The sequence below is a fragment of the Equus quagga genome, chromosome 18 (assembly GCF_021613505.1).
Source record: "Equus quagga isolate Etosha38 chromosome 18, UCLA_HA_Equagga_1.0, whole genome shotgun sequence".
Taxonomy (NCBI): domain Eukaryota; kingdom Metazoa; phylum Chordata; class Mammalia; order Perissodactyla; family Equidae; genus Equus; species Equus quagga.
This window is the reverse complement of record NC_060284.1, coordinates 49,103,957-49,248,135: the sequence shown is the minus strand read 5'-3', so window position 1 is coordinate 49,248,135 and position 144,179 is coordinate 49,103,957. Positions and strand designations below refer to the sequence as shown.

General features: G+C 38.8%; 1 protein-coding gene and 1 long non-coding RNA gene across 3 annotated transcripts; one reads left to right on the top strand and one right to left on the bottom strand.

Moving 5' to 3' along the window:
• Window positions 1–25,368: 25,368 nt before the first annotated feature.
• Window positions 25,369–53,624, bottom strand: LOC124230059 (uncharacterized). Of its 2 annotated transcripts, none has more exons than XR_006886063.1 (3): window positions 38,289–38,418; window positions 29,022–29,091; window positions 25,369–25,435 (listed from the first exon to the last, which is right to left on the bottom strand). It is a non-coding gene; the product is annotated as an uncharacterized LOC124230059 (long non-coding RNA). The 2 variants fall into 2 exon arrangements; XR_006886062.1 differs by lacking the exon at window positions 38,289–38,418 and adding an exon at window positions 53,436–53,624 and having other exon boundaries at window positions 25,387–25,435.
• Window positions 53,617–140,346, top strand: WARS2 (tryptophanyl tRNA synthetase 2, mitochondrial). The gene is made up of 6 exons (XM_046645801.1): window positions 53,617–53,808; window positions 94,209–94,466; window positions 119,001–119,081; window positions 121,566–121,651; window positions 136,417–136,535; window positions 138,089–140,346. The coding sequence occupies exons 1-6, from the start codon at window positions 53,632–53,634 to the stop codon at window positions 138,535–138,537; spliced, it is 1,170 nt and encodes a 389-aa protein (XP_046501757.1). The 5' UTR covers window positions 53,617–53,631; the 3' UTR covers window positions 138,538–140,346.
• The last annotated feature ends 3,833 nt before the right edge of the window (window positions 140,347–144,179 follow it).

Genomic DNA, 144,179 nt, shown 5'->3' with positions numbered 1-144,179 from the left:
TTCACACCCATCACCCATACACAAATAATTCACTGAGGACATTTCTACTTAAGCAGAGGCCCAAGACTATAAAGCCAACTTTCAATGTGAACCATAAATTAAACTTAAGTATTAAAAGTTAGCACAAACCTTAACATGAGATTCTATTTTCATTGCAGATCTGTGAATGAGGATCATGCATAGTAGCTGAGCAGAAGAGTGCGATGTTAGAAAAAGAAAAGAGGTTAATTCTCCTTGTTTACTTTTGTGAGGGTTTAATGCAGGGCTTAAAGAGAAGGTGTCAATTAGCACAATATTCTGACCACTCGTTGGAGCTGATGGATTTGATAACATGAAGAACTAAGGGGCAGATTAATGGACACCTGACCGAGTGTAAGGCTCACAAGAGGGCAGTTCTTAGGTATCAGCATATCAACCCTCACTGGGGAACTGAGCAGAGTGAAGCATCCCAGGCGGCCCTGAGGTCCTGAGTGAAGAGGGCTGGGGGTGATTGTGATGTAGGTGGTCAGGGGACCATACCGAGAAACTCACATGCTCAGTTAAAACCTGCTAACCAATTGTGCATCTACATGGAGGGCACACAGGGAGTCGTCTGGCTATACTTGCACTTATTTGTACATGTAAGTTTTTATAAAATAAAAAGTAAAACAAAACAAAACACCCATTCTCTCACTATGTGTCTAATTCTCCAAACATCCCACATCTCAGAAACATAAGCAAATAAGACAAAGGGGAAGGGGGTGGAATTCTCCTCCAGCCCGCAATTCTTGGCTCAGTCTGGGCCTATGTGTGCCCTGAAATTCCTCTACACTTGTTGAAAAGCCACATAGGGGATGCTTAGTCAGAGGTCTGGCCACTTCAGATCAGACCAGATGACAGACTGACAGCACATACTAAGGGGTACTTTTGTCCTGGACCCTCTAGAGGACAGATGAGGGGGCTTGCCAGATCCATAGGTGTAGATGCATTTTCCCCACTGGGTGAGGAGCTGCAGTCAGAAATTCTTTTCCTAGGGGCTAAAAACCCAACATATGTGACTGATTAGAGCTAATATCTCATTTCTAATTCCATTGATTTTTTGAAAAGAGCAAGTCCCGAAGACCATGGCTATTCCTAGCAATTTCAATTCCTCCCCCACAGTGCTTATTGCCTCTGAGAGAAGGAGAGGTGGCCTGCAGGGACTCTTGTCAGACGTGCGCAGTAAGGAGTCCCGCCCCTCGCTGAGAGTCGGTGGGGCACCGTGTCCAAGGCACATGACTGCAGTCAGAGCAACACAAACCCACACGTGGGTTTCTCTTGCCTCCCGTCTTTCCCACTTCCAGGCCACTCTTGTCTCCCATCTTTCCTATTTCCAGGCCACAGCTGTGGCAGAGCCACCATTAATTACAAGAAGGCTCCTTTCTGGGCCCAAGAACTCTCGGACTTCCACATCCAAAATGCGTTCCTTTTCCCTAGCCCTTTAATCTTCCTGTGGTTTGGTTGGAAAGCCTCTCAATGGCCTTCCTTTTTGTTATCACAGGAAATAAAGGAAAAGCTTGGGCCCTATCCATCCAAATCAAGGATTTTAGTCCTCATGGCAGATTTTTCAATGCAGACATAGCAACATCCCAGGAGGCCTGATCCTTGTGCCCCTCAGAACAGAACTGAGGAAAGGATGGAGCTGGACTTGCCTCATCAGCCCTTTTGAGCCACATGGGGTTCCACATAATACCTTGCTGGTTTTCCCTGTGGTGGCCTCACTGAGTGTTTGTTAAGCTGAGTTGAATTAATCACATGGAATGTCCCGGAGCATTCCCCAGATGTAGCCAGTCCTTGGCTTTGAGGAACCCTGTGGTTTCACAGAAGACGCCTCAGACACAGAACAAATGACCTGATGTCTGGTTCCAGCACTGCCCCTAAGTAGCTGTGTAATCTCAGACAAGTCTCCTGACTTCTCTGAGTCTTATTTTCTGCATCAGTGAGAACAATAGCCTTGAACAGGAATTACTAGATGTTTTCAATGACCTCTTCCAGCTCAAAGAGGTACAATTAAAGATCTGAGTCAATGCAGGTTTTCCCTTAAGGAAAAATTTGCACCAAGTTGCCAAAGTCCGCCATATATTTCTGCATTCTGGTCTCCATTCTTTTGGCATTGCAAACAGATCAAATTGAACACAACCTCCTGGTTCACATTCATACGGCAAAAATCAGAGCCCCCAAAGCCAGCGCTGGGGATAAAATGATGATAAATGGAAACTAACTTTATCATCCAAAAATACCCCCTCAAACTCTGAAGAAATATTGATAATAACTCTCCATCTGCTGAATAAATCAGAACAAGACTGGAGATCCTACCCAACATTGTTTGAGCATGGAGGACAGCCAGTAAAGTACTAGAGTTTCACGAAAACTGATCTCAGGAGAACTGATATAAATAAAACATGTCAAAGTTTTAAAGAGAAAAATGAAAATAAAATGGATAGCAGAAGTGTTTTCTGTTTATTATTAACCTCATTGTAAAGAACTCTTGTAGAAAGAGCACAGATCTAGGGATCAAGATGCTTGACTTCTAATCCAGTCTGTAGTCCCACCTAAACTTAGTAAGATCATTTTACCTCTCTATACAGGCTACCTCACTTGGTGATTGTGAGGCATAAATAAAACATTAAATATGTAAAAGTTCTTTGGGGAAAAAAAAGTGCCTAAAACTTAAGATGCTATGTGAATAAACTGCATAGTTAATTACAAATAATAATAGTGGAATAACTCCTTCTAGTACTAGAGTGAAAGAGCTGTGGGAGGCAGCAGCTGCTTTAGGGCACCTCCTGCAGGTTGGTCCAGATATTGGCACCAGGCTAGAGCCCAAGATTTCCAGGCCTATGGGACCTTCAGGGGATCTGAGCTCAGCCTGGGCTAAGCAGTGAGACCTGTGGTAGGGATGAGTGGGGGAGAGCTGAGTGAGAAAGCTCAGTTTAGTCTTTACTGCCAAGATTCCTACAACGCTATTATTAAGGCCCACCAGGGTCCCCTCCCCACTGACAAGTCCCAGATCTGATGGATAGGGCCCAGATTTTTAAAAGTGAGGCTGTTTTCCTGGCCTCTCCCTCTCTTCAATCTAACTACTCTGGGGGAAAGCCCAGGTTCTCCCAAAGTCATCTCAAAGTGTGGGGTTGCTCTGGGTGACGGATGGTCAGTTGTTACCCGGGGTCTGGGAGTTCAGGTGAGGGCATCTCCACCAGTTTGCAGAACTCTTGGCTTATATATGGATTCTTGGTCCCTCCAGTGAATATCTGCTATGTTCCCCAACCCCAAACAATGTAATAAACGTAGTCTACAGTCTAAATGACTAATCAGCCATATAAATAGACCAAAATATCTTCTGAGGCTAAAGTAAGAACAGCTGTAATGATTACACTACATAGTTGGAAACTCAAACTGGGATAAGTCCAATAATTTATAGGTATCTCTGCATGTTTACATAAATGTGGTCAAATGCCAGGATTGCTAGCATGTATCATATGGAAAATAAAAATCATTCTTTTTGGGGGGGTTCTCAGATATTCAGTCTGTGAAAGAACTTGAAAATACATGCCATAGAAAGTGAGGCAAGCAATCTGAGCTACATATAATAATCTTTGGGAGCTCAACATCACAAAAAATTCTCCTCTTTAAAGATTGTGTTATCTGACTTTTTCCTCTTCTTTATCCCTCTTCCCCACATACTGAGTGTCTGATGATGATAAAAAGTCTGAAGCTGCTACTGCAGAGGTATTCCACTATTATTCTCAGGCTTCTGGAATTGTGGGTGGGGGGCAGGAGAGTGTCAGAGACTGTGTTTGACTTTCTAATATTGATGCAGGGTAAAGGGGTCCCCAAAGAGAAAGAAAAGGGGATTGAGTTATCTTGGCTTGTCAGCCATGATATGGTCAATTTCCAACACGGGTTGAGAAGAAAGTTGGGTTATCCGAACAAATAGGTATTTCAAAGAATCACAGAATTTTAGCATTAGAAGGGAATTCAAGGATCACCATATTTTACAGGTGAAGAACTGTTCCCCAAAGAGGTAAATAGCTTTTTAAAAACGTATTAGTATCAGAGCCGCAACTTACACTTGAAAATATGTATAAAGAGCAGAAGTAAGTGGAGAAGGAAGAGGCAAAGGTGGGAAGATATTGATTTCACAGAGAGAGAGAGAGACAGGGAGACAGAAAGAGACAAAGAGAGGGAAAACAAAGAAAACAACCAAGAGAGTTGAGAAAGAGAAGAGGTAGTCTTGTAAGAGGGCAGAAGACAGAGTGGTTGTTGTACAAATAGGAGAAAAATGCCATAGTCTATGTTTAGCAACATCCATGCTACTCTTTCTTGATATCCTCTGTATAACGAATCAACCCTCCAACTTACCAAATGGGTGACCTTGGAAGAATACAGATTTCTGGGCAATCTTGAGCATCAGAAGTCTGCCACCCACCTTAACAAATAGGTCCTAGTCTAATTTAGACAGTGTCTTGAAGAGACTTGAGAAATTATCTTTTCATTTTTTTATTTTTGTTTTTTCCCCCTCAGCCATACCTAAACCATTCCAGAGAGATAAAATTCTCTAGTGATTCTATCCCCAGAAGGAAGCTGACCGCCTTAAAGCATCTGGCCTGGCGCCCTCATGTTGTCACAGCTCATAGCTCATCTTTCTCTGTGTCCTGGGCAGCTGATCTGAATACAGGGTTTACATGAACTTCAAAGAAAGCTGGCAGGATGGAGTTGGGGCCTCACTGCTTTAATCAAGATGGATTCAAAACCTTTGCTTATCAAGTAGAAAACTAAAACCAGCAATGAAGAACTAATTGACACTGACTGAAAAGGAAATGGCAATCGAAAAGGTGCAGGAAGCTCAATAAGATTATAGTTAAAGTGGTAATACTGTCCAACAGCTGATGATGAATTAAGTTTACTTCTTGCCTCCATAAATAATATTAGCCGATGGAATGAGATAGTCTCCTATAAGGTATGAGATGAGAAGTTCAGGAAAATGTGCAGAAGCTCACAAACACTGTTTCCACCTGCATGTCATGGCAATGATATTCCTCCCACCTTGATCTTGAGGCTTCCAGGTTAAGCTTCTTTGGCCAATGGTGGGAGCTGCACCAGTGGCCATGCCCCTGTGACTCTGCCTCTCACTGGGGCATCATTCAGCACTCCACCTGTCTCCTCTCTTCTCAGGCTCTATTTCTTATGGGGATATCCACAAGGAATGCATCAAATGTTGACTTGGGTTCCGAGTTATTTTTCCCCAAGTTGGTCTCCTTCAGGGAAGCCTTGAGTATGGCACATAGTGAGTACTCAAAGATGTTTGTTGAAAAAATGAGAGAAAAACAAACTAATCTATCATTCTGGTAACCTTGCTCCAGCATCCAGCACAGTGCTAAGCACACAGATAATATCTGAGCCTCGTTCATAACATATATCACCTTGGGAACATGATGGAGTCCCTATGGCTCAAGATTAAGGAGTTTATTATGTCCTTTGCTGAGAGGATACTTGAGAGCCACTCAAAGTCTTTCAGTGCCAGAGCAGGAAAAAGAGTTGAGGAAGAAGGAAGGTGGATGGAGATGAGGTGCCTGGAGACAGTCCTGGTCATGATGCCGCATCAACTTATTCACAGACAATTTTTTAAGTTTTGTCCTTCTTCTAAGACAAAGACATATGATTTCTAGGACCTCTACTTCCCTTGACCTCTTATAGATATCAAAGGAGGAAGTGTTCAAAAATAAGACCAAAGAGAAAGATAGGCACTAACAGATTGCCTGTTTTTCACTCTCCCTGATGGAGTTTTTTCAAATGACACAAACAAGAACATTGCCCCCTTTCCCCATCCTGCTTCTAATCTGAGTCTGCCGCTGCTTCTGCTGTGCGGTCCTCTCCAAGTAAGGATACAATCACGGGGCAGGTATGCAGAATACTCTAGGACTTTCCCCGGATATACCAAAGGGCAGAGGAGAGGGAAAAGAAGAAAACTAGATAGAACTAGTAACTAAGACAAATCTCTCTGGGAACATGCACAGTATTTAAAAAAAATATTTTCTAAAGAAGATATATAAGTGGTCAATAAGCATACTAAAAAATGCTCAACATCGTTAGTCATTAGGGAAATGCAAATCAAAACCACAATGAGATACTACTTCACATTCACCAGGATAGCTAAAACAAAAAAGACAGACAATAAGTGCTGGTGAGGATCTGGAGAAACTGAAATCCTCATATGTTGCTACAGTTGGAATATAAAATGGTATAACTTCTTTAGAAAACATTTGAGAGTTCCTCAAAAAATTTAAACATATACTTATACGACCCAGCTATTCCACTTAGTATATACTCAAAAGAACTGAAAACATATATCTACAAAATTTGTGACCAAATGTTCATAAAAGCCCTATTCATAATAACCAAAAGGTGGAAACAACCCAAATGTCTACAACTGGTGAGTAGATAAATAAAATATTCTATATCCATACATAATATTATTCAACCAGAAAAAGAATGAAGTATTGATACATGTTACAACATGGATGAACCTTGAATACATTATGATAAGTGAAAGAAGCCAGATACAAAAGTCCACATATTGTATGATTGCATTTATATGAAATGTCCAAAATAGGAAAACACATAGAGACAGAGGGTGGGTTAGTGATTGCCATGGGCTGGCTGGCGAGACGGGACAATGCAGAGTGACTGCTAAGGGGTCAGAGTTTCTTTTAGGGGTAATGAAAATGGTCTAGAATTAGTGCTAATAGATGCCCAACCTTTTGAATATATTGAAAACCACTGAATTGTATACTTTAAAAGGGTAAATTGTATGGTACATGAATTACATATCAATAAAAAAATTTAAAAGAAGAATAATTTGGAATTACTCAAAGGATAATTAGGACCCTGCTGGGAACTTCTGATCTCAACTTGAAAGTTTTTCTAGTTACAAAGAGCACAAGCCTTCTCACTCCTCACCCCTTACCTCCCACCCCAAGCAGCCCACAGCCACAATCCCTAGCTACTCTTAAAAGAAAAGAAAAGAAAAAAAAAAACAGGAGAAGAGATATTGCCCAGAAATTGGAGATGAATTGAGATGCACTTGATGTTCACAGAATTCCCTGTGGGGGGTTGGGGAGGAGGCTGGACAGAAGAAAGAGAATAATGGAAGATGATCTGTCAAATCTAAAGAAGACATCACATGCTGAGTATGAAAGGAAGGCAGAATGTCTCCAGAGAGGCCTCTTTTTAATCCCTTCCCAAGTGTTGACTACATGGTAGTGTGGCCAACATAATCCACTTTAGACACAAATGTATTTGACCAGAAGATGGGAGGTGAACTCTGAGCAAATGTGAGGCTGGCCTACCTGCTGGGCTCCTGCCTGGGTTTCCACGTTGCTGGCTCCCAGTTCCCACTCTTGCTTCTCTTTTCTCTCCCAGGATGTGTGACATCCACTGAAGGGATTTCAAAGTGTATACACGATTAGCTGCTTATTGAACTACTTCCAAAGTCCACTCTAAAAAACCAAACTGATATCTTTAGAAGATGCTAGAGAATCAACTATTTTTTTGAAAATAACTTTTATCCTGCCTTTCCTATGCAAATTCTATCACTGAAGATATAAAACCTACACGGGTATTTAATTGGAATATTTCAACAAATTCAATGAAGAAAGAATAATAGAATTGGAGTATTTATGTAATGTTAATAAATTTGGAGATAGAGCATTAAATAACAATAACCACTAAGATCACAAAAAGAGAGACATTGAGACATACTTGCCTCGTGATGAAGAACACATCACCCATGAGGTTGTCCTGACAAAAAATAAGGAAGAAGAACCTGGATTGGGCTAAACGGAAACACAGAAGCTAGATGAACAGAATCAACTTTGCTCTGGGGAAGCAATCAGAAAAATCCAGATGGAGGGGAAAACCTATGGATTAAAAGATATTAAAAAGAATCCCAGGCAAAACTAAACTAATGTTTAGGAATGTGAACTTGGGTGATAAGACTGTAAAGAAAAGTGGAAAATGGTTGCAATAAAAGTTAGGAGAGTGGTTACTCTAGCAGGGAGAGAGAGGTGGTGGTTGAGAGGGAGGCATTTGGGGGCTTCTGGGGTGACTGGAAAAATTCTCTTATCATGGACAGTACTGACAAGAGTGCTTGCCTTAAAACAATTATTTTAACCTGCACATTTGTTTTATATGGTTTTCTGTTACTTACATTATAATAGTAAAAAAATTATAACCATAAGAAAGTTTTTAAAATAAAAAATTAATTAAATAAGGTCAGCTATGATGGGAGAGATGGGGGAAGAAAAACCCCAGAAAATTGAGAGGAAAATATTAAGAATAAGAAAGAAAAAGGTCGCATTTATGACCATACAATTACCATTTATAGCAATGGCAGAACCCATTTCTTCACAAAGCTGATTCTTAGTGTTAACTAGGACTTCCCTTTTTAAAATGCACAGTGAGTTTGGCCACCTCTAACTCTGGCAGTGGAATTAAGGTGGAGACGGAAGAGCTAGTAGAGAACAGACTAAAGTGGAGACTGGCTAGGTGACAGTACGTGTGGATTGGCGGGGTGAGAAATATCTTGAGCCCAACATTTCGTAGAGGCCCGGGCAGCATCACGGCCCTCAAAGAAGCATGTGGCACAGTGTTTGTGACAACCCCCATCAATGAGACACCAGCTTTCCCAAAAGCAGCTGGAGAAGTCGAGACCCGTGCAGGGAAATGTCAGCCATGTCACAACCTGGGGAGCAGAGAAGAGAGGCCTCTGTAACAGAGATCTTTGTCTGCCTGTCCACATGTGTGTCAGCATGAGATTTTGGGTCAATAAATACTCATCAGCTGCACTATCAGATGCACCATTTCAGCTGCCCTATGCCACCTGGAGGAGAAAATAAACAGGGCCTGTGGGTGCAGAGCACTGCTGCCCCGCTCAGGGCTGCCATTGTGCTGTGTGTGTGAACCAAGAGCTCGGGTGCATTTTTGCCTCCTTGAGCCCCTTGGGACTTGTGCATCTAATATCTGGTATGAAGCCAACTCCTTCCCTGAGTGTTAAACGGTAACATAGTACCATCAACATGTCAATTATGAGGGAATAACATTCAAGGGGAAGTCAGTTAATCAATGAGCAACTCTCTCTATAACCTGCCAATGGGAGAGTTCTTCTGGCAGAGTTTCTTTCTTCCTCCTCTGTGCCCCGACATCGATTTCCATACATCTGTTTTGGCTTTTCCTCTCATTCCTATTGTTTATGTATCTGTCTCCATGGCTAGACTGGGAGCCATTCATTCAATAAGTATTCATTGAGCAATTCTTAATGTACAAAGCATTATGCCAGATAAAGCGGCTTAAAAAAATAGCACCTCATAGAGTTAAGAGCTATTAAATATACACACAAATAAATGTATAATTGGACATGTTGTGAGTGCTAAGAAAAAAATTTAAAAGGTAAGATGAATGATTGCATAGGAAAATCAGTTTGATATTGTCGCATCAGGAAAGGCTTCACTGAAAAAGAATAAGTAGGACTTGGCCAGGCTAGGGATGGGGAGTATGTTGCTGGGCAGGAAGTATGTCCAGAGCATGGGGTGAGATGCACACTGGTGCAAGCCAGGGTTGGAGAGGTAGGCAGGGCCATAATGTGAGGAGCCTGGTAGACCTTGATAACGGTCTTAGATTTCGAATCTAAGTGCAGTGGGAAGAACATTATGTTTAGAAATGAGGGGACCCGTTAGGTGACTATCGCAGTGGACAAAAAGGAGTGATGATGGAGGCATGGACGAGAGTGGAGAAAGTAGTGATGGAGAAAAGTAAGCAGATCTGAGATGTAACTGGGAGGCAGACTTGGTGGCAATCTTGGGTGGATGTGAGTAGTAAGAGTTCATTCCACAACTTTTGGAAAGAACACCCTGGTAGGCGAAGGTCCCATTTACTAGCATAACCCAATATCCAAGGAATACAAGACTAGCACATACATGCACAAATGGTAAGCATGACTAAACTCATTTATGAATATTTACATAATAACTCCAAACAAAAATTAGCCAACCTAATCCAGTAGCGTAATACTCATAGCTAACATGTATTAATAGTTAACACAGGCCAAACATTGTTCTAGTTTTGCATTAACTTCTTAACTTAATATTTGCACATAACTTAATTGCTTACATTAATTCATTTATCTCCGCAACCACCACATAAGGTCTATTATTATCCTCATTTTACTGATGGGAAAATTGTGGCTCAGAAAAATGAACTGCTTTACCTATATCAACATGGATGATTCTCCCAGACATAATAGTAGGTAGAAGAAGCATGAGACTTCTTTCCACGTGATTCCATTTATCTGAAGTTCAAGAATAAGCAGTATTAATCTACGTGTCAGGATAGAGGTTACCCCTGGGGGGAAGTATTGACCAGAAGGGAAAATGAAGGAGCCTTCTTGGGTGCTGGAAATGTTATTTTTCTAGATGTAGGTGGTTGTTATATGATATATACATACCAAGTTATAAACTTAAAATTTGTGCACTTTATTATATATGTTTTACTTAATTTTAATAAAAGGCAATGACAATCTTGGGAAAGGTATTTGGAGGACAGATAGAAGACAAAAATTTAATATCTTCACAGAGAGAGAGTCCTAAAAACCAACGAAAAAATAAAAATTTGATCTATTAGTGCACAAAGGACATAAAGACACAGTTCATAAAGAAAGCAATATAAGTGGAAAATAAATATATGTTTAAGTAGTAAACTAAGAAATGCAAATTAAACATTAATAAGGTATTTTTCTCCCAACAAATTGACTAAAAGAAAAACAATTAATAGAACCAAGTGTTTTGATAATGTGGGGAAATTCACACTCAAATGTTGCACGTGGAGTTATGAATTGTTAACCAATTTTCTGAAGCCCATTTTACCACCTGTATCAAAAGTCTTTTCAACTGTATATACTTGAAACAGCGATCCTGTTTCTCTAAATTCATTATAAGGAACTACTCCAAGTACATATACAGGTGTTCACCACCACTCTCTTGATAACAGCAAAAATTTGGAAATTACCCACAAATAGGTGTTTAGTGAAAAAATGATTGTATATTCATACAAGAGCACAATATGCAGCCATTAAAAATAATGATATTGCTCAATATTTATTAACATGGGAAATGCCCACACATATTGTTCAAATTTTTTAAATTTGGTACAAAATCATATATAATTATTATGTCTTTATTCATACAAATTTGCTTGTGTGTATTTTTATGTGTGAGATATATATATGATGTACACATTATATAATTATAACTATATTAAATGGATGGATGAATATGAACCAAAATGGTAAGAGTAGTCATCTGCTGGTAGGATTACTGGATGATACTTATGTCTTCTCTATAATTTTTCTATAGTTCCTGAATTTTTTATAATGAGAATATATTTTACAATCATATATATAGATATACATATATTCAAAATTAAAAAAGAATGCACATCTGGCTAGATTTCCTGGCAGTTTTCATTTACAAGTTTCATCTATCTTATTTTTCTTTGAATAGTAAAATGAGCTTTAAAAGGTAATAATCTCCATTCATATAGTGCAGGGGTTCTTACCTGGAGCACTAATTTTCACCTCAGTAGAGTTGTTTGAGGCTGCCCAATATCTCCCAAACATATTTTCTGAGTTTTGGAGAGTTTCCCACATTGTAACCTTCAAGGTAGAGCCAGAAGTCACTGTCCCAGGCTCCTTTGTTGCTAACATCAGACATGTGAACTACGTGTTGTCAATCAGATGCACCCCTGTGTGTCCTCAGCTTGGAAGCTAATGCTACAAGGAGGTAGACATGAATGGCATCTATCCCAAGTGAACATGACCACAGGGCTCAACGACTGAGCTCCTGGCATCTGGGACTAAGCATTATCAATGCAAGCTACAGTGTCTCTGCGAGAAGCAAAGTTGTTGCTAAGTGTTGGCAGCAATGGTGTTTTCACTGGAGCAACTTCTACAGTGTGATTTTGTGTTGTTTCTGGCCTCACCTTTTCTAAGTCTGGTTCTCTCACCCTCCAGAGGATTCTGTGAGTTGCTTAATATTTTTAACAAATTCTTTTTCTGCCTAAACTAGCCAGAGTGGATTCTATGATTTGCAAGAAAGAACTGTGCCTGATAGCATTACGTTTATCCCCATTTTACAGATGAAGTTGGGTCTAAAAAATGGAGAAACATTTCCCAAGATTACAGAGCTAGTAAACAGAGAGGCAAGACACAAGTCCAAGACTTTTGAGTCAACTTCTAGAATCTTTTGGAATCTAAAATTAAGATATTCCAATGTTCACCAGGAAGTAAGCTCATCAATAAAAATAAATGTTATTTAATGAATAATTACTATGTGCCAAAAGTGCACATTAGCTGCAAGAGGGATCCTAGAGTTCATCTAACCACCTAATTTACAGATGAGGAGACCGGGGTTGGAAACATGATGGAATTAGTTCAGTGTTACTCTGGGAGGTAATGACAGAGTGTGGAGACAAAACCAGGTTTGCTGACTTCCATTTCCTTTACATCAGTGGAGGGTCAAGCATTTCTTAACCCACATGGAAGTGCTTCTATCACACAAGTCCAATGTCTAAATGAAAATCTTGTGTAAGTAAATGTATGATGAATAACTACATTTAAAATATTGCCAACCAGTTACACGGATACTCTGGATTAGACCACCATCACTCCCTTTGGGGTGTGTAACTGAGAAGCCTAAAATAGCTTTTGAGAGAACCTCATGAAAACATTGCCTGGGGACTGAGATCACATTTCCACCTGGCTCTGAAATACAGAATTTAATCCACCAGGTTTGATGCAAAGAATTTTTCTGCAGAACTTGGGAAAGTTGTTAGACCCCTTGTTAATCCATAGAGAAAAGTAAAATTGAGTATCTAAATATTTTAAAATGAAAATATTTTAGAATAGATATTACTATCTGCACACGCATAGATAATATTTTCTTTCAATAAAATATGAGACGTGTTTTACTCTAAGGGCCATTTCTATTGACTCTGGGGGGAAAAAATCTTGTGTCATACAAGGAAAACTGAACCTTTAAATTTCTGATTCATTTCCCTTTAAATCATCCAAATATTGTTTTTTTATGGGCTACATAAGAGCCAAACAGTCTCTAAGGGGGTATTAAAGCATTTCAAGCCTTGCTTCCCTTAAAATAAAATAACAAAATACATGTTAAAATGGAGGCAGTAGGCTCCAAGTGAATCTACTTGGTCTACAAAAGCTCTCATCAGCCCGAGATCTAACACGTCTAAGTGGGTTCTGAATTTTCTAAATTCTCTTTATCCTGTTAGGAGTTGACCCTTGCACGGAGACTGCCTTGAGTGCTTAAAATCTATCTTCCTTTCAGAAGACTAAACTTTGTCCCTGAAACCAGAGCACCCTGGTTTTCCCCCATCAGAAATTACCTTGAGATGTTTTAGGGTGAGGGTATCATATCACTCTAAACCATATGCCAGTTTACATTTAATCCAAGAGACAATTTTTGGAAAAATAAACTAAGAAAGTCTATTTTTCCAAAACCACTGAGTGGTTCAAATAGTGAGCGTACAGTTCATTAAGGACCAAATTAAGTAAAATTGCACATTAATACAATGAGGACTCCTTCCCTTTCTTATCACTATTTTTGAGACGACTGTTTGAAAGAAATCAGGTCATTTTGCCTTAATCTCTCCTTTATCTTAGTTCTCCCATGAGCCTATGTACATGAATAACTTGAGTAAACTGGAAGGAAGGCTTAAGAAGTCTAAGATTGAAGAAGACTTTTCTCAAACAACAGTCTAAGACATTATGCCAGTTTGCATAGCAGAAGAAATCCAGAGAAGTTCCCTATTTCCAGGCAATTGGAGAATTGACAATTTGGATTTTTGGCTGGATAAAGACTACCTTGAATCTGAAGACAGCCTGGCAGAGATAACAAAGGAAGTCATTCAGAAATTAACTAATTCATTCCACTAATATTTATTCAGTGCCAACTATGGACAGACAATATGTTTGGCACTGGTGATATGACAGTGAACTAGAGAGACGTACATTTTCAAAAAAATTGAATGACCAGAGATGTGTTTGGGAGGGCCACGGTTCGGTAATAACAAATACTGATCTGGGACTCATTTGTGGCATGTTTGATATTTTCAGGGAAAGGAATTATGGAAATACAAATATCCATTGATGACTGTTCATTTTCAGTCCTGTGACATTCAGCCAATGTTTTGCATACCCACTAGTGCTCTCCTTATCTGGCATCCAATAACTCCACTTTTATAGGACATATGATTCATTCAAACTTTTGTCACTTACCCTTAGTCTGTATCTCACCCCTATCCTACTCACTCGCAGCTTGTATCTTTGGCTCCTGCTTCACCATGAAAATCAATGTCATTGAACTCGTACTCTCCTAACTCTTCTCTTTGCCACCTTCAAACTGGTCTAGGTCCTATGCATTTAATGCAATCCCAATAAATAACATCCATAATATATGAGAAGGAACTTGAAAATGACATTAAAGTTTATGCAGAAAAATAATGTGTGGATACTTAAGGAAATCTTGAAAATAAAAAGAAATGAGAGACAAGTAGCTCTACTAGCTAATGCAATCTATTTTGAAACTTCAGTAAGGGAAAAAGGTTTGCTATTCAATAAAAAATGGAAGACCAAAGGGATAGAGTAAAGAATTCAGAAACAGACTCAAAAATCTATGAAAGTTTGGCTTATGATAAAGGTGATATTTTTAAACTGGGTGAGGAGGGAAGGGAAGAATTCAAAATAAGATGTTGGGCAACTGACTAACCATTGGGAAAAATATTAACACTATATTTCTCTCATAAAAAATAAATTCCAGATGCATTAAAGATATAAATGTATAAAACAAAAGATTTAGAAGAAAACATGAGGAATAACAGAGACCTTACCTTACCTCCTGAAAAAACTGAAAAAAAGACAAATATAAGAAACAATGATTTTAAAACATTGGACATGAGGCAACAAAGGACAGCAGTCACTGAGAGATGGAATCAAATGACATGAGTCCCAGCATTGCCCCAGCTCACTGCCTGGAGAGAGTTTCAATCCTGCACTACAGGGAAAGGGAAGCCAGGTATAGTCCAGTGATCTGTTTAAGTTGAGAACATGGAGCTGGGAGTCCAGGAAGGCCAAAGCAGCTGGAGTTCACAGTACTAAAGCACTAGAGAGAAGAGAGTTACAGAGAGAGAGAGAGAGCTCTGGAAGACCTCAGAGGGTCCCCTTACAGTATTCAGCTCAATACTGCTCAGCAAACAGAGTGAATAAACTAGCAGAGGGGCCCGAGGCTGGGGAAAGCAACCATTTGCAAGGTCTAGTGAGAACAATGCCTCACAAAGGGCTGGAAACAGTTCCTGCTGCCGCCAACCACAGTGAAAAACCTCAAAACTCACAGGGCATTAGATAAAGTACTCAGAAGAGTTTTGCCTCATTAATGGGGGAAAATTAGCTTTAGACCGAAGGCTGCTCTGGTCCTACCTAACAAAGCTTAACAACAAGATCTAAATGGATCAGTGTTTTACAAGTAACTTACCTGTGTTCTAGAGCAAAATTCAAGAATACCTACTGGAATAGAAAAGTAATCAGCATCCAACAAGGTAAAATTCACAATGTCTGGCATCCAGTAAAAGATTACCAGGCATGCAATAAAGCGGGAAAATATGACCCATAATGAGGAGAAAAATCAGTCCATAGTTAACAGACCCAGAAATGACTAAGATAATAGAATCAGTACACAGGGAAATTAAATCAGTTATTATAAATATAATTCACATGTTAAAAAAGCTAAAGAAAAGATAAGGCTTTCCAGGTAGAGACCTGAAAATTATAAAAAGATCCAAATCAAATTTCTAGGGGTGAAAACTATGTGTCTGAAATGAAAAATACACTAGATGGGAATAACAGAAAATTAGATATTATAGAAGAAAGTATTAGTGAATTTAAAGACATAGCAATAGAAGAAAGCATGAGTGATTTCTTAAAAATAATTTTGAAATAAATCTTAATGCATGTATTCTAATACTTGAAATAAAACAGAGAAGCCAAAAAGGGGGGAAAAAGGGTGCCACATTTGACATCACAAAAATTAAAACCTATTTGAAATAAAACCTGAACAAAAAATTTAAAAAGCGCATAACAAAATGTGTTGAAAATACACACAGTGCATTCGAGAGTTAAAAGGTTAACCTTCTAAAATTACAAAGATTCTTAAAATCAGTAAGAGAAAAATGAACAATTTATGGAAAAATAAAAAAAAGATGCTGTATTGGTTATATATTGCTGTACTATGGATTACCCCCAAATTCAGCAGTTTAAAACAAACAGCAAACATTTACTGTCTCAGAGCTTCTCTTGGTCAGGGATCTAGAGTGGCTTATTTGGGAGGTTCCAGCTGTGAGTTTCTCATGAAGTTGCACTCAAGCTGTCAGCAGGGGCCACAGTCTCTGTAGGCCTGACTGAGAGAAGATTGCTTCAAGCTCACTCATAGGGTTGTTGTCAGGCCTCAGTTTCAAAGAGCCAGAGACCTCAATTTCTTCCCCTAGGGGCCTTTCCCTAGCCTGCCTGGGTGTCCTCATGACAGGGAAGCTGGCTTCCCCCAGTGTGAGTGATGAGAGAGAGAGAGAGACCTCAAGACAAAATCCACAAAGTGTTTTATAATCTAATCTTGGAAGTGAAACACCATTACTTCTGCCATATTCTTTCTTTTAATCACATAGACTGACCCTGGTACGTTGTGGCAAGGACTACACAAGGGTCTGAATACTGGGAGGTGAGAATCTTGGAGCCATCTTAGAGGCTGCATACCACAGATATGAACACACCAAGAAATACAATTGGCCAATAAATAAATTAAAAGCTGCCTAATCTCACGTGTCATTAAAGAAATGTGGATTAAAACAACAATGAAGATATCTTTTTCATACATTGGAGTGACAAACGGTTAAAAAGTCTGGTATTAATAGTGTTCAGAGGATGTGAAGAAATAGGCATACTGATACAATATTAAATAGGAGTATAAAACAGCTTCTCCTCTTGGGAGGGGTAATTAAGGAAACTTTCAGCTAGCAATTCAACTTTTAAAATTTTATGCTATGCACATCTTTGTACAAGTGAACATTATAAATATATATATATATGCACACACACATACACACAATAATGTTCATTACAGCATTATTTGTGGAAGCAAATAACAGACATGGCTTCAAGGCCCCTTCCTTGAGTGGTAGAATACTTAAATGAATTATGGTAACCCATTCAATGAGTTATTAGCCAGCTTTTAAAAGAGAACTCTAAGATATACTATTAGGTTAGAAAATTAAGGTATAAATCAGCATGAACGGTATGCTGCCATATGTAATATATTCACACATATATAGACATGTGTATACACACACACGCATACACATACAGACACACACAGCTCTGCTTCTTCCTGTCCTATCCAGGGTGAACTTCTCCACCTTTTCTCCTCATTCCACAGACTCATTCCCGCTTTGGACTCTAATCCCTAATTACCCACTCCACTGTGTCTTCATTTCTTCTCCTCTGGCCATATGCATCTACCTACAAATATGCTCATCCAAAAGTACTGCCCTCCTTTCAGTTCCCACCCTGTCATCCCAGCTGTGGATTTACTGTTTTCTTATTCACCACCTCACTTCTTTAAGGAATAATAATAGTTACAGCTAACTGAACACTCACTGTGTGCCAGGCACTCGTCTAAGTTCTTAATGTATAAGTCATTCAACTCTCCAAACAACTCGATGAGACAGGTGCTATTGTTATCACATTTTACAGATAGGGAGACTGAGGCAAAGGGAGGCTAAGTCACTTGTCTAAGATCACAGAGTTACTAAGCAACGGAGCCGGGATACCAATGCAAGCAGCTGGATTCCAGTGTCTGTCTTTCTAACTACTGCTTCCCCTAAAATAGGTTTTGCTTTGTCTTCAACTTCTTTACCTCCCATTAATTTCTCAGACCTTGCAATCTGGCTTCTAATCTCTAGCCCCACCAATGAAACAATATAAAGGTTTGTTTTCAAGCTAAATCTAAATCTCTTTGTAGCTTTAATTGTGATAACTCCCTCCCTCCTAATGTACTTTCTTTGGTTTTCTTAACACACTCTTTTCTGTTTCTCTTCCCATTTCTCTTATTACCCTTTTATCATTTCCTTTGTGGGTTCCTCGTTCTTCAATCACCCTTCCCAAATTGCTGTTCCTCAAGACTCCATCAGTGATCCTCTTCCGCATCTGCATGCCCCTCCTTCCATGAAGTCCCATTCCATGCTACTCACCTCTAACCCTGCTCACTTTGAGACCTCTTTGTCTATATTTCTCTTTACTGGATATCTACAGAGGGATGTTTCCTGGTCACTAAGCCAGTAACTCCAAAAATCCCAAGCTGTATCCATCTTCCAGCTCCTCCTTTTGTCCTCCATATCCTTGTATTTACTGTCTACTAGGTCACTCAAATAGAAACCACAGAGTCACTTTTCAGTATCCTCCTCTTCCTTGTCCACTTGCTTTAGTTCAGGTTTTCTGGCTGTATAACTATACTATGACAGTAACTTCATACCTATCTTCCTGCCTTCAGTCTGTCTCACTTCCAAGAGATCCTTCACACTGGTATAGAGTATTATAAAGCAAAAATCTCTTCACCTTACTTCCATATTTAAAGCCCCTTGACAGCTCTTCATTGCCAACAACAATGACAACAAAAGTCCAACCTCCATAGCCTACCATTTAAGGAATTTAATGATTCTCCCCCACATACCTTTCCAGCCTCACCTTCTATCAGTCCCTCTCACCTGCCCTAAGCTGCAGGTTCTTAGAACTATTTCCTTGTCACCAAGCACATGTCCCCATGTTTTCACACCAGGCTTTCACACAGGATATTCTCCCTGCCATGAATTGATTCCATCCTTTTTGTGGTTGGAAAATTCCTGAAATATTTTAAGCATAGGTCAAATGGCACCTTCTTTATGAAGCCTTCTTCAGATTCATTATTATACATTTCCTACTTTCCTGTCAACCTGACATCATATACATCCATCTATTACAACATTTATTACAGTTATTTCTTACAGAAATATCTGATTTTCAATAGTATAAAACCAGTCTTTTGAAGCAGTTTCCCAGTATTTCAACTTATACTTTAAATTTTTAACAGAAAATTTAGATTAATTGTCTTAGTTTTAATTCTTCTGATAAAGAACTTGTATTCATATAATAATAATGAAGATAATAATAGCTATCACATACTGAGTGCCTGAGTTTTAACTGAGAGTTAACGATGTATTGTGCTCTTTCTATGCTCTTGTTGCATTGTCTATGTGATGTCATCTAATCTTTGCCGCTACCCTACAATGTATGTATATTTATAACTGTTTTGCAAATGACGCTCACAGAGATTAGGTAATTTGTATATACAGCTAATAACTAATGACTTTTAGTTAGGATTTGAATGCAGATCTTTTTGATTCCAAACACTAAACATTTCCTTCTATACCACATTGTTTTCCCTAAAGAACCCAGAGTATGTCAGACTAAAGAGATTAGATTAGCAAAATAGCAGCTTCACTGAACACCTGCCATGTACCTAGCACAGTGGTAAATACTGAAGTAAATGCAAAAGTGGTCCAAGACAGTTGAGAGTGTTAAAGGGGTGCAAGACATAATGCCATACTTTTAGGAACATGATGATATCCCTTCATGCCTGAGATGCTATGATTCAAGCCAACTGAGAAGATTGTGACCACAAAGTAAACAGCTAGAGAACATGCGAACACCATACAACTAAGATCTAAGCTGTGTGATACAGAAACAATAGATTGTGCCTCCCTCTTTTTATTACTTTTAATTTTTAAATTCATGAGATTTGTACCTGTGATTGACTTCCACATGTAGCTTGGCCATAAACTGAATAACTGTCACTTCCGCGGCTGCTTCTAGAGACAACTTGTTTTCATAACAAACCTTGGGCCTTAGCTATTCCCACTCTCACGATTAGATCCAATAGTATCTAATAGAGCCATGAGTTGGGAGTGGGTGGCAAAAATGAAGCCCTTCCCTGGATTATGGACTAGAACAATGGTTCTTAATCAGAGGTGACCCCCTTATTTCCCCAATAGAGGCCAGGAATGCTGCTAAATATCTTCAAATGCACAGGACAACACCTCCCCCCCCCCCCCCCCACCTTCCCACCACCGACAAAGAAGGTTCTGGCTCAAAATGCCAATAGTGCAGGCTGGAGAAACCAAGGCCTAGAAGAATCTTTAAGAGAAACTTAGGGGGAACCAGAGAGAATTTGGGAATGTTCCTGGTGATTACAAAATTAATCTGCAGGAAGCAAGAGCACACACACACACACAGAGTTGATTAGAAGAGATGATGGAAGCTTTCAATTTATAATAGCAAACAAAAAGAAATAAAATTACTAAGAAATGGGCACATTTATGAATAAAACTTTAAAATGCTGCTGAGAAACACACACACAAACACACAGACAAATGAAAAAGCATATCCTGTCCTTGGGGAGGAGCAAACAATATCATAAAGATATCTGCTTTCCCTAAATTAATCTATAAATTTAACTTGCCCTTGATTTTTTTAAATGCCAAAAAGATGTTTTTGAACTAGACAAGTTGATTCTAAAATTTAGATGAAAAAAAAAAACCAGCAAGGAAAATAGGAAAATTCCAAAAGAGAAGAGTAATCAAGGTGAACTATTTCTATTAAATAATAAAACAATTTTTAAAGCTACAGATAATTAAACTAATGTGATATGGGCATGACAGATAAGTGGAACAGAGTAGGAATCTCAAAAAGAGGCACAAATACAATGGAGACGATATATTATAAACATTTCAAATCTATGTATAAAAGATTATTCAATAAAGGATGTTGGGACAACTGGGTAGCCATCTGGAAAAACATAAAGTTGGACTTACTGTCATTTATGAGTACTAGAAGGAACCATGAGATTTTTAAAAACAATCTCAGGGCTGGCCTGGTGGTGTAGTGGCTGAGTTCATGCACTCCTCTTCAGTGGCCCAGAGTTCGAAGGTTCAGATCCCGGGTGAGGACCTATACACTGCTCATCAAGCCATGCTGTGGTGGTGTCCCACATACAAAATAGAGGAAGATTGCCACAGATGTTAGCTGAGGGACAATCTTCCTCACCAAAAAAACAAAAAACAAAAAACAATCTCAAAGTGAGAAAAACTTGTTTAAGTATGTCAGAAAATCCAAACCCAGGAACCATAAAGTAAAAGGTGAATATATTCATTTATGTAAATAGAAAAGAATGACTAAGAGGAAAATATATTTGCAATTTATATCACAAGAAGCAAATCTCACTAACATATAAAGAACTCCTCTAAATCAATAGAAGACCAACAACTCAATAGAAATATAAAGAAAGGAAATAGATTGTCCACTGAAAAGAGAACAAATGGCTCTTAAATTTGTCAAAAAACCCATAATTTCATTCATAATAAGAAAAATTTTACAGAAAAATGACTTTACCCCTCTATTAGATTGTCAAAGTTCTAGAAATTTGCATGTGTGTGGGTATGAGGAAATAATTATGCTCATACATTAGTTGTGGGTGTAAAAGATGAGAAATCAGTCAGTAGCTATCATACTGCTGATGCACATACCTTTTAACCCAAGAATTTTATCCTATATATCTACTCACACATGTGCAAAATGTATTAAGTTATTCAGTGAGGCACTGTCAGTATTAAAAAATTGGTAAAGTCCTTAAATGTTCATTGACAGTGACTACAAACAATTGGAAGGAATATAAATGTTCATTAATTGAGGACTACAAGATTATAGTACATTTATAGTATAGATACTATGTAGCCATAAAAAGTACTGAAGGAGCTATTTATGTGTAAATACGGACCAATCTTCAAATCCCCAAGATATATTGCTAAGAGAAAAAGCAAAGAGGACAGCAACACATATAGGACATCACCATTTGTATAAAAATGGAGGTGAGGATCTCATGCACACACAGATATAAACACGTGTGAATGTATATACATAAAATACCTCTGGGAAGATACACAGAAACAAATTACTTTGGCTGCTTCTTTAGAGTCGGGTGACTAGGTGACAGCAAGAGAAGCAATACTTTCTGTTCATTGTATACACTTTTGTACCTTTTGGATTCTGAACTAAATACGACTATAACCTATACCAATCGACTAATTTATCAATCATTCAATAAGAAAACTTAAAAACCAACCCCAACACAATGACTGTGGTCTCCAGCTCTGCAAGCCACGTTTCCCGCCCCTTCTCTACCTCCTCTGCCGTTTTCAGGCTGTCACTGCTGAGTAAAACTGAGAATAGAGTTTAAAAGCCTGGGGTTATCTTTCCTCTATACGCATCAAACCAAAGCTGGAGCTCTGCATGGGTTTGTAGCAGCCTGCTTTCAAATCCACAGGGGTGGAGAATTCAGCTTATTTTTAAATTGGGTGGAATTCAGAAAAGAACTGCCAAAATGATTAAAATGACTAAAGGGACTTGTTCATAAAGAAAGATGAAAAGACCTAAATGTGTGTAATTTGGCTAAAAGACAGCAGGGCCAGGCTGTGGTTTAAAACGTACAAGTATTCAATAAGTTCAAACACCAGGACAGGAGAGGAACAGTTCAGGATGTAAAGAGGTGAAAGATGAAAATATGAAAGGAAAAACAAAATGTCTCGGTCTTTCTGTCTGTCCAGGAGAGCAATGGATGTCTTATTCCTTGGATGACATCCTAGAAAATCTTTACCTTCGCAGAGTTATAAGCCCACCCCAGATCCCAGGCCAGGGACAGCAGCTGTCACCACAGAGGCCTCTTATCTCTACGTAAGCTCCCTTTCCCCACTACCCAGCTCCTTGTGGTGCCCTCCTGGATCCCGGCGGCCACTTTGCTTCTTCTCCCTCCCCCATGCACACCCAATGAGGTTCAGACAGTCTTTTGGGGCAGAGGGCTCTATGCAGGTATATTAATCATTCATTCACATTTCAAAATCTTGCTGGGCACCTATGATGAGGCTGGAAAACAGGACTGCAGTTCCCTGTTACTGTAGAGTCGTTCATGAGAGCTCGTGACACTTTTACCAGGAAGAAGTGACCAGTGAGAGGGCCAAGTTGATGCAGATCAGCTTAGCAGCAGTGCTGGGCTGTACATTAGGCCCTTCTCCCTCATCAGCCTCATTAAGCCTACCCTGGGAGCAGATAGAAAATTTACATTATTGTGATGCCATTAAAAATGAGCACCATGGGGGTTACTTTGCTCTTTTGTAATCTACCTGCCTAGTCTTTTTAGCTGCTATATCTACCCATTCCTTGTATTTCCTATTAACCAAACCTGAATCCATATTCTTTTGAGCTTGTGTATCGATGCGCCAGAGTATATGCTTAAGGGTATACATATCAATGTGGGAGTAGATGCATATAAAGATCGACGTGTGCAGGTACGTGTAAATGCACCAGTCTGTGTGTGCACTTCTGGGTTTATATTTATGTGTTGCTGTGTAACTAAGAAGATGCCCATATAGGTAAGATGAGCCAAAAATAAGATGAGCCAAAAACAAAATTTAAGAAGCACTCCAGCAGGGATGCCAAAACTAATACCTAACAGTATATTTTAAAACCATTTGTGGTTTATGTTTATTTTAAATTTTCCCCATTTATCAGATGAAGGAACTGAGCTGTGGCTGGAACTTGAGCCTGATGTGCTTACTATTGGCAGCAGCAGGTGAGGCCCACACCCCTGTGGGCAGAGAGTAGGGTCTGAGGGAATAATCATTATAACTCTCAATTATGCTGAAAAAGAGGCAGCTTCTGCATCAGGAGATGAAAAAATTGGCAGGTGGGTCTTGGACTTTGGGTAACGAGAAAATGACTTCCTCTCTCCGAGCTCTGGTTTGCTTGGGAAGAGGCACTGAGGAGTCTAGAAGGCCTTCCCAGATGATGGAGAGAAGCAAGATTCTGCCATATGCAACTAGGTCAGGAGCTAAGCAGCCCCACAGCAAGGGAGGGAGGCGGGCTCATAGCTGCTGTGTCATGATTAGGTTTGCCTACAGATTACAGAAAACCCAACCTCACACCAAGAAGTCCAGAAGTAACTACAGTAGTGCCCCCTTATCCTTGGTTTCAATTTCTGCATTGTCAGTTACCTGTGGTCAACTAAAACTATTAAATGGAAAATTCCAGAAATAAACAATTCATAAGTTTTAAATTACATGCCCTTCTGAGCAGCATGATAAAACCTCACGCCATCCTGCTCTGTCCCGCCCGGGATGTGAATCATCCCTCTGTCTAGTGTATCTACCCACCTGTTAGTTACTTAGTAGCCGTCTCAGTTATCAGATCGACTGTCATAGTATCACAGTGCTTGTGTTCAAGTAACCCTTATTTTACACAATGAGAGCCCCAAAGCGCAAGAGTAGTAATTCTGGCAATTCGGATATGCCAAAGAGAAACCAAAAGTGCTTTCTTTAAGTGAAAAGGTGAAAATTCTTGAATTAATAAGGAAAGGAAAAAAATCATATGCTGATGTAGCTAACATCTGTGGTAACTTTTATTACAGTATATTGTTATAATTGTTCTATTTTATTATTAGGTATAGTTGTTAATCTCTTACCGTGCCTAATTTACAAATTAAACTTTATTACAGGTATGTATGTATAGGAAAAACATAGTACAATCGTGCACTGTATGATGACATTTTGGTCAACGATGGACTGCATATACAACAGCAGTCCCATAAGATTAGTACTGCAGACCCTAGGTTTGGAGTAGGCTATACTATCTGGATTTGTGTAAGTACACTCGATGATGTTCACCTAATGACGTATTTCTCAGAACTTAACCTTGTCATTAAGTGACACGTGACTGTATATATAGAGTTTGGTACTATCCAAGGTTTCAAACATCCACTGGGAGTCCTGGAATGTATCTCCTGCAGATAAGAGGGGACTACTGTACTCTAACATTAGTTATCTAAGATTTAGTTATCACCAAATAATCAAGGACTTCATCTCCTTCTCTCTGCTCTACCATCCCCCACATTTGGCTTCCACCCTAAAGACCACCTCATGTTCTAAGAGGGCTTCCATGACCCCTGTCATCACATCCTCATTTCAGGCAGTAGAAAAGGCAAAAAGGAAGCATCTCCCAGTTGTATCTGCTCCTGCAAGGATCCTGCAAGGAGCCTTCCTGGAAGTCCACTTCTGTTATGTTACCCAGAACTTAGTCTTTTGTCTATACCTACCTGCAAGAGAAGCAAAGAGCAAAGATATACTTTCAGTCTGCTTCATCACCATCTCAGATAAAATTTTTCTGTAAAAAAAGGAGAGAATGGATATGAGTGGAATGTTTTTCTGCAGTAACTGGGCAGAAATGTGGCCTATAGTGGACTGCCTAAGGATGTACAGTCAACAGCCAAAGGATGACTTTGGTGTATACTTCCTTTTGGTTATACCTGAGGCTGTACCATAAAAAGTGATGTTAAGCGTTATAACCTGTTCTTGGCTGCTGTAGGGTATTAAAGAAAGAGTCTGTGTCCACTTTTGGGAAGAGGGGAGAGGAGTACCCAGAGGCCGTGTGGCGGTGGCTCCCATGGCCTCAGAGAGCACTGGCCTACGCGGAACCACAGAGAATGTTCTGGAGCAGCAGAGCCACTTTACACTAAGAGATAATGTATCTAAGTTGTCACTAATGATGGGAAGCATAAGCAAGACACCTCCTAGAGACCCCCTGAGAAACACCAGAGGGTAATAACACCTCCGAAGGGGACCGGGTTCCTGCTGTCACACAGGTGAGTGTTACCAGGTCAGTGAAACATGTGCTGACCCATGTATGTGCCCTCAATGAACCATGAGGCTTAGGGGGTGTTTGAGTGACTCGAAGTAAAGGAAACATTTCCAAATTAAATGTTTTGTAAAGAAAGAATTAGTTAAGGAAATGTGGATGCATGTTTTCTAGGCTAAGTTCTAGCTTTAAGTGAGCACAGACTGGTGCTCACCTTGGTGATTGGTGAGCTTGGTGATGTTTCAAAGCATGTTGCATGGGACTTTCGAGTTTCAGGGAGTACCTCAGAGACCAAATGGGGTAGGCTTTGGTCCTCAACTCCCACTACTTACACTATATTCATATTTTTGCATTTCATATAGCTTTTTGTTTGAAAAATTATTTCCACTGCTCAAAAAATTAGAAATGACCAGTTTAGCTATCAAACGTATTAATGGTGATCAACTAATAATTAAACACAGAAATAGTGCAGAAAAGCTGAGTAAAAGGACGTGGATATATTACACCTACTCTTCTAACAAAATCCCAGCCTAGACCAACATGAACTGAGATATACAATACCGGTCACCATGATTTTGGTACTGAAGAAGGTTCCAGACATCATCAGCTAAAACATTTTTGAGGAGAGGAAGGGATTCTACATGAAGACAAGCTCTGAAAATTCTTATTTATCTATCTGGAAAGATAAAAGTGGTGGTGAAGGGAATAGATGGATGGGTGGAGTATGAAATAAAAATCTGATTAAAGTTTTCCAAGTCATGAGAATATAGAAATGGTGAAACAAAGACGTTCAAACCAAATCCTGGAGTACTAGAACTTGGTGAAACTTCTTGAGTTTGAAAGAAGCAGCTACACAACAAATAAAAGGAAGTACTACCCCACAAAGCAGGTAGTGAATTTATGAAACCTATTATCTCAGGTTAGAATACAGGTTGAAAACACAAATTGGTACAGAAAAGATTTAGGTACATTGTAGACCATGTGAGTTCTTCAGGTCTTGACGTCAATGAATGGCTCTTAGAAACCTGTAATAGGAAACTGAGATAGCTAGAAATGTCTTGAAGTCCATCCTAACCTTTTGGGTCATTATTTTTTTAGGGTAATCATTACTTTCCATACACAATCCCATAATTCCACTTTCAGACTCAGATACTGGTCTGGGTGGACCATGGACTGACGTGTATTCTTATTAGCGTTTATATAATGGGGAGTACTGGCATTTCTGCTATAGTCAAGATCCCCTAAAGCTATAGGATACAACATCAATCAAAAACATAATTTATAATACACACACTGCTGTTACTGGCAATGTAAGAACATATGCCTGCTTTGCTTGGTTGGCTTTATGCTTTGTTTATCATAACACAGATGATAATTATGACAAGCAAGTATTTATTTCACACTATGTTAATAAGAGTGCTTTCTGTAATCACTATAGATAGACAATTACTCCTGATTAGAAGTGAAATGTCACTGAATGCTGGCTTTGTACCATGAATTAAGATATTGTAGCTACACACTTACAGTTTTGTATTAAAACTCCATTTATTACTGAAATTCCAGCAGGAAAAAAACATCAATTTTGTTACTGCAAATCCAAACCTTTATCTTCTAGCACTTCATTTCCTTCTGAAACAGTGGGATTTGGGGCAGGAGCCTACTTAAATATATAATGATTGCACAACAATAGAGCTGCCTGCAATTGGGAGCTTTGAGTAGGCAGCATATCATAATCAGCAGCAGGAGACTTGATTCATCAAGGTGAAATAGGGGGCTGTGTTTCAGGCTACTCCAGAGAGACATGAGTTATCCCCTTAAGACAGAGTCTGCTCCAACACTGTGAGAAGTGTGGCCCTTCACAGAAAAGAGGGGGATTGCTGCTGGAGTGAAAAGCTGCATGTGACCTTCCAAGGTCATCTAGTTCATCCCCTGCAGGCAGAAAACATTCCAACCCACAGTAATTCGATGATAAGGCAGCCTGAGAGAAAGTGCATGCATTCCCAAATCACTCCAGCATTAAGAAGCTCGCTCACAAGAAATTCTTCTTGGATTTAAATATAATTCCTCATGCTATGGAAAATTTGCTTTTGTTTTTGTTTCCTATTTTCTTCTTCTGAGAGACAAATATGCTGGTCAAATAAGACTAAGGACCGAAGGAGCACAACCTGCCTAGAGTTGGTGAATTCGAATCTAGAAGATTCCTTATCCATCCTTTCTTTCACCGGGTCTAAAGAATAGCAAATGCTTTTCTTGGCAGGCAGAGGGCACTGGCAGGAGGCAGCTGGTCTACCTGTTTGTGGATAACTAAAATTCTTGAAGGCCCAGGGTACAACGCACCAGGGAATCATTAGCTAGTGCTGACCAAAAAAAAAAAAAAAAAGGTAGAAAAAGGGAAAGGAGAGCAGCAACTTAAAAGTCTATAAAAATACAGAGCTGTGTGGGTCTGAGCCTGGTGCGTGAGCATGAGGGTGAGCAGGAGGTCTCTTTTTCACCCAGGTAATGACTATATGAGCCCCATAAGGAGATGGTTAAATCCAACACTGAGATGACTGCTCTTAAGGGGGGAAAAATATGTCAATCACACTTTGCCTTTGACACAAGGAAATTCCTTGAAACTGAGAATGGAGAGTGGAAGGGAGGGAGAATGTCTCCTGATGTGGGTGGCCAGGAAACCGGGGGCCAGAAAAGCACAAGAGGAGAGAGGGAGAAAGAGACAGAGAGGGGAAAAAAACACAAGATTGAATTCTAATCAAAATGCTATGAGGCGTTCACACCAGGCCTTGAGAGAATATTAACAAGGTTACCCAAGGCGGGGCCTTTAGCCCCAGGAATTATTAGTGAATATGGAATTATATTTGCACAAACATTACCAGATGCAAGGAGCTAAATGTCCTGCAGATGTGGAAGGAGCCAGCGTATGTTCCAAATAGGCGGCAGCTTTATTTGTTTTACCTTCTCACAAGAGCCTGGGCAGCACGTTTCGGAGGGGTTACATTTCTGAAATGACCATCACACCACGAGGCCCCTCTTTCCCGAGTGCTGCTTGCACCAGCCTTGAAAGTGTCTCTGCCCAGGACCATGTGCAGTGGCGCTGAGGCAGGTTTGACAAACTTACCAGCTTCCCTCTATCACCTCCAGGTATCACAGTGCTCCAAGGGGACTGCAGTGCCCCAAGGAGGGATTTTCTGAAAGATGAAAGAGTTCAGAGTCAGGTAAATCGCAGCAATTTCAAAGGGGAGTTTTGAACTCAAATATAACCAGCTGACGCTGGGGGAAGAAAACAGCAAAATACAAGAGGAACAAAGAGTTTCCTTCTGGTATGCCACCATCAGATCCTCAAGACTCCATTTAATTTAGATTCACCATGGCTGAAGGAGACAAGTCCCATCTCTGTAAGTGGACAAGGTGTTGCCTTCAGGGAGTCTCTGGAATTTGTAACCCCAACTCCCCACCGCCATCTTGTCAGTATGGTGGGACAGAACCGTTCAGCATGTTGATATGACATACAGAGGCAGTTGACTATGAAGCTACTGGCATGAGCGCCTTCCAAGTCCTTGGGAGAGGTTCTGTCAATGTGTGGGCATGGTCACATGTTTTTGTAAAGTTTACAAAATAAAGGTATTTAACACCAACTACTTAATGCTGCCCTGAGGTCCCTTCTGTCACATTTCCCTTTGTGTAGGTTGGCTTTGGAGTTGAGTTGAAGATACATTTGGCTTGAGTGGAGTAGGATGTATTGTGTAGTTCACATCACTTCTGTGTATAGTTGATTGCTACCCACCCAGTTGTAGGAATGGATTCCAGAAACATTCTTATCATTGTCTGTTCACCCAGTGAGCTGGGGGACCAAAATATACCACGCTGGGATGTGAATGCATCCTACTATGCCCAGTCCCCAAACCAGGAGGATAATGGAGGAGAAACAAGATTGGAAATCTACAGAGTCAGAAGCTAATCCATGGAAGACATCAAAATCTTACAACTCTCCCATGAAAAACTTCGATAGAAGTTTGCCCAAATTTGACAACAATCATAAAATTGTGCCTGACATTACAAGCAACTAGGTGTGGTGCTGAAAAATTTTTTCCTAAATTATCAATAATAAAAACCAAATTTCAGTGAATTATATCAGAGGAAAGTTGAAATGTTTCCATTCTTTCTATGCAATATATTAAAAAATTTTGCCATATGAAAAGGCCATCAAAATATGCAGCATACATATATCTATATGCATGTACACACACACACACACCCATATAAAATAGAGGTATTTCAGGTACTTCATGTTGTTTTCCTGGATTTTGTGATGTTCGTGATATTTGTCAGTTTTTGGGGTTTTTTTAAGTGATTTTTTGTGATTTCTTTTCTTATTCTAAATATTCGCTTTACTACCTAATTTTATAACCAGAATTGTATATTCTTTTTCTTAAAGAAGGCCTTCAATATTGTATAAGCTTTAGACCCAATATAACCCAAATGTGCCTCTGGCACCATGCACCATGTAAATACTTTCTTTTATTTCATTCATCAACTTATAAGGTAGGCCTTGTTCACACCATTTTAAAAAGGAGAACCTGAGACTTTAGTTAAATGGATTTGAATCCAAGGTCTGTCTTATGCCAAAGGGAGTGAATTAGTCCTAGCCCTAACTGTATTCCCTACCCCCACCAGAGGGCATGCTGATTCCTGAAGGGATCTTTCTGTGTTTTATCTAGTCTGGTTTAAGTGGCTTTTCCTGACACCCCTCCCCCTACAACCCTCCCCTATCTGCCCCCGAACTACCTCATTGTTAACAGATATGAAGGATCTCGCTGTCAGAAAACTTTTCTTCATTTCCTCTCCGTTACTCTGAAACATGCCCTTGTGGACCCCTCGGTCAATTCCTCCTTCTTGTGATATTTGACAATTTTTTTGTGGTGTTTACACTCCATAGAGAGAAACGGCAAAGATATTTCAAAGCATCTGGGCTAAAGGACATATCATCTTTGAAATCTTTTTTTAATTGAAATTCAAGACACACCCCCTCCAGGAAGCCCACCAGATTAATTCCAGGCAGCAAAATCCCAGTGCCACCCTCTCAAAGTCCCTTTATAACTTGCCATTGGCTATTCACAACCACACTGGATGTATTTGCTTATATTCTCTTTCTTATTAGAAATCTCAAGATTAGCAATGCCTTACCATCTTTACTACTTAAACTGAAATGCATATTTGAATTCCAAATTTTTTGTGGGAACTCAGTAAAATTTTTATTCCATATAACGTAAGAAAGTGAAGTCTGTTCTTTTCGTCAGTATACCTCCTATCAATTACGTTGCTTTCAAAATGAAAAATATGCAAGTCCGTTTTATGTAAAAACAGAAAAACTCATTTCTGTGGTGGAACAAAAGGCTCATCAAATTCTTGGCTTGGTTCTCCCAAATTCCAATGTACAGCTTTAGCTCTTTTAGTGTGTAATAGTGGCAAGCAAAAATGCTTCAGTTTCTCTATCTGTAAAATAAGAATTGTGTTATTTCTTTCCCATTTGCTTCACAAAAGTCTCATGGGGAACAAGAGTTAAATGATTAATGACTGAAAGCTCTTGGACAAACACAAAATGCTTAATAAAAATAATCCCTTATTGCCACAGTGATAGGCACCAATGACCTGATGCTAAACCCTGACTGAGGTGGAAGGCAATTCAGATAAACTTTGGGCCCTGTCCATGAACTGGGCTCCTTTTCCCCGGTGAGGACAATCCAATCTGGGCTCATGTTCCTTGACTTCCTCCAGTGACAGGCCCCCGCTTGTGGTCCTCCCAGGCTCAAACCCAACCCCCAAGTAATTCAAAATCTAGATTCTTGGCAGTGGAGGAGTAAAGTGTGGGAAACTGTAAAACGTGCCATCCTGACGTCAATATAATTTTATCCTCCCTTTTTCAGGGAATATGCCTGCTCACCTATACCACAACATTATTAAGAAATAATTTGAGATCAAAACTCAATTTTTCATCTAGTTTGGGCCCTTCCTAAGAGAGGCCCTCGCATAGCTCTGGAAAGAGTCTCCAAGTAAAATACGTTTCCTCTCTTGACTGAAAGAACTGGGGTGTGCTTGACAAGTAAATACATCTCTATTGGTAGAAACTGGAAAGGTTATTTTAAAAGGAAACAAGGGATTCTGGCATATTTTTAGCGTACTGTGTTTATTGAACATAATCTATTCCTGGTCTTCGAGTATAATACAGACATGTGAAATCACCCTGGACTCAAATCTGATCCCTGAGGAAATTCAGAAAACACAAGATGCATACTTGCTGCACCAACTCTGCTGCACATTGGACTGTCTTGTCCTAAAATGATTTTCTTTTCATTCCCTTTTTTAAGAGAATGAAAGAAAAATAAGAGGTTTCTGTTAGAGAAAAGAACTGCTAAGCTTTGTTATGTTTCATGAAACAGAGGATGAAGCAATACAAGGAGCTCGGGCTTTGGAATCAGACAGGCTCAGGTTTGGACTCTCAGTAGTACCAGTTACTAGCCGTGAGGTCTTGAGCAAGTGATTTATCTTCCCTGAATCCATTTCCCTGTCTATAAAGAGGCATTAAAAATCCCTATATCACAGAGCAATGTGAAGACTGAATTAGATATTGTAGAAAGTGCCTGGCTATAGAGAATGCCTAACTTACAGCAGACAATCAATCCATGATAGCTACTTATAATCACAGTAATGAAAATAAGAATATATTCCCAGACTGCCAACAAATATATCACAGCAAACCAACAAATGGTTTTTTTGTGCCAGGCACTATGGGAAAGGACAATACAATGACTAACACAAAATAAAACCTACTCTCAAAGATCTGACGATTTAGTTTCATTTTTGAAAATGTTAGTAAAAATATATCTTTAAATACTCTCTGCTTTTGCCTAAAGTATATGCCAACCATAGCATAGGTTGTTAAATTGTATAGGTTATATACCACAGTATACTCATTCCTCAAAAACATTCCTCAGAAACATTGCATACCATAATATTGCCTGTTAAAATAAAAGGGAAATGGAGAAAAACACATTCAACTTTGTAACTAGAGCACTAACAAAAACAGTACTTATTACATGGGAGATAACTTGAACAGCCTGTGAAAGCAGATCATTTGGAGGTTCCCTCAGGGGAAATTTTAAAATGCATAATAACAATAGTGCAGGACTTCTGCTTTTGACCAAGATGGAGTATCAGGGACCAGATCTACCCTGTTGTATAAAACAACTGGAAAAAAAAATTAAAAAGCCTGGGCAAATATATGAAACAACATCTCTCAAAGATATTGGAATTAAGCCACGAAGGCCAGTGATCTCTGGCTGATGGAAAACAAACAAGGTGAGCCCTAGGATTGCTTAGCTTACTGTCGGGAGAGAATTTCCAGGCCATGACACAGAGAGAAGAACTCAGGTGGTCTCCCTGAGGTGAGGAGACGGAGCTGGGAAACCAGCTAGGCTTCTCAGAGCAGAGCCGGAGAGGAGAGAATTGCACAGAGAACTGAAATCTACAGAAGGTCCCCTTCAAGGTTTCAGTCAGTAACTGATCAAGCATGTGAGCAGGGAAATTATCTGAGACTCAGGAACGAACTGCCTTACAGGACAAGAGCAAACTATCCCGGGGTTCATATAAGGCCAGGATAGCGGCCATTCCCATCATCCAGAGTGGGAAACCTTCTAATTCATGACGATCAGGTTAGTAATAAGAAGGTTCTTACCTCAGTCGTGGGGAAAAATTAACCCTAGGACCAATATTGTTTTGGTCCCACCAAACAAACTTAGAAGCAAGGCTCAAAGTGTCAAACTGTTTCCAAATAACGATATTCCAGAACAAAGTGCAACAATTTTTTTAATAATACAAAAGTATCCAAGATCTCACAAGATAAAATTCATAATGTTGGACATCTAATCAAAAATGACCAGCCAGGAAAGAATCAAAAAAATAAAACCCATCATGAGGAGAAAAAAAAATCAAACAAAAAAATACTAAAAAATGACATAGATGATAGCATTAGTAAATAAGGAGAGTAAAACAGTTATGTTAACTGTATTCCTTGTGTTCAGAAAACTAGAAGAAATACTTTAGATATTAAACACTCAGAAGATAGTTTTTTATTGAACTTCTACAATGAAAACTAAAATATCTGAAAGAAAACATATACTCAATGAAATTAACAACAGATTAGACATCATGGAAGGAAAGATAAGTGAACTTGGAGACATAGCGATTGAAACTGTCCAAAATGAAGTACAGAAGACTAAAAAGAGAAGAATAAGAAAAAAAATAAAGCATTGAACCATGGGACACATACATATGTGTGAAATTAGAGTTGCTAAAGGAAAGAAGGCAAAGAGAGAGACAAATATTTGAAAAACTAATGCCTGAAATATTTTCAACTTTGATGAAAAATATAAAGTCATAGATCCAAGAAATTCAATGGACTTCAAGCACAAGAAACATGAAGAAAACTACACTAAGGCACAGCCTAATCATATTGTTTAAAACTAGTGAGGGGTTGGCCCTGTGGCCGAGTGGTTAAGCTCGCGCGCTCCGCTGCAGGCGGCCCAGTGTTTCGTTGGTTCGAATCCTGGGCGCGGACATGGCACTGCTCACCAAATCATGCTGAGGCAGCGTCCCACATGCCACAACTAGAAGGACCCACAACAAAGAATATACAGCTATGTACCAGGGGGCTTTGGGGAGAAAAAGGAAAAAATAAAATCTTTAAAACCAGTGCTAAAGGGAAAATCTTAAAAGAAGCCTGAGAAAAATGACAGTTTACATACAGAGAAACAGCAATAAGGATGACACAGATTTCTTGTCAGACATTATGCAAACAAGAAGAGAGTGTAGAACATCTTTAAAGCACTCAAAGAAAAATACTGTTAAACTAGAATTCTGTAGTCCACAAAAATATCTTTCAAAATGAAAGTGAAATACTTTTCAGACATATTAAGAGACAAAAAGGAAAGACTTAAAGATGACCTATCTATGATCATCTCAGTAGGTACAGGAAAACGTATGTGACAAAATCCAATATCCATTCCTGACTGAAAAAAAAAAAAAAATCTCAGCAAACAAAGAATAGAAGAAAACTTTCTCAACTTGCTAAACAGTATCTACAAAAAACCTACAGCTAACATCATACTTAATGGAAAAAGACTAAATGCTTTTCTTCCACAATCAGGAATAAGTCAAAGATGTCTGCTCCACGATTTCTATTCAACTTTATATGGAGACTCTAGCCAGTACAATAAGCAAGACAAAGAAATAAATGGTGTCCACTGGGAAAGCAAGAAGTAAAATTGCCTTTATCCACAGATAATATGATCATCCATGTAGAAGATCCTAGGGAAGCTACAAAAAACCTACTGGAACAAATTAGTGAGTTTAGCAAACTTGCAGGAAACAAGATCATTTTACAAATATCAATTGTATTTCTATATACTAGCAACAAATGGTATAGTAAAAACATAATTTACAATTGTATCGGGAAATATAAAGTAGTTAGGGGTAAACCTGACATAAGATGTTTAATATTTCTATACTGCAAACTACAAAATAATGGTGAGAGAAATTTTAAAAGACCTAAATAAATGGAGCAATACAATGCATTCATGGATCAGAAGACTCAATATTGTCAATTCTCAAGACATCAATTCTCTCCAAACTGATCTATAGATTCAATGCTTTCTCAGTCAAAATACCCATAGGCTTTTTTGTAGAAATTGACAAGCTGACTCTAAAATTTATGTGAAAATGACAGGGTCCTAGAATACTAAAAACACTTTGAAGAGGCATAACAAAGTTGGAGAACTATACTGTCTGACTTTAAGACATACTGTAAAGCTATACTAATCAAGACAGTGAAGTATTGGTGTCAAGGAAGATAAAAAGATCTATGGAACAGAATAGAGAGGCCAGAAATAGAACAATACACATATGGTCCACCGATTTTTGATAACAGTGCAACGGCAATTAAGTAGAGAAAGGATAGTCTTTCAATAAATGGTACTGGCACAATTTTATATTCATATGCAAAAAAATGAACTTTAATCTGTAACTCACACCACATATCAAAAATTAACTCAATATGGATTATACATCAAAATGTAAAACCTAAAATTATAAAACTTCAAGAAGTTATTTGTTTATTTGCTGAACTATCTGATGTAAGTTACAGATATTATGACATTTCAACCCTAAGTACTTCAGCATGTATCTGAAAAATTATGATTATTCTATCTTTCCATGTTCCTGTTATCACACCAATAAAGTTAACACTGATATAATAATATTACTTAATATACAGTCCATATTCAAATTTTCCTTCATTGACCCAATAATGACCTTTTCTTCCTATTTTTTCAATCCAGGAACATATCAAGGGTTACGTTTAGTTTTAATGTCTCTTTATCTCCTATCATCTAAAACAGTCCCCCTCCCCCAAGTCTTTAAACATTGTTATGACACTGACATTTTTCAAAAGCCCATGCCAGTAGTCTTGAAGGATGTTCAACAATCTGGATTTGTCTGATTGGTTTCTTAGGTTTGGATACAGGTTAAATATTTTTGGCTTGTATACTGCATAGGTGACGTTGTATACTTCTCATTTTATCACAGTAGATACAATTGATGTTATTTGTCCCATTGGTGATGCTAAGTTTAAGGAATTTCATTTTTCTTTTAAAGATTGGCACCTGAGCTAACAACTGTTGCTAATCTTTTTTTTTTCTGCTTTTTCTCCTCAAATCCCCCCAGTACATAGTTGTATATTTTAGTTGTGGGTTCTTCTAATTGTGGCATGTGGGACCCCGCCTCAGCATGGCCTGATGAGTGGCGCCATGTCTGTGTCCAGGATCTGAACCGGCGAAACCCTGGGCTGCTGAAGCAGAGTCTGTGAACTTAATCACTCGGCCACAGGGCCGCCCCTTGATGCTAACTTTAATTACTTGGTAAAGTGGCATCTACTGAATTTCTTCATTGTAGACATTTTTTCCCTTTGTAATTAATAAGTAAATCTGTGATGTAATATTTTGAAATGTATTAATACTCTGCTCTCCAATAATAGTTTACCATTGATGATCTTCTTTTAGTTTTCTATTTTTTTATTGAGATATTATTGACAAATAACATATTAGCTTCAGGAGGTGTACAACATAATGATTACATATATGTATATATTATAAAATCATCTCCACAGTAAGTCTAGTTAACAGCCACCATTGATGATCTTTACTTGAATCAATTATTGTATTGGTAGTTGCAAAATGATAAATATGTCATTTTATCACCCATTCTGTATATACTAGTTGGCATTCTTCTGTAAAGAAGGGCTTTCCTTCCTCCTCTTGCTTTGCTTTTTTTTCCAGTATCACTATGGACATACGGATTTTTAAAAATTCAATGTATTATATATTATTATATTATTATATGTTATTAACGTGTTATATATTATTCTTTGGGATGCCCAAATTGTCTCAAATGCGGCCACTGGGAGCCCCTTCAGGACTGGTCCTGTGTCCTTTAGACATGTCTTTTGTAGTCTTTGAGCACTCCCTTGATTTCTGGTATTATATATTCTGGGGTCATCTTGTGCTTTCCTTGCTCCAAACTTAGAAATGGCCATTTGCCCAGGCAGCCTTGTTGTTTTTAGTGAAGAGTGGTATTTAGAAATAGACCTAATTTCTAGGTGTGCTCAGTGCTACTGATACAGAGGTCATGACCGTGTCCTGAAATTTCAGGGTTCTTCCTCACCTTTCCCTATTATACACTTATGTCTCTTTTCTTAAACAGGGAGAAGCCAAGTTCCCAACTATTTCAACGTATTTTTTCTTTTGCTCTATCCTACAATACAAATAAAATAATTTCAGTACCCCAATACCAATCCTAGGAACAAACCTACTAAGTTCCAGATTTTGTTACAGATCTTTTGATCCATAGAGTATATCCCATTCAGATTACTGTCTTCAAAAGTTACTCTAATTCTTTTTACCTGCATGGTTATGTTGTTAATTTGATAAGTGGTTACGTTTATTTTTTCCTGATTGTATTCAATTTTAGGGTTTGCTTCTTTCAGTCTTTTCAATTTAATTTAGTTTTGAATTTGTAAAACATTTATATAATTCAAAAATCAAACTACATAAAAAGATATACCAGGGATATTGCACTCCCATTCCTATCTTCTCTAGCTCATTACCTACCCCCGACTCTACATCATGTCCCATTGCCATTTTTTATTTATCCTTCCTGTGTTTATTTTTTGCCAAAATAAGCAAATACATACATATTTTTTCTCTTTCTAATACAATAGGTAACATACATGTGTGTATATAACGTATATGTGCATAACATACACACTCTGTTGTACCTTGCTTTTTTTCACTTAAGAGTACATCCTGTAAGTCACTTCATATCAGGTCACAGAGGTCTTCTTCACTGTCTGTTGTGGCTGCATCATACTCCATTGTGTGGATATACCATAGTTTACTGGTCTCCTGTGGAAGGAAATTAGGTTGTTTCCTTTTTTTGCTGTTATAAATATTATCACAAAGAATAATTTTAATTATATGTTGTTTCATTTTTTGCAGAAGTATAGCTCCGGAGTATGTGTTCAAGAGTGCGTTAGTTTGCTAGGGCTGCCATAACAACATGCTACAGACTAGGGAACTTAAACAACAGAAATTTATCTTTTCACAGTTCTGGAGGCTAGAAATCCAAGATCAAGGTGTTGGGAAGTTTGGTTTATTCTGAGGCCTCTCTTCTTGGCTTACAGATATGGCCACCTTCTTGCTGTGTGCTCATGATGAGGATTTTAGGCTGGTTATTTTTAAAACTACAGATGAGAAGCAGGCTCCGAGGACTGGAATTTTGCTTGCCCTTTTGAGAGACATTTGCACTTGTGAAGGAAGGGGGGGATGACCTTGTAGGGACCTGAAATTGGCCACCCCAGGATATGTCTCTTTGGCATCGGGATTGTTTGGGGCTGATTGCTTTTGATAAACTGGGACAGGGAAGGAGGCTCTGGGGAATGGAACTTGCCCTTGTTGGGACACATTTACATTTGTAAGGTAAATCTGTATATGTAAAAGGTGCCTCCCTCTCTGTACCAGGAAGAAGAGGAGAGATGACCTTGTCCCTAGAAACTCTTAATGGGGAAGGCAAGAACTTAAGTTGGTTGCTGTATGGCAATCTCATGTAACTGGTTTAGGGTGGTGGCGTCTAACCTTTCTAACCTTTACTTAATCCGATTTGATTCTTGTCTAAAAGTCATGGGATCACCCAATGACCAGACCCCACCTGCACTGATGCCATTTTAACTTTTTTTTTATGTTCTTTCCTTTGTCTTGTAAAGAGATGACTCACATACCTATGCCTTAAATTTAGTCCTAACCCTCAACTCGGGGCAGCAGCAGGAGCTCTGCCTGCCCATGGGTCCTGTCCCCATGCTATTCTACTCTCTAAATAAAAGAGCACTACTGCCAGATCTTAAGAGTCTAAGAAATCTTTCTTTCGACTCCTCGGCTCACCGACCCCGCATCACTCACAAGGTCTTTCCTCCTGCTGTTGCCTGTGTCCTAATCTCTTCTTATAAGGACACCAGTCATATGGGATGACGGTGTACCTACATCACCTCATATTGCCTTAATTACCTCTTTAAAGGTCCTATTTGCAAAAATAGTCACATTCTGAAGTACTTCTTAGGTAAGGACTTCAACAAATGAATTTGAGAGGGGACACAATTCAGCCCATAACCAAGAGTAAATGCTAGGCATTGTCAAATGCCACTTCATTGGGTTTATACAATTTTGCATTACCACCAGCAATCAAACATTTATTTTTAAATTTCTTAGAATACAACTAAAAGAACTATTGCTTAGCAACTTTTAGCCACACTAAAAGTTCTTCCTTTCGGTACTGAAGCTTGTAATTTTATTCCTGCTATTCCAGTGCTCCTTGCCTAGGAAAATCATGTTTAAGCTACACAAATTTCATGTTATACTGACATTATTTTCCTATTTACCAATTGCACATGAGATATTTCATGTTATAGATACATGTTTTATAGCAGACCAGACTGGATTCTAAATTGTCATGACTCAGATGTTTTCCCTTGAATCTGGATATTGTTTTACAAGGAACTCTTGCCCTGAAAAACTTTTCAACCACAGTAATGATTCTGAGAGTGGGACACATGGGTTTTCTAAACTAAAGAAAATGTGTAAACCTGGGTATAGATCAAAGTTTTCCAGTCTGTGTGAGGAAAAGAGGAATTGAGCACACTCTATTCTAGAAGAATTTAAAAGGAGAAGCACAGATTGTATTATCCTTACGGTGCAAGAAAAGAGAGTTAAGTGCAGTACTTTCTGACCATTGTCTCTTGCATTACAGGTGTATCCTGTAAAGAGGAATTCTCATTCTAGGGCTATGATCTCATGGGGAGATAGTAAAATTGCAAGAGATTTATTGCTGTCTCTGGGCTTCTGCATCTTGATACCACAAGGTTACCTGCCCCAGTTCTCACTAGTGGGCAGCCTATAAGTGTTCCTTTCCCATCCATCAGTCTGCCCTCATCAAACAGAGCTCTGCTTCCAACCTCCCCCTCCCGTGGTATTCTTTTGATGAATGGTCTCATAATCTGGGCTTTACTTTACAAGTGAAATTATATTCTCCAAACAGTTATAAACAAGAGTTCTAAATATCTTTAATCTTTTTTAATTACAAAAGAAAACATCATCATTATATCACGCTTACATAGTACAGATATCTATGAAAGCAAAAAGTAAGTCTTCCCCTGAACGGGAGAGGTAACTTATGATAGTGTTTATACGTTGTTATTTATAAAAATAAATTTCCATGATGGGAGCAGGTGGGGAACACACTCTCATGCATTGCTGCTAGTTATATACATTGGTTATCTTTGGAGATAAATTAGAAGATAATTATCAAGATGTAAATACATATAATCTCAGAATTAGTCATTACACTTTCAGAAATCTGCCCTGTAGATATTATTTATTTTCTTATGTGTACAAATATATATTTACAAAGATGTTCACTAAAGCATTATTTGCAACAGTAATGATTTAATGATCTAAATAATCCAAATGTCTACCAAAAAGAGACTGTATAAACAAATAATGATATTCTCATTCAGTGGAATACTATGAAGCTTGTAATTTTCTTTTAAAGTGAGGTATAGATATTTACTGATATGTAAAAACGCTTAAGACACAATAAGGAAAAAAAATCAAGTTGTAGAGCTTGTAGGGAAAGAAAGCATGTGGATGTTTGTGAGATCTTTGTAATACGCATAGACTTCTTCCAGAAGGATGTAAAACAAATGGCTTAACAGTGTTCTTTTGGCAGTGGGATGCAGGAGTTGGGGTAGGATATTGAGGAATATAACTTTTACTTCTTGTTTTCTATTTTTCTTTACAGCTTTCTTTTCTTTTCTTTTCTTTTTTTTTTTACCATGTGCGTGTATTCTTTTGAACATAGAAAAAAAAGTATTTTAAATAAGCAATTTCCGTGTTCTTGGGCATGACTCCTACTTATAGTTCCCTGTTAAGTAAATCATGAGGCATTTTCTTCCCACTGTCCCCTGAAAGTTTTCTTTTATCGACATCCTTCCTTGTCAACAGCCATTCTACATAATGGAAGAAAATGGTTGAGTTTTGTCTAAGTTATAGTAGGACTGGAAGGGAAAAGAAAAGCAAGTTGGGCTTTGTCTTACATAATTCTTAGTCATGTTATAATAACACATCTAAACCCTTAGGCAACACACCAACATATGCTTAAGCAAAAAGGAAAACAGCATGAAATTGGAAGTGGAGAGCTTGGGATGGAGCTGTGCAGAGCATCTGCCTCCCTGACCATGGTCCTAACATTCCTAAATCTTCTATGCTTACTTTCTAGATCCTGGAGATCAGGAAATAGTTTTCTCATACCAAATTACATTACAATTGTAAAATGTGGATGCTGAGTTACTTTGTTATTGGGGAAGATTTGACCAGTATTTATTTGAGAAAGATGAAGAATTACTAGAACTCACTAGACTAAAGCTTTATGAAACAATATCTGACCCTCTTGGACCTAAAATTTTTTTTACAGGCACACAAAGAGAGCAGTATTGGCTAACTCTCACAGCTGGCCAAGGTGAAAAGCAGATAGCACTGGACTGCAGGACCATCAGCATTTTATTCTGAGAACACACAGCTGTATTGCAGAGTTGCAACATATTGTGGTTGGCCATGTCATTCCACAGTACTGAATGGCATATGTAAATTAAAATAAAACGAATGTTTAAATTCCTTTTTAGAATATTTAAAAGTATTCTGCAATTCCCCTAGAGAACTGCAAACTCCTTGGACCGTTGCAGAGCCAGGGCCAGCAATGCTGGCCAGAGAAGACAACTGACATCAACTGCTTCTGAGAAGTTAGGGACGGTATGAAATGGCACCAGGATGTGTCACTGTCACTTGCTTGATATGAATTTTAAAAATTAATCAAGCAGTTGACCTCCCCAAGTAGGTAGCTGAACAGTGTCATTGTCTAAAGATTTCTTGAAACCCTACATTGCCAATTATGTGAAAGCAAAGCCTAAGTACTTGCCCTCCACCATCCCCAACTAATCCCAGCAAGGGCAAACCATCTGCATCCTGGCTAAGCACAGAACAAATGAATGCTCTGTGCAAAACGTAACTGTTCCTCCCACCATCCCTCTGTCCCATCCACACACACACGCCTGCTTCAGTCTGCAAGAGACTGAGCACATGGGCAGTTTCAGTTTCAGCTATGTGAAAACATTAACATCTGCAACCCACTTTAGAGTTTTCAAAGTATTTTTCCCTCATATATCCTGTGTTCCTTCTTCGTACATAACCATAAGTTAGAGGGCATTTAAAAACATAATTTTTATTATGTCCTCAACCTGGACCCCCATCTCAGCCTGTCAAATCAACTTGAAAATGTCATTGGTGAATAGTATGAATTTGAGAATCGTGGGAATATTTACATTTTCTTAGAAATAATCAATTAAAATTGAAAACTATTTTTCAGCCTTTCAAAATGAGAGTTTGACTTCAGATGTTTCAAAATTTGCCCAAACTAGTACCTACTTAATTTTATACTATTTAATTCAACAACTATTTATTGACCACTCCCTGTATGCAGGGTATGTGTCATACAACCTCAGGCAAGGCTGGTCACTGCTTTGGAAGACTCTTAGGAGTGCACGGAGAACACAGACGGCCAGGAGACGGTGCAAAAGACCCCATAAAACATGAGGGGACAAGAGGAGGGTGCTAACCCCATCTTGGGAGAAGAACACGTCTTTCGTGGCTTTATAATAGATAGCCACCATGTCTTCACAGTACGTTAAGGAAAGACATACTGTTTGGATTATAGAAAGTGGTGTGAAAGCATCCGGTTTGGGGAAAGCAAATGAAAACATCCCTTTTTTGCCCCTAAGCCTTGTCCATGTTCGTCTTGTTTTTTTCCAAGTCCCTCCCTTATCTTGTCACAGGCTGTGACTCCTCATGAGCTGCATAGGATGCTGGCTCTAAATAGATTCCTGGGAAATAGCCTGAGAGGCCTGTGTTATGCCAGGTCGTGGGAGGCAGTGAATGAAGGGACCAGGCGGGGACACCAGGACAGGAGGAAAAGGAACCCACCCAACAGCTGGATCTGGTTAGCAGAAACCCCAAGGCTGGGATAGACAAGCCCAAAGGGCCCAAACCTTGATAACATCAGACCAGTCTCCAGAGATATTACTTTTGGGATTCTCTACTCCCTTCCTCATCCCAACTGTCCTCCAGGCAGGGTTAGATGCCCCCTCTGGGCCTCCACCGAAAACCCACTTCCCTCCCTGGTGACACTGCTTTAGGTGAGGCAATCCTCTGTTCACTTGTCACGCCTATTAAGTTGTAAGTGTGTGTAGTTTAAGAATTTTCTTTTATCTCCAGCATCTACCATAGTGCCTGGTTCAGAGTATCTCAGAAAATATTTGTTTCTATTTTTTAAATTAAAAAACACTGGAAATCCTCAAGGTAAAGTAAAACAAAGACACACACTTAATCTCATTGCTTTTTAAAAAATTAAAGACGTAAAAGTTCTCCTTTCATTGCCTTCCTTTTTCTTTTGCTAAAACATATATCAACACATACAGCAAACGTTGGTTGAGAGAATTAATAAATGAGTGAATAAATAAATCAAATAGAGCTGAAGAGGCCAAGGGAAGGAATGTCAGAAGTTAAGCCAACAATCAAAAGGATGATCTCCCCATCTAAAGACCCTTGACTTCATCACATCTGAAAAGTGTCTTTTACCATGTTTCCAGGCATCAGGATTAGGAGCCCATTATTCTGTCTACCACAAACACTGTGGGGCAGAGAGGTAGGAGATCTAAGTACTAACTAGTCCAGACTCTCCTTCTAAGAAGCACTTTGATCTCATTCACTTTCCCTCTTTGGATCTTAGTTTTCTTATCCGTAAACTGGGGAAAGTCATTTAACAAGCATATTATTAGCCATGCACATTCTAAACCTTAGAGATACAGAAGAAAACAGACAAAAGTCCCTGCTCTTATGATGCTTACATTCTTTAGGAGGAGAAAACAAATTGAATAAAATAAGTTAGACGGTGATAAGTGTTGAGGACTGATGAGGAGACCAATGTGTCCAGAGGAGAGCAAAGTAGGGGGAGGTAAAGGGGACGGAGGACAGAAAGGGAGACTGGGAGGGAGAATGCAGATCATTTGGGCCTAGAGGTCTTGGCGAGGACTTGAGTCTTTTCCAAATGACATGGAACGCCACTAGCAGGTTTTGAGCATGGGAGTGACCATGATCTGACATACATTTTAATGCGTTGCTCTGGCTGCTGATTGAGAAGAGACTGAAGGGCACAAGGGCAGAAGCAGGCAGATGTGTTAATACTTCATTCTCTTTACCTTCACATTTTTGCACATTGTTCATTTGCATATCTATGCTTCCTTCATGCACTTATTCCTCCTAAGGGCTCCCTGCTCCTCTTTCCAATTTAAAATTCTACTCTACCTTCTTCAGGAGCCACCTCAGGACTCACCTCACAGCGGTAGGGGCACGCAGGAACTTGTTATCCTTTGCCCCCCCCCCACCTTTGGATGAGGAAACTGGAGCCCAGACCCTTAGGAAGCCTGGCTGAGGTTGTATAAGTAGTATGTAGTGGAGCAAGGACTGCCCCTACAATGTGATTTGAAGGAAATTAAAAGATCTTGATATGAAGACGTTTTCCCTGAAATTCTGTTTTCTGTTTGCAGTCTCATCATTAAATTGTGATCTTGAAGAGTATGGACAGTATCTCACTCAGCTTTGTATACTTAGCACCTAGCATAGTGCCTTCCACATGATTGACACCCAATAAGTATTTGCTAGATGAGTAAATAACAGTGTCAAGTCCTCAAAAACCTGTTATGTGTTATTAGCATCATGTCTCCCCACGCTACCCCACCCCAGCACCTCATGGTGTTAAATGTGAGACAACTAGAAAGGTCTGTGAATCTATGAAAGCAAAGCTGATTGTTCTAGGAAAAGAAAGCTTATCTTTTTTCTAAAGATTTTTTTTCCCCTTTTTCTCCCCAAAGCCCCCCAGTACATAGTTGTCTATTTTTAGTTGTGGGTGCTTCTAGTTGTGGCATGTGTGATGCTGCCTCAGCACGGCTTGATGAGCAGTGCCATGTCCACGCCCAGGATCCGAACTGGCAAATCCCTGGGCAGCCAAAATGGAGTGCATGAACTTAACCACTCGGCCATGGGGCCGGCCCCTTATTATTTTAACAAAAGGAGTGGCACCAGGATTGGAGCAGAGTCTTCTTAACACAGTAAAGGTCAGAGCTAGAGACTCCCTTCTTTTCCTTGCCTCCTTGATTTCCAAGCAGTTCTAGGATACAAGGGATAAAATAAGTTTTAAAGGGATGTTATTCTCTGAGGAGAAACCAGTCCTATTTCATGTGACTTCTGTGCCCTAGGCATGCGGGTCTTGTTCTTACTGAGGTGATAACCAGCAGTGACAATATAACTGATAAGCGTAGTCAGGGCTAGTATGGCAGCTGTGCATGTCGACCAGGAGTCAGGCCCCAAGAAGTCCATCCTCATTCTGTCAGTGACCTTGCGGACTCATACTGAGTTATCTAGTTGCTAATATTTTAAAATTGGGGGACTTGAGTTTACACTTCCATGTCCATGCTCCACAATGCCCCCTATCCTGTTTTAACAACTTTACAAGAAATCTTCCCTTCAATACTTAGCTTCTCCATGGTGGGATCCACGTCTTTATCCTCCATGGGTCCCCAGCAACTTAAGGCAGTGCCAGGTTAATAGGAGGTGGTCAGTAAGTGTGGGAAGGAAGAAGGAAGGGAGGAAGGCAGGATAAGGAGGGAGGAAGGGAAGAATGCTGGCTTTCCAGTTCTTTTTGTCTCTGAGTTTTTAGAGTGGGAACCAGGAAACTAGAGGCAAGAAAAGAGGGTGATACATGTGATAACATATAAGAAGTATCATATGTGGTACTGGTGGTGACACAAGATTACCTTTTTAGTCCTTTAGTTTTATGGGCATGCAATAAACATGCACTAAATGACTTCTGAGTCAGTGAATAGTGTGAATGAATAAAAGTATTGCCAACTTTGCCTGACAACCTGTACAGCTAACTGCTTCTTCTGTCTCTTCCAGTTCTTACTCTGCCTGCAGGCTCTCTCCTCCAGCACCAGCTGCCAAACTGCTCCCTCCCAGGAGATGCATGTGATAATATTAGAAGACTCTTTGTTTTGAATTTATTACCTAATGATTTTCTCACTAACAACACTCTCTTCAAGTTAGTAACAGTTCTGTTCAATTCCTCCAATACCAGATTACCCAAGACAAGGCTTCTGGTTCTTCCACAGATTCACAATATAATAATTAAGGAATCAATGAGATCCAGCAGGACCATCTGTCAAAACGGGAGGCTATGTCAGCCTGTTGGCCTATACATATGTTTTTAAAGTACTGGGAGATCTTTGGGTTAAAAATATGACATCTGCCAAGAGCATAAGCTCATATAGATGAGGGCTGGAAGGAACCTTGAGAATCAGCTGGTTCAACCACTCCTATTTTTTCAGATAAAAAGCAGGCTAAGAGGTTAGGGGCTTTCCACTGTCACTTTGCTAGCTATGGCAGAGTTGGGACTAGGAATAAAGTCTAGTGCCTCCTGGAGCACAAGCATTTCTCTCTTGTTTCCCATTGCTTCAACTCTTCTAACGGAAGTTTATCCTCTTAGATGCAAAACTGATATGGGCAGATCCTTAAAAAGAGATGCTGGCAAATAGAGAAACTGATGATAAACAGGGAGATGATGCAAGCACAAGGGCTGACTCCAGAAATAAATCATATCTTCACGTAGTGTTTACAGAAATTCCGTTTTGAATCATTTCCATTGAAATTATTTTACCCACCACAGGAATGTTACTCCCTCCCTCAGGGATTTGACCAAACAGAAAGAGAAGCAGAATGGAGGGAAAGCAGTCATTTAGATTTATATATAATACATTAGCTGAGACCTAAGTAATAACCTTCAACTAATCAGAATATTTTATGCAGTCTGCTTTTTACTGGAAAGAACAAACCACAAGAAAGGAAGCATGTATCAGAGATTTTAAAAATGCTTTCAGGGCTTATTTTAGGCTTTAAAATTTTTTTTCCCTAATTCCCTGCACTACCTTTAAAATGTCCCACTGCACACTTCCCTCCTTCCCCTCACACGTGTTCATTTGTTCATTTAATCAATCAACCAATAGTTACTGGGCCTTCTTCTGATATACTCTGCTAAGTTGGAGATGAAAACATGGCCTTCCCTTCTGGTTTAATGCCTGGTTAGAAAGTTATCCTAAAAAGATTTAGATTTTTATCACATTTTTTACAGTTAATTTCTAGTTCTGTAAACGGATAGTAGTTCTGTACTGAATATTTCCAGATTCACTGCCTGCCACTTTGCATCCTGTTCTTGTTTCAGGTGAAGGCGGAAGAATTGACCTTTATGGACCAGAGAAATCATGTTCCTTTACCCTGAGGTTCAGTGAATGGGAGGAACCAAAAGATCAGAAGATCAGATAGTGGGAGGAGAGAAAGGCAGGGTTAATCCCTCGCTCCTCCCACCCCCCCATGACTCTCTCCCCACATACATCCATCCTCACACCTGCCAAGCTGTGAGTGGACAGTGACTATATTCCTCTCCTCAAGACCACGTAACCCACTTGGTAACCACCTCCTGGAATTCTCTCTTGGGTTAGCAGCTATCATATAAATCACTGTGACTGCCAATTACAAAACAATGAGTCTATTTCTGAGAAATCACAAAAAGCAATACAGTTGGGAATTAAGGGAACTGCTACCTAAAGTAGCTAGAGAGAATGAGAACAGGTCAAGATACTCTTCCTACTCACCGTCTGAGGAGAGGTCTGTGGAAAGCCACTTCATGTTCAGTTGGGTGAGAAAAGTTTCACAGTCTCTGTCTTTCATAAACCTAAGCCTACCATGGCAGGCAGACAACGAGGCCCAGTTTTATTTGGTTGAGAGTAGCTGCTGCCTGGAGCATGGTTTTGAGAAAAATTTTGAGGCCTATTCTCAGTATCTGTGTCTCAGTATCTGCCATAGATATGGGGTCAAGGGATATGCTCTGAAATGTGGATCCTAATTGTAATGCCTATCTCTGTGTCTCTAAATGAATCTAATTTGGAACAAAACAGGAACTGGTTCCCAGAACCACAAGAGTTACAATGCATGTCATCTAGGCCTTCTATTTTTTACTCATTTTGCAGATAAGTAAAAAGAGGCACATCAAGGTTAAATGGATCACTGAGGTCAGTAATGGAGCTAGCATGCAGATTTTCTCCGAGTTCATGCTCAGTTCTACTTATTAAGGACAAAAACTGAAGAAAAAACATAGCTGATTGCAACTGTCGGTGGGTTTTGGAAAGTCCAATGGAATCTGACTGGTTGAGGTGGGATTTGACCGAGATAGTGAGGTTAACACCTTCACTGTTTTCAGAAAGATCAAGGTATCTTTTGATGTTATTTTTAGAAAGACCAAGATCTAAGCATTATGTCTGACTCTGAGTAGCCACAGCTAGGATCCTTGCATCACACCAGATAGACAAGATGTGGGAAGAGGTCTAATGTAGTTTCATTACACAGAAAAAATTAAAAAATGCCCATCTAGAAGTTGCTCCAAAGAAAAGCTTTTTGGAGACCTTGCTATAGTTCTTTTTGTAAAGCATAAACTCAGAAGGGGAAGCCTGTTCACCCAGTTATGAAGTAGCTGAGAGCAAAGGATTTAAAAATAGAATGAGTATGCAGATAATATATAGATCTCTTTAGGGATGTACCATCTGGAAAAGATACAGCATACAGAGACAACAAAGTAAAATGCTCTTTCAAAACTTTAATTTGCTAATTTCTAAGCTACATTTCCTCCCTGGAACATATGTCCTAAGACAGGGTGAACAGTGGGAATGGTGTACATTGAAAATAATCTCTGGCATTTCTCCAAAATTATTCTCTCCATTCTAGATCCATACTTAATTAAGGGAGCAATTCTCTGTCATCTTTGAAGAATTGTACCCTAATGTTGAAACAGCAGTTTGAAGAAGAGTATGGAGAGAAAACATTAAATATGAACAGGCATTCCAGGGCCTGCAACATCCCCATATAATCAGTCCTCCTCCTGGTACTGCACACTAAGGACCCTGCAAGTAAGGGAGTCAGTTCTCTGAAGATCAATACATGCAAATTATTCACTTATGTCTGCTCTGAGTCTCCCCACCCTCCCCACTTTCTCCCCACCCTCCCCACTTTCTCCCCACCCCAATCAAAATATCTTCATTGTCGTGAGGTAGGGAAGAGAGTCCTTAAGGTAAAAAGTTGAATATGGAAAAAACTATGGCCTTGGCCTTTAGTTTTAAGGAAATAGTACTCTGAGAAAAATTCTAGTTTGCTCTCCACATCACCCAGTCTCTCCCTTAATTTGCTAGATGGCATCTTCCAGGAAAAACGTGACAGTAATGCCTTCCTCAAAGCCCCTGAGTAGCTTTCCCAAAGACCAGCTAAGCCTCCTGATGATTATCCTCATACAAGAAGATGCTATAATTTACACCTTTCCAAAAACTACGAGGGAAAGACAGCATCTTTTAACTAGGGGGTTAGGGGTGGAGAGATGAGAGCATTAACCCTCTGCAAATCAGCCATTTAGTTGCTCTGACTTTGAAACATGACACAAGGATGTGCCTTTAGGTGAAAGCTTTCCCTGCTTGGACCAGCCCTAGGCTTAGCCAGTTCAGCTTTACAGCAGTGTCACTTAGAGCACTCGTCTGGAGATTCAAGTTCTTTCTATTCCTGCTCTTGTTCACTGTGTGATTTTTGTCAAGGTACTTAAGATCTTTGGACCAGTTTCATCACCTATAAAATGAGGGGTAGAACTAGAATTAAGCCAAAGGTGAAAAACAAAAATCTCCATATCGTTCTTATACTTCCCCACATAATTTAATGACTCTTGGAAGTTTCCTCACTCAAGAGTAGACTCTGTCTCACTTTGGTTTAGGTCCATATAACGAGTCCAGTATAAGAGGCATGGCCAGAGAACTGCAGTTGTACCCCACATTCTGAAGAGAAAGGTTTGCCTTCATTGTAGAATCTCTTCCTCTATATTTGAAAAACATATTCAATATAAATGAAAGGTCAGAGGTGAAAGGATTGTGCTTTAAGTAAGTTTTGAACATAGATGCCATCTATTCTTTGCATTCTGCAAAATTCTTCTTTAAGTGAATAAATGTGTAGGGTAACTCTCCATTACCTTGATCAGCATCTAATACCAACCTGACACTTAGAATTAAATTAGAGAAACAAAATTGGATACTTTCAGACTTGAAGGCTGATTATACTACTAGAGCTAAGAGTGGATTTAAACTCTTTCCTTATCCCATTTAAATCTAACTAGATATAAACTCTCCATTACTGAGGAACAGAGGTGTGTCTGCAGAGGTGGAGGTTCCCCTTGATGTTCCTGGACAAGGAAACCTAATCCTTTCTTCTGACACACATGGTTGCAATAGAAAGTGCTCCCCAACTGCCCGTCTGGTTTTAATCTATTGTTTCAAGCAAGACAGGATTTTCAGGGAATGTTAAGGAAAGAGCAAAATTACCAGAACTTACTATAAAAGTGTTGATGAGAAATCAAATTTTAAACAAGTGTTCAAAATTGTAAGCATGAGCATATGCAGATACACAGTGCATGCTGTACATATATGACTATAAAAGGTTTTAAGTATTATGATAAAGTCTGCTTTCAATACAATATTTATATCTCATTTTACTAAAGCTTTTTGGCTTACCAAATAATAGCAATGGTAAAATATTGCCAGTAAATACAGTGGTGCTTCATTTAAACAATACTGTGGGAAAACGAACTATTCCATAAGTGAATTTTCCATGTAACCAAAGTAACCTGCCTTATACAAACTTTTAAAATGTTAACCATTTTGCATCAAGACATTTCAAAAGTTTATTACACAGCTTTCCTTTAAAAGATACACTGAATAACATCTTTTCCTCAAGATTCAGGATTAACATTTAAAATATGCTGAGCATACTGCACTTCTCAGAAGAGCAGAAGATGGTGAGCTTTTTCATGATGCTTTCCCCAACACCAAAAGGTTTCAAAATGCCATTGTAAAAAAGTACAAAAGCAGACAAAACTAGCTTATTTTTAACAAGTCTAGTGTCTTTTCTGCTGTCAGCTGTCCCTTCTGGTTGTTAAAAGCGTATCAACCTCTGACAATTAGTTATGTACTTTGTCAAAATAAAGTTTAGATTCAAAAGATGTGCCTACTCTGTGCAAGGCACTATACTAGGTGTGAGGGGAAATGTAAGAAATACAAAACATAGTCCTTGTCCAAGGAGCAACCTTGCTGGCTGAGTGACACTCAAGAGTCACCAACTCACCGCTGTGGTGGGCAACACAAGTTATTACTTCTAAGTCTGAAAATAATTTACTTAAAAAAATACAGATATTGAAATGATTACACTTATGTTCTGATATACCTTCTTCAATGAGAGTATGTCTTGGAAATATTTCCCATGAAAATATTACTAGTCATGTGAGTCTTGGTAGATAAAAGGCTAAAATTACTGCTTGAAGAAATAAAGTGGGCAGGCCCTTCGACAGCTTTCTGCTAAAACCCACATCTTATCGCTAGGCTTCAGCTTACAATCTGGATCACTGAGGATGTCAGAAGTCTAATCTTGCTAATTCCTAGGGTTATAGAATCTAATAACATATCTGTAAAAAACTGTATTTTAATGCTTTGCTGTATATATGAGTACAAAACATTTAGGCATTTATGAAACTGCATGTTTACAAGAGATTCGGTATATCTTTATAAAGATCAATCATCACTTCCACTGGCAAGGTCTCCTTCCTGGGTTTCAGTAATACCACATTGTTTGGGTTTTTAAATATCTTTTGGGTACTCCTTTTAATTTCCATCATCTGACCACTTTTATTCCACAAACTCTACCTGGTGGTCTCAAAGATTTCCTTGGTCTCAATTACCGTCTGTTTTGTAGTTCAGACCTCTCTCCTGAGTCCCAGACCTATCTAACTGGTGTCACATTTGGAAGTACTACAAGCACCTCAAATTTGACAGAGACAAAACCAAACTGATCGGTTTTGTTGAAGAATGAGATTTGATTTCCTTAGTTGCTTATTTTTTTTCCTTCATCCCTATAATTCCTTCCCTGTTTATTTCTGTATTACACCAGTTATGCTTGAACTCTAGCTGTACTTTGTACCACTCATGAGATTTTAACGTATCGTTTTAATTTATAAATTTCATCGTAACCTCTTAGATTTCAGTTCCTGTAAGAGTATGGGCATCTTTATTGCATTTATCTCCTACCCTTCGCTATGGTAATGTGGTAATTTTCAGTATTTGTTCAATGGATAAATACAACAAAACACATTTACAGAATTCTGACGAATCTCTTCCAACTACATTTTTACTGATATATTCTAATCTGTCAGGGAGCTTTTTTGGGGTGCACTAACAGAAGCAGGAATACTGTGTTCACTGTTCTCACAATTTAACCCAAAACAAAAAACTTCTTCTTTCACGTATCACCATCTTCTGAAGACTTCAGGTTGAAGCACCACAATCCTAACCACCCTTCCTCCCCAATCTCTGTTTGCTTCTGTAACACCTCAAACCTGAATCATTTATCCGCTACCCCATTAGGCTTCTACACTTCTTGAAGGCAGGATAGTCCCTCTTTGTATCTTCAGTACCTAGCAGATGGTAGGTTTCAACAAACGTTTGCAGATCGAAAGAACGAATGTGGCCACATAGGTCTCAAAAGACCACTTACTGCCCTCTAAGAGGACTGGGGAGACCCCATTCCTAGAGAAACTTCTTAAAAACTGCCGCAGGATGGCTAGGATCCAAAAGGCAACTTACTTGACTTTCTTCCAGTCTAAAACGCTGCTACTAATATCCCCGAAGGAGATGCTCCCTCCAGGAAGCCTGAGGAAAGACTGGGTCGCCAGAGGAAATTCTAAAGCCAAGTCCCACCCGGTTCCCAACCCCACCTGCTCCGCAAACACCAGACTCCCTCTGGCAGCCGCAAAGCGGACAGCCCCAAAGGCATGGGCGCATGCGCAGCAAGAAAAAGCGGTACGAATCTGGGACTGGCTCTCTAAGCCGATGTCACTCAAGCCAAGACGGCTCCGCCCTTCTCAAGATGGCGCTGCACTCAACACGGAAGGCGCGTGGGTGCTGGAACTTCATCCGGGCACTTCATAAAGGACCCGACCCTGCTCCCGCTCCCCAGGTAACCAGAGTTGGCCTTTCTCTTGCCAGTTTCCCATCCCGTTAGGTCCTTCTCGTCCCCCTTCCCTCCTTCCATTTGCTTCCTTCTTCCCGTTTCCTCTGGACAGTACCAGGGGTCTCTCCTGTAAGGTCGACTTGCCTAAGACTGCCCTCCTACTCGGAGCGTGGCGACGTTCAAGGATGCGTGATGACGTAACGCGCCCCTGATGGGAGGAGCGCGCTGCTCCCGGCCCGCTTGGCCTTTCTCTTTCTCCCTGGTTTCGCAGCACAACAGGTGTTGCCCGGCAACACGGGAAGCCCAACGAGTGAGCTTATCGCAGCCCAGAGGGCGGTCTTTCCCTGACTGCCCACCTTCTCATTGTTCCGTTACTGTTTTACCCTCCTTTCCCTAACAGCAAGACACGGGGCCAGCGGCGAAGTTAGAGAAGACGGCTTGTTAGGAATTGGGCGGTTTAAGTCGATGCAGCCTCTTGACTCCTCTCCCGGGCACTGTGGGCCTTGAGCAAGTGTCAGTATATCTTCCGCTCTGGTTCCCCCTCATGCGCCAGTGTAGACCCGTGTGTAGCAGGTCTATGAAGGAATTACAACAAGCTGCCGAAATGCGTCGTCCTGCCCTGTGCTTGGAAGCACTGCTGTTAGCATTACTCTGTCGTGCTGAGAGCATGGGCACGGCCTTCAACCTGTCCCGTCAATATTTGCAATTTTACCCTCATGGCAAAAGAAAAAAATATATATATATATGTATATATTTTATAAATATATACATATATATATATACGAGTGTTTGTGTGTGTATGTGTACCTGTTCACTCATGCAGACATTTACTAAACGTCTTCCTAGTGCAATCTCAGTGCCAGATACTTTGCCATACATCTCTAGGGAGATATCTTCTGGGAACTAGGGAGAAACTTGAGATTCTGTGATTATTAGGTGATTTCCTGGCATCCTTGCATGTTCATTGTCATAATGGGTAAGTGTGAGGATTTTGTATGGTAACTGGTGTATTGGAAAGAGCGCTAGACTGGAAGTTAGGAAACCAGAGGTCAAGAGATTTGTCTGCCACTTGCTAGCTGTGTGACATGACGAGACACTTAATCTCCCCGGGGTTTTATTTTTTTAGCAAAATGGGTGGAGGAAGTGTTGGACTGATTGACGCATTAATGTTCCTTCGAGCTTTGAAAAATCTTTGGCTCCATGATTATGAAGCCAAAGTAAAGCAATGAGATTAATTATGAAAACCAAGATTTAAGTTCAACTTGTTTTTCTAATCATCTCATAAATTCTGTCCTTAAGTTTTCTTCATTGATATGGGCCTCACAAGATTCTTGTAAGGATAAAGGATATATCAGAAAGTCCTTTGTAAAAACAGCTGTTTAAATGCTATTTTAAATTTCAAGCAGTAATGTTAGGTAAGAATTAATTCAAAATTACATAAATCCATCAAATGTTCCTCTCTTTGAAGTTTGAGGGTTTGATTCTGCCGAACTAGAATTGGTTGATTACTACATTTATAACTAATAGTGTCACATTAAAACCTTTGGTACCAGAGTAACTAAGCCTTAGACCCAAACTTCCTCTCATTCCGAGCTCAAGAGTTGAGGATGTCGTGAGAAATAGAGAATCAAAGAGAAAAAGAAAACAAAGCCCCGTAACGATTGCCCAGGGAAGTTTAGGACACTAAATCATTATAAATGCTAAAGAAAAATTTCTTAAACCTCTACTGTTGTTTCAGTGGCATTTATGAATATGGTTATCTTAAAGTTAATCAACTGTTAATCTAGCGTGTTTCAAGATGTAGAATTTCCAGAACAGATTAGCGTTCCCAAACGTTTAATTTGGCTTTAAGTAGAATAAGAATTAAACGTAAGTGAAAGCAATTTTGTGTGTGTGTGTGTGAAGGAGATTAGCCCTGAGCTAACATTTGTACCAGTCTTCCTCTATTTTATCTGAGATGTCACCTCAGTGTGGCTTGACAAGTGGTGATAGGTCTGTGCCTGGGATCTGAACCTGCAAACCCCAGGCTGCCAAAGTGAAGCACGTGAACTTAACCGCTATGCCACTGGGGCTGGCCCCTGAAAGCATTTTTTTTTAAGTATGTTTGCATATAATTTTCAGTCATTAAACATGATAGCTTGAAAGACTAATGCAGTCTTTTGAAAGACCAATTGAGAGAAGATAAAAAATTGCATTCATAATGTAATTACAACATTATGTTTGTAAATAAATATTTATATAAATATATGCACAAGAAAAAAAAGACTGGAAGGAAATGACCGTTCTTAACTTTTTTTGTTTTGCTTTGGTTTCTCTGAATAGTACATTAAAAGTGATTTAAATTTTCTTCTTTAAGCTTTCCATATTTTTTACATGTTCTAAATTGAAGATATATCACTTTTAGGCCCAGAATAAAGTTTTAAAGCATCACTCTCCATATAAATGCATAGTCATTAATATCATTTGTGATATTTTAGGTCTCTGAGAGAAATATGTGTCCCAGAGTGTGGTTCTTAAAATGGCCTTAGAAAAGGACTACTAAAAATTTATGGCTACTTTTCCTGTATGTATCTTCTTTTTCTCTTGAAGAGCTTCCTTTGAAGTCAAAGAGATTTTGTGAACACGTGCAGAAATATGTGAAGGAAGAATTGGATTCTTAAACCATATGTGTTAGACATTTTTATGGTATCTCATAACCTTTGTAGAAAACAAAAATTACTTCACGAGAGTATAGTATAATAGAAAGAAATGTGTATTTATCATATGGATGATTCTATCAAAAACTAAGAAATAGCCAAGTTGCTGGTTATTTGTTTTAGCTGCTCAATTACTCCCTGAAGTGAGAAGCAAAAGTGGATGAGCCATGGCAGTGCTTTGTTGGGAACTGTGACTGCTGGAGTATTGTGATTCGTAGGTTGTTTTAGTGTTTTCTTAAAAAGCAAAATCTTGGGTAATAAGCTTGACATTGCGGACTTTTTGTTATCTCAAAGGCAAGCGTTCGCCCCTCAAGGCTAGATGCAGACTTGTTTAAAATAAAAACGGAAAACAGGAATAACGGTGTATCAAGCCATACTCATTCCAAGATGTCCACAATTTATATGAAAGTGGTTTATTTTGCCAGGTGTTGCTTGAACAAAAACTATCTGACGAGTCTGACAAGATGAGAGTAGTCACAGAGTCAGAGGAATGAAGATCTGACGTGTTATGTTTAAATGCTGATGGCATTAGGTAAATTTAAGTCTGTCATCATTGGCCAAACACAGAATCCATACTTCTTTAAGCACTAACTTATGATTGTATTTTGCAAAGAGTGAAATACTGATGGTTAGTAGGTTTTTGCAAGAATATTTGTAATTATTCAGTTGAAGTATAAAATGTCCACGTTTTATCACAGTTGAACACCGCAGTTTATTATTAGCTGTCCCAACCTGGGTTTGACCAGTCTTAGCATACTATTCCTACTGTTAAAGGCCACTAAGTCTAGCCATTAAATGAAGAAATCATGCCTTCAAAACAATAGGCAATGTATTAAATTTTTAATCTTGTATATAGTTCTCACAACAAGGCTTTTTAAAAAATTGCTCTCTTTTTCAAATTTTTTATTTAAAAATAATCTTAGATGTACAAAGTTGCAAAATTAGTGCAGAGTATTCCTGTATGTCCTTCACCAAGCTGCTTCTTACATAACACAATGATCAAAGCCAAGAAATTAACTTGGTGCAATACTGGCTACAGACCTATTTCAAATTTTACCAGTTTTTCCACTAGTCTCTTCCTGGTCCAGGATCAAATCCAGGATGCCATATTGCATTTAGTTGTGTCTCCTCCCATCTATGGTGCTTCCTTAGTCTTTCATGGCCTTGGCACTTTTGAAGAGAATTAGTCAATTATTTTGTAGAATGTCTCCCAATTTGGATTTGTCTGATGTTTTCTCATGATTAAAGTGAGGTTACGGATTTTGGCGAGAATACCATAGAAGAGATATTGTTCATAACAAGGCTTTAAGGCAAGTGTGTTAGCACCTTATTTTAAATCATGAAGAAATAGACTAGTTAAGTAACTCGCCTAATGTCACGAAGGTAATTAATTGTGGGATTAGGATGGTAAAATATGGGGTTTCATTTCCATATTTTGCAATTAGTATTTGTTATTTTAGATTTCTGTGATCTTTCTTTTTTTGTATTGTGGTAACATTGGTTTATAACATATAAATTTCAGGTTTACATCATTGTATTTCGATTCTTGTGTAGATTACATCGTGTTCACCACCCAAAGACTAATTACAGTCCATTACCACACACATGTGCCTAATCACCCCTTGCCCTTTCTTCCCTTCCCCTCTAGTAACCACCAATCCAATCTCTCTCTATGTGATTGTTTGTTGTTGTTTTTATCTTCTATTTATGAGTGAGATCATACGGTATTTGACTTTCTCCCTCTGACTTACTTCACGTAGCATAATACCCTCAAGGTCCATCCATGTTGTCACAAATGACCAGATTTCATCGTTTCTTATGGCTGAGTAGTATTCTATTGTGTATGTATACCATATCTTCTTTATCCATTTGTCCCCTGGTGGGCACTTAGTTTGCTTCCACGTCTTGGCTATTGTGAATAATGCTGCAATGAACATAGGAATGCATGTGTCTTTAGGTATTCATGTTTTCTTGTTCTTTGGATAAATACTCAGCTGTAGAATAGCTGGATTATATGGTATTTCTATTCTTAATTTTTTGAGAAATCTCCATACTGTTTTCCATAGTGGCTGCACCAGTTTGCACACCTACCAACAGTGTATGAAGGTTCCCTTCTCTCCACATCCTCCCCAACACTGTTGTTTCTTGTCTTGTTAATTTTAGCCATTCTGACGGGAGTGAGGTGATATCTCACTGTAGTTTTGATTGCATTTCCCTGATAGTTAATGATGTTGAACATCCTTTCATGTGCCTGTTGGCCATCTGTATATCTTCTTTAGAGAAATGTCTGTTCAGATCTTTTGCCCATTTTTTAATTGGGTGTTATTTTTTTGTTGAGATGTATGAGTTCTCTCTGTATTTTGGATATTAACCCGTTATCAGATACATGGTTTGCAAATATCTTCTCCCAATTGTTGCATTGTCTTTTTGTTTTTTTGATGGTTTCCTTTGCTGTGCAAAAGCTTTTTAGTTTGATGTAGTCCCATTTGTGTATTTTTTCTGTTGTTTCCCTTGCCCAGTCAGACATGGTACTTGCAAATATGCTGCTAAGACCAATGTCAAAGAGCATATTGCCTATGTTTTCTTCTAGAAGTTTCATGGTTTCAGGTCTTTAATCCATTTTGAGTTAGTTTTTGTGTATGGTGTAAGATAATGGTCTACTTTCATTCTTTTGCATGTGGCTGTCCAGTTTTCCCAACACCTTTTACTGAATAGACTTTCTTTTTTCCATTGTATGTTCTTGGCCCCCTTGTCGAAAATTTGCTGTCCATAGACAGTTTATTTCTGATCTCTTAATTCTGTTCTGTTGACCTGTGTGTCTCTTTTTGTGTCAGTACCATGCTGTTTTGGTTACTATAGCTTTATAGTACATTTTGAAATCAGAGATTGTGATACCTCCAGCTTTGTTCTTTTTTCTCAGGGTTCCTTTGGCTGTTCAGGGTCTTTTGTTCTATATAAATTTTAGGATTCTTTTTTTTTTCTTCAGGAAGATTAGCCCTAAGCTAACATCCACTGCCAATCCTCCCCGCTTTGCTGAGGAAGATTGGGCCTGAGATAACATCTGTGCCCATCTTCCTCTACTTTATATGTGGGATACCTGCCACAGCATGGGTTGATAAGTGGTGCCTAGGTCCACGCCTGGGATCTGAACCAGTGAACCCCAGGCTGCTGAAGCAGAGTGCGCGAACCCAACCACTACACCACAAGGCCGGCCCCTAAATTTTAGGATTCCTTGTTCTATTTCTGTGAAAAGTGTTGTTGGAACTTTGTTAGGGCTTGCACTGAATCTGTAGATGGGAAGTATGGACATTTTAACTATGTTAATTCTTGCAATCCAAGAGCCCGAAATATCTTTCCATTTCTTTGTGTCTTCCTCAGTTTCTTTCAACAATGCTTTATAGTTTTCAGTGTACAGATCTTTCACCTCTTTGGTTAAGTTTATTCCTAGGTATTTTAGTCTTTTTGTTGCAATTATAAATAGGATTGCATTCTTTTGTTGTTTTTTTTTTTTGAAAGATTGGCACCTGAGCTAACAACTGTTGCCAATCTTCTTCTTCTTTTTTTTTTTATTCTTCTCCTCAAAGCCCCCCAGTACATAGTTGTATATTCTAGTCGTGAGTGCCCCTGGTTATGCTATGTGGGATGCCACCTCAGCATGGCCTGATGAGTGGTGCCATGTCCGCACCCGGGATCTGAACTGGAGAAACCCTGAGCCGCCGAGGTGGAATGCATGAACCCAACCACTCAGCCACGGGGCCGGCCCCCACGGGCCTGGCCCCGGGATTGTATTCTTAATTTCTCTTTCTGCTACTTCGTTGTTAGTATATAGAAACGCAACTGATTTTTGTACGTCAATTTTGTATCCTGCAACTTTACCATATTCATTTAGTATTTCTAAAAGAGTTTTGGTGGAGTCCTTAGGGCTTTCTACATATAAAATCGCGTCATCTGCAAATAGTGATATTTTCACTTCTTCCTTTCCAATTTGGATCCCTTTTATTACTTTTTCTTGCCTGATTGCTCTGGCTAGGACTTCCAATACTATGTTAAATAAGAGTGGTGAAAGTGGGCATCCTTGTCTGCTTCCTGTTCTTAGAGGGATAACTTTCAGTTTTTCTCCATTGAGAATGATATTTGCTGTGGGTTTGTCATGTATGGCCTTTATTATGTTGAGATACTTTCCTCCCATATTCATTTTATTCAGAATTTTTATTATAAATGGATGCTGTGTCTTGTCAGATGCTTCCTCTGCATCTACTGAGATGATCATGTGATTTTTATTCTTCATTTTGTTAATGTGGTGTATACGCTGATTGATTTGTGGATGTTGAGCCATCCCTGTGTCACTGGAATAAATCCCACTTGATCATGGTGTATGATCTTTTTAATGTATTGTCGTATTCAATTTGCTAGTATTTTGTTTAGGATTTTTGCATCACTGTTCGTCAGTGATATAGGCCTATAATTTTCGTTTTTTGTGTCGTCCTTGTCTGGTTTTGGTATCAGGGTAATGTTGGCTTCGTAGGATGAGTTAGGAAGCTTCTCCTCCTCTTCAACTTTTTGGAAGAGTTTGAGAAGGATGGGTATTACGTCTTCTTTGAATGTTTGGTAGAATTCACCAGGGGAGCCATCTGGTCCTGGACTTTTATTTTGGGGGAAGTTTTTGGTTACTATTTCGATCTCCTTACTGGTGATTGGTCTGTTCAAATTCTCTACTTCTTCTTGATTCAGTTTTGTAAGGTTGTATGATTCTAAGAATTTATCCATTTCTTCTAGATTACCCCATTTGTTGGCGTATAGCTTTTCATCGTATTGTCTTATAATCTTTTGTATTTCTGAGGTGTCCATTGTAATTGCTCCTCTTTCATTTTTGATTTTATTTATTTGAGCCTTCTCTCTTTTTTTTTCTTGGTGAGTCTAGCTAAAGGTTTGTTAATTTTGTTTATCTTTTCAAAGAACGAGCTCTTGGTCTCATTGATTTTTTTTTTCTATTGTGTTTTTAGTCTCTATTTCATTTATTTCTGCTCTGATTTTTATTATTTCCTTCCTTCTGCTGATTTTGGGCTTTGTTTGTTCTTCTTTTTCCATTTCCTTTAGGTGCACTGTTAGATTGTTTATTTGAGATTTTTCTTGTTTGTTGAGGTAGGCCTATATTGCTGTAAACTTCCCTCTTAGAACTGCTTTTGTTGTATTGGGTTTCTGTGATCTTAATGACCTTAAAAAGGGTAGTGTTCTCAGTGACTTTTCCCTTAGCTTTTGTCTGCCAGGTATTGTCCATCCAACATGCAGCCTGAGCTCATCAGCATGGAGAGCTATCAGGAGCTACTATAGCCATCTTGGAATTTTGCTAGATGATAACTGCCACTTTGATCAGGCTACTTCATCTCTCTCTGCTTTTCCTAAATGGTAAAGAAGTGTTGTGTGGATCCACCCTCAAGCCCCTTTTAAGCTCAATTAGTCTATGAATCCATTTGTTTAAAATGCTGTTTAGGTTGGTTATCCTTGTGAACTGATTTAGCTTATTAGAAATAATATTGTAATTTTTAAAAATATCTTTGAGTAGCTAATGAAAATTACTGCTGGTAACTGCTGAAAATATGGAGGAGAAAGAGTAGATAAATGTTGAGGATTTATGCTAGCAACTATTATGGCAGCCACAGCCAGGAAATGCTGACCCCAGATCCTTTCTCAGCATATCTGTTGCATGGCTGCAGCTTACAGAACTGTCTGCAGAGGCTTACACAAATGTATATATTTAAGCCTATATACATATGTATCCCTGTTTTTCAGAAAAAGAACTACCATTTAGCTAGTGCCTGCTGTGCGCTAAGGTGTTGTGCTATGTGCTATACATACTTTATCTTATTTATTTCTCAACAATCCTGTAAATATTATTCTACCCAGTTTATAAAGGAGGAAACTAAGGCTCTGAGAGCTTAGGTAACTTTCCCAAAGTCTTCAAGCTAGTAAATGGCGGTGCCAGGATTCAAACTCAGCCTTGCCTGTGCTTTTCCCACTTGACCAATAGTAGTCTCTTATCAAATAAAATCTTATATGAATCCCTGTTAGATGAAACAGACAAAAGGAGAGCTTTTCTGAATTAAGGAGTAAAAGAGTAGCTAAAGCTCTGCTTGCTTGACCCCCTTCCCCCGCGCACCACTTTCCCTCCACACACAACCAGGGACCCCCGCGATGGTGCCACACAGTCCTGGATTTCTTAAGATGAAGTTTGAAAAATACTTCAGCTTCCTTAAATATCCAAATGAGTTTGTTGGCTTAGATCACGTACAATGGATGATTTTTAAGGAGCTCCCCTGTAAATGAATAGTTTGGGAATATTTACTTTGATGTGTATGTATTTTATCAATAAAATGCAATGTTTTTTCTATTTATGTTAAGCAACATGAGTACTTGAGATACTAGCAGTCAAATTTTCTTTCCTTCCTTCCTTCCTTCCTCCCAAACACAGCTTGCTTCTGCATAATATGCTGGTCTTTGTGCACAAAGATGATACTATGGGTTCACTCTCAGTCACTATTATAACTCACCTGGCCTCTCGCCTCCTCACAAAGAACCACTTACTAGTTCTGCTCTTGATTCTATTCTATCATCACCACTCAGTGTTCAGGAATTTCTCTTCTAGAGGCTGCCGCATGAGGCCTAAGGCTTCTTCCTGAAATTCCACAGGAGACATTTACTCATTTAGAGTAGAAGCTTCTCTGCCTGTGAGACACTAAATGCAGAAAGAGAATTTATAGGCACAGAGGTGATGCATTGACTCCAGCTTGACTTAATTTAACTCTACTCAGGCATTTACAGTTTTCTGTCTATATCATTTCTTAGCAATACCCTATCTTTTATTCCCAGTTGGAGGTTAATAACGTTTTCTTAACTTCCCTGCTTACTGAGTAAAGCAAGGTCATATCTAGGTCTTTGTTCCACCCCATCATCTGAGTTCTATTGATCCTCTAATCATTTATCAAAGTTCATCTACAGTTCTTTTTTTCTTGGCACACAGTCTTCCTTGCATCTGTTGAACCTACTTCTGGTTGGCTAAGGAACTTCCTTTCTGACTACCTCTTTCTCTCCTAAAAAGCGGAGCCGAGCCACCCCGATTTCTAACCCTTGAGGATTCTCACAACTTCTGCTTCTCGAGCCCTTGCTGTCTAGCCTGGGATGCTAACCATCATGCAGGGATGTAATTTTCTCCTTCGCATTCTGGTCCTGATTATCTGGCTGTGACTCATTATAGTGCCAGGCAACTAATTCTACTGTGGATGCAGCCCTGAATGACTTTGGTTATGTTGATTCTTATCAGGTTCTTAGGATGATAGTTGTAGACTTTTCATCAAGGTATTTGAAAGCATAGAATAAAATAACAGATCTCACCTAATAAAACATTACCAAATGGAATCTATTACTTTCATTAATAAGAATATCCTATTCTAATATAGCACTTTGTAGTTTCCAATATGCCTCATGTATTCTCATTTAATCTTGAGTACAACATACAAAGTTTCACTATTTAGCCATATAAAATTTTACTGACTGATTAAATTTTCATTGTTTTTACATTTTTTTTCCCAGTTTTGTAGTGATGAGAAATCTAAATACGTAAATAACAGTATTCCTTAAAGTTTTAGTTCAGTGGATATTATCTTCTTATTTGTACTAAAATTGGTTTAATGTTTAATTTATTTTGGGGCCCACTGTGATCATTTCAGTTGTTATTAAACATGGTGATGACCGGGGAGAGGTGGTACTAGTACATATTATTGGATGCTTACCATGTACCAAGCATGGTTTTAACCACTTGACATGTCTTAGCTCATTTAATTGTCACAACCCAATGAAGTCAGTGCTAATATTAGCCCCATTTTATAGATGAAGATACTGAGAGGTTAAATAACTCACCCAAAGTCACCTAGCTAGCAAGTGTTATTGCCAAGATGTAAACTCAGGTAGCCTGACTCCAAACTGTGCACTAACTGTAATAAAATGATGTTAAATTCTGAAACAAATTACCCATGTTAATATGCTGATAACTGCCTTGCAACTTTTAAATCAGTTCCATAAAAGCCACTTATATATCATTGCCATGGTGACATGCAGAGTGGAAATTATAAATCATCCTTTGTTGTTGCTGTTCCTACAGTCTTGTTTGGGTCAATGAATTATGAGATAGGAGCAAAGCTGTCTTGTAAATTTATCTCCATGTCTCTATTTGGCTACTGCCACTAGGATTACCCTGTGTAAAATAAAGGCTTTTAACACATGAGTCCCAAGGTGCATGTAGGAAGTTCTGTTTATACACAGTCTATAGCTGAAAGGTCAACCTGTGCACAGCCCTGCAGGCAGAGGGGAGGTGGTGAGTGCTGAAGCTGATGGATGACCAGGGGACCACTATCTAGGGTCTAGTTGGGATTTATGGCTAGAATACTTTATTCAAGAAGTAGCAGAGGTGCAAAGTGGGAAGATGGGAGAGATGAAAGTAATTGGTATTAAGGGCCATTTCTGCAAGGGATAAGTAAGAATTTTACTCTAAAGGATTCTCATTCCAAGGAGTTCTTCAAGGGTTCTATAATTCATTAATTAAAGAATTATAGAATTAAAGTAAATTATTACCAATTAGTACATTAATTAGGATGCTATTGAGGCTTTAAGATTAGCAATGTTGAACAAAGTCTACTTTATGTACCAAGCAAAGGGTTCCTCATGAACTTTTCCTTGTACTCCCTATGAACAGAGACTTTGCATGAAACATTCTGCTTTATATTCATTCACCCCCACTCTTTACTCTCTGTGTTACTTTGGACCCCTTTGGGGAAGCAGGAGAATATAACGGTGAAGGGAAATGGAGCTGTTTACTCAAATCCCTAATTTGGATTCCTGTTCTCCCAGGGGGAGAATGGTCTAAGCAGCCAGTTCATAAATTTGCTGGAAGAGAGAAGAGGTCTCTTGGGCTGGGGGTACAGGATGAAGGTAGAGTCCCAAGGGGGCTGTTAAGGACTAGACTATGTAGAGCCCCTGCCAGTTTTGGGGAGAGAGCCAGGTTAGCCCTCCGTGGGTACTAGTTAACTGGCCATCTTGGTTGTGAAGGAAAACCGCTCTCTGCAGGCAACTTCGGCTTCTCCAATGACTGGCAACTTCCCAGCCACCCCCATGCCACCAAGCTGTGAAACTCAGTAACCCAGAGAAGCAAGTGTCTAGAGGATAAACAGCCACATGAACATTATACTTGTCATCTTAAGGTTGACTGCTCTTCACTAAGAGGAAGTGTGGCAAAGCAGAAGGTGTGTGACTATTTGGATCAGTCAGGCCTGGCTCTACCACATACTAATTATGTGATGCCAGGCAAGTTATTTGGCCTCATTAAACCTCAGTTTTCTCATTTGCAAAGTATTAATAGTAACATTCACAATGTAGGAATTTTATGTGGATTCAGGATCCTGCCATATATATGAAGTCCCTTGGCTAGCGCACAGCACCTATGGGTCCTCTATGCTTAATGATGATTATTTCAATGGTGTATATTTTTACCCAGCAACCTTTCTCTCCTCTACCCTTTTCAATCTTAATAATCCCTGGATTTCCCCTGTCTCTGCACTATCCTTCCTCTCCTTCCCCACAAAAAATCAGTCTGACTAGATGAATCTCCCAGAAGCAGCACTCTTAATTGTGTTGTTCCCTTGCTCGGAAACCTTTGGGGGCTTCTCGTAAAGTTTAGACTTCTTATAGTCCCACATTCAAGACCTTCCACAGTCCAGATCCAAAACACTCCCTAGGCCATTCCTGTCTTACATGGATCCTTGCCTGGAGTTTGTAGAATTTCCAAGTTTGCTCAGAGCTATTCCCTTTTACTCCTTTGTTAAATCTACTGTCTCTTCTCAGAAAGGCCTTTCTTACCATTCTTGTCTGTATTTCACCATTCTTTAAAAAGGAAATAAAAAACAAACAGCAGCAACCACAAAAGCCATATATAGGTTCCAGAAAACTGTACTCTGAAGCTGGAAATGATTGCTTCCATTTGAAATTTTATAGGACTTTGTACCTTTCTTATAGAAATGAACACATCCCTATATTTTGTCTTTGTTTGTAGGCATTTTCTTTAGGACAGATGGAGAGCATGCTCTTTTTTATTTAGATCTTTTGTGAACACTCCAGCAGGAGACAGTTTATAAGAAATGCCTTGATTCACAGGTATAGCCATAGGCTGCCACTCAGCAGGCAGACCTCACCAGGAGTATGTTCCTGGAGGCCACCCCCGATTGTGAAAGATGGGGCAGGAAGGATTCTTCCTGTTGAGGCTTGGCTATGATAACTGTAAGTGTGAGAAAATGAGTTATTACTTCAAGCTCTGGCGTAATAATTCCTGTAACAGAAAGAGCTCAATAAGTATTTATTGAGTGAATGAATTCAGTGAAAAATAAAACCAATGAGACAAGACATAAGAAAGTGTGTACTGTTGGTATTTACATATTGTTGAATTTATATCATACATTTTTGTGTATATTTTTATGTATTTAGTTACAGAAGATGTTCAATGTTTGCTGCACTTAATAAGTGATCTTCTTATTGCCCTAAGTATCCAGATGTTTATAAGTGATTGGGAGATAATACTGATTTTATTTCGGTGATTTTCCAAGTAGGCTATTAATTTCCAACTTGTCGCTATAACTGACTTTTATTGCCACTCTAGCCCGAATTTTATTTTTCACAGGTGTAGCTAATTATACCAGGGGTTTCTACCTCTGTATATTATACTAAAGTTTGTTACCTCTTTATATAGAAAAGTGTAGACATAGTCAGGATGAAGATGAAAAGATTTTATTTTGAGGATAGTTTTGCCTCAAGAGATCGTCTGGTTCATAAATGTGCTGTATTATCTATACAACTCACGTTGTGTTTTTTGCTATTGTAATCAAGAGTATGCTTGCTTCAACTCATGAAGGAAATAAAAAGCTCATTTATTCTATCAACATTGCCATCTTTCTTAATTGACCATTTTAAGTCCCTTTAAAGCAACAAGTTAAACCATGCCTAGCACCGTTGCTATACAGATTTTGGTATGTTCTGCATAGGTGTAGAAAAGAGCCTCAAGTCTCACCACACTGTTACCTTATGCAGACAGTAAGGCCATTTGTAAGCTTCCAGTCTGATGCTGGTGCATTTTTCTTTGCACCATGATAGAAGTGGAGTATTGTGATTTAAGCAGAATTTATATCTACATTACAAAGAACTTATCTTTTCTTCTTTTAAAGTGGGTAGTGGCATTTTAGTAGTTGATAAGGAAAGTTTTATTGTTATACTTGCTTACCAATTTATCATTTACATGTTTAATTTTATTTTTTTAAAGATTTTATTTCCTTTTTCTCCCCAAAACCCCCCAGTACATAGTTGCATATTTTTAGTTATGGGTCCTTCTGGTTGTAGCATGTGGGACTCCACCACAGCATGGCCTGAGGAGCGGTGCCATCTCTGTGCAGAGGACCCAAACTGGTGAAACCCTGGGCCGCCCAAGCAGAGCGCACAAACCTAACCACTCGGCCACGGGGCCAGCCCATCATTTACGTGTTTAATAAAACCTGAAATCAACCTAGCATAATCATAGAACTATCACAGAATGTCATCTCTGTTAGAAGAAGTTTGATTGCCATGTCTTCCTGATAAGTCATTGACTATAGTGGCCAGACATCTTGTTAAATCAAGGACCAGTTGTACCCATAAATCTTTAAAATGTCTTGGAAATTCCATCATTTCAGCATCCACATGACATCTCCCACATTGTTTTTTATATTCTAAAATGTAACAGAAATTCTTTAGCAGACCATGTGTCCTTAATTTTGATTGGGAATATATTAACATATCTATGACTCAAATAGAGACACAGCTTATCCTCTCATCTTATTTTTCTGTCTAAAGAGCAGACTTTTTGGTCAAGCTTCCATGATACCTGTCTTCTTGAAATTGAAATGCCCGCCTTTACACTAACCATGTGGAGATAGGGTCATCCAGCTTCCATTTGGAGCACATGTTAGAAGGGATGGGGAGAGAGAGGAGTGGCCCTTCAAAAAGGAGTAACAAAGCCACGATCACTGGTGGGATTACTGTCAGCTGAAAAGCACTTTAATTTGTGTTTAATATAGAGAGATCATCAAAAAAAGCATGTAAAGTGGGAAAAAATAATTCTTAAAAATCAGGGGTTTTTAACCCTCTGTAGGCTCCAACTCTGAGAGAGAGAGACCAGAGTTGAAGAATCCAAAAAAGGAGATAGAGATGGGAGAAGATTCATTAGAGTGTGCATCTAAGGATTCCAAAGGGGTGGAGAATTTCAAAGAAGAAATGAAGAGCAAGATAGTGGTATAGTGTGATCAAGACTAAAAATTATCCATTAGAGTTTACGGTTGATATGTCACTAATAATATTAGCAACAACAGCTTTAGAGGAGTTATTGGTGCAGAAGATTAGTTATAGTGAGACGAAAGGTAAGGAAGTAAGGATTGCTTTTTGAGGAGCTGAATGAAAAGGAGGTGTCAGAGAGGATGAAAGGAGCTATAATTTTGCCTGCCCAAGCAAATTTCTTGGAGGTAGCGTCTTTTAGAATGGAAGAGACTTGAGCATGATTATAGGAGCCAGTAAAGATGGAGAGGCTGAAGATACAGGAAAGAGATGGAAAGAAATGCAAGAAATGCAATCCAATACAAATGACAACACTAGGAGCAATAGATCAACTCTGAGACTGGTATAGATGCCTGTGGGTCTAGATGAGTGTGCTGGGAATGTGATGGGAAATTCAGGAACTCCAAAACCTGGTGGGTATAATTTTCTCAGGGGGCTTAAGTCCCGAGGAGATGGGATAGGTTAGTGGTTTAGTGTATGGCCTCTAAAGCCAGACTTCCTGGGTTCAAATCCAAATTCTTCCGCTTGGTAACTGGATGTCCATGGGCAAGTTACTGAACTTCTCTGTAACTCATTTTCTTCATCTGTAAGATGAGTTAAAAGTTAAAAGCTTGAACTCTGTAGCCAATCTGCCAGGGTTTGCAGTTAGTAAGCTCTGCCACTAACTAGCACTGTGTGCATGGCAAGTCACTTAACTTTTCTGTGCCTTAATTTCTTCATGTGTAAAATAGAGACAATAATAGTATCTGCCTCAGGGGATTACTGTGAGCTTTGAATGAGTTAATATTTATAAGTGTCTAGAAGAGTGCCAGGCTCATTATAAGCACCATATAAGTTTAAAAAAAAAAGGGTTCAATAAGCAGTGTTGAGAGTTGAGACCCTAACTGAGATTAGAAACTATAACTTAGATTTATGGGTAGATTCTAGGTTGTTTTAAAATTTTTCACCAGGAGTGCTCAGCTACTGAGGTGTATGAGTGAAGAATGAGCTCTCTAGCCTGGATTCACGATTGGAGTTTTTGTGTGGCTGTTGGGACATAATGGCAAGGGGAGTTGGGGTTGCTAATGAGAGCATGGTCCAAGTGATGGACCTTGGGTCAGGCTGGGTAGGGAAGAAGAGAAGACAGATAGGGACTGCTGCAGGAAAAATGCAAAAATCAGAGGTTCTGATTTCTAAATGAGATTGGAGAGCAGGTATAGTGGGAATAAAAGCATGAAAGATTTGAAAGGTGGAAGGTTGCAGATTGAATAGAATATTGACACTTATGATTTCAACAACAGAGGAATTCTGGGTGATGACAAGGTCCAGGGTGTGACCATTGGCATAGGTGGTTGAGGTTGAAGAGATCAAACAGATGTATTGAATGCTAGAGTATTGGATGGGTAATCTACCTAATAAATGAACTATCTTGGATAATGGAAATTAAGATGGAGAGCCAGCTTTATAAGCCTTTAATCAATTTAGGAGAGTATTCAAGAGGTAGGAAGAATACAACAAAGTGCTGAGTGAGCGTGAACATCTGCTCTTCTCCCATTTGTGTCTTGTAAGACATTTTGGACCGTTTGTACCTAGCGTCTCCTGAACTATTAAAAAATTCTGTTCAGTGAAGTATTATTTGGATATGTCACCTGGTGAACTCTGTCCTCATCTCTAATTCATGGGAGTAATAAAATCATGAATATTTTACATGTATTGATGTATTCAACAAATACTGAGTATTTACTATATGCTAGGTGTTAGAGATAGACCAATGAAGAACACACACAAAAATCTTACATTCCAGAGGGAGAGACAAATAATAAAGTTATTAAAATATATAGTATGTTAGATGATAATAAATGATATGGCAAAAAAAATCAAGCAGGGACTGGAGGTGGTGACTGCCATGGGATATTGCAATTTTAAATTGGGTGGTCAGTGAAGGCCTCCAAGAAGGTGACATTTGAGGAGAGACCTGAAGGTCGTGAGAACACGGTCAAGGTGAATATCTAGAGGAAGAGGGTGCCAGGCAGAGGAAACAGGTGTGGAAAGGCCATAGGTAGAGGCTAACCTGCCATCGATGAAAACCAGCAAAGAGGCCAAGAAGAAGACTGAGAATTTTCTTTATTTAACAAATACTATATAGTACTTACTTTGCGTTAGGTGCTTTTCTAAATACTTTGAAAATTTTAACTCATTTAATTTTCATAACAACCCAGTGCTATATAAACCAGTGCTATTATTAGACCCATTTTACAGATGAGCGTCTGTAAAACAGATGTTAAGTAACTTGGCACACGAGCGACAAAATGCACATAGCTAAAAACGGGAGGGAGCCAGGGAGCTAACCTTGGGTTGGTTATGCGTTATGCTGCCCATTGTAGTAGTAGGATGTGAAGTCAGAGGGCTAATAGGAGAGTGAAAGTGGGGAAGTCAATTGTGTAGAACCTTCAAAACAATTATAAAGACTTTGTCTTTTACACAGATTGAGTTGGAAAGCCATTGGAAGGCTTTTCTTGGAGGCATGACATGATCTGACATATGTTTTAAAGGCTCCCTCTGGCTGTTGTGTTAAAAATAGAATACAGGAGCAAGGATAGAAGCAAGAAGACCAGTTAGGAGGCTAGTACAAGATCTGAGCAAGAGATGATAGTGGCATGGTAGAGGATATGTAGTCAAGATGGTGCCATGAGACATGGAGATTCTAGTTATTATTTTGAAGGGTGTAGAACCAACAAGTTGTTTTTTTTTTTTTACTGACTACATGTAAGATGAAAGAAAGAAAAGAGTCAATATTGATTCTCAGGTTTTTGGTCAGAGCAACTGGGAGAATGAATTTGCCACTTACTGAGCTGGTAGATACTGCAGAAGGAAAAAGACTTTGGGGGGAAGATTGAATTGAGTTTTAGACATGTGGAGTTTAGATGCCTAGTGAACATCTAAGTAGAGATGTCAGGTAGGCAGTTAGACATACGAAACCAAAGCTAAAGAGAGGTGTAGATAGAGATATAAATTTGTGAGTCTTCAGTATACACTGTCCTTAAAGCTATGAGATTAGGTGTGATCATCTAAGCAGTGTTTTTAGAAAGAGAAAAGAAGAGGTCCAAGTACCGAACCTGTGAGCATTCCAACATTAAGAGATTAAGATGAGGGGCCAGTCTGGTGGCATAGTGGTTAAGTTCCTGTGCCCTGCCTTGGTGGCCTGAGGTTTATGGGTTCGGATCCCAGGTGCAAGATCCTACACACCATTCTTCAAGTCATGCTGTGGTGGCATCCCACATACAAAAATAGAGGAAGATTGGCACAGATGTTAGCTCAGGGCCAATCTTCCTCACCAAAAAAAAAAAAAAAAATCGATATATATATATATATATACATATATGTATGTATTACTTTTTAAAAAAAGAGATTAGGATGATGTGAAGAACTAGCTAAGATAGTAGTAGCCAGATAGGTAGAAGGAAAAGTAGAAAAAGGTGACATCCTGGAAGCCAAGTGAGGAAAATGTTTCATAGATCAGTTCACCTGCATCTGTGTACATGCGCATACACACACACACAAGTCCATGCACATGCACACACATACACCCTGCATATCATATATGAAGATACAATGATCAGGAGTACCAGTTACTTTTCTTCACTGTTTACCATATTCTCTACTCACAGGCAAACTTAATTGGGAAGCTAAATGATTAAATAAGGTGGCTTGATGGGTATGGAATCAGAGCAAGGGGAGTTCACTGGATTACCTCATTGGCTGTAATCAAGCTATAATAACCCAAAGCTCCATCTCCATTATGGGATGTACGTGCTCCTTGGGCAATATATTCCTGGCCTCTGTCACAGCACCATTGCCCTTGGACAGCTCTTTAAACACATGGCCAAGGTTTTCCCAATACAGCTGTTTTTTTCTAAGCTTCCACTCCTCCAGGGGGCATATTCTTTCTTTAGATATATTAATGTACCTCATCGTGTTTCTATTAAGTCTTGTCCTCAGTATTCTTATACTTTTTTGAGGGATCACTATTTCCCTTGATTAAAATGTGGACCTTTTACCTAGAAAAATATGTACATAAACTCTCAAAACTTTGTGTCAAATTTCAGGAGTCCTGAACCCAAGGTGAGAACTACTTTAAGTTGACCTATCTCTGTTGACTAACTCACAGAAGGTAGATTTATTCCCTTCTTTCAAATACTGAGCCCTCCTCTTCGTTGTTGCCTCCTCTACCACTCACTAATTACCAAGCTGGTGTTACAGTCTGCACCATAGGACTTCTGTGTGAAATTGTTTCATAATGAGGTATTTCTGGTGCTTCAGAAAGTAAAACCTCTCATCGGACAAGTGAGGTGGACCTTCATACCATATTCCTTCCGTAAAAATGGCTTTATAGTGAAGTTCTAGTGGATGCTTATACAATAACTCAAATGTGTAAGGCTCATGCTAGCCAATTCTGAAATTCAGCCTTTAGTGGGGGTGTGAGAATCTTACTAGAAGATAATGCTGCTTAAACATTTAGGAATATATCCATTTTATTAAAGTTTTGGAGGAAATAGAGGAAGATTGAAAATATTTGATTGAAGGGTGAAAAAAAGCTGTCTAGAATATTAAAAGCAACACCCATCTGAACTTCACAGAAAGTGTCACGAGAGTGTCAATGATTAGAACTGATCAGATATTTGGCTGTCCTTTTCAACCAGACAATGGATTTGAACCAGATTACCACATCCATGGTTTAGTTTTGAAGAGAAAGGAAAAAAAGCCAATTATTTGTCTCTTTGTTCAAAGGCCTTTTTTGTATTGTAGATCCCTGAAAAGCTAGTCGAAAAGCCAGCCTTTCACATCCATTAAGGTTAGCCCTGAAACTGTTGAATTTGATCTCTTCCATTTGCCATCTGGATACAGTAGAGAAAAAGCTATTCTGCATTGGGTTGCTGGACACCATCCAGAAAATAATATGTCAGGGGCATCAAAGGCTTGAGGCACTTGGTCCAGTCTGTCTAATGATCACAGGCAGGGTCTGCTCTCCAGTTTTGTAGTATGTTTTATTTTTGCAATGACAATATATATCCCAGTAAAATAGATCACAAGGATTACTGCTAACTTGTCAAAGCTAGGATTCTTCCATCATAGACTTCAAAAAAGGACCAGATTTTAATTGGGCAAAGCTTGATTTCCAAAACTGAGAAAGCTTCGCCTCGTCCCAATCTATCCTCTTTCTTATGGAGAGCGCTTAATGCAAGGAGGATTTTAATTTATACATCGTTTCATCCCACATCCAAATGCCAAATTTAAAGTCTCCTTAAAATTGACCTCATTTAAGGTTGTACTCCTTATCCTCTGTATAAGTGGGCCCAGTATCTGGCCAGCTAATGACCAAGCTGGCAGCTTTCCAGAAATCTGACAACCACATCTCATTATTCACACCAACTGGAGCCAATTGTGGCTGGATTTTTTTCTTTTTATTCTGTTATTTTAAAATGTAGATAGGAAGCAACAGCAAGCAATGGCATGTCATTTGGTCTCCTCTGGGATCAGGGAGGAGTCTTGCATAATGGGACCTGTAATATCAGGGAGCATATGGCTGTGTTTTAAGGTCGCTGGAGGCCATCTAACTCTAAGCTCTGATAAAGCAAGCTTTGGTTTGGGTCTTTGCAGGACATACTTAGGGATGAATTTATAGCTTCTGCAGTAGTTTGTAGGGCAATTGCTATTTTAGGGATGGGATGACAGAGAGAGTTGCCAGACCCTAACCATGGACATTACTTTTCCTTGTGGACAGGAATGGTCCCTAAGCTGCACCCTAAATACTAGGGCAACTCCCAGCTCTCCCACGCTGACCTAGGAAGCTGGAGAACCCTCGCTGGGTTCTTGCCATTTTAGTAAAGGAGGTGTCATGTATAGCACAGCACCCCGGTTTTGTACCTTGTTCTGGTTATCCAGTAGAGCCAAAGTTATTATTCATTCTGCTCCAAACTGGTACTGTCCGCACTCCCATCTTATCATTCAGGGACTTTATTCTCAGAATCTTTCTGTTCTTTTGTCCCTTCAGATCTCCTGGTATTAAGAACAACAAGTAGTTCTAGATTAAGAAAAGCAAACAAAATCCCCTCCAAACCATAAATCAAGCAGTGTTGACGATTCTTAGCATCAGTATCCCTGCTAAGCTTAGTGCACATACTCATAGCTTCTCTTTGGCCTTTTTCAAGGTAGCTTATCCCTTTCTATAGTGGGTGACTGCTGCTTATAGCTCTGGAATCTGGCCCAAGCTCAGGAATGTCATATTTGGGCCCATATTTGCTGTTTCAGCGGCCCCCCCAGGAATCTGTACCTTCCTGCTTTTGCCTCCTCATCTGACTGTTTCCATAATTTTGAGATAGTTCAGGTCTCCCGATTTAAAACTGAACGACCAGCATGGTGTGTTAGACAGGCTTAGGAGCCCATGTTAGGAGTCCCGGATTAGATGTGATAAATGAACATCAAGATTCCAGATTTAATGGCACATGCTTTGACTTCAGTAAAAGAGTTTGGAGAGAAAGGATGACAGGGACAGACACTGCTTGAAAATGCAAAGAAAAAGACTTGCAGTCTTTTATTTTTCTATGAGAATAAAAAGGAAACTGGTGATGAAACAATATACATAATAATAATATATAATGCTTTATATAATTTAATAATGTATAGTATAATTAATTTAGTAGTTATCTATTGAGAAAATGTAGTATGCAGAGGAAGACTCCTTAAGATGAGGCTAGTAAAATATGGCTTGTTTACTGGAAGATTTTCTTTCTTATCCTTCATAAAAAATAGCATGGGTCGGGGCTGGCCCCGTGGCTGAGTGGTTAAGTCCGCGCGCTCCGCTGCAGGCAGCCCAGTGTTTCGTTGGTTCGAATCCTGGGTGTGGACATGGCACTGCTCACCAAACCACGCTGAGGCAGCGTCCCACATGCCACAACTAGAAGGACCCACAACGAAGAATATACAACTATGTACTGGGGGGCTTTGGGGAGAAAAAGGAAAAAAATAAAATCTTTTAAAAAAAAAATAGCATGGGTCTTGTTTTGATTTTAAATCAGTGAACTAATAGTCCAAATTGGTTATTTCCCAGTAAGGGAAACTTGAAATGATTCTGGTACTAAAACATACATTTCCTCTCAGCTTATCAGGTAACATTAGCAGTTTGCTGTTTCTTCATTCCTACTGGGGCCACTAGTGGGACCAAAGCATTTTTCTCCATGTTGCTTTTGGTTGTTAGGCACTGTCACAGCAGAAGCCCTGGCCCCTTGAACCATGGCAGCAGCAGGTGAGCGAAGGAGGAAGTAGATTTCAAAATATTTTGTTTTAAGAGGTTATTTGTCGTGTTGAAGTCATCACACAACATCTGATATTGATTTTGAGATTCTTAATCTATTCTTTTTAAAGATTCAGATTAAAAAAACATAAACACATTTCCACTTGGTTTTCCCATAACTCCTATTCCGTAACTCAAAACATCCTGATCCTGTGGCGTTCTGCTGTTTCTGCCCCTGTGGATTAGGCGTGGGGGCCTGGTGGGGTGTACACCGTGCTTGTCTTCCAGAAAAGAGGAAATGACACTGTATGGTAGGTTAGACACACTCTACCTAAGGACAGAACTAGTCAAAAATCAAACTGAATTTGTACCCTGAGCTCCCTGTATATTTGTGAATGCCTGTTTAACAGCACATTGTTAAAATAAGATGTCTGGAAATTATCACGTAAAATCCACTCTTAAGTAATCTTAAGGTAAAATTACTTGCATTCTAAAGAGAGTTGGGCAACTTTCTAAGGGGTTCGTAAAAATAATTTTTTCAGCACATTTTATTCTGAGAGTATTTTATTATAGATTCAACTAAAATTACAATACATTAAGAATTTGGAAAAGTGTTCTGATAATTGTAGATATCGTTGACTGAAAGATGGCTAGCATTTGCGCAGATAACCTGGGAAAGGATAATTTGAAAATACCCTGCTAGTCTTGGTAAGTGTTCTTCTCTCATCCTCCACTCCCCTGGGGCTTCTGAGTGCCACGGAATTTAAGCCCAGACTTCCAGCTCCCACATTCTGTAAGCTGCCTATAGATAGTGTTCATTTCTACTCATTCATATACGTATATTAAAACTCCACCCTGTTGATGTTAGAAATAAAATCATGGTTCTTGCCCTTGAGGATTTTACTGGCTGGTGAGGGTAGTAGACTTGTAGAAAAAGTAAATTACAATACAACCACATGCTATAATAGATGGAGAAGAAAGCATTGGAGGCACTTATAGGAGCTAGTAACTCACCTTGGGAAGGTGGAGAAGACTTCACACATATGGAGACATCTGCACTCGGTCACGAAAGATAAAGTGAAATTTGTCAGTTGGAGGTACACCAGGCAGAGAACTGAATGTGCAAAGGGTTAGAATTTAGAAAGAGTGTGCCTTCTTCAGGGAACTGAGAGAAGTACACAGTTCATGGAATGGGATGGTGGAAGCAAAGAACCAACGAAGTGGACTTGGGCCTTGTTCACTCAGCATTGCTGGTGCCGTGGCGGCCAGCAAAAAAGGTAAAATGGCTAGAAACATGAGGGCACTTGCCAAATACTTTTTTCCATAAATTATCTGATAGGTCATTGGGCTATTTTTTCTGCAATAGTTTTTTTTTTTTAAATTCTCGTCAAGATGGAAAATAAACAAAGAAAATCACTTTAGTATAACTGAACTGTTGACATTTCAATAGCATCATCTTTACCAGCTGAGGTTCTGTCTGTCTACACAAGGCAACTCTGTTCTACTTGGTACCCTTACTTCTCTCCCTTCATCCCTGTTTGGTGAAAGCAAATATGAGCATTTGCGGTTCCTTTCTCAGTAACTATGATTATTTGATAGTAATATCAAAACAAAAGTCAGTGTTATTTTTCACAAAGATGTCAAAGAGTTTACTGATTTTGGCAAGCAGTCGTGTCACTTGTGGCGCCAAGTATTTTATCATTAATAATTGTTCAGTATACAGTAATTTGTCATCTAGGTAGATGAAAAATAAAGTACTTTCAAAATGCACTTTCAAACCATGTGATTGAAAATAAGAGTAATATTCTATTATTCACACTAATTATTTTACCTATGAAAATTTAGTCATAGAGGAGAATTATGTACAACATAAGAAATTTCCAATTGGAGAGGGGAGGGGAGTTTTAAAAACTCAGAGGTAAACTGCATTTAAAATCATTACAGTTTGAGTGTGAGTGCTGATTTTGTGGTGCACCTGTTGAAAAATTGTCATTTTTGACTCAAAGCATATTTATAAAAATAAAAAATATCCATGTAAAGATATAAATATATAAAAATAAAACCAGAGTTAAAAGTTTGTTGGAAAACAGTGTTTACTGCAAAAGAGACACAATAAATATTCACTGGTGAATTAAGGCAGATTTTTGGAGTTATTGGAAATAAAACTAAAATATAAAAGAGAATAACTATTTTGGTTTATACAGTCACAACTTGATTTGTGCAAGAATGCACAAATTCCAAATGAAATAATTGGAGTTAGAAACAAAATGATGATGCTGCATTACCTTATAAATGAGATATATGCTTCTTCAGCTTATTCCACAATACGGGATGAGGCAATTTAGTAGCAGACTGAAAAAAAGTCATCAGTTCATGTAAACAATCAGGAAAGGAAAGCCTACCTTAACTGAAGATATTCTATAGAGTTATTTTATACACACACGATTTTGCCACTAACCATGAGTAGAATATTAGCTGTGATGGAGAAGTTTTTGTTTTTGTTTTGCTGAGGAAGATTCACCCTGAGCTAACATCTGTGCCAATCCTCCTCTAGTTTTTTGTATGTGGGATACCTCCACAATGTGGCTGATAGGTGGAGTAAATCTGTGCCCGGAATCTGAAGCCACAAAGCTGGAGCAGAGTGCCTGGAACTTTAACCACTTGGCCACGCGGCCGGCCAATGATGGCAAAGTTTTAGAGGAAGAGCTAAGTACTCAACTGTACAAAATTCTAAGGTATATTAGTAAGTATGAGGAGGTGAAAGCTCTGAAATGCCCCCAGTACTGACACTTTGACAACACAGTCTCTGCAATTGTGTATAGATTGCCAGTTTTTTCAGAACCTGTGTAAGAGGCCCAAAGATGTAACATGAAGGAAGCTATGTGGTATGTCAAAAATATGTTGGACTATTTGTTCTCTAACATTAGGGGCTGTCATCAAAGTCTTCCAGAGATTATCCAGATAATCTTTCAAACCTAAAGAGAGGATAGTGAATTAATGATTCGTCGACACTGGTTTCCAAATGTGAATTTTTCCCCAAGTTTATTTATTACATACAAAGCATTTTAAGAATTCTTTCTGAAGAGCTTCAAAGAAAAATTATAGACATGTTTACTTGGTTTTGAAAAGTAAAAGAAGTAGTTCACTGTTTATTGTCTAAGAAAACTTATATCTCAAAACCATTTGGGCTGGGGAAATTGTGCCAAAAACAATCTTTCAAGGTTTCAAAGGGAGAAAATAAAGTCCTTTCAGAGGAAAATGAGAGATCATAGCAATTCAATAATGCACGTCATACTACTTCTTCAGAAAAATGGTACACAATATTTTTACCAAAGGAAATAGTATTGTCAAGTTTAAATTTACATTTTTCTGAGTGATTGCAGCATAGTGAGAACTTCAGAGCTGCTGTTTAAGTGGAAGAAATAAATGGAGCAAAGCCAGCCACGTGCAATAATTGTATGGAATCAATGCAGATGTGATCCCAGAACTTCGATTTTCTAGAACAACGTAACAGCAACTTCATCTATGATTACACCCCCTTAGTTGGCTTTGGTTCTTTGTTTACTTGACATGGTCTATCCAAAAATGCTTACTGCAGCTCAGCACCACTACCTATGTGTAGTTGTGGTTTGGCCGATCACAGTAGCCGATGCTGAATCCTTGTGTTCCACTCTGCCTTGCCCCAGCGTGGGCTTGTGCAGCTCCGGAGAAGCAGCTCAGTGGCTGGGCAGAATATGGATCCTGAAAGACTCACTGTATCAGTTTACTGCATTAGCCAAGTGCATTAGCTCCGTAAGGCTGCCCTAAAGAAGCGCCACAAACTGGAGAGCTTAAAACAGCAGAAATATATTCTCTCACAATTCTGGTAGCTGGAAGTCTGAAGTCAAGGTGCCAGCAGGGCCATGCTCCCTCTGAAGACTCTAGGGAAGAATCCTTCCTTGACTCTTCTAGCTTCTGGTGGCTCCCTGCTATTCCTGGCGTCCCTTGTCTTGAGCTGTATCACTCCCATCTCTGCCTCCATCGTCACGCAGCCTTCTTCCCTCTGTGCCTCTGTGTGTCTTTCCTCTTCTTATAAGGACACCAGCCATTGGATTTAGGGCCGACTCTAATCCAGTATGGCCTCCTCTTAACTGATTGCATCTGCAGAGGTCCTATTTCCAAATAAAGTCACATTCTGAGGTTCCAGGCAGACATGAATTTTGGGGAGGCATATTTAACCCACTATACCAAGCAATGGAAATATTGTAAATTTAATCTTATCTAGAATAATATCAATTGTTGTATAAATTTTTTTTTTTGCATTTTGGGCTTTAAATTATAGATTATAAAGATTATTCTTGTGGTTTTGTTTAAATATGGTATTGGCTCTAGTGCTAGGATGATTAATGAAAAGTAGCAAGTTATAAAATGTTAAATGTAAACATTAACCCAAAATTTCTCCTAGGATTTCTCACTTGCTTAATTAAGGTTCATTCATGGAGATACTTGACTCTACTATGTCTAAGTAATCTATATGTGTGTATGTGAAGTCAGATTATAAAGGATTTTAAACACTAACTTAAGGAATTTGGTTTGACTCTGTAAAGGAAGAACTGGTGGAGATTCAGTATTTTAAAAAGATAGTTCAGGTGGTGGTATGAAGGATACAAGAGTCAGACAGAAGCTATTGAAATGGCACAGGTGAGATGATTGGGGTTCAGACTACACTGATGAAGATGGAGAAGTGAAATTGTATTGGATAACATCCCTGAGGATTTAGCAATTGATTAAATGATGTTAATAATAATAGCTAATATTTTTTCCAGATTTATTGTGCTATAATTGACATGTAACATTGTATACATTTAAGGTGTACAACATGATGATTTGATACACGTATATACTGTGAAATTGTTATCACAATAAGGTTAGTTAACACGTCCCTCACCACACATAATTATATATTTTTTTTGTGGTGAGAACATTTAGGATCAATCATAGCTAATATTTATCAAGCACTTTCTATGTGCCAGGCACTATTCTAAGCATTTTTTATGTACTAATCTAATTCTTGCAATAATCCCATAAAGTAGTACTATTAAAATTTTTTTTTTTTTTGAGGAAGATTAGCCCTGAGCTAACTACTGCCAATCCTCCTCTTTTCGCTGAGGAACACTGGCCCTGAGCTAACATCCGTGCCAATCTTCCTCTACTTTATATGTGGGACGCCTACCACAGCATGGTGTGCCAAGCGGTGCCACGTCCGCACCCGGGGTCTGAACTGGCGAACCCTGGGCCGCCGAGAAGCGGAACGGGTGCGAACTTAACCTCTGCGCCACCAGGCTGGCCCCCCACTATGAAAATTTTGATTTCAGATGAAGAAACTGAGGAAAATAGTACTTTCCAAAGTTCACATATCTGGTAATTGGAAGAGGCAGGATTTTAACCCACAGAATATCTGGTGAGGGAAAGGAAGGAATTGGGGATGACTCCTCACCACTGGGAGACTGAGTGGATGGCTGTGTTATTAGCCAGGATTGAAAATACAGAAGGGCAGGTTTGGGGGCAGTTGACTGGAAAGCAGTGAGTCAGTAGATTTAGTTTTGGGTATAGTATTAAGTTTGAGGAGCGACTGGTGGGAAATTCAAATGATACGTCCAATAGATAGTTGATAGTAAGTACCAGAAATAATAGTTGGTGTTAAAATTCATCTTTTCTCAAAAAGAAAATACTGTTTTAATGTATACATTAGACAGCTGCAGTACAACATGAAAAATTGGTGATGTTATCTCCTGGCTCTAAAAAGCAAAAGTGCTTTAACAGGGTGAAAATCTTTGTGGTAGTGTATTCTCATGTCCTCTTTACCTTAAGTTAGGTAGGTAAATAACTATCTTACCTGGACTTTTGTGACATTTTTTGGTCAAGCGATAGAGGAGAGGAATTCGTTCATTATGATTTGTACCCACCCGATCATCAGTGAATTTCCTTCATTACAACCCTGCCTCATACTCTCACCCTTTGCACCACGCATTCCACCAAGTATACCCCTGCCTTGCTCTAACCACGGGGTATTCCAGTTCAAACCCAGCAGTTTATGGGAACTGCTTTTGTTGAAATCATTAAAGAAAGAAAGGCCTGTGAATTCCCTTTCCGAAGCACTGCCTGTTTTCTGTGTCATTTCAGTCTCATTAATCAGCGTTGCAGCAAGGTAGACATTACGCTGTGTATTTTACTGTCCCCAGCACAGCAGCTCCTGCGTCTCTGCCCCCAGGCCGACGCATTGGGGAAAAAGAGAGAGGGAAACCATCAATCTTCCCAGTTGCACATGTCAGCAGTGATTCCTTCCCCCTTCCTGTTGGCTGTCTCTCTCACCACCTGTGTTTAGAATTAGCACTGAAGCTGCTGCCCAGATGAATAAGAACCACTGTCCCTGTCACCTGCCCTGATATGGGCCACCACTTCTAAATGAAAACAAGAAGAATATAGGGCAATTATCTTTATTGTGAGCGGTGGCAGGAGAGAGAATCATACATCCTTTAGAAGTTCATTATAACACAAAATTAGGGCAGATTTTAGGTTGTATATTCTAGAAGGTAGCATTGTTTATTGGGTCAGAGGGGTAAAAGCAAATAATTTCTTGAGTGCCTTGCTACATTCTCACTGTCTCCCTCTCGAGTATACACAGCTGAGGTTTGTCTACCTAGGTTCAAGTCCTAACTCCACTATTTACCTGTTTGCACCACTCACTGAACCCCTCTCTGCCTCAGTTTCTTTAGCTGTAAACGAGATGATAGTATTACCTTCCTCATAGGGCCTTCTGTGAGGATTAAATAAGATGGTGCCTTCATAGCTCTTGCTATAGTACTTTGCACATAGTAAGCGCTCAATAAATGTTAGCCATTGCTATTGTTAACCTCATTGTTCAGATAATAAAACTGAGGATCAGAAGAAGTTAAATAATTTGTGCAAGGTACTAGGAGACATAGAAGGAATGTAGATGTGGAAGGAAGATGTGGAAGGAATTTGAACCTAGCTCTGTCTGATCCTCAAAACTTGTGCCCTTTCTATTACACTAGATTGTTTCCGTTCTAGTTTCATCTTACAAGTAACTTCATATGTGAGCTTAATGAATCATTTAACTTTATTTCCCATTATGTAAAATGAAAATGATAAGGACTGACATTCCTGTTAGTATGAGGCTCTTATAGTTACATGTCAATATAATCAGGCTGTATCCAGAAAAACTAGGCATCTTTTTAAAATTTGGCTGCAGAAAATGTTTATGTGCTTCAAAACAAATTAAACAGTACAAAAGTGTCAAAAAGGAAGTCGTTACTCCCAGTCCTTGGGGTGCCCACTATTAAGTGAAATGTGTGGTCTCTTTCCTCGTCAACATTCATCTGTTTAACGAACGTTTGTGGAGAACCACGGTGGGCTAAGCATTGTTCTTAGGCCTTGAGGGGGCTATTATTATTCCCATTTTATGGATGAGGAGGTTCTCTGGCTTGCACAAGGAAGCACAGCCAGCGCAGTGCAGAGCAGGTATTGGGCTCGGCTTTCTGGCTCCGGAGTTGGGCCCTTTTCACCTCTACTCTGTGCTCTCGGTACTTATATTCTTCTTATCTGTTCCATAGTATTCCATCATATAAAAATAAAACTATGATTTGTGTACTGTTTCCTCTACTGATAGACATTTAGTTGCTTGTAGTTCCTCTGTTATTAAATAATGAGGTAGGGCATGCCAGGTGTCCTTACATTCTTGTATGAGTATTTTGAAGAACAGACTTCTGTACGTTGAATGGTTGGGTCAAAATACATAAACACTTAAAATTTTGACCTCCATAAATGGCCAGATAACTTATGAAGAGCTTGCATGCCAGGCACTGAGCACTTTGCGTTAATAAACTCCTTACAATCACCCCAGCCACTCTGTGAGGGACGTATATGATTTATCCCCATTTGGTAGGCGCTCAAGGCCATGTAAGTAATAGAACCAGGACTTCAAATCAGGTAACTTGGTGCTGGAGCCTCCTTCTTAACCGTGATTAATAACCAAGCAAGTTATCCTAATCATATTTTACTGCTTGACTTTGTCATTTTTCTAACTGATTCTAAAGATGAGTCAACAATATGAGCTGACAAAAGGGTCTGAACTGATGCCAGTGTTGTTGAAATGACCTGGGGATTGTATCAATCTACAGGTTGGGTGGTGAGAAGGGGAGCCATGGATGGCTGGAAAATGATACTTCTTTCTCCAAGAGTGGTTGGGATAGCCAGAGAGATTCTCTCTTTTTTTGTGAACTATCTTTATGCCAGGAAAATAACTTTAGAAATTTTTTTCTCTGTTTGTAGTATGAGTGCCTTGTAAGAAATTCACCCTGTATCTCTCTCTAAGGTTCAGAATGGTTGAGATAGTCATGGACTTATTTCGGACATTGTATATAACAATTTCTGGTATCTCAGCTTCACTTAGCCAAGGCCACCTGTTGTTAGTCCAGGTTTCGGTCAACCAACTGAGCTAACCATGAAACCCACCTACAGCTGGTTGAGTGTTGAATTCAAACTCTCTGATAGGGATCAGAGTTAGAGAATTTGCCAGGCAGGAAAATGGGTAGGAAAGAGTATTCTATGCAGAGATAAGTTTGTTTTCTATCCATTACAATTCTGATGTCAAAACCTTCTTCGTGGGGTTATTTTCTTGGTGAAGTCTGGGCTGCATATGCTTCCTGAATCCCTGAGCCATAAGGGTTTCTGGAACTGGACATTGCCAAGTAAGTCTACCGAACTGTGGAAGATGCTGTGCTTACTTGTTGTCATTTGTGTCTTTTCTTGCCAACGTAGAGGGTATAACCACACCTTCATAATCTGCTGACCTTCATAGCTGCCGAATATGATATCAGAACTGTCTGCAGCCAAAGAGGCCTCTGACTATGCCTTAATAAATAACTATCTCAGCGGTCTTATTATTTGAAATGTAAATTATAAGCAACTGAACTTACTTATCACAATTTTACAGTCTTTTTATTTTTGTGTGTGTGTGTATATGTGTTTCCTAGCAGGTTGGCAGCTTTGGAGAATAATTATGTCGTAGTTGGCTTAGAACAGTGGTTTTTCTATCTTGGCTGCACATTAGAATCACCTGGGGAGTTTTAAAACTCCCGATGCTCACGCCAAACCCCAAACTGATTAAATTAGAATCTCTGAGGATGGGACCCAGGCATTAGTATTTTTTAAAGCTCCCAGGTGATCACTGTGCAGCCACGATTGAGAACTGTTGGCTTAGAAGGTATTTTCTCTTTTTCATTCATAATGTTTTCATCTGGACCTCATTTTATGTAGTTGAAGTGAATTTTAAGAATAGATTTTGGTGCTCAAAAACCTCTTTCAAACTGGAGCGTCCATTAGAATTACCTGAAGGCTTGTTAAAGCACAGATTGCACAACTCTTCTCATTTCTTCTTCTGGGATAAGCCTACCCTTAGAATTTCTGAGTCAGTTGGTCTTGATTGGGACCCAGAAATTTATACAAGTTCCCTGTTATGGTGATGCTGCTGGTACCAGGAACATACCATGAGAACCTCTGCTCTAATGCTCTCCTTCCACCTTCCTTGTGCTCTTTCTTTCCTAACAATGGCAACCGGGGCAGCTGCTTCCAGGGCAGTCCAAACTCACAATATCAGTGTTAGGAAAGCTAATGGATGCTTGAGGAAGCGTTAATATACTGCCCCAGCTCCAAGTAATCATACAATCTAATTTTAAAAGTATACTCTATATGCAAATGCAACCTCCTCTTCTTACCAGATTGCTCCCCTTAAGCCCTTTCTGCTTCAAAATCAGAGCCACTACTGGGTGGGTTTCTGGTGTCCCAGAATGGACCAAGGATTTCACTTTCCCACAGAAACAATTTTATGAATGGTATGTAGGTACAGCTGAAATGGTAGTGTTAAAACCATTCTTCTGAAATACTGTGGACCCGATGAGGCTTCAATGGGCTGACTTCCGGGAGCTTAACCACCATTTAAAGAATTGAGTTTCTGAGTTTCAGAGAACCAATTTTCAAACAAACTCTTAGAACATAACTTGTTTAGGAACTGCTTATAACTGGAACATTTGGTTCATTTTATTTATAGTTATTTTGCCCTTTACATTTGGAACCAAAGAGGCGGGAAAAAGACTTGTCATTCATTCTGCTAACATTTATTACGTGCTCACAATGTACCTGGCACTGCCATGTCCTGGGGATATAAAGATGAAAATGACAGCATCTGCCCTAGAGGAGCTCATATTCAAGGTGGGAAAATATTTACTAAGCAAATAAGAAAATGTTTACCAAGTTACCAATGTGATATGTGCAATAATGAAAAACTGATGAAGGAGATATCTGTTCTGCCTGGAGAGAGAGAGAGAGAGAGAGAGACTGACTCCGTGTGTGTGTGTGTGTGTATTAGGGAGAAGGCATATGTTTAAGAAGTTTAGAATCAGGGAGACATGTTTAGGCCTTGAAGACCAAGGGGCATTCCCCAGGCCAAGAAAGGGTTAAAGGGCATTCCAGGATAATGGAACAGTCTGAATGCAGAGGAGAATGAGCTGTACAAGAATGGCAAATAACTAGGTCAGCTTCTCATGGAGGATGGTGGAGGATGACTGGGAAGGGCGTTAACGGCCACTCAAAGTTTGAACCTTAACCCAGAGGAAGAAATGAGAAGAATTACACATAGAGTGCAGTCAGCATATGTGGTATGTGCATTAATCCCACACTTTCTTTTTTAAGAACTTTCTTCTCTTGTATATTTTCCAGCAACCTGAGGAAGATAATTTTTTATTTTCAACCAAATATTAATACTTTGAAAATGTGTTGAATCAAGTGGTTTTCAAATGTGTGCTCTAGAAAGCCCCCTCAAAGGCTGGCTGGATGTGGGCAGAAGAGCAGGCAGGGGCCTGCCCGCCGAGGCTGCCTCACTAACTCCCATTATCCATCCACCTACCCAGCTTTCCTTTGGACTCTTCTACATATTGGGCACATCTAGTAGGAATATTGTATTTGAAAAAGGGTATGTAACTAAAAAAGAAAAGTTTTAAAACTAGTGTAATCTAATCCTCACACATTTAGTAACAGCCTGAGGACTCTGGTGTGGGGAGCCAAATCTCTCAGTTGCTGGCCAAAGGAGAAATGTTCTCAGACCGTGAGCTGGGACATCTGGGAAGATGGGATATCAGGCCGGCATTGATGTAGATGTGTGATCAGTGATAATGGGTAGTAGGATAAGCCTTTAGTTGGCCACAAGAGGCAACGATAAAATCATTTCTTCCCAGGATGATCTCTCTAACACTCTAAGATCAATGTTTGAATTTTCTTATAAGGAAAAGCTATTCTTTTTTTAAGCATATCAGACAATTCTTTATGCTTTTAGAATTTTGGTACTTCTTGATCTCTTGCCTGTATTTACTGTTCCATTCAATATAAAAATACATAGGCAGTGATGGTGAAGATATTTATGTCAAAACTTGACCCTTGCTGATTTGGTTTAGTGAGCAGTGTTATCATTAGGAATTAAAAGTAATTGTCACTACATATCATGTTATAATTATTTATGTCATATGTAGATAGTATGTTAATTTGGTTTTAATCACCTTTCCAATGAAAACTAAAGGGACTTGCCAGTTTCTTCTGTACCTACACACAACTTTTGCATTTAAATGTAGCTTAACTGCCCTGAGCGGACAATGGAATCTCCCCTGGGAGCCAAAGTCCCCAGACTTTATATTTTATCATCTCTGTTGGGGAGACACTTGCTGAGTTGCTGTTTGGCATATAAGAAAAAAAAAAACCAGAAAAGAAAGACTTGAAGAATATAAGCCCAAAGAGGTGTTGAGGTACAAAAGAAATAGCTACAGAAGAAAAGAACATGATAAGTGTACAAACCCGAAGAAGAGCGTTCTGTGGTCTGGTGGGCTGAGCTCTGGAGTTCCAGACCCTGGTCCCAGCTGTACCACCAGCTGTGTGCCCTTGGCCTTTTGGTGAACATCTCTGCAGGACACTTTTCCCTTCTGAGAAGCGTGTGTGTGGAAGGAGGTGTTGGTGGGAGTGAGGGTACTTAAAGGCCAGGCCAACCTTGAAGTTGAGAATTTCTAAACTGGATGCAGCCCACTGTGAAGGAAGGAGACAGACAGAGCTTGGGGTCTGGTGGAGAGAGCTTGGATCCAGATCTGACCTACCTGCCTGTGATCTTGTGCAGGTTATTTAACCTTGCACTGTTCTTCCCTGGAAGGTGAGGTCAATAATTCCTACCTCCATCAAATGAGATGAGGTGCATACGAATGCCAGGGAATGTTTCTGATAGCTAAAGTTCATCACAAGAAGGAAAGTACATCTGCAAAAGCATTCCGTAACCTGATGGAAGGATAGCTCAGTGCATGTACAGTAAATAGATGCACAGCTCTTGAAATTTGGAAGTGGCTTAAATAAGTCTGTAGGAAACTTTTTTTAAAATCAAATTTATTCCTTTTAAACTCTTTCACCAGCCTAACAATATATATTAAGTGTTTATCATCTGTGCCCTTAAGGAATTCATAGTCTAATGGCTTAGTGACTCCTTTCTCCTTTTTTCTTTTTAAAAATAATTTTTCCTTCAGTTTTAATTATTGGCCTACATATTGTTCCTTGTTTGGGGGTAATATAAGACCTGCTTTCTCTCATATTGTATTAATATTTACTATATTGATTCCCACGTCTGAGCATCTGGTTTTATTTCTAAGCAGAAATGAACCCATTTTTGTTGGTGCTGAATCAGCATTTTCTCACCAGACCCAGGGCTCGCTGTACTTTCTGGAAGAAAGAGCTGACTGTGACAGAACAATGCTGAGCTGTGGCCAAGGAAAACTTCAGAGGAGCACCTGGCTCCTCCCAGTCAGGGCTGAAGTGCTATTTTCCTAAGCCGGGGCTCCTCTGTTTCAGCTCTTAAATCACTAATTAGTAGTAGAGGCATTTACAAGAACATGTTGAAGCTATATTTGAGGAGCCTAGGATTGAGAGAGTAGCATGACATAAATGATAGAAGAGAAACACGAACAGAGAGCTAAAGAGTGAGAGTCTTAAGCTGTATTTTTTATTTATACACAAGAAGAATAAATAGTCTTATAGAAGGAAATTTTCATCCCAATTAGTTGATAATGTTGATTACTTTTTTATCACAGTCTGATAACATGCCATTCATGGAACCAGTTAGACATAGTGGTTGTTCAGCCAAGGTTTTACCTTGGATTATAGTTAGGACAGGTGTGATGAATGAACGATTGATGTTACAGTTGGATACAAACAGAACTTTGCAATTAAGAGTCTTGAAATCTTTAGTTGAAGTCTTTGGTTCCCACCACCATACCAAAGTTGAAAGTGTAGGCAGCCTTCTTTTAATGTATTTTATTCACTTGGGATTAAAGACAGAAGCTCTCTTTAGTTAATCACAAAAATTATCTTTTACCATAATTAGCAGCTTGGGATTTTTCAATTGCTTTTGGGTGCAGTAATTAAAATTAAGATAATTATGAATTCTGGATATGCTCGGTACCTTAGGTCAGGAATAGTTTTAGCTACATCTGTCAGACTGATAAGTATTTTCTCCCTTTGATTTGAACACCCACCCTCTCTTCTGGAATACTACATCAAATTCCAGGGCTGGAGCTGCCCATTGGTAATGCTGATTCTGCAACAAAATGAGCCAATGAATGTATTGATTGGAAGTGGCATTTGTTAAGGAAATACACCTGAAATAAAAATGAAGACCTCTTTTGTAAAATGCTCCTTTTCAATGCTCTGTGCATTGCGATGGAACTGTAGGTTGATGCTCCGGACTTCCCTGTGAGTGGATGCCTGCGGGCTAGTCTTGAAGCTGTTTTCTTTGTGGTTTGCCTCCTGTCCACTGGGAAGCCCGTGCTCCTTTCATTTTCATTCTTTTCCAATGCTTGTGCTTTTGAACACAGAACCCCCATCCTCCCACCACCCAAACTCCACATTCCAGCCTCGTGATTTCATGGTACCAGGCGTATGTCCCCTGCCATGCCGGCAGGCTGCCTGCTGACTCTTGCTGGGGGAACAGATGGGAACATAAACTCACCACTGAAGACCAGGACGCTCTCTGTATATTTTTAAGGCCAGGAATCCAGTTCTCATTTAGAGGCTGTATTTTTAATAGCTCCTTGCAAATCGAACAAAACATTTCTTGTTGCTCTTATTTCTTGATAACATCATTCCCTCTGCATGGATGTATAGAATCACAGAAACTAGAGAATGAAAAGGATGTATTAGATCATGTCTGGTCCATTCCCACTGGTCACAAGTCTTTTTCCCACAGTCTGTCCTCTAGTGCTTTTCTCTTTGAGTTTTCTCAAGACTTAGTTTCTCCATTTCTCCTGGGGAATAATTCCTTAGTTTGACCATGAAGGAATTTATGTGGAAATATTCATATTCACTTTTTCAGCTTGATATTCCTAGTCTTCATAACCCTCTACACTAGCATAAACAGTCCCTCTTTGTCCTAGGTCAGGCATTTCTGCATGGTGGTTTTTTTCTCTCTCATTTATTAAGTTCAAAGCTTGTTTTTCTGCTGTGCTTTCTCTCTTCATCAATCAGCCCCTAAAGCCCATTCATCATTTTTTACCTCACTGAAAGCTCCTTTGCTTGTTCCCATATCAGGAACCCAGAGCTGGTTAAGGTCCCAAGGTCCTGGAGGAAGCCTCACTGATATGTATTTATCCTATGCTGACTCCTCTCGCTCTCTGTCTCTGTCCTCCCAGCCTCAGTTCTCAACTACAAACTATTTTTAAAATAATGCTTCTAAATTATGGTTTGGGGAGTTAGTCATTTGAAGGCGTAGTGTGTGTGTGTGTGTGTGTGTGTATGGTTTTAAGTGAGAAGATTATATTTGTTCTAGTTACTTAAAAGATATTTTTCATGTCCTTGGAGCCACAAATCTTGTAGGTCTCCTGGGTACTTAAATCAAGTGCAATTCTGGACCCTGGAACTGTGATGTAGCATTCTATTTTAGGGCTATTATCTCAGGAGTAGAGAGGAAAATAAGCAGATACAGGGAAAATAGACTGTATTTGTAGGATTTGGAATTCTTGGGGAAAGGAAAGGGCAAAATTTAAGTAGCCTTGGCACTCACATATCTAAAGTAGATTAGCTGTTAGGAGCTAGTGTTAGGTATAAAGATAAGGACTTTTTTTTATGTCACTTTCTTTTTTATTTCAGTTTTATTGACATAATTGACAAATAAAATTATAAAGTATTTAAAGTATACGTCATGGTGATTTGATACACATATACACTGTGAAAAGAGTTCCCCCATCTAGTTAATTAACACGTCTATCACCTCACATATTTATCTGTTTTTGTTCTTTTTTGGTGAGAACATTTAAGTTCTACTCTCCAAGCAAATTTCAACTATAGAGTACAGTGTTATCAACTATAGTCACCATGTTTTACATTAGATCCTCATATACTATATGGTTTCCTGGATTGGAGGACCCAATATTATAAAGGTGTAAGTTTTCCCCAAAGCAATCTGTGGACTCAATGGAATCCCAATCAAAAACCCCAACAGTTTTTCTTTTTTCTCTTGGAACTTGACAGGATGATTCTAAAATGCATTGAGAAGTGTAAAGGGCCTAGAGAGGGTAAGATACTCTTCAAGAAGTAGGTAGGAAGACTTGCTCCACCAGGTCCCAAGACTTATTAAAAAGGCAATTGTGATACTGGTGCAGAGAGAGACAAATAGACCAATGGGACAGAGCAGAAAGACCGGATACAGACCCAAACATATAGAGATACTTGTTTATTCCCCATTCCAGAGCAGTGGGGAAAGACAGTTTTTTCAATAAGTGGTGCTGGAACAATTAGATATCTATATGGGGGGAAAAAAAAGAAAAGAAATTGGATGTCTACCTCACACCATATGCAGAAATCTCCAAATGGATATGGATTTGAATGTAAAACTTTAAAGTATACACACACATGCACATACATATGTTTTATATATGTATATATGTGTATACGCATACATATCTTTATGACCTCAGGGTATTGAAAGATTGCTTGTATAACATAAACATCTATAGTCAAAAATTATATATTTGGTAAAATTAAGAGCATCTTTCCATCAAAAGATGACATAAAGTTGACAAATAGCCACACAAAGAGAGAATATATTGGCCACACATGTAATTGTCAAAATATTAGTATCCAGAATATATAAAAACTCTTAATAAAAAGGCAATCCAATCTGAAAAAAATAGGCAAAATATCTTGAATATGCTCTCCACAGAAGAGGAAATAAAAAAAGCCAATAACCAAAATAGTTCTCAACTTCTTTAATAATCAAGGAAATGCAGTTAAAACATAATGAGATTCCACTTCATTTCCAACAGATTAGCTAAAAATAGAAAGAATGGCAAAGAGTTGATGAGGATATGGAGCAACAGGAATTGATAGTAGAAACTACAAATTGTTTCGTACTTAGGAATAGTTTAGCATGCCGTAGTACACTTGAAGATATAATAATGCATACCTTATGACCCAGCAATTCTACTCCTAGGTATAGACACTAGGTAAACTTGGCACACAGTACACAAAGATACATGTGTAAGAATGTTCTCTTTTCCCCCCATAAATTTTTTTTGCAAATTTTCAAACCTATAGAAAAGTTTCAAAATTAATGAAATGAATGTAATAAAGTCTTAATAGATAGTGGCTAAGCAAAGCATAGTAGCCAGTGGAAAGACTTTGGGCTTTGTAGAAATACATGGGCTTTGAAGTCAGTGATACCTGGCTTGAAATCCAAGTCTACCCACTAGCTATGTGATCATGGGCAATCAATTAAGATCTGTGAGCCTCAGTTTTCTCATCTGTAAATTAAAGTTACATCTTCTAATTAAAATACGGTATGTCTACCATATTGGATATGGTAAGGATTAAATACATTAATGTATATAAAGCACTGAGGTAAATGCCTGCAACATAGTAGTTGTGCAGCATATTATGGCTATTATTAATATTTTGTTATTGTTAAAAATGATACTAATGCATTTTATTTTTTCACAACCTTTTAGTTACAGCACATTTACTGATATATATTCTTTTTTGGGCTTTTCACTATACAATGAAAAATCATCCAAGGGAAAAATAGCAGTTTTTCACCCTGTATTACATTTTTTCTTCTCATTTTCCTATTATAACTTCAATATTAGAATGTGTAAACCAGTAGGAAAATATGACCGTGACAAAAATGTTTTTATAATTTAAAAAATTATACGGAATTAAAAACTCCTTTTGAAGACATAAAAAATGAAGTATGATTTTATCAAAAGCAAAAAGAAATGACAGCATGAAAAAGTTAAATAAGTTTATCAAGAAGTAATATTAGAAATAGAGTATACACTTCCTAATTTCTAGCCCAAGATCCTGTACACTGAATTATAATATTAGTAATTACTTTTAAAGAAAACTGAATTAAGTAAATAGTAGTAGCCTCTAGCCCTAATGCTATGGCTATCATTTCCTTAATTGCAAAATGAATGAAGTCACATGAATAACCCTTCAGGCCCCTTTAATCTCCACTGAAATTTGATTCTCTGTCTGAAGCCTTGCTCACTGACCCCCGGATCCACAGTCATCTTTTCCTCCTGGGAACTCCTGCTCATACCCCACTATTTATCTTTCCAAACTGGTCATGATCATGTTGCCACATTGTACTGTTACTTATCTTTTCATAAATATATCCTCTGTCTCCAATTAGATTGCATTCTCTTGGGGATGCAGACCTTTTCTTTTGTGCCTTTGTATTTGTAAGTTTTTGAGTGCAAAAAACCCCACATTCTAACTATTATTTTCTGTACCTGTTAGCACCTAACATAGTGCTTTGCCCAGAGTAGGCACAAAATAAATGAGTAAGGATGATGACTATCAGATTGCAGTTTTAAAAAATAGGACTATCCTAGCTAGGGTAACATGGGCATAGGATTTGCGGATTCTGCCTCAAAAGCAAAAATGTTTGTTTTCCTCTGTTCCAGAAAGATGCCATGAAGCGAATATTCTCTGGCATTCAGCCTACAGGAATCCCCCACCTCGGCAATTACCTGGGAGCCATTGAGAGCTGGGTGAAATTACAGAACGAGCATGGCTCCGTGCTGTACAGCATTGTTGACCTACACTCCATCACTGTCCCTCAAGACCCAGCCGTCCTTCGGCAGAGCATCTTGGACATGACGGCTGCTCTTCTCGCCTGCGGCATAAACCCGGAGAAGAGCATCCTTTTCCAACAATCTCAGGTCAGCTTCTCAGATTAGAACTGAGAAAACTTTTGTTTTCAGATTATTTGAGGAAACACTTGGGTGGGATATATAGCTCCTGTTTGTGGGTTTTAAAAAATTGTTCAGAAGTGACTTCATCAAATTTGATTGTTTCATTTTAATGTTTTCCCTGTATTCATATCATTAAGTATCATTTTAGTCCAATAGTATTTTTCAACTTTGCTCTACTATACTTGGTAAATGTATAGTGCTTCATATACCAAAAAGTTGTATGTCATTGGTACTTCGTACCCTGGAATGGTTTTTCTATACTGGGTTGCATTCAAACTGATAAATTCATGCTGTTGACTAATCTCCTGGTGATCAAAGATAGAATCTAGTGACTAATGATTTTACATAACTCCAATGTTGCTTTATTAGGTATTGCATTTGGAAGGTCCATTGGGTAATTCCCATTGTTCATTCTTTGCATAATAGCTTTTGAGAAGATTTGAGAGAACTAGCTGGGAAATTGCAAGACAATGTCCAGTGTCTTGAGTCCAAGCCAAGAAAGGCTTCAGAATAAAGCCAAAATATTTGACTCATATCTTCACTATGGATGAATCAGTTTACTGTTGGACAGGCAGAGAGCCTGGATTAGAGTCAGGGCACTTAAGAGACTCCCTAGCAAAGAAGACAAAAATTTTAACTGGATCATGCCCTCGTTACATATCTGCTTTAACCTTGTGACAAAGCCACAGCCAAGGAGGTATGTTATGCGTGTTTTGGCATGTGTTAACATGTATATATGTGTGATAGATGTTATGCACGTGTATATCTCCTTCCTTGATCATAAACTTCTGACAGTCATTATTTTTATGTATGTTTGATCACCCATAGAACTTAATGTAATGATTCACATAGAGCAACCATTTAAAAAATAAGTAATAAATGAAAGGAATATCTTCAAAAAATAAATGGAGTTATCCACTTAAACTTGTTGCCAGCTTGGAGATAACTGGAGAAAATAATAGAATCTAATCATTAAAATGACCATAAAGGCAATTTACCTCAATTTCCTTCCTTACAGTTGGTCAGGAAGCCTTTACTTATGCATGACTTTTCAAATTCAGTCTTGGACAGCTCTAATTGTTATAAAGTACTTCCTTATATTGAACAAACACCTGCCTCCCTACAATTTCCACCTATTCATTTAATTTCTGCTCTCTAAAAATACATAATAAATCAACTCTGTCTTCCACATGACTGCTCTTCAAATACCTGGAGACTTTCATGATGTACCGTCCTTACCTACAGACCCTTACCCCACAGGGCTTCCCTTTTTCAAACTGCTTGTCCCCAGATTTCTCACCCTCTCAGTTGTCCTATCTCAGAAGCGCTCTCACATTATCTCTGAAAGGAGTGTGCCTCTCATCTTTCATGAAACAATGTTTATTCAAACTCTTTACATCCAGCTCTGATATTATAATGCTGGTCATTTTTAGAGCCACTTTTTGAGTCATCTAATGCATTTTCCAAAGCATATCCTCTTCACTCCGTCTAAGCTGTTTTTGATACAAGCTTTCTTTTGATCTTTATGTGATAGTTTCTAAAAATTGTATTCTCAGTACCTATTTCTATACTTCTTATAGGTGAAAATGTCTAATCTCTATAAAGTAACCACTTGCCAGATTGCTTTTTTAAGTGATCTTTAAATTTAAAGGCTTATTTATAACCTCATTCAATACTTGTACTTTGAGCTCATACCCCCAAGAAATGATTACCATATTATAATTTTTTTCCTTTGTAATGGATTTTTGGCAGTGAACTCCATAAGCATCTAAACGTTGCAATAATTGAGGTTTCTTCTTCCACACGGGACTTGGTTGTTGAAAACAGCAATTGAAAGAGTAACCCACAATATGGGAGACTTTGTAAGAACTCCCTCATAAATGAGGGATAATAAAATTCCCCTCCCCCTTGGTTTTTTTTATAGTACATAACGAGTCATTGGTTCCCAAAGTGGTTGTGGGCCTAGTCAGAGATTGGGGGTAACTGATGTTTCCTCAGTGGCCTTAGTGCAACTCTAAACTGTCTCGCAATTCCCTTCCTCCCCTCCCTGACTTCAGCTCCCTCGGGGGGATTTCAATAGTTTGCCAATAAGATCTGAGGGAAGTACTCTTCAGCCCACATTCCACAATTTGTCCCATGAAGACAATATGAAAGATTTCCTCAGGTGTCTTTCTGACTCCAAGACATGCTTGGTCTTAGCTATTTCATTCTTCTTTGACTCGGGCAACCAACGTTATTACACCTCCGTGGATGGACTGGACATTTATCAGGTTTTCTTTCCTCTTTTCAATATTTAATAAAGAAAAATTTAAATATACACAGAAGAGTGGGAGAATAGTATGTTGTACTCCCATAACTTACTAACATTTTGTAATTTGTCTCATCAATGGTTTCTTTGTTGAAGTATTTTAAAGCAGATACAACATGTCATGGTGTTTCACTCCCTAAATGTTTCAGTGTGCTTCTCTATAAACAGAAAATTTCCTTACATAACGACAATACCGTCATCACACCTAATAAATTTAATGGTAATTCCATATTATCATCTAATACCCAGTCCATATTCAAATTACACTCATTCTCCCCAAAATGTCCTTTACAGTTGGCTTGTTTAAATGAAGATCCCACCTAAGTCCACACATTACGTTGATTAGGGAATCTTAAGTATCTTCTTTTTCATTCCTTTTGATTTGCCGAAAAGTCGTATTTTATTTCCAGTACAGTCAGTTCTTCTGCACTTAAAAAAAATGGAAAAGTTCAATTTTTATGTTCCCACTTTTTTCATGCCTTTGATATATTGATCAGGTTTTCTTTTATTTGCTGTAAAATTAGCTCTTTTGAACATAAAATTAAACCTTAGTTTTTTGTTGCTTTCTCTTTGCACTAATCTGTGTTAGCCGATGTTTAGTGGCTATAAGCTACCGTCCCACATAGTTGCTCATCACCATTTTTTGAATAGAAATAGTTTGAATAGGAACTGCTTGCCTAGTGCCCTTAGAGTGCCTAGAAAGGAACGTTAGACATCAGTTCCCTTAGAATGGCCGTAAAGCTTCCACTTGTTCAGGAGGATGATGAGGAGTTCTTCCTCATGCCATATCCTGTGACTGTGAAAGCTTGTATCGGCTTTTTCCTCTTAGAACCATTTTCAAGTAGATGTATAATCACATAAGCTAGTCTCCCTGAAACACTTATTATTTTAAGCATCTGGGCTCATATTTGCCGTGTTCTAGTGTGGCATTCTTATTTTATGTTTTGTGATACAAAAGTCAATAATGAACAACTGTCTTTAACAACCTGTAGAGTCTCCAATAGGTGGGGATTGAAAAGAAAATAATCACAGCATTTTTAGATCTAGAAAAAAAGTGAGAAGTCATATTTATTAGAAAACTAATGTTTTAAATGTGTAAGATTTACCAAGCCTTTTCATGTATGTGCTCTCTCTTTTAATCCTCAAAACAGTGCATGGGTTAGGCATTACTGTTCTTTCACAGATGAATGAATTAAAGTATGAAGAGATTAAGTAAATTAGGAAATGTTCTTAAAACCATCTCTGAGAGGTGCCTAGTACTTAGTAAATGCTTAACAAATATATCTTCTTAATTAGCTACCTGTGGTCATACAGCTTGTAGGGGACAAATCCAGGACTCTTCTTCTTCTTCCTAAGGTACCACTTTTAGGAGATGTACTCATGAGGAGGGAACCTAATTCTGCCCCCTCATCATGCCTCTGCCTCTGGAGCTGATGGCAGAGGGGCCGTGGAGAGCCAGAGCTGACCTCAAGGTCCTCATTATTTCTTGCCTGGACCAGTAAATTACCCTTTTACTCCTGCCTCGGTCTCACAGATTGATAGTCCATTCCCAACATTGTAGCCACGGTCATCTTTCTACTTATAATACATCAGCACCTCTCTCCTCCTTCTCTCCTCTCTCAGGGTAAAAATCTAAACTCAGTTTCTAGAAAGCTGTTCAAGAATGAGGCCCCTGAGAATATCAGGCCAGTGTTTCTTCTACTTTTTATCAGCAGGTTATTTTGTGTTCAGATGATCTGATTAACTTTTACCAATAACTCTTTTAAAGCAGAAGTTGGAGTATTTTTTTCTGGTGTTATTTTCAGAAAAATTGGTAAATTAATTCTTACTTATAAAACAGATAACGTAGACATCAGTTGTCTACATTTTAACAAGATTTTTTGTTAGTTCCTTTATAGTGGGAGTTTTGTAGTGCATTTAAGCACTTATTTGATCATTAAATATGTAATTGAGAGGATAGGAATTTAGAAAACAATTATACTTAAAGTGTTGGGAGCCAATGCCAGTTAAAATTAGACATACCTGCATTCCCCCCCTCACCAAATATTACTTACAAGTAAAATTAAGAATTTTTGAAATTGTGAGTTAGATAAAAATATATTTTTTTAATATTATATAATATGCTCTTTTCATATATATCCAATGTGTTAAGAAAAGTACTTACAGCTAAGTATAAAGACTCGTTCCCAGGTGCTATTGTCATACATCAGAGTAAGTTCTAGTAATCAGCTGAAGTGGAGAAGGAATTTAGCTATGTTATAATGCTGATTTTACCAATAATTTTCATCTCCAATCCTTCACATTCTTTCTCAGCAGTATGACTGGAACAATTTAGACTTACTGAAGATTTTTCTCATTATTTTCTTTTTCTCTTTCTTTCTCTCCCACTGGCCTCTAGTCATGGTGCTTCCCCTAAAATATGTTTGCCATATGTGGGGAATTTTACAGAGCCTGTCCTCTGAAAGGTGTGTATGTGTGTGTGTGGAGAGAGAGAGAGAGAGAGAAAGAGAGCACGCGAGAGCCTTGCCTATGTGTGTGTTTGGCAGAGGTTTCCATCCCAATGCCAAAGTCAATGGTCTTTTATTTCCAGCAGGCCTGAGTGCAGATCCAATCTGATTCCCACAGCTGTCTCTGAGGTGCATGTCTCCACATCTTTAGTTGTTAGTACTTTCCTTGCAATCGAATCACCATGCAGATGGAAGATAAAAGCTGGAGTTTGTAGCTTTAGGCACTGGCTTTCTGCCAAGGCTAGGAGGAAAGGACAGTTTCGACCATCAGACATCATGTTACAGAGGGTCCAAAACAGGCCAGAGAAGAGCCGGGGGGAGGAGAATGGAATCTGCAGCTTTGGAATGTAGCCTCATTCTCTAATTAGAGTTGTTTTGTTTCCCAGGAAACTAAAATCAATAATCATAACAAGGGAAAAGGGCTGTGAGGAAATCAATTTCAGAATGAAGCCCAAAGGAGCTGACTACATGACTCTTGGCTCACTGTGTACAAACAAAAGTGACACCGGACCCATCGTCCTGTCTTAGAGGTGTGAAACCAAGGCTTAAACTTGGACGGAGAGTCTCTAACGTTCTCACTTATCCTAGTGATTTTGGAAGCTTCTTTGAGTACATATTTACGTTTATGGAACTCTCGTCCCTGCTGTTGGTTAGGCTATCAACAACAGGTGCATAAGAGAAAGGAAGCAAACAAGCATCTGTATAGATTAATGGGCTTGAAGAATCTATTTGTAAGACTGGCATTACCTCCAAAGTTTCTAGGGAAGGACAAAGGATCTAAATGACCCATGGCGTAAACAATAAAGAGAAGTTGGGGGAAATTATTATATAGCCAAATTCCTCATGTATTTCCATCTCCTAAAAGTTTCCACTAGTACCAGTTCCTTGCCTGGATCTGTACCCCTGTGTGACTTGATGAGCATGTTGTAGTATTTGTGCTGCCTCCATCTTGGACCACAGGATTAGGTCATATGTTAATCGTACCTTCAAGAAAAGTGCTTTTCTACTATCAGAGCAATAGGGTAAAGAGTACAAGTTTTGAAGACAGATATAGTTGGCCTCACTGTGACCTCTTCTTGTTGTGACATACTTGGCAATTACTCAAGCTCTCTGAACCCCGTTTATAATGTCTATAATTGGGATATTTAAATACTATGATGTATAATACCTGGCAAATGTTAACTTTCTCTCTGCCCCACAACACACATACTACCCTCACCCCAGGCCCCTTGATACTGCGAAGATTTGTTTAAGGGTGGAGTGAAACTGGAAGAAAGACATCAAATTAATGACAGTGCCTCTCTTTATACTCAATAATAAAATATTTTCGGAAGAGTTTGTTGTCATAGGTATTTTGGGAACTTTTTAAGAAATATTTCAAACATTCAGAAAACATGAGGAGAATGGGTGCTTTTTGAAATGCTAACCTTTTGGCATACTTGCTTTGTGTAGTTTTTGTTTTTTAAGAAATAAAACATTATAAGTATAGTAGAAACTTTCTGTTTAGCTCTCTCTAATCCTATTCCACTCTGCCTCCGCAGAGGTAACCACTATATTGAATTTGATATTCATCACTCCCACATGTTTATATTTTTATTGCAGGCATATGATTTGGCCATAACAACCCATATTATTTGTTTTGTATGTTTTAAAACTTTATATGAGTGATGTCATGCTGCATATATCATCCTGCATCTCTCTTTTCGTGTGCAACATTGCATGGTTGAGGTTTATTCATTTTGACTGCACTACAATATTCCATTGTCTGGCTCTATCACAATTTATTTATCCATTTCCCTGGCAAAGGATATTTATATTTTTTCCCAACTTTTTTTGTTAGTGCAAACAATACTACAGTGGGCCTCCTTGTGTATGCTTTTTGTGTACATATGAAAGTTCTAGGTGTACATACGTAAGGGTAGAATCGTGAAGACATATGACATATGCATCATCAGCCTTACTGGATATTGCCAGATTACTCTCTAAATGCGTATTCCAGTTTACATCTCCACCAATAGAAGAGTTCCTTTTGGTTTATGGCAATATCTGATATGATTAGACATTTTATTTTTGTCATTATAAAGGATAGAATATGCTATCTCAGTGTTGCTTTAATTTGCACTTCCCTGATTACTGGTAAGGTTAAATATTTTTTCATGTTTTAACCCTTTCATTTTCTTCTGTGAATTGTTTGTTCATATCTTTTGCCCATTTTTTAAATTGTATTTTCTTATTGATTTGTAGAAATTCTTTACCTATCCTTGATACTAATCCTTTGTCTGTTATACATTATGTTTTTTCAGTCTGTGGCTTGTCCTTTTAAATTTTTAAATGCTGTCTTTTGTTATACAGGAGTTTTCATTTTAATGTAGTCAGTTCAATCTTTTCCTTTATGCTTCTGTGCTTCTGGGGTGTGTTTTGAAGAAATTCTCCGCTGGCCTAATGTCACAGAGCTATTCTTCCTTGTTATCTCCTAAGTGTTTTAAAGTTTTTGCTTTTCGCATTTGAGGCTGAGTTATCTATCTATCTATTTGTGGATCTTAATAATTTCAACAGACTTTATTTACATATAAAAAAATGTGTTAAATTGTTAATATCAACACAGGTCATATCAGAAAGTCTTTAAGTATTGGGAATCTATCTAACACATAGTGATGGCTACATGTTTTCCAAAATTCTAATTTTTGTTTGAAAACTGAAACTTTATCATTAGCATCACCTTCTGTGAGCTGTTTTCCTTGAAAGTCTCTTCTTTCCTTTTTCCCCCTTGAGGAGTTTTGAGTACCCTGTTAATCTCTCTAGAGAACAAATTTGGTTTTTGTGCACCTATTTCGTCTTTGTTTTCTATTTCATCACTTCCATTATTTCCTCCCTTCTTTCTATTTCCTTTGAAATTACTTTGTTGTTCTTTTTCTAAGTACTTGAATAGACCTCATTAATTTTTAGCCATTCTTCTTTTCTAATATAAACTTTCAAGAGTATAAATTTCCTTCTAAGTTCTGTTTTATCAGTATCCACAAAGTTGGTGATACGTAGTATTTTCACTATAACTCAGTTCTAAATGATTTCCAATTTTGTGTCTTCTTTGATCTATGATTAATTTAGAAGTGTGTGGTTAAATTTCCAAATATATGGCTCTTTTTGAAAACCCAGCTTTTTTTAAAAATAGATTTTCAATTTTAGTCAGAGAATATGGTCTCTATGTTTTCAGTTCTTTGGTATTTTTAAAGATTGACTTCAGTAAATGGTCAATATTTATAAGTGGTCTATTTGTGCTTGAAAATAATTTGTAATTTCTAATTCAGTAATTTTAAATTATTTTGATTGTTCATGCCTATCAGTAAAAAGTTTTTGAGACTCACCCCTAAGATATATATGTAGTGTACATTATACAACTTATCTATGAAGTAAAAATTAAAGAGACAAGTTAAAAATGTATATTAATAAAAGTTCTACTGTTTTCTTACTGTGTGCTAGTAGGTGATCTTGTACATCCTCTGAGGTTCATAAATCCCATTTTGGAAACCACTGTTTTCATTATTCATCTCCAGTGGTCACCAGGGTATCTTCTTATGGTCAAGTAAATATTTCGAGTTGCAAGACTGCCACACACCATGCTTGGTACCAGTCTACTTAGCAGGGCATAGAATAAGAACCTCAGCTTCCCAGCAAGATAACTCCTCTAAGCAAGATTCCTTGCTATAGCAGTCCATGTAGCAATACATATGTAGGTCTGAGAGCTACCTTCTCTCCAGGTGACAGCCATTACACACCCTTATGGGTGTGTAATCCACTTTGGCTTAGAAGACTCATTTCCCATGGGAGCCAATATCCATTTTAACATTCCGTAGGTGTAGCCTCCAGGGTCCCTGGGAGAGATATGCTAGTTACAAGAGCCATTATAGTACGGAAAGCTCAAACTATGACTTGACATCAGGTATTTATAGTTTTCTCAGTCTAGATGCAATGTACCAATCAGGGGTTATTTTTATTATATGCAATGTTGCCTAGCAATACATATTTAGCGCATACTATCTTATCTGGTAGATAATAGAACTAAGTTGTTAGCCTAGGGTCACATTCTCTTGCCACAGGTGAAAGTGTTTTGTTAACCTGCTCAATCAGTTAGCTACTAGATTTCATTGGCTAATGGAGTCCTTTAAATCAGTCATGTTGCTGCTGAGTTTTCATCCTCCTCCACCATTTCTGTACTTGCAAACAGAGCAGTAACCTGTGAACACTTTAATGTTGTAAAAATAAGTATAAAGTAGTAGTTTCTCTCAAAGAGAGAAAATAGCACCCAACTTCCTGCTTCCAGAAAATATAGTTTTCCTTTTTTCTCAATCTTTTTTCTCTATCTTCTTCAAAGTGGTTAAGTTCTATTGATCTATCTTTTCATTCAGTGACTCTTTCTTCTGTCCTCCAAATCTGTGGTCAGGTCCTTCCAGTGATACTTCAGATATCATATGTTTCTGTTATAGAATTATTCTTTTTTGTAGTTTTTTATTTCTCTGCTGAGATTTCCTATCTATTCATTCATTTAAAAATATTTTCATTAGTGTCTTTGAGCATAGTTATAATAATTGCTTCAAAATTTTTATCCGTTAACTATGACATCTGAAACTTCTCTGGGTTGGTCTTCATTGACTGCCTTTTCTCTTGAGAATGAGTTATTTTTACCTAGTTTTTTTCATATGGCTAGTAATTTTGGCTAGTATCTTGGACACTTTAAATAAGAAGTAGAGATTCTGAATTTAGTTGTACGCCTCTGAAGAATGTCTTTTTTTTTTTTTTTTAACTGTTGTTGTTTTAGCAGCCAATTGACTTGGCTACCCTCAAACTCCAAAGTCTGTTTTTCTGGTGGTGAGCAACAACTGAAATCCCTTACCAGTTGTTTTAATAGTTAGACAGCTTGGAGTCTGCCCCGTGCATATATAGTTCAGGAGTCAGCTAGACATTTGAGTAGAGTTTATACATAGAATTTAAGGCTCCCACTCTCTGACTTTTCATTCAAGAATTTCTTTGCTTATTTCCCAGCCATTTTGGTCACCTAAACTCTGTCCTTTGATTCCTAAGTTAGTAAGACTGCAGGTTTCTATCAGTTTTAGATGCTCTTCATGGCTCTAACTAAGGACTGTCCTCAGAAAGCCATAAAATTGGACACTTATTCAGTGTTGTCCCTTGGTAAGAGAGTAGACCACACCCCTCTAGTTTCTGCCTGCTTTTGATTTCTCTCCAGAGCCTTCAGGCAGTTGATTTTTATATTTCACTCAGAGTTTATAGTTGCTATCTGTGGTAAGGTTTGTTCAACAGGAGCTCATTGTGGACTGAATTGTGTCCCTTCAAAATTTCTATATTGAAGTCCTAACTCTCCAATGTGACTGTATCTGAAGACAGAGTCTTTAGGTGATCATTAATGTTAAATGAGATCATAAGGGTAGAGCCGTAATCTGATAGGACTATGGTCTTTTAACAAGAGGAACAGAGAGGTTACTCCCTCTCTGCCAGTCACAATGAGAAGGCAGTTGTCTGCATACAAGGAAGAGAGCTTTCACCAGAACCTGACCATGCTGGCACCCTGATCTTGGACTTCCAGTGTCCAGAACTATGAGAGAATAAACTTCTGTTGTTAAACTACCCAGTCTATGGTATCTTGTTATGGCAGCCCTAGCAGATTAATACAGAGCTACTCAGCCATTACCAGAAGCAGAAGCCTTGTTCTTAGATTAGAAACTCAATATTGTTAATATGTCAATTCTGTCCATATTGATGTATAGATTCATCATAATCCCAATTAGAATGTGGTAGACACTGACAAACTGAATCGGAAATGTATATGACAATGTAAAATTCTTAGAATATTCAAAACAATTTTGAAAAAGAAAACACAACTGGAAAACTTATACTATCTTTCTCCAAGACTTCCTATAAAGCTACAATAATCGAGTAAGTGTGGTCTTAATATAATAGACTTACAGATCAATGGAAAGGAATAGAGAATCCAGAAGTAGACCCACATATATATGGTCAATGTTTTCAACAAAAGTGTCAAACCATTTCAGTGGGGGAAAGGATAGTCTTTTCAGCAAATGGTGTTAGGTATCTAAGTGGATATCTGTATAGGGTGGGGGGAAAGAACCCTGGCTCTTACCTCAGACCATCCACAAAAAATCACCTTAAAACTATAATAGACCTAAATGTAAAAGTGAAAACTATAACATTTCCAGAAGAAACTGTGGGGGAAAATCTTCTAGACCTTCAGGGTAGGTAAATATTTCTTAGAAAGTACACAAAAAGCATTTAACTTAAAAGAAAATGTTAATGCATTTGACTTCATGAAAAGATAAAGCTTCTGGTTTTCAAAAGATACTATTAAGAAAATTGAAAGGTAAGCCATAAGGTGGGAGAAAATATTCATGATACATCTGACGAGGCTTTGTGTCCAAATGTATAAAGAACTTATCTCAATAATAAGAAGACAACTTATTTTTCGATTGGGCACTATATTTGAACAGACATTTCACAAATGACGAGAACAAATGGCCAATAAACACATGAAAAGTTCAATATCAGAGTCATCAGAGAAATGCAAAATAAAACCACAATGAGATACCCACTCCACTGGCTAAAACTAAAAAGACCAATAATATTAAGTTTTGGTGAGGATGTGAAGCAACTTGAACTTGCATACATTGCTGGTAAGGGTATAAAATGGCAATTTCGTATAAAATTAAACATATACTTACCACATGACCCAGCAATTCCACTCCTGGATATTCACTCAAGAGAAATGAAAACACTGCCTACAAAATGACTATTACATAAATGTTCATAGAATTTTTAATTATAACAGCCAAAGACTAAAAAAAACCCCAAACATCCATCAATGGGTGAATAGATAAACAATTGTAGAGTATTCAGTCAATGGAACTATTCAATGATGAAAAAGAGTATGTAACAACATGGAGGAATGTCAGAAACATGCGGCTAGAAGCCAAGCATAGCAGAGTTCATATTATATAATTTCATTTATTTGATATTCTAGAACATGCAGAACTAATTCATAATAACAGAAAACAGATCAGTGGTCTCCAGGAGCAGGGGTAAGGGACTGAGCAGTTAAATGGTGCATCTTATTGTTTGTAAATTATGCCTCACTGAAGTAGACTTAGTATTTTTAAAAAAATTTCAAATGAGTAGACACTTAGGATGTTTTTCTGTAAGTCAAAAGAAAAATAAGAGAAAATGCCATGGAATTGTGTGAGAACACTACAGGTAGTTCGATGTAGCTGTCATCTAAACATTTAAAATGACACAGGCAGAATAGAAATGGCATGAAAATTTCCTCTGATCTTTGAGTTACTGATTCACAATGAAACCAAGAAACAACCTGCTCATAGGTTTAGTCAGTAAAGTAATTATGTGGTTGTGGATGTAACATGCTCCCTGTACTTCAAATATCATAGATTATAAACCAGCAAGAAGCACCATGAAACCAAGTGTTTCCACTGTTGACCCCACTCCAAGGGAAGGATTAAAGACGGCAGCTCTGCCTAGGATAGTGCTTTGAATTAGACTGAAGGAATTTTACTGCCAAGAATTCTAGGAAATGTTAGTCAAGAGCTTAAAATAATATGAAAACTACTTTATGATTTAAAACTTTCATTATTTTTTTGTCTTCAATTGTTTTTGAATTGATATTTTTCCATGTCTAAACATTATTTATCCAAATAACCAAAACGAAAGATGTATAGGGAAAGACCTCTTTTACACACATATTTTGTACTTCTTTGTTTTATATTACAGGATCAAGAACACGACTCAGTGTTTGTTTTTTTCTTGAAGCACCATGTGACTTCTAAGTTACCTGGGCTTCGTCTTCTCTTAATTCTTGCATTTCTTTACTTCTCTGATTCACTGAACATATTGTCCACTTGTTTCTTTTAGAATTTTCGGTGGACTCCAGTGATCCCACAGTAACTTATTTTTCTCCTGCTCCTTCAATAGTTCACTCATTTCCTTTATTGGCTCCTCTTTTTTTAAGGCCCAGAAGTTCTGTCCTGAGATAAAAATCTCTCTCTATATTTCACCCTTCTGAATCTCATCTACTTCCCTAACTTTTAGCTGTTTTCTCTCAAATCTTTGTCTCCAGCCTGACCTTTTTCCCTAATTCTAGACTTGTATTTCTAGCTATCTTCTAGACATCTCTCTCTGGATATCTTTCCCAAATCCCAATTTCAGCCTATCTGAACCAGATCTTTCCTTTTTGCCTCTGACCAGCTCCTCCACCTGATTTTTTTAAAAATAATTTATTGAGGTGAAATTCACATAGTATAAAATTAACCATTTTTCCTACTCTGAGAAATATGTTGTCTCTTTTTTTTCTTTACATAGCCCTTTTTTAAAAATTGTGGTAAAATACACGTAGCATACAATTTACTGTCTTAACCTTTTTAAGTGTACAATTCAGAAGTGTTAAATATATTCACATTGTTGTGCAACCAAATTCCAGAACCTTTTCATCTCGAAGAACTGAAACTCTACACTCATTAAACAACAACTTCCCATTTCCTCCCTCCCCCAGCTCCTGGCAACCACCATTCTACTTTCCGTCCCTGAGTTTGACTACTCTAGGTAATTCATATAAGGAAAATCACACGCTATTTGTCTTTTTATTACTGGCTTATTTCACTTAGCATAATGTCTTCAAGGTTCATCTATATTGTAGCATGTGTCAGATTTTTCTTCCTTTTCAAGGCTGAATAATATTCCTTTGTATGTGTATACCACGTTTTGTTTATCTGTTCATCTGTCGATGGACATTTGGATTGCTTCCACCTTTTGGCTATTGTGAATAAGGCTGCTGTGAATATGGGTGTACAAATATATCTTAGAGACCCTGCTTTGAATTCTTTTGTATATATTCCCAGAAGTGGTATTGCTGGATCATATTGGTAATTATATTTTTAATTTTTTGAGGACCACCTTACTGTTTTCCATAGCAATTGGACCATTTTACATTCCCACCAACAGTGCACAAGGGTTCCAATTTCTCCACTTTCATGAACACTTATCTTTTGGTTTTTTTGATTTTTGTTTTTATAGCAGCCATCCTAATAGATATGAGGTGATAACTCATTGTAGCTTTATTTTGCATTTTCCTAATGATTAGTGATACTGAGCATCTTTTCATATGCTTTTTGACCATTTGTATAACTTCATTGGAGAAATGTCTATTCAAGTCATTTGCCCATTTTTAAAATCAGATTGTTTGGGTTTTTTGTTTGGAGTTGTAGGAGTTTATTTTCTCCCATTGCATAGGTTGCCTTTACACTTTGTTGATAGTGTCCTTTGATGAACAAAAGTTTTTAATTTTGATGTAGTCCAAAAAACTTTCATTATTTTATTGGACCTAAATTTCCGGGGCTATCAGATATACCCACATAGAAATTTATAATAAAAACTTACTGAAGAGATGTGTTTTACTAAAAAAATAAACTGTCTGCCATCAAGTTCTCTACAAGATAGCTTTTTGGGGCCGGCCCCATGGTGGAGTGTTTAAGTTTGCCTGCCCTGCTTCGGTGGCCCCGGGTTTCACTGGTTGGTTCAGATCCTGGGCGTGGACATGGCACCACTCATCAGGCCACGCTGAGGCAGCGTCCGACATGCCACAACTAGAAGGACCCACAACTAAAATATATAACTATGTACTGGAGGGATTTGGGGAGAAAAAGCCAAAAAAAAAAAGGAAAACCAGATTGGCAACAGTTGTTAGCTCAGGTGCCAATCTTGGAAAAAACAGGATCGCTCTTTTTATTCTTCCTCAAGGTAGCTAATTTTGGGGGAATGCTTGTGGTTGATTGTTATTATTCCTAATTATTCATGTTCATTTCCTGTAAGAACAGAGAAACTTTTTCTGTAACGGCATAAATAGTAAGTATTTTAGGCTTTTCAGGCCATGTGTGGTCTCTGTCACCACCACCATATCTTCTACTTTTCCTCCTCCTCCTCTTTTGCCTTCTCCTTCTCGCTCTTTTTTTATTTGATTACCCTTTAAAAATGTAGAAACCATTCTTAGCCCATGGGCTGAACAGAAACAATCCACAGGTCAGATTTGGCCTGTGAGCAGTAGTTTGCTAACCCCTGTGTATGAGGATTAAATGTTCTCATCCATTGCCATGTGACCAACAGCACCTTCTATAGGAGAAGTGTCTATTCCTAACCCAATGAGGTTGTGCTTGTCCATGTGACTTGCTTTAGCCAATGGAAAGTGAGCAGGCATGATGTACATTGTGCCCAAGCAAAATCTTTAAAAGCCACTCCATGTTTGTTCTAATTCTCTTGCTCTTTGTCCTTCTAACTTGTGAATGGCATGTTGCAGTTGGGGGGTACTCCCTCAGTTTGGGTCCTGGGATGAGAAGGTGTATAAAGCAGAGTTATAGCTGGCCTACAGCTACCAATGAGTAATGTGAATGAGAAAGAAACCATTGCTATAAACCACTTATGTTTGGAGTTATTTGTTACCCAGTATAGCCTAGAAAAAGCTGACTACTATAATGTTACAGACAAAAAAATACATATGTACACACATACACATATACACAATAAGCAATAGAATTTAGATGGAGGTGACTTTTAAGTCAGAAGCAGGCTGATAGAAGCTATTTATTTAGCTTTGAAGGTATTAGACTAAGAAAAAGTATAGAAAAATCCAAATGTACACAGAGAGATGTTCAATGGCAAACATAAGTACTGACAGGGGGCAGACCAGTTGAAGAGAGTGAGTGAGAGTTTATCTCTGATATCAGAGTTCTTTTAATTAAAATCAGATCCCCAAACAAGGTTCCTGTTAAGGCGATTTGTCATGGGGATGATAAGAGTCTAATAAAAATAACTCAGCATGAAATTGCTACCATCCGAGAGAAAACAATAAATGGGAATTTATGCATCTGAATAGTCTTCCAAGTGTCCTAACCAAAACGTATAGGACCTGATTCCTGGGAAGACAACATTTACATGGGAAATAGTAAAATCCTAAGGAACTCTGAGGGTATCTTAGATATTTAGGATTTACTGAACCAGCTAATTGCTTGCATGGGTTTGATTGATACCTAGCAGCCATATCTTTTGGAATCATGCTATTCTGTACCCTTTTTGTTCATTAAGTATTTTTGAAAAAGATTTTAAATACAGAAAAATAAAGAGAATAATGTAGCAAGCATTTATGTTTCCAACACAAAGGATGAATACTGTTGACATTTTCTCATATTTGCTTGACTTCCTTATATTAAAAATTAATTATGAAGTTGCAGCCCCTTTAATCCTTTCCCTTGCCAACTCCCTTTGCCCTCCTCCCTAAGTCCCTTTTCTCTATCCCCAGGCAACCAAAATTTGGATTTGGTGTATATCAGTCTAGCCAATTTTTCGTACCTGTTTTCATGTATAATTCTATGAACAATATATAGTATTTTTATTTGTGTGGTTTAAAAAGCTGTATAAATGGTGCCATATTGTAGTACCTTTCTGCAGTTTTCTTTTTTCACACAGCAGTGTGTGTTTGTGATCTTCTCATGTGTGTACACATAAATCTAGCTCATTTCTATTTGTTGTATGCCATTACATAAATATGCCACAATTTATTCAGACATTTTCCAATTAATGAACCTTTCATTTCATTCATGCATTCATTTTTTAGCACTTCCTGTGTCCTAGGTACTGTGTTAGGTACTCATGTTATGTCAGTGAAGAAAACAGACAAAAATCTTTGCCACCATGGTACTTACATTCTGTGGTGTAACACAACATAAATAATGACTATAATAAATAAGCCAAACATAAAGCATATTATGCGAGAGGTCATATAGAAAAAGAATAAGGAGATTTGGGAGTGGCGTTGAGGGGAACAGATCACTATTTTCAGCCGCAGGGTCTGTGTAAGCCCCCTTGATAAGATAATATTAGAGCAAAGACTTAACATGAGGGAGTGAGCCAGGTAAATATCTGGGGGAAGAGAATTCCTGTCAGAGAAGAGAGCCAGAGCAAAGCCCATAAGGTGGGAGTGTGTATTCAGGGAACACAAGGAAGCCAGTATGGCTGGAGAAGAGGGAGCCACGGGCAGAGAGGGAGGATTCCCATCACAGCTGTTATGGGGTTGAATGCGAGGAGACGATCGTGCCTGGTCTGATGGCCATTGTAAGGACTTTGGCTTTTACTCTGAGGAAGTGGGAAGTAGAGAAGTGACATGATCTATGTTTGAAAAGGGTCCCTTTGGCTGCTGTTAAGAGCAGACTCTATGGCAGCTAGCGCGGAAGCAGGGAGACCAGGTAGCAAGTTACTGCAGTAATCCAGGTGAGAGCTGACGGGGCCTTAGACCAGAGTGGCAATGGCAGAAGTGGTGAAAGTGGTAAGATTTGGAATATATTTTAAAGGTAGAAGCAACAAGATTTGCAGATGGATTAGATATAAAGTGTGAGAGAAAAGGAGGAGTGAAGAATGACTCCAAAATGACTTTGCTTAAGTCACTGCAAGGATAGAGTTGCCACCAACAGAGATGGCAGCTGTGGATAGAGCAGGTTTGAGATGGAGGATCAGGAATTCCGTTTTGGATATATTGAGTGAGATGTCCGCTAGATATCCACATAAATACACTGAACAGATAGTTGAGTCTGGAGTTCAGCAAAGAGGTCTGGGTGGAGTTAAAACTTTAGGAGTCATCAGGTAGACAGATTGTAGTTAAAGCCATGAGATGAGATGAAATTGCAAAGAGAGTGAGTGTAAAAAGAATAGAAGTAAAGAAGCCAGGACCAAAATCTGGGTGACTGCAATATTAAGAGGTCAGGGAGAAGAGAAGGAAGCTGAGAAAGAGGCTGAGAAGAGAAATTATTGAAATAGGGGGGAAAAACTACAATAATGCAGTGCCTAGAGAACCAAGTGAAGAAAGTGAATCAAGGAGGAAGAAACAATCCATTGTGTCAAATGCGCTGCTTAAGGTGTCAAGAAGACAACTTTACCTTAACCATCAGCATTGCCGGCAGTGATGAACGTGGTGGGGGAGTGGTGGAGGTGGAAACCTGTTTGGAATGTGTTTAAGTGAGGAGGGGACTCTCGTCAAACTCAGTAGCGGCTCTGGCATCTTGGTCTTTCTTCAGTGGTGAGAACCCATTCTCCTCGCAACCATTTTGAAAAGATCTGGAGCTGGCTTTGGTTTGAGGGCCACCTATTCCTGTGTGGAGAGAATTCCTATGTAGAGCAAAGTGGAGTCAGGCCAAAGATCAGAAAATCAGGGCTGCTTAAACTTATGTGATCTTTATTGCCACAGAATAATTCATTGGTGATGCCTCAAAGAACAGTTGTGATGAAATCTACCTGCACGGTTTTTAAACAGCTTTATTGAGATATAATTCACATACCCTACAGTTCACGCATTTAAGGTGTGCAATTTAATGGCTTTGGTATATTCAAAGAGTTGTGCATCTGTCACCACAATCAAGTTTAGGACATTTTCATCACTCCAAAAAGAAACCCTGTTCCTATCAGCCATCACTCTCAATGCGCCTCCCCTCTCCCTGGCAACCTCTAACCTACTTTGTCCTCTTGGATTTGCCTTTTCTCAATATTTCATACCAACGGGATCATACAGTAAGTGTTCTTTTGTGATTCGCTTCTTTCACCTGGCATAACATTTTCAAGGTTTATCTATGTTGTAATACTTCTCAGTACTTTGTTTCTTTTGATTGTTGAATAATATTTCATTGTATGGATATACCCCATTTTGTTCATCCATTCATCAGTCAGTGGACATAAAGTCTGCTTTTTAGTTATTATGAAAAATGCTACTGTGAACATTTGTGGAAAGATTTTGTGTGGATGTATGTTTTCAATTTTGTTGGTATACACCTAGGAGTGGAATTGCTGGGTCGTGTGGTAACTCTATATTCAACATTTTGAGGAAGTGTTAAACTGTTTTGAAAGTGGCTACACCACTTTGTATGAGGGCTCTACCACCAATGTATGAGAATTCCAGCAGCCGGCCCCTCAGCCAAGTTGTTAAATTCACGTGCTCTGCTTCACTGGCCCGGGGCTTACTGGTTCCGATCCTGGGTATGGACCTACACCCAGCTCATCAAGCCATGCTGTGGCCGCATCCTACATAGAAGAACTAGAATGACTTAAAACTATGCACTGGAGCTTTGGGGAGAAAAAAAAAAAAGAGGAAGATTGGCAACAGATGTTAGCTCAGGGCCAATCTTCCTCACTGAAAAGCATTAAAAAAAAAAACCCTCCAAATTCTGTTTCTTTCCCCAAACTTATTGTTGTCTGTTTTTTAAAATTTTAATTATCCTAGTGAGTGTAAAGTGGTATCTCAATGTGTCTTTTTGTTCATTGCAGTTTTGATTTGCATTTTCCTAATAACTAATGATGTTGAGCATCATTTCATGTACTTACTGGCCATTTGTATGTCTTCTTTGGAGAAATGTCTTTTCAAATCCTTTGTCCATTTTTTATTGGATTATCTATCTTTTTATTGTTGAATTATAAGAGTTCTTTATATATTCTGAATACAAGTCCCTTACCAGATATATGATTTGTAAATATCTTCTTCCATTTTGTGAAGTCTTTCACTTCCTTGATTGTGTCCTTTGAAGCACAATATTTTTAAATTCTGATGAAGACCAATTTGTTTATTTTCTTTTATTGTTTGTGCTTTTGGTGTCATATGATCTAACAGACCATTGCTTAACCCAAGGGCATGAGGATTTACTCATCTTTTTTTCTAAGCATTTTATAGTTTTGACTATTGCATTAGGGTCTGTCATCCATCTTGAGTTAATTTTTATGTATGGTGAGAGTAGGGGTCCAACATCGTTCTTTTGCGTGTAGGTGTATGCCTGTAGATATTCAGTTGTGCTAGCATCATTTGTTGAAAAGACTTTCTTTCCCCCATTGAATTGTCTTGGCACCCTTGTTGAAAATCAACTGATCGTAGATGTGTAGATTTATTTCTGGACTCTCATTTCTTTTCCATTGGTCTATATAGTCTCTCCTTATGCCAGTACTACACTGTCTAGATTACTGTAGCATTACATTGATTGATTTTTGGATGTTAAACCAAGTTTGTATTTCCGGAGTAAATCCCACTTGATCATGTTGTGTAATTCTGTCTATATGTGACTGGATTTGGTTTGCTAGTATTTTGTTGAGGATTTTTGCGTCTATATTCACATTATTGGTCTATAATTTTCTTTTGTTGTGATGTCTTTGTCTCATTTTGATATCAAGGTAATACTGGCCTTCTAGAATGAGTAGAGAACTGTGCCCTCTTTTACTTTCTGGAAGAGATTGTGAAGAATTGGTATTAATTTTTAAATGTTTGTTAGAATTCACTAGTGAAATCCCACTACCACCACCACCCACGGTTCATTTTTGTTGTTGCTGTTTATTGTTTAGTGACTTTTCAGCAACAGTTCTGTAAAATCTGTCTTCACTGTCATGTCTGGCCACTGTGGTCTCTGCTGGGTTAGCTTAGTGCTCAGGTAATGATTGAACAGAAATTACCACATGCCTTGTTCCTATATTTTCAACCGTTTGCTGAGGGGTTTACACAGGGCCTCGAGGAGAGCCAGAGGTGAGAGACTAGGGTCTTCTTAGGTCTTTCACGGGCATGTGCATGGCTCAGCACATGCATGTGGCCTTCTAGATGCTCAGGAATATGTCACGTCGTTTCAACGCACCCTATGAACATATCATTTCCCAGCTCATCTCTTTAAGTTTTTTGGCCAGGCTCTTGTTTTCCCCTACTGGTATCAGCACCTTAAGCAGCTGCAATATTAAATCATTGCTGCTGATTACTTTTGAAAAATGTCCCAGGATTGGGGCTTTTCCCGCTGAGTGAGCTCTAAGTCAGGTCAAATAACAACAAGCCGTACTATAAGAGTTCTATTTACTCAGTATCCTTGCCATACTTGGTATTATTTGACTTTTTCACTTAATCATTCTGGTGAGTGTGTAGTGATATCACATTATGACTTTAATTTGCATTTAATGCATTTGGCCTATTTTCATAGGGTTATCTGCTTTTTTTCTTATCAATTTGTAGGAGTTCTTTACATATTCTGTATAGGTTTGCAAATATCTCCTTCCACTCTGTAACTTGGTGGTGTCTGATACAGAGAAGTTATTAATTTTAATGTAGTTTAATTTTTCAAGACTTTTTGCTTTATGTTTAGTACTTTTTGGATCCTGATAAAAATGCTTACTGACCAAAGGAAATTAAAGATGGAATCAACTCCTTTAATTTTTTCCATAAGTTTTTAATTATTTGTTAAAATTATAAATTATTTATTATTTAAATTATATAAGCAGAATATTTTAGTCTACCCTGAAGAATACTAGTGTTTCCCCAAGAGTATATTGTACGAATGATTGCCCTCTTTCTTTCACAAAAACATCAGCAAAACCTCAAGCCTTGTATAACTCTCTTGCAGAAGATCTTTTATTCCTTCCTATCAAACCCAGCAATTCCATTAACTGTATTTCTTGCTCCATTGGTTTCTAATCACCGCCTTCTATTTTCAGAGATAATAGAGCCCACTAGATGTGAAGTTCTCTCACTTTCTGCTCTCCACTCCTATCCCACAAGGTATATCCTTACCTATAATTATTTCCCTTTCTCCTGTTTTAGTGGAAGATGTTTCATAAAGATTAGGCCTGTCCCACCTTAGAAAACAAAACAAATTTTTATTCTCTAACGCCTACTAGTTATCCTCATCTTTATCCTTTCTTAAAAAGGAAGTGCCTTACACATGTGACAATATTGCATAGAACTAAATATACCTACACAATGAATGCATGTAAAACTGATGAAATCTAAATTTGGATGGGTGGATGGATTGTATCGAAATTCAATATCCTGGTTGTGATATTATACTATAGTTATGCAAGATGTTCCCATTGGGAGAAACTGGGTGAAGTGTATCTCTCTGTATTATTTCTTACCACTATATGTGAATCTACAATTATCTCAAAATAAAAAGTTAAAACAAAAGTCTTTCTGAAAGTTATCTGTAATAATAACTACTATTTATTGAGTGCTTGCTATGTGCTAAGTACTGTTGTCAGCACTGTCAGAAGGATACTATTGTTAACCTCATTTTATAAATGGTAAATCTGAGGAACAGAGAGGTTAGGTCACTTACACAAAGTCACCCAGCTAAGTAGCAGAACTAACATTCAGATTCAGGCAGCCTCCCTCCAAAGATAAAGCTCTTAACCACTATGCCATACTGTAGATCTGTCTTCTTATCCTGCCTCCTAGTCACACGTCAACCCACGCCCCTCTAATTTAGCTTCCTCTCAATCACTCTCCTGAAATGATTTTTGCCTGGATTACCAAGTCCATTGCTAGATCTAATGGATTCTTTTTGGTCCTAACCATTCTCTCTGCAGACTCTGGTTTTGATTATACATTCAAGAGATATTTATTGAGCACCTACAGAGCGCCGGACTCTGTTTTACAGCAGTGAACAAGACAGGCAAAGCCACTGTACTTGAAGAATGCGCATGTCGTTCCTTAGTACCATTGGGGTCAGCAATCTTCAGTCGCTGCTGACTTGTTTGTGGGTAATCAACAGGCCACCTTATTTGTTCCATGCTCTTGTGTTTCGTGGCTGAAACAGATCGCATTGTTATTTTGTTTGTGGTTTCACAACATAACTGGGAATGTACCGTATTTCGATAGCATCTTCACTTTTCCCCAGATGGAAATCCGAACCTTTCCAAGTAGTTGTCATGAATATGAATAAAGTAAGAGAGCCAGACCCTGAAGTATGCTACCCTTCTCATATAACTATTAACGATAAATTATGAAAATTAATTGCCTTTGACCTTTTACCTACTTTTTTCTGTGTGAGGATAATTTGTATTAATTTTATGCCCCATTATTTGGAAACGCCAGGAAGATCTCTGCAGGATATTGAATGTTTCATTCCATATGTCCAAATAAAAAGCTACTCCAAGGAAAATACTTCTTCCTGGAGACATGATAGTAGCTTTTTGCATTTTGCCAAAGCTGAGCACTTGAGCCAGAGTTGAAGGCGAGGAGGTTTCTTGTCTTTTTTCCACAGGTCCATAGTTATTTTGTTTTAGTTCCTTTCCCCAATTCAGTAAAGAAGAAAAAAAATTCTCTCCAACTTCTTCATGCCAAAAAATACTCTTGTTTTTATTAGTTCTAATGGGAATGTGTTTTACTTGGTGACTGGAAGGGACTGTAATCCTCTTGCTTCTCTCCAGGGTTTCTGTTTTTGTCTGATAGTGTTTGTTTACAGCAGCAGTTAGCAATTTGCATGGACAGTGCTGTCAAAGTCACTGCCTTCAGTGAAACCCAGATGCCTCTTGGAAGAAAGATGACAGATCCAGCCCAGTGACTTGCACAACTTTAAAAGCGATTCCTTGTCAAGCACGTGAAAAACAACTCTTCCCTCTCCATGACTTGAGAAGAAAAATGAGAAACTGTCTTACACCAGATGGTGATTTCTTGCTAGTAGAATAGGCCTAGACTGATTCAGCTCCATTCCTTTATGTTCCTCTTGCAAAACCCACAAAGAACACATTTGGGGCCACTTTTCAAAGTTGGCAACAGTCTTTGCTTTTTAAGGAAATTATATGGACACAAAAACAGCCCAAATGGATGAAGGACTTGGAATCTCAAGGGTCTAGAAATGGGATACCTAGGCCTTAAATTCTAGGTCATCAGTGAGAACCTGGCCTGGATCCAAGAAACATCCCATTTGTTACAAGGTCTGTTTACTTGATTAAATTTGGTTAAAACAAAAACAAATTAGGAAAAAGTTATATTTTCAGGTTGAATAGACCTCTTCTTTAAAAAACAAGGAAAGAAGAGGAGGAAGAAATTGAACTATAAGAATACCCCAAGGGATGGCAAAGTGACTCCTAAATTTCAGGTTACTCTAGGTCTAAAGGATTCAATCTCTACTTTTAAGTCCCGTACCTTTCTCTACCATTTACATGTAAGGTATTATAGCTGCTTTCTTGTATTTAAAAGTTATTTAGAAAGGATTGAACCGTGTGTGTGTGTGTGTGTGTGTGTGTGTGTGTGTATTCTTAATTACCTGGGCTTTTTAAAGATGGAATAGATGCCTCAGAACATAATGAAACCCTCCCACTGAAGATGTTTTGAAGCAGAGGCTGGGATTTAAACACTAGACTGGTGATATATTGGTTAATTTTGGAGATTTCTTCTTCATCTAAAAATTCTATGTTTTATGGATCATCCCCCTTCATCTGTCATTTTTTTTTTAAAGCTTATTTTTTTTTTTTTAAAGATTTTATTTTTTCCTTTTTCTCCCCAAAGCCCCCCGGTACATAGTTGTGTATTCTTTGTTGTGGGTTCTTCTAGTTGTGGCATGTGGGACGCTGCCTCAGCGTGGTCTGATGAGCAGTGCCATGTCTGCGCCCAGGATTCGAACCAACGAAACACTGGGCCGCCTGCAGCGGAGCGCGCGAACTTAACCACTCGGCCACGGGGCCAGCCCCCTCATCTGTCATTTTTTTAATTACCTTGATTTGGGGTCTTTTCAACCATTTAAGGTAAGACTTGTTTGTTTAGTTTTGCCTTATATGCAAGAAAATATTGACCACCTTTGCTAATGTTCTGTTTTATTTCTTTAGGTACCTGAACATACACAATTAAATTGGATCCTTACCTGCATGGTCAGACTGCCCCGATTACAACATTTACACCAGTGGAAGGTAAATGCCAGCGATCCGATTCGTAAACAGAAAGGAGTTCAGAGTGGCAGATATTTTTTCCCGTCTCTGTTTGTTTTTGTGTTAGGTTCTGAGAATCCCCAGCTTACTGGCCTCCCTGGTCTCCTGCTGGCTAGTGGCTCGAACAGCATCTTTACTGTCTCTGCCTCAGGGTATTAAATGGAAAGGAAAGGGTTCTCCAAGACTCCTTCCAACTTAAAAACTGGATAAAAATATGTAACATTAATTGTTTGATTTTATCTGTGAATGGTTGAATCAGAATGACTTTGGATAGATAGACTGGGTGATGACTGAACCTACCGTATTATAATTAACAAACTATCACAATTCCTGGATTGTGGACTCTGAAGTTGCCTCCCATCCCCACTGGAATTAACTGGAAGTAAGGCAAGAATGTTTTCATTGTGGGGAGAAGAGACAACATTTTATTTAACATTTAAACAAGTTGAGTCCAGGCAACAGTTCAAACCCACAGAAAAATTAAGGCTGCACTTTTTCTAAGAAGTTCAACTGAGAAAGATAAACTGGATAATTCATAGTACTTTACTTCGACTTATTTGTGCAATTGGAGAACCTGAGAGTAGGTAACCCCCAACCACGTCAACACTGATTTCAGTTTCAAGCCTCTTTCTGGCATATTTTCAGGGCCCTTGGTTTCCTCAAAAGCTGGTCAAAAGCCTTTGCATATGCTACAGAGAGAAGCAGACAGCTTAAAGTGACAGTGCCTAAATAAGAGGTATTGGTAATGCTGCAGAATCATTGCCTGTCAGGAATTAAAAACAAAATTTTGTTATGTTTTTGACCATATTTTGGTTTTAGGCAAGACTTTCCCATTTTATTGTGATACTCTAAGTTGAATGCTGAAATCCTTTTTGTAAGAACTGAACACTAATTTAATGGGCAGTGTACCTACTCTAAAGTATAGTGTCTCTGGACCTACTGATAACACATTACCAGTGATTGCACTGATATTCTAGAGAAGCTTTCCCGCTAGTCCATGATGTCTTATTTATGGGAAAAAAATGCATTTCAAATGCCAGCCTTGACCTAGAGCATGTTGCTGCCTTCTGTGATCATTTTTTCATTAACAAATACAGGCGATACCTTCTGCAGTCCCATATCACACTAGGTGCTGCAGGTACAGTAATCAACAAGATGGATGGTTGGATGGATGGACATAGCTGCTTGTAGTCTATTTGGGAAAAGACAATTAAACAAGCAATCAGGAAGTGTGAAAAGTGCTCAGAGGGAAGGGTTCCAGTGTATGGGAGGACCCGAGGGCACCAGCTTGCTTTTGATTGGGGCAGTGAGGGGAAGAATACTGGGATAGAAGGGTGGGGTCAGGGCTGCTGAGGTCAGGGTTACTTGGAGGATTAATGAGATAACACAGATGTGAAGCTTCTGGGGCACATGACAGGCACTCAGTAATATTAGTGCTCCCCACATCTCTTCCCTTCCTTTGTAATTTCAAGATCCAATATTCTAATGCAAAAAGATGAAATCTAATGCGGTAGCAGTTTTTAAAAATTGGATTCTTTTATCTTTTGCTCATTTCCAAATTATACTTTCATCATCTTTACCCAGTGATCATTATGAACTGGCCTCTATCATGGACATTGTAATAGGAGACATACTGACAGAATCATGTTCAAACTTTCAAATTTCCTTTGAACGGCCTATAGCCTTAGTTGCTGTAAGCCAGAAACTACTTGAAGTAACCAGAAGAGTTAAGTTTGCAACTAAATTATGAAACACTGATATTAAGGTGGTTAAAGAGAGAAGCTGTTGCTTTTCAGACCCAGCCTCAGCTTCTCCATTAGGAAGATATTTTGGTCTATGCAACCTGTGCTGTTCATTGGAACTGCTTTACCCTCATTGCTTCAGCATCTAAAGATCAGGATGGATAATTAGGATTGGTTAGATTACAGTTACTTTTGGTTTCCTTTTTTAAATGCCATGCTTTCTGTTTTTTGTTTTTTTAAATGTAATTTTAAGGGAACATTCCAGTTTTGTCAATAGCGTGGTGTGAGACTTTCTGGCAAGTTTCCACAGAGAAACAATAGGGTATTCAAGGTGAACTCATCTTAATTGATAGAAATTTAATTTCATGATATTTTCTGACGTTACCTGTGAAATCTGGAATTTGTCTGATTTGGAACCTAGAAAGCTCTTAGGCCTTTACTTTAGTTAAGTGAATAAGATACAGTGACAGAGCAGGATGCTTTAAAGAGGCAGTGGTAAAACGAATTCATCTTATTCCCGCCCAATTCATCTTATTCCCGCCCAAGCCTGGAGCATGAAGACAAGCCAGCCAGAAGATCGCTAGAGTTGCTAAAAGGAACCAAGATGTAATGTTATTACAGATGGCTTCAGATCACCCTTTGCTTGCTTTGAAGACTTCTTAATTTAGCAGTATAATTAGGTTCACATCAGATTTCTTCCCCTCCTCTCTTTTCACCCCCACAGGCAAAGACCACCAAGCAGAAGCACAATGGAACCATGGGCCTGCTCACATACCCAGTGCTCCAGGCAGCTGACGTTCTGTTGTACAAGTAAGGAGCAGAGTTCACCCCTGGTCTTATGCATGCTCATGCTGACAAGAGAGTGTTTTAAGCTCTCTTTAAGCCCAAAAAGATGTGGTTCACGAGGAAGGGGGCACAGAAGGGATCGGATTTGTGGATCAGTGTGCATCATTCCCCAGTAATAGTACTAAATTACAGAAGTATGTTTCAATGTGAAACTAATATTAAGAGCTAACACTCAACTAGAACTTACTATGTGTTATAAACAGTTACAAGTGCTTTACCTACATTAACCCATTTAATCCTCACAGCAACCTTATAAAATTTGCACTGTTGTCGTCCCCATTTTTCAGATGAGGAAACTAAGGCACAGAGTGGTTAGTAACTTGCCTGAGGTCACGTGGCTGGCAAGGTGTGGACCCAGGATTTGAGTCTAGAAATTCTGGGTACAGAGTCTATGCTATTAACCACCATGCAATATATACACTTCTGCAGTAGTCATTAAACTTGGAAGAGTTTTAAATGTTGATTTCTCATATAATCTAGATTCTAGAGCAGTGCTGTTCGATAGAACTTGCTGCTATGATGAAAATGTTCTGTATCTGCACTTTCCAAGACAGTAGCTACTAGCCACATGTGCCTACTGAGCAATTGAAATGCTGACAGGAATTTTACATTTTATTTAATTTTAACTAATTTAAATTTAAATAGCCACCAGTGGCTAGTGGTTTCTATATTGGACTTGCAGGTTGAGAGCAAGTATTTCAACATGATGTAGGGTACCCTCATTTCTCCTGGACCCATAATCCATCTAGTCCGCTAATGCTGCCACTAGGGTCTCAAAACTATCTGACCAGAGGATGCCAACACCTGCACTCTTTGTATGCTGGCCAGGGCTTCTGCCCCCATCTCTTTTGCATTTCTTCCCTGCCATCCCCATGTTACCTCCCTTGGCCCCCCATTTGGCCTTCTAGAGATAAAGCCTCCCAATCAGCATGCACTCATAGCCAAGCCTTGCTACTGTGAAAGCTTCTAAGGAAAAAGAAACTCCATCAGTCTTTTTTCATCTCTTTCCCCTAAAGCCTTGACCCATAAAAGTGATTCTCCCCTAGGAGAACTAGAATCCTTTGCATGTAAATGTGATAACAGCATGCCGATGACAGTATATGTACCTTGTGGCATGACCCCAGAGCCCTTGTGCACTTATGATGGAAACAGCCTGAAGAGTAGCTGCTTAGATTTACAAATAAGAAATGCCCATTAGTACATGCAGGCTGTCTTTATTTCTGATTAAAACTAATGTATAAGGATTATGTGTTTGTTTATTATATTAACTTGAATGCTGGACTCCTGATGGCATTTGTGATTTATAAGTGACTTTTCACTTGTCCTGAGAAGTCTAGAACACCTTTCTCTGGGAGATAGCAAATGAAAGTCTAATAAAGATCTAATAATACATTTCCTAGTAAAGTGGCATATTTAGTTAGAAAGTTTCTGTGAAGAACTTTGATTTTCTCACCTGTAAAATGGAAATAATAATTATACTACACAGGATTATTAAAGGATTAAAATGAATAGATACAGAAAATGTGGTATATATATATATATATGTACACAATGGAATATTGTTCAGCCATTAAAAGAAATGAAATCTTGTCATTTGCAGCATTATGGATGGACCTTGAAAGCATTATGCTAAGTGAAATAAGTCAGACAGAGACAGACAAATACCATAGGGTCCCAATTATATGGAATCTAGAATTAAACAAAAACAAACAAGTTCATAGATGCAGAGGACAGATTGGTGACTGCCAAAGGCAAGGGTGAGAAGGGGCAAAATGGGTGAAGGGATTCAAAAAGAATAAACTTCCTGTTTATATAAAAAATAGATAAGTCCTGGGGATGCAGTGTACAGCATGACTGCTATAGCTAATAATACTGTATTGCATATTTGAAATTTGCTAAGTACATCTTAAAAGTTCTCATCACAAGAAAAAAAATTCTGTAACTATGTATGGTGATGCATGTTAACTAGACTTATTGTGGTGATCATTTTGCAATATCAAATCTTTATGTTGTACATCTGAAACTAATTTAATGTATGTTAATTAAATTATGTACCTCAATTTAAAAAAAAAGGATTAAATGAAATATGGACCAAGCAGTTCTGTGACTGAGAGCTGTCACTTGGTTGTGACTGATGATCGTTATGTCTTTGGTGATTACAGTCTTATGTCTAATTTGGTTTTCAAGGCCTTCTTATTTATAGAACCAAAGGCTGAAATTTTTCAGCCTATAGAAATGGAAGCACATGAGTGTGATAGATTTCCTTAACAGTTCAGGAGCTATAAAGGGAGAGTCCTCTGAGCTCAGGGCTGTGAAAAAAGTGAACTTCAACAAAAACGGTTGGCCTCTTTGTGATGCCACAGAGTGTAAAGTGGGAAGGAACTTTAAAGAGCCTCTTCTTCAATTCTCGTGCTTTACAACTGCAGCCCAATGAAATTAAGCAATTTGCCCAAAGCCGTGCAGCCAGTCAGTGGACAGCAGAGCACCAGAGCATGATCATGGTCTCCTCAGGCCACCACTGACCTTCCTAAGGAGCCAGGAGCTATGTTAGGAGACAAGATCATCACATGGAACAACCAGACCAATATAAGATCATATATACAAAACTGATGATGAATTTATTTTTATCAGTTGCCCAAAATACAATAGGAAGAATGATAAAATCACACGGTTGCTTTATATAAAGTGGGTTAATGAGCTATTCCTCAGGGGGGGTTATTAAACAAATTATGTATGAATTAATATCACCTCGTATATCCTCATTACAAACATTTAAAGAACACAAGAGCAACATTTAAAAAGGTGACATTGGCAAAAATAGTTCCTTGAGATCCCTAAATCTGCCTCTTTTCGAGCCAAGCCAGAGGTTGTGGATATCCTCTTTTCTCAGCTCAGAATAAAAATTATTTCAGATGTGGGTAAACACCAAGAGTTTTCCGATAGCTTCCTGTCTGCCTCACTTCCCCCGACTCTAGCAGTTCTCAGTTAGTTAATACTTCCAAGGAGAAGGAGCTCTTTTTCAGCCTCAGTTATCACCCTTCCCCCTCCCAGTAGCAAAGACATTCCCATAACGGAAATATTCCTTCTTCAACTCCTACTGATCTATTTGGTGGTTAGAATATCTACTAAGAATGGCATAAGATACTTTTTATTACCTCTTTTCTAAAGATAGTGGTAGCAGATTCTTGTCTATCCCCATCAGGATTCTGATATTTTACACACACTTTGTTAAAACAGATAAAAATGTTTTTCTACCAACCTAGGTAATTATCAGGATGACTGTCTCCTACCTCAGCCTAGAAACTATCTATCTGTAATGTCATAATTAGATCACAGACATAAGGCAGACACTTGGATGTTCCTCTTAAAAGAAACAGCCCTCTATTTCCCTCCTGTCTGGTCTCAGGCTGGACCTCCTGCTGCCGGCCGCACATGCTCCAGTTCATGGACCCTGTCCCTTTGGGCTCTTTTCTCCTGCCATCTTCCTTCAGACTGTTCCCATGGGCACTGTTGCCATACCACACGTATCCCGCATTTCCTGGGTGTGGATGTCATTTGGACCACTACAAAGCATGCAGACAAGTACAATAAAATCAGCTCTTGTTTACTGCAGCATTCATTCTGCTAACATACATTTCTCATCTGTCTCATTATGTTTCCTCCCAAGTTTAGAAATTCCTAATTGCTTGATAATATGTAGCAGAAGCAAGACTGAAAGCCAGATCTGATTTTTTGCTTGTACCATTGTTTTCCCTGTAACAGAGCTCAAGCCCTTGGGGGTATTTTTTGTTTAGCTTTGTTTCAGACATTTCTGGATTTTGAAAAATGTCGTAGCCAGGATGTCTATGAATATTTACATTATAAATGTAGATAGGTAGGTAGATAGGTTGAAGGATGGATAAAATATGTGTCTTTTCTCCCACCAGCAAATCTATGTGTGGCATTTTCATAAAATGTTGGTGCAGGTTAGGTATAGATTTAGTGTTTGCTTTTGTTAAATCAGCATTAGAACGAGTGATACATGGTGGGCTGGAGAACAAGCACAAGGGAAGGGAATGGAAGAGGAACCTTCCAGATAAGTGTATGAAAGATTTATGTAGTTGTTTTGACAGAACTTGGTAAGGAACCCGGGAATGGAAAGCTGAGACCATCTTAAGCTTGAGAGTATAATAAAATAGCAGATATTTGAAGCGGGACAAAATACTCAAAAACAGCAGGTGTACATAATTTTTATTTTGCATCTTTGTTATCTTTCTGAATATCAAATTTCAAATATCTGGCTATAGATCAAATAAATGTCTTTCTCTCTCTCTCTCTCTCTCTCTCTATATATATATATATATACACACAGACACACACACATATATAGCTTTTATTAATATGCAGTGAATACTTATTAGGTACATATAATGCCACTGACCCAGAAAAAAGGCACTATGTGTGGCTTGAGGGAAATGGAATTACGTATGTTGAGCATTATTTGCCAGGTGCCATACTAGCTGCTACACACACATTATCTATTCAAATTCCGACAACAGCTCTGTAAGATAGGTGGTGGTATTATCCCCATTTTACAATAACAAATTTAAGTTTTGGAGAAGTACCACTAAATCTACTCAAGTAGAGATGGAAGTGATTACCTGGACTAATCAGTTTCTCCTTCAAGAACTTGAACAGAGAGATATGGGAAGAGGATAAGATGACAGGAAAAGCAAAAACTGAGATTACATAGAAAAATGGGGACACAGAGGTCTCAAGGAACTGTGAGTAAGCAGAACCAAGCCAAACTCAGAACAGGGCGTATAGAGATTTAAATGATTGGTCAGTTGGAAACTTCAGGCTTGGTAATTCCAGAGAAGAGCTGAGTCACCGTCATGTCTGGGGATCAGACGGCCGCCTCTGAGGACCACGGAGGTCGTGAGCCCCTGAAGCTGCTTTGGAGACTCAGACCAGTTCTTGAATCGCATCCTTTCTGTGAGGCCAGTTCTGAATCTCTGTGAGATGCTGAAAGCTGCTGGCCAAACCTCGTCTTAGCAGTCTGCTGATGTCCACCCACTCACCCGCAACTGCCTAAGCAATAATTTCTTCTCTTTGTCTTTCACTTTCCAGCTATTGGGCAAGTGCCCAGGCTACACTAGAAGCTTACTGGAAGGCAGTGTGAGAAATGTAGCTTCCAGGCTGCTAACCCCTGAAAATCAAAAAAATAGCATAGAAGGGAGCATGGGTTGAGATGTCAAGAGACCATCCAGTGCACTCTCCTAAAAGCAGTGCAAAGCTATCTCTGCATCTTAAGGACAGAGCGAAATAATCTGGTTTGTACTTTTAAAAGAGAACTGATTAAAATCCAGAGAATGAATTGTAGGGGACAAGAACAGCAGGGGCAGTCTATTAAAAGGCTCTTTCACTGGTCTGTTTGGACCATGATGGTGATGGTAAAGATGAAGAGAGTAGACAAATTATGGGGGATAAAAGGTTTAGGACTTCTTAATGGATTGGATGTATATGAGAAGGAGTATCAGGGATGACCCTAGGTTTCTGACTTATGCAACTGGATTGATGGTGCTACCATTCACTTGACATCGGGAATACTGAAAGAGGACTCACCAGAAGAATTTATTGCTTCATTCAGTATTCTCTCTTCTGCTGCAGGCCTTACCTCCCTAGAAGGTAACACCTTCATTATATCTCTCACAGTACTCAGCACCAGTCCTTGCACATCATAGGTTTTCAGTAAGTAATTGCTAACTTAGGGAGTCTTTACAGCATACCCAATGAGCATCCAGTGATGGTGAATTAATCCTTTACAAAAGGAGAAACAGCACCAAACTCCTGTACCAGCCAGGCTGTGGAGAACACACAAGCACAGCCAAAAAAGTAGGAAAAAAAAGGGAACAAATCTCTGTAAGCAGATATATGTGGGCAAAGATTATTCATCTGGACACTAATTCTGCCAGAGGGGTGGGGTAGATCCCAAGTAAATGTATATGCAACGAGGAACTAAACAAAAGAAAAATGGTTTAGTCACCAAAGAAGAAGATCAGACGCATTATTGTGTGACAGAAGTTATAACAATCAAAATTATGAAAGACTTTTGTTTTATGTTGTGTCTAAGAAAGCACAGTCAGAGTAAATGAAAAAAAAAGAAAATGGAGAAAAAGAGAAGACACTAATATGGATATCATTATGTAGGGTATAAATTTTAAAAGAACAGCTCTAAATTATTTGAAGTGAAAGGAAAACTCTGAGGAGAGAGGTTGAAAATGTGAAGAGAATAAGCCCCATAAGTGAGCAGAATCAAAGACAGGCTGAATTAATGTAAAGTGTAAACTCAATGGAGGAGAAGTCAAGGCCAAGATGAATTATAGGAGGTGAAAGGAGCAGTGGGAGCAGAGGGAGGAAAGACTACAAACAAACAAACTCAAATCAGATGAAAAAGCGAAGGAGAACAATAGGACCAGTTGAAAAACATTAAAATTTTTTAATCCTTTTTTTAAAAAGCAAAACCTCACAGAATTGTAAGAAAAGAGGCAAGGAACCGACATAGGCAAAGACACATGCAGAGTCGTGAAAACTAAATGTGTTTTCTGTTTAGTTTGGTTGCTTGGTGAATCTGGAACCATTTTGACATGTGGAAATATTCATTTTGATGTGCTTAAAGTGTATTGATTATGGTAATTGTTTTTTCTGTGTTAGTTGCAGTCCATTGTGATTTCCTATGGGCTACTGTAATTGCTTTTTAACCCACCCTGTTGGCTAATTTGGTTTGGGAGAGTCAAGGTGACCTCGGCATGTCAGCCTCACTGTAGGTAATTACAAGACAGGAGTAGCAAAGTCGTCAAAGAAGAGAAATTTGCAAAGGTAAGGCGTGTGCTTGTGCTCCGCGTGGAAGAGCGCATGCGGGCTTACGGGCACCGAGGGAAAATAAGAAGGAACATTTTTATTTTTACCACTCATTGAGCCAGTGACTTCCCACTCCACGCTGCGTGGACATATCCCTAACAGTCATTTTGTAGACTTACCTAAATTCATTTGCTGACCTTAGAAGAAGAGAAACCACTTCCTAATCCAATGTCATGGTCCCTGCATTTTGCCTTTCTATTCATTGTCCTGTCCTTGTTTTCCTTAAATTAAAAGAGTTCTCAGAATTCCTATAACATACTATTTATATTTTGAGATTACCTAATCAGAATGTGAACAGTCAGTTTCAAATATGTTTTCTCCCCATATCAAATCTGCTGCCTTAATCTGTGACTGCCTCTGGGATTATATGTTGATATTTTATGGTTGTGGTGTGAGTCAGCTGTCAAAACAGAAAATGATCCTGGTTTGAAAAAAGTCACAATGCACCTCACCGCAAGATCCCTAATAGTATCTTTCTTGTACCATTTTGTCCTTTATCATGTCAGATATTAATGAATATATGTGATATCAATAGCTAGTGTTTACTGAACTCTTACCATCAAGGCCTATGCTTGGTTATCTCATTTAATCCGTGAAATAAGTGTGTGAGGGGGGCCCCACCAGGATCCCCATTTTGCAGAGGAAACAGAGGCTTAGAGAAGGGCAGACACCTGGCTCTGGTAACTCACCTAGAAGCTGGTGGATTGTGATTTAAACTCAGATAGAATGACTGCTGAGTCCATGCTCTTATCCTCTATGCTGATCACAAACTGATTGTTTTATAATTTTTCTCTTGGTATAAAACTATATAGATTATAGTGATTTCCTCTTAAAGATCATTCATTTATTGAATAAATATTTATTGAGATCCTCATACATACCAGGCAACTCTACTAGGTGTTGCAAATTTATTGAAAAGCAAGGCAGCCAAGCTCTCAAAAAGCTTACTTTTGAGCAAGAGAGAAAATAATATGCAATTAAATAAACAAGTGAAATAAAATGATTAGATTGGGATTAATACTATAAAGAAAATAGGGGCCACCCCATGGCCGAGTGGTTAAGTTCGCGCTCTCCACTTCGGTGGCCCAGGGTTTCTCTGGTTCAGATCCTGGATGCAGACATGGCACTGCTTGTCAGCCCCTGCTGAGGCAGCAACCCACATAGCGCAACTCGAGGCACTCACAATTAGAATATACAACTGTGTACTGGGGGCTTTGGGGAGAAGAAGAAGAAAAAAAAAAGATTGGCAACAGATGTTAGCGCAGGTGCTAATAAAAAAAAGAAAGAAAATAAACAGGATACTGTGAAAAAGAATAGAAGTTAGAAACCAACTTTGTAGAGTGTGATTAGAGAAGGCTTCTCTGAGGAGGTGATATTTAAATTTAGACCTGAAATAAAGGAGCCAACATGCAGGAATTAAGGGAGGAACATTCTAGTAGGATAGAAGAGCAGTCTGTTCAACAGATCCAGCTCCCGCCTTAGACATGTGAATTGTAAACTATCCAGTCTACATGATTTCGTTTTCCGTCTTTATAGGGTCTGGTAGTGGAAGAGTCAACAGTTTCTCACAGGTTTATTTCAATGTTCTAATATAGTTTAAACATTCTTTCTATATTCAACATGAAAGAAATTAAAAATCACTGCTACTATTTCTATTCTTGCTAACATATTGGTGCATTTCCTTCAAACCGGTTTTTTAGGCTAACATTTCTTGTTTGCATTCTGTGTACCAGGCACTAAACTATCAGCTTTGCATGCACTATTTTGCTCACTCCTCAAACTACCCCATGAGTAGGAACTGTTACTAGTCAGTTTTAAAAATGAAAAAACAGACTTAAGGAGGTTGAATATCTTGCCCAGGAACACCCAACTGGTAAGTGGCAGAGCGGGAATATGACCCCAGCACTGCCTGATGCCAGAGTCCCCAGTCCAACCACTGTGGCCTCTCCGTTACGTAAATACATATTGTATGTATTTTCCAAAAAATTTGCATTCTGGTTTTTTCATCTTATATTTTTCCACATCATTGAGTGTTTTCTGTTTTTTCTGTTTCTTTGTTTTCTGTCTTTTGCTATATAGATTCTGCTTTCTTTGCTTTTATCTATTCCAACGATTCAGAAGGTGTGCTTTCTGTTTTTAATTCCAGTAGTAGTCATCTTTCAATTAAACAAAGACCACCCAAATGAGAACAGACAGACGCTATTTATTCAGAGCTTGCCACAGCAAGGGAGTCAGTCACCGTCAGCTGTGTTTCACAGACTCGAAGGCGGGCAGTGGAGTGGAGAAGCCTTACCGGAAAGGAAGGTTTTGGGTGTGCCCCGTTTAGAGGTCCCTGCCATGGGGAAGCTAGAGGGTAACCAACTAGAAGTGGGGCATCTTATATGATTGGTTTGGGAAGCATGTTTGGCTTTCTCTGGTTGGTCCTGAGTTGCAAAAAGTGAGGACAAAGAATTGGGACATTGGCAGTCATTGACCAAGCCTTGACCCTTCTGCAGAGGGTGTGGTTTGGCTTCCTGGGCTGGTTACTCCAGAGGTTTGGGGTCAGAGTTTCTTGTCATATATTGTTTGGCCATTGTCCATTTGTGTATCAGTTTCTCACTTTTCAAAAATATTTTTTGAATCTTTTGTTAATCATTCCAAATGAAAAATGATATCCTGTGGTAGGATGGGCTATGAGTCACACTTTTAGATCCTCAGTCTATACTCACACTTTCATTTGATTTTGTAAACTAACCTGGGATTTTCAACAAAGATTGTTGTTATGAATGGATTGATTTTATTTTACATTATTTTCTATTTCACATTGTAACCAAAATTTATACTTGATGTTTTTAGTGTTTTCAGTCGGTCTTTATACTTCGGCATCTCTGTTTCTGAGTTCTTAAGTCCTTAGGTTTGACTGAAAATTTTTCCCAGTCCTTACATGCTTGAGAATTTCTTTCTATTCAGTTTGCCTCATCTGTAAAATGGAAGCTAAGAACAATGACAAGACATTAAAAGTGTTCAGCAAAGCGTACAGCATATAGGAAGTGTTCAATAGCTATTGGCTGCTTTATTATGATCAGCATAATTATTATTATAGTTCACACATAAAGACAGCTGGCCTAGGTTTTTAATATCTTTTTCTTTCAACTCTATAAACATTGTTCCCTTGTTGTGTTATCAACCTGATTTTTCTTATTATTGTTTTTGTTTTCTGACTGTGGCAGATAGGACTTTTACTTTAACTTTGTAATTCAGAGATTTTTCTGGGTTGTTTCAGTGTGAGTCTCTAGTGTTTTTTCTTGAAACTTGCTGAACCCCTTCAGTTCGCACACTCAGTTTTGTTTGCTTACTTGTTTGTTTTTAATTCAGTAGTTTCCTTCAGCTTTCGGTTACTGCTAATTCAGAAGGTCCTGATGTCTTCATTAGGAGGACCGTGATCTTAGATCAGAGGACAGTCCTCCAACCTGTCACTTGCTTGTCACATCTCTCTCTTCTTCCTCTTGCTCTGAGTTCTTGAAGAGCTCCAAGTTCTCATCCAGGTCACGGCTACGACCCGTCCTCAGGATTCTGCTCCTTGCTGCTCCTGATTCTTCTGCTATGTGTTGGTTTTCTTTACGTCATCATTTCACTTTCTCTTCATTTTCTGTCACCACCTATGTTTTTCTCCTTTTGTGGTTTCTTGCTCTTGTCTTACAACAGCCATGTCATTTTGAATCCTACTGAGGTTACCAACCAGTTTTCTTTAAAAAACAAAACAAAACTCTTTCTTGTAAAAGTTCGTTTTCAAATGTCTGATCTTCCTCAGGGTGTCAAGGGTGAAGTCCCCTTTCCCTTGTTCCACAACATTTTTCATAGGCCCCATATTGGGGTCTTTTCCCTTTTTGTTTGCTTGATTGATTTTTATGTGTTGAGCTTTTTAAATCCATATTGGAACAAGAAAACTATATTCACATAGTGTCTTCCAATAGACAAAATGTATGATTTTCTGTCCACCTTCTGTCTACTTGGACGCTAGCGCAATTCCCCGCTCAGAATTCAACAGGAGGGCAGAACAGTGTGCTTCGCTCCTAGTCCAATTGCTCGACTAGATTAGTACTGCTGGCCTGAGACAGATTTTTCTCCTACTGCCTGCCTGGCTCTTTCACTCTCTGGACAGAAGTATTACATGAAAAAAAACAGTCACCAGGTCTCATCCTGCTTCAGTCTCTCACCTTTAGGACTTGACTTTTTACTTCATTCTTTCAATATATGTTCCTTTAGTGCTGCCCATCCCTAGCAAGAAAATGTTCTGTGTCCTGGGGCACACTTGTGGGCAAGACAAACAAGTCCCTGCTCTCATGGAGCTTACATTCTCATTCTTGGGAGGATGCAAAGCCTCATGACCAGTTCCTGCTGCCTCCGCTGCTTGTACAGTTATTTTCGGAGAGTTGATGTCATGAATGAATATAGAAAGAATCAGGCTGATGAGGAGAAAAGGGTCAGTATCTCTCTAGCTGCGGTAGAGGGCTGTCTGCCCTCATCTCAATTAGGATAGGTTTCTGGGGGCATTTGTTCTGACTATGTACCACAAGAAGCTCAACCAGTTGCTCTTTTCAGTTCAGTTCTGTTGGTCTTCACAGCTAATGAAAAGTCTTCTCGAAGTCTGTCTGTAGTTCTCACTCTTGATGCTAGTTTTCAGTTATTTACATTTCCTCTGTCTTCACAGGTGTTTTAGTAAGAAATTGAGAGAGGACTACAATGCTGACGTCATTTCAAACCTGGAACGTTGATTTTTGAGCGTTGAGTTGGGAGTAAGTGTAGGGTATTTAATGCCAATATCTAGCAGGAAGGCAGAGGTACAATCCTAACCCCTCAGAGAGATGGCAGAGCTAGAGACAGCCCTAGTAATCATCGGAAGAGAAGGGATACATGAATCCCCATGTAAAAGTTGATAAGCTCTCCAATGATGGGAGAGGACTAGAGAGCAAAGACTGTTTTTAGAAACGTCAACATTTAGGAGACAAAAGGAAAAAAAGCCAACACATTGCTCTCTGTTGGTTCTATTTTCTTTTTACTCCTGTGTGAAGATTTATTTGTAAATAAATAAATATTCATCAGGTCTTGATTATCCACTTTGCTAAATATGTGTGATGACCCTGGGCTTGTTTTCCCTCACAAACTGTCCCTGTTTCTGGCCAAGCTAGAGGGAAGTTGGAATCACAGTCAGGTCACGAGTGCACCTCTAGTTGTTTAGGGAGTGTGTCTTGAGCAGCATTGTGAATACAATAGACCATTCTAGAATTCGATTCCCTACATAGCTACTATTATTTGAAGGCTTACCTAATTTCAGGCACTTGCTCAGCACTTTACATGCATTGCCTCTTTCATCTCCACAACAATAGTATGGAGTAAATATTATTACTCCTATTTTACAGTAAGAAAGTTGCCTATGATAGAAATTCTGTGATTTACGCAAAGTCACACAAAATGAGACTGGTAGTCAGGATTTAAAGCTGGCCTAACCCTAAAGCCTGTGCTCTTAAGTGAGTGCTATACTGCATTTTACACACACACACACACAGCAGCGACTGCATGAGTATTTGAACAGCTGTATGAAAACACAGCTAATATTCAGGGAATTTTCAATAAATAAAATGTATTACTTCTATCCAAAAGACATGTCAAAGAATTGCTTTGAAACCTATTGCTTGTCTAATATTCAAAACACCTATCAGTGTTTCTTTTGGAAATATATTCAGAATTATTTTATGATACAAATATTAGTTTCATTAACTGACAATCATACTTTGTTTTTGACCAAAAAGTATTGAACATTCATTCACCAGATTTGTCTCCACAGGACTTTTGGGTTATTGTAAAAGATAAGCTTTTTCACTCGAATCAAAATTTCCCCCTATGTGAATATTCAAAAGAATCTGCCACAAAATAGTATAAGTTCCTTATGGTTCTGTAACAATAGTACAGGAACACTCATGCATCTATTAAAATTCTATTAAGGACGACTACATAGAAACATGGGAAATGTCTATTACGTTAACATAAAAGATGATATGCATATTATAACTGCAGTTATGTAAAAATATGCATCCATATAAACAGGAACAAAGAATAGAAAGTAATTTGCAAAAATAAAAATGATTGCAAAATTATGAGAAATTTTTCCAAATTTTCTCAAGTATTTTACTGTATTAATGTGGCTCGTCTTTAAGCTGGTCAAAACTATGTTCACTTCCTCTTGCTTTACACAGTTATGGTAAATGGACCAGTAGCCTGTAGCCAGTAATTCACAAGGAAAATAATAAGATCACTGCAAGTTTTTAAAAAACCACTAATTAACCACAGGGCTAGGAAGTCCTCTCTATGACAAAGTAGTGTCATTTTCTAGCAGTTTCCTTTTCTGTGGCTGTTTTGAAAAGCTGTTATTTTTCCACTTAAAATGTACAATTTTCATTTAAATATTCAAGCTCACTTTAAGGCTATCGCTTTCCCAGGGAGAATATGTTAAACTTCCTTGATTATTAATATTAAACTTCCTACAGCACTTTAGAGGCCAACCCCATGGCCTAATGGTTAAGTTCGGTGCACTCTGCTTCCGTGGCCTGGGTTCAGTTCCCTGGGTGCAGACCTATACCACTCATTGACAGGCATGCTGTGGCAGCAACCCACATAGAAAATGGAGGAAGATTGGCATGGATATTGGTTCAGGGAAAATCTTCCTCAAGCAAAAAAGAAAAAAAAAAAAAACTACAGCAATCATTAACTGTATTATCAAGTGTAAACCCCCAGCTAAACATTAAAGACTTGGAATCACCTGTCTCCTTCCCCTGTAATACTTCAGTGTAAAGTTTTCCCCATCAACCAGTCTCTCTAATGGTTAATTTCTCCCTTGTTTGACATGCCTCATCCTGAATCAATGCTGCAAACTTGAAATATGGGATTAAAATAATTATAAAGTCCCTATATTACAATAATTTTTGTTTCACATTTTCATTTTTTAATAAAATAAAATATTAAAGATAAAATTCGGGTCTCCTTTGTTCCTTTCCCCAGGCCCATTCCCTTCCCTCCTTCTCTGGAGGCAGCCACAGTCATAGATTTGTAGAGGAGCTTCCAGTAAGTTTTTATACTTGTGCATCTGTAAACAATATATACATTATTTTCATATGTACTTTAAGATTTACCCAAATGCCAGTCTACTGTATGTGTCTTCTGCAACTTGCTTTTTTCATTCAACATTGTTTTTGAGATCCATCTACACTGTACTAATAGAGTTTTTCATTTATTTTAAGTTCCCTGCAGCATATTAATTGTCCTGTGATTGCAATTTACTTGAAAACAAAGGAGCATATTCCAAAAAGATCTTGAGTTACTCCCTGCATGACGGGGGGGAGAACTCTTGCCTGAAGAGCCTTCTGCCATCTTTGATTCGAAGAGTGGGGTGGAGTGTCTTTCAAGTGTGAGCACAGCTCTGAAGTAAAAAGCATCTGGTCAGGGCTAGGATAATATGTGCTGACTGGGTGAGGGGCCAAGGAGTGCTTTTAGAATACAATTATGCTTGGAGCATACACTATGTAAGATACCATTCCTCCCTCCCAGCAAGAGCCTGTCACGCTGGTGTTGATGGCTGTGTTCTTCTGCTATGGAAGAAACAGAACTAGAGTAGACAAACGTCTCTTTCACATTTGTCTGAGAGACAGATAAAGACTGGGGTCTCAACATTCCCTCTGTAGTCGGTGAACATTTGTTGAACACCACCAGTGAAAAAGGCACAGGAAATGCAGCTGCTTGCAGTACCGTTTCGGGGTAAGCAGGAGCCTTGCTGAGTCTTCTGTCTTTTATTAAAGGTCCACACACGTTCCTGTCGGAGAGGATCAAGTCCAGCACATGGAGCTGGTTCAGGATCTAGCACAAGGGTTTAACAAGAAGTATGGGGAATTCTTCCCGGTGCCCAAGTCCATTCTAAGTAAGTAACACACGTGATTGTTAGATCAGGGTGTTCTGAAGAGAGGATTGGATAATGGACGGAGCCTTGGAACTTTCTTGGGACCAAATTTGGCTTTCTTTTGGACAGGCTTCAGGATTTGTAGCTGGAATCCCCATCTTTTTCTGTAATGTAGGACTAGTAGACCTCGTTGGATTATTGAATAGCAAATAACCAATAAAAAGTTTGAATAAAAAGTTTGAAAAGTATGGGAGAGACTAGAAACTAAAGATAATAATTTTCTTTTATAAAGTATTATATAATTTGCCATTTGGTAGAACAGGTATCTTTCCCCATTTTGTGGACGAGGAAATTCAGGCTTGCCAAGGCTCACTTTGTGTCCAAATCATGTATCTAGTTAGTGACAAAGCTGGGCCCTACCTTGAGCTCCTCTGATTCCAGAGCCAGTTAAGCTTGTCTTCCCTATTCACGAAAAACAAAAGTCCTAAGAGTGAGAACTGCTGCATCATAATCCAAATACAACAAGAGGGAATTGCTCATTCTCACACTCTGCCTTCTTAAATGCACAGTGGAGATGGAACATACAGTTGACCTTCTGAACCTAAAACCCCAAGTACAGCTGGCAGGGCTGGGCTGGGCTGGAGTCTTCTTGAGGAAAGAAGCTGTAAATCTCTATCAGCATTCTGGTCACAATGTAAACTTGAGGCAGAGGCAGAAATCACTGAACCTGAGCTTTTCCATCTTTATTAAGCCGACAGCATTTTAAAGGAGTATAACATGTGCCTAGTATCAATTTAGAAGCATAAGGCGGGTGTAAATTTCTAACTTATTCCAACTGTTCACAGAAATAAATTTAAGGCACCCCATGCATCGAAATCAACCTTCTTTTAGCAATAAGTAATATTTGAATGTTTTGGCCTATTATTATCTTACCTATTTCAACTTTATGTGCTTTGGTAATAGCCATAAAATAGGCGATTATTGACAACACTGGTTTATGAAGCACGGCTTAACATCTTGATTCTATCAGAACGATAAACAAGTCACTTCTCCCATGTGTGTGTTGGTATATACTTATATAATCATGGGTAAAAAAATGGAAGGATTGCCACAGGTTGTTAAAATTTGGTTTTAAGGCAGGAAAGGCAGTGGTTGTAGGCAGAGGGTGATTGGCTAACAGAGAAGAGCAGAGAGGAAAGAGAGGGAGAGGAAAGAAATAGACAATACGTTTTTGAAAGCTGTGCACAGCAAAAACAGTAGGATTGATACAGTTTAATTTGTGTAAGATTATACATTTTACATGTACATATGCATTAAAAGATGCATAAAAATATGATCCACAAAATGTTAGTATTATTAATATTTCAGATGATCTTTACTTTCATGCTTATATACATCGCTTGAATTTTTCACGAGTATTTGATATTTATATAATCGGATAAAAATAATAAAGTCACTTGGTATTCTGGTATTTTTTAAAGATCTAGACACTGACCTTCCTGGTGGTGGTTTTTTATTTTGTTATTTTTGTTTGGTTTTGTTTTGGGTATGTGTATGTTGGTGTTTTTACTTAGCATCGATGAAGAAAGTGAAATCGCTCCGGGATCCTTCTGCCAAAATGTCGAAATCAGACCCTGATAAACTGGCCACCGTCAGAATAACAGACAGCCCAGAGGAGATAGTGCAGAAATTCCGCAAGGCTGTGACAGATTTCACCTCGGAGGTGACCTACGACCCAGCCAGCCGAGGGGGTGTCTCCAACATGGTGGCCATTCATGCTGCAGTGACAGGACTCCCTGTGGAGGAAGTGGTCCGTCGCAGCACTGGCATGGACACCGCTCGCTACAAGCTGGTGGTGGCAGATGCTGTGATTGAGAAATTTGCTCCAATTAAGAGCGAAATTGAAAAACTGAAGATGGACAAAGACCACCTAGAGAAGGTTTTACATGTTGGGTCAGCAAAAGCCAAAGAATTAGCGTATCCTGTGTGCCAGGAGGTGAAGAAATTGGTGGGATTTCTATAGGAAAGTTTCAACTAATCACAAAAAGGCTTTTATATCTTGTGGTCTGTGTACTCCGATAAAGGCAACTTTCCTCACATGCAAAAATTGATAGTTTGGGGACATTTACTTTGGTATACCTAATTATTGGCTTCATTTGATGACTAATGCTTTGTAGACTTCGAATAGAGCAATGTTCTAAATCTCATCAACAAAATGCTGTGGCCAAAGAGAAACAAAGAAGGTACAGCTATCTGAATCGTCATTTATCTGAGGCACACTCCTTGCCTTGAATTAATCCATGCAAATGTGATTGAGGTGGGCAGTAATTCGGCAAATGGGGGATCATTTGTGTCGCTCTCTGGAGTATGTATTTTCATAGGTGCTCACTTTGTGTATCCCAACCCTTTTAAAAAGTAATATGTAGAGATCTTAAACTTAAAATCCTTGGGATGCAATTGGGACCAATTTGTATTCAGATCTCATAAAAATAAGTTGGTTATTTTAGTTCATTCATTGCTAAGATGGTGCCTGCCTTAATGTATTTAAGCTGCTTGTTTCCCAAGAGACCACATTGACTGTTCCAACAAGTTAATTCTTTTTAATTCAGCAATACATGATATAATCTTCTGAGAAGGTTGCATTATTTATTGTACAAAAGCCCAGGTCCGTGGATTATGTTCTTAATAAGTACTTCCTTGCATTCGTCTCTCAGTTTAATCTCACCAACCCCCTATGAAATACATAGGACAGGAAGTACCATTTTACACCTAAGGAAAGTGAGGCTCAGAGAGGACAATTAACTTGCACAATATCACTCAGTAAGTAAGAAGCAAAGCTAAGATTAAAATCTTTACTCCTAGAGGCCGGCCTGGTGGTGCAGCAGTTAAGTGCACACGTTCCACTTTGGCGGCTCAGGGTTCGCCGGTTTCGGTCCTGGGTGCAGACATGGCACCACTTGGCAAGCCATGCTGTGGTAGGCGTCCATTAGCTCAGGGCCAGTCTTCCTCAGCAAAATGAGGAGGATTGGCAAAAGAAAAACTTTTACTCCTTATTCCTAAGAGAACTGCTTTTCCATTGGCACAAAACCCTGAGACGCAGCATATTTGAGACTCCAAACATTCTTATTTTGAAGGTGGGTCCTGGAAATATGAGACCTGAACTACTGATACTGTTTATATCAGCAACTCAACCAATAGCTGCCTGCTTTAAACCTGGATTCAGCCAACCTTGGTCACATTTGCTCCTCAGAATGCCCAAGGCAGGTCCCGAGTTTTGTCTCCTACACTGATTGCGCAGATACTTCAAAGCATATTCTGCCAGAAGACAATAGTAGAGAGGCCTGACAAACCCCAGTGAGTGGAAGATTCTCATCTCACCTCTACCTCCGTCTAAGTAATAGCAAGTCACTCTAAGGCCAAGCTTCTCTGCACTTCCATTTCCCACACCTGAAAATGGAATAGTAATCCTGACTCACCGCACCAGGGCCTGTTGGCAAGATTGATTTGATTCATTGCTTGTAAGTTTTTTTGCCAGTGAGTACCATGATCGCCATTTATACATAAGAGACTAGTATGTTGGGCAAAGAATTTTTGCTCATGTTTCTTAAGAGAAGGAAGTAGAGTGGTCCTTGTATCAGAGCAAATATAAATCCACACAACAGTACATCCCAGATCCAAATTACAAGACCGTTTTTGGCTCTTTTCTTGGAATGGGGTGTCAGTAGTCCTAGAGCCTCTTTGGGCGTATTTCTTCCAAGCTCTTTTTTTTCCTTTCAAAGGAACCCTATTATGAAGTTGGGAAAATGACAAAATTAAAGATGGATCTATCGAATTAATTGTCTGTCTGTTTGTCTACCTGTGTGGTTTCTCCCATCTTGCAATACTTTATGTCCAAAGAACTAAAGGGACCATAGAAAGAATCTCTGAGAAAAACTAGATGACTTGTGCTGACTTCCAAGGAGCCAACCACCTGCGAGGGTGGGCTTGTGAGTGTCCTGCTGTTGTTATTCTCTGAAAGTGACCCGAGGGCCCATCAAGTCCAAAATTGGCCCACAGTGATTGAGAGATGTGCCCAGTCACCTCTGGAAGTTGATAAAGAGCCAAGCCTAGAACCTAGATCAATCTTCACATCCCTTCCACTTACCGTCTATAGGCCTCAGCACAATCTTTCTATCGAGATGGAAAATCAGAAAGAAATTTAACTTGTGGCTCACCTCAAAAGGTGATTTTGATTGTTATTTTCTGTATGTTTTGTGGAGAGTTGAAATGATGAAAAATATTTCAGATGGTGATAATAATGGTCAGGTAACTTGGCACTCTGAGCTTCACCACTGACAAACCCTACTTCAAACCCCCCATGACAGATTGTCCCTTGGAACACAGTGGGGGTTTCTTGCCCTTTGTAGGTGCCTCATAAATGCTTATTAAAATTATGTCAGAAAATGGACTACAGATTCCTAATGAAGTATAAGTTTTGTTTTTGTTTTCAGGAACTGTCCTAATGCACACCATAACGATGCTGAGCATAAAAAAGTAACTAACACTATTGAGTTCTCATGTGTGTCAGGCACCATAACTAAATGCCTTATAACCATGTTTTTCCAAGTGTGGGTCTCATGAGCATCACCTGGGAACCATTAGGAATGCAAATTTCTCTGGCTCTACCCTAGACCTACTGAAACAAAACTTTGGGGATGAACCCAGCAATCTGTGTTTTAACAGCCTTCCAGGAGATTCTGATGCATGCTAAACTTTGAGACCACTACTTTATATGTATTCTCTCGCTTAGTCCTCATAACGCAATAAAGTGATATATTGTCAATCTCATATTAGTAAGGATGAAACAAAGCACAGGAGGTTGCTAATTTGTCTGATAGTTCACCTTCTAAGTCCCACTAGGCTCCAGCAGTTCCCACATAATGTCTACTGGTGTGTTTTGGGTAATGTGCTCCAAGGCTGCCCTATCCAATATGGCATGTGTCCATTTAAATTAATTAAAACTAAATAAATCAAAAGTTCACCTCCTCAGCAACACTTTCAAGTGCCCAATAGCGTCAGTGGCTAGTAGCTAGCATATTGGACAGTGCAGATAGGAAATATTTCCTTCGTCACAGAGATGTCTATTGGGCACTGCTGTTTTAAGGTATTCAGCTTATTGATTTTGTTTGTAATAGCCCAAGCACATACAGGTAAAGACTCTCCCTGAAAAGATCTTCAACTAGAGAATTCATGAAGATAATAAAAGGATTAGTTGAGAGTGACAGACCATGTAGTTTCCCAAGCAAGACTGCAATAATAGGAACTAGCATGTTATGTACTTGCTATATGCTGGGCATTTTGTTGTTGTTTTTTTTAATATTGACCCTGAGCTAACATCTGTTGCCAATCTTCCTTCCCCCTCCCCCCCCCCCCCCAAAGCCCCAGTACACATTTGTATATCCTAGTTGTAGGTTCTGTAGCAGTGTGTAGGTCTGCGCCCAGGATCCAAACCTGCGAACCCTGGGCTGCCGAAATAGAGCATGTGAACTTAACCACTTGGCCACGGGGCTGGTCCTGAGCACTTTGTTTATATGCAATATCTCATTTGATATTTATATCAGCCCTATATGATCGGAAGTATTAGTGTTACTTTTTCAAATAAGAAAACGAAGATTCAGCATCATTTTCAAGTGTTTCTGAAAAGCACATGGTGTGACTTTATATGACTATTTAGAATAAACTGGTCTGATTTCACACAGTCATTGTCTTATTCATCATATCCACACTAATCCCTTTTTAAAATAAGATTTTAAAATAGAGACCCTTCCTGGAAGAAAGCCGTGTCCCATCTCCTATCTGTGAATGCAGGATGAAGTACATGTGCCTGGCATTTACCACCAGATCTTCCCACACTAGCTTGTCCCACAGGGAAGCCCATGGAGGGCAATTGTCAGTTCAAATAAATAGGTTATCTAGAGAGTTCCCTGAGTTTGCAATAGTCTCCTCCCAGAAAGAGGAGCTTCCATGATAATTTAAAAAAACAAAACACGGTGCAGTTTGTCCAAAAACGACCATGGGAACTAGACTAGGGGAGGGAAGTGTTCCCGCCATGATCCAGACAGCCAGTGAACAAGAAGGGCGTTATTCCTTAGCAGTATTCCAGAAGAAAGTTCTTACGCTACAAGGGGAGGTGAATCCTCATGGGAATTCAAAACCACAAAATTGTTTTATGATGGATTCCATTCCTGGGAATTAACAAACAGTGGAATTTCTGAGGTTGCTGGTTCCTCAGTCGATTATTATTATTCTTTCATTGTTTTTCTGCCTGTCTTTTCTACTTGCTACTTTCTAGTCATGTTTAAAGCTCCTGTAAGCTCAGTACAAAGCACTTCCTGGTGATAGTGTGCACCCACATCCATGCATAATGATCATGTGCTTTTGTTCTGGGGCATCTCTTCCCTCCTCCTCATATCTAAGTGGATACCCAATCCAGCTACTGCTGCTACTTCTCTTACCTGTTGCTTTTTCTACTTAGTTTCTAGAGAAACAAATAAACAAAACACACCTCCTCTTGAGACTTTTTGAACTTTGGCACTCTTATAGCTCAATGCCTCATAACTCCCACCCCTGCTGTTTCAAGATCTTCCCTGGCTCCTGTGTAGGTTTTATTTCTCTCTCCCCCAGTCTCCCTTGCTGTCTAACACCACTGCAGCCAATGTAAGCGACCTCCACAAGCTCATATTGTGTCTGAGCTGCTGTGTACGCCTCCTCATTTTCCCCCCACTGTTCTGCAATAACTACTACTGTGTACCTCATTCCTACCCACTCTCAGTCCTATTGTCCTTTCTGCATCAGCCACTATCATGTCTTCCATGCAATTTCTTACACCTTCTACAACTTCATAATCATCAAACCGCCTGTTCCTCCATATTCCTCTTTGTGGAAAGCACATTCTGATGCCCCTTTGATGTGCTGGCATATTGACATGTCAAGGTTAACAGAAGGGTTTTGGCCTTTTGATTAATTTTAATTCTAAATTAACAACCTCTGTGTTAATCATAAATGCTTCCTCACCCCACCCCAACCCCCTCTCCGAAAACAATATGTACAAATGCACAAAGAAACTTTATTGTATTTATGGTTCAGATTTTCATCACTTTATACATGGATTTACCATAAAGTTGTGGCAGAGACTGCTAACGATGCCCCAGTATCCAGACTCTGCTTCTCCCTGTTTAATAATGAAACCCTCACTCTTAATTTGAGCAGAGCACATAGTCCCAGGTAGGGACATTTCCCAGCCCTCCCTGCAGCAAGGTATGGTGCTGTGAATTTGTTCTAGCCAATGGAATATGAGCAAAAGTGATGTGTGGAATCTCCAAGTGACATCTTTTTTAAAGGAAATTGCTCCATTGCTTGAGCAAACAATAAACTTTTTTTTTCTTCATCAACTTCAGCCCTGGTTGTAATTTTTGGCTCTATACTCACCAAGAGCCAAACCCACTGAGTTCAGTTACAACATCTTTTTTAAAGGAAATTGCTCCCTCCTCCCCGCCTACATCCTGGAACAGCATGTTGGACCTATTGATGGAACCTCAAGAGAAAGATAGGGAGAGTCGACCTCCAGTCTGGGGTCCTGGACTCAGAAAGCAGTGCCGCCTTTCTGCCCTGGACTGTCTACCTACC

What these genes read in the sequence shown, in the direction of transcription:
- WARS2 (XM_046645801.1), top strand. Translation starts at nt 53,632, where the DNA reads ATGCGCAGCAAGAAAAAGCGGTACGAATCTGGGACTGGCTCTCTAAGC. An exon ending in TCCTTTTCCAACAATCTCAG is followed by an intron (nt 94,467 to 119,000) that starts GTCAGCTTCTCA and finishes TTATTTCTTTAG; the next exon opens with GTACCTGAACATACACAATT. An exon ending in GCTGACGTTCTGTTGTACAA is followed by an intron (nt 121,652 to 136,416) that starts GTAAGGAGCAGA and finishes CTTTTATTAAAG; the next exon opens with GTCCACACACGTTCCTGTCG.